Source organism: Somniosus microcephalus, chromosome 17 (assembly GCF_052327205.1).
Source record: "Somniosus microcephalus isolate GS21.2 chromosome 17, FLI_Smic_1.0, whole genome shotgun sequence".
Taxonomy (NCBI): Eukaryota; Metazoa; Chordata; class Chondrichthyes; order Squaliformes; family Somniosidae; genus Somniosus; species Somniosus microcephalus.
Window position 1 is genome coordinate 739,760 of NC_141003.1, and position 144,179 is coordinate 883,938.

At 49.3% G+C, this 144,179-nt stretch overlaps 2 protein-coding genes and 1 pseudogene across 6 annotated transcripts; all 3 read right to left on the reverse strand.

Annotated features, from left to right (window-relative positions):
- Positions 1-13,984: 13,984 nt before the first annotated feature.
- Positions 13,985-49,661, reverse strand: LOC147105431 (uncharacterized; annotated as a pseudogene). Its single transcript, XR_015081658.1, has 4 exons — positions 49,501-49,661; positions 45,826-47,477; positions 14,823-15,124; positions 13,985-14,741 (listed from the first exon to the last, which is right to left on the reverse strand). The product of XR_015081658.1 is annotated as an uncharacterized LOC147105431 (transcript).
- On the reverse strand, positions 42,590-47,340 carry LOC147105432 (uncharacterized). Of its 4 annotated transcripts, XM_086009799.1 has the most exons (3): positions 47,250-47,340; positions 44,943-45,002; positions 42,590-44,715 (listed from the first exon to the last, which is right to left on the reverse strand). In XM_086009799.1, exons 2-3 carry the CDS (start codon positions 44,948-44,950, stop codon positions 42,903-42,905), a joined length of 1,821 nt encoding a protein of 606 aa, XP_085865925.1. In that variant the 5' UTR covers positions 44,951-45,002; positions 47,250-47,340; the 3' UTR covers positions 42,590-42,902. The 4 variants fall into 4 exon arrangements, with proteins under 4 accessions (XP_085865925.1, XP_085865924.1, XP_085865927.1 ...); XM_086009798.1 differs by having other exon boundaries at positions 42,590-45,002; XM_086009801.1 differs by lacking the exon at positions 44,943-45,002 and having other exon boundaries at positions 47,250-47,337.
- A 24,383-nt stretch (positions 49,662-74,044) lies between the features above and the next one.
- On the reverse strand, positions 74,045-100,141 carry LOC147105433 (uncharacterized). Its single transcript, XM_086009802.1, has 3 exons — positions 100,037-100,141; positions 97,737-97,932; positions 74,045-75,321 (listed from the first exon to the last, which is right to left on the reverse strand). Exons 1-3 carry the CDS (start codon positions 100,078-100,080, stop codon positions 75,235-75,237), a joined length of 327 nt encoding a protein of 108 aa, XP_085865928.1. The 5' UTR covers positions 100,081-100,141; the 3' UTR covers positions 74,045-75,234.
- Positions 100,142-144,179: the final 44,038 nt, after the last annotated feature.

Genomic DNA, 144,179 nt, shown 5'->3' on the forward strand with positions numbered 1-144,179 from the left:
GAGCGGGCGTTAGTGGGGTCAAACCATGCTTTGGCCTGTTCCTTCACTACTGGCAGGCAACCTGCTACCAGGCACCGAAGCCAGTGAGCCCTTTGTTCGCCATCCAGCCCGGCCCGGGCCGGCCCGCCCGGGCAGCTGCGCCGATACACTGGCCACAACCTGTCGGCGAAAACCCGTGGGGGTTCTCCCTCTAGCTGCACTGTCTTTTCTAAACGGAGGAACGGAGTTCCGTCCCCCTCTCCCATGATCTTACGAAAACAAGCTGGCGGAAAATATAAAAACTAACTCCAAAAGCTTTTATAAATATATCAAAAGGAAAAGACTGGTGAAAACCAAAGTTGGTCCATTGCAGTCAGATACGGGGGAATATATAATGGGAAATAAGGAAATGGCAGATCAACTAAATGCATACTTTGGGTCAGTCTTTACGAAGGAAGACACAAAAAACCTCCCTGGGATATCGGGAAAAATAGGGACATTGGCAAAGGAGGAACTGACGCAAATCAATATCTCTAAGGATATGGTGTTAAGGAAGCTAAAGGGATTGAAGGTGGACAAATCCCCAGGGCCTGATAACATGCATCCTAGGGTACTGAAGGAGGTGGCCCTAGAGATAGCGGATGCACTAAGGATGATTTTTCAGAATTCATTAGACTCGGGAACAGTGCCGATGGATTGGAGGGTAGCTAACGTTACCCCACTATTCAAAAAGGGGGGTAGGGAAAAAGCAGGTAATTACAGACCTGTAAGCCTTACATCAGTTGTGGGCAAAATGCTGGAGTCCATCATTAAGGATGAAATAGCGGAGCACTTAGCAAATGGGGACAGGATAGGACAGAGTCAACATGGATTTACAAAGGGTAAATCGTGCTTGACTAATCTATTGGAATTTTTTGAGGGAGTAACTGGTAGAATAGATGGGGGAGAGCCAGTAGATGTGGTGTACCTGGACTTCCAAAAGGCCTTCGATAAGGTCCCACATAAAAGATTAGCATGGAAAATTGAGGCTCATGGGATAAAGGGGAAAGTTTTGGCGTGGATAGGGAACTGGCTGTCAGATAGAAAACAGAGAGTTGGAATAAACGGCTCATTTTCTGAATGGCAGGCAGTAACAAGTGGGGTACCACAGGGATCTGTCCTGGGCCCCCAGCTGTTCACAATTTACATTAATGACCTGGATCAGGGAGTCGGATGCAGCATTTCCAAATTTGCAGACGACACTAAACTAGGAGGTGGGGTGGGCTCAGAGGAAGAGACCAGGAAGCTCCAGAGCGATTTGGACAGACTGGGCGATTGGGCGGATAAATGGCAGATGCACTATAATGTGGACAAGTGCGAAGTTATCCACCTTGGGTGCAGGAACGGGAGGGCAAATTATTATTTAAATGGCAATAGATTGGGAGAGGGGGAAGTACAGAGAGACCTGGGTGTTCTTGTACACCAGTCACTGAAGGCGAGCATGCAGGTGCAACAGGCGGTCAAGAAGGCAAACGGTATGCTGGCCTTCATAGCAAAAGGGTTAGAATACAGGAACAGGGATACCTTGCTGCAGCTGTACAGGGCACTGGTGAGACCACACCTCGAGTACTGTGTACAGTTTTGGTCGCCTCATCTGAGGAAGGATGTTCTTGCCATGGAGGGGGTGCAGCGGCGATTCACCAGGCTGATACCAGGAATGGCGGGAATGACCTATGAGGAGAGACTATGTAGTTTAGGGATGTACACACTGGAGTTTAGAAGATTGAGAGGGGACCTCATAGAAGTGTATAAAATTCTGACAGGTCTAGACAGACTGGATGCAGAAGGAATGTTTCCCTTGGCGGGTGAGAACAGAACTAGAGGACATAATTTAAGGATAAGGGCTAAACCATTTAGGACAGAGATGAGGGGGAATTTCTTCACTCAGAGAGTGGTGAACCTGTGGAACTCATTGCCACAGAGGGCAGTGTACGCCAGCTCATTAAATATATTTAAGAGGGAATTAGATATATTTCTACGGGCAAAAGGGGTTAAGGGTTACAGAGAGAAGGCGGGGACGGGATACTGAATTAAAGGATCAGCCATGATCTCATTAAATGGCGGAGCAGGCACGAAGGGCCGAATGGCCTACTCCTGCTCCTATCTTCTATGTATCTATGTATCTCCAGAATCTCATCCCGTAGCAACTCATAGTCCCTGTGCCCTCTCTTGCTCTCGTCAGGGAGACACTGGAGGAGCGAACTGTCCAGGGAGAACAGCAGCATTTTAGACTGTTCAACCCCATCGCAGTCATTGACTGCTGCGGTCTGCTCCACGTCCCTGAAATGCACGGAGGGATCTCCTGACTCGGAGAGTTTTGGGATGTGACTTATCATCTCTCTTAGCTGTCGTGCGCTATGAGGCATTATGATCTGACTCTCAAGGGGTCCGTCATCGCCATTTTCTTCATTTGGACCGATCCTCCGGTGTCTCGTTGGACACATTGGCGCCGACCCCGACTCTACTGTCTGGGGTTGCTCTACCTCAGGGCTCTTTTCCTCTACCGTCTCCGTCTCCTGTCCCGGAGTCCAAGACTCCTCATAGGCAGGAGGCGCAGAAGGTTCGGGGGTTGGTACCCCAACTGCCTCTTGTGGAATCGGTCTTTTGGATTCCTTGGCTAGCAACAGCTGACTCGCTAGTGGATTTATGAGACACACCAACCCGTTTGCCTTCGCTAGGGCCTTTCTCAGGTCCTCTAGCTCCCGGCGGCAAGTGCTGTGGTCGGTGTTCTCAGATCTATCCTCCATGGCCATTTTATATGCTGCCCTGGCTCCCAGGAGCTTTTCCTCTTGGGCATCTACTTGTTTGGCTAGACGGGAACACCTCTCTCTCATTCTACCTTCACTGGCCTTGGCCTCAACGACCTGACATTTTAAATATTCTACCCGGGTTTCGTGGCAGCGAATTACAGAGCGGCGTTCCTGGTTCAGCGCGTCAAGCGATTCAATCAGTTTTTGACCTCCCGCAACCTTTTCCTCTACGCCTTTAAGCAAGCCGTTGATCTGGACTGTCTGTGCTGCAACTACCTGGTCCAAAAGCTGGACTTGCTTCTTGTAGCACATCAGCCAGACCGCCTTTTCTACAGATTTCTTATGCTCTCTACCCGCTGTCCACTTGATGGCTGCGTCTAGCGGGCGCCTATCCCTTAGTAGATCAGATATCCATTGTTTTGTGAGGTTGACTTTTCCGAAAACATAATCTGCTATTCTTTCATCCATCACATTTCGTTTATTCAGATCTTGATCTAACACACTACTTTCCTGCTGCCAAGGTCCTGCCGCGGTCGCCATTTCTGTAGGGGGTTTCTCTTGCTCTTTCTGGTCTCCTGCCAGACTTCGTGCAATAATTGCCCTTGAGTGGTTCGACCCACTCCCCCCCTATGGTTCTAGACCTTGGACTTAGGTGCAGAGAACAGTAGTGCAGAGAAAGAACTCAATAGACCAGGTTGAATAGCACGAAATGGATGCTTTTATTTTTAAACAGTTTGAAGCATTACAAAATACATGTCAAAAGCACAGATTAAAGTTACTACAATCATGCACAAATTTATGAACTTGACTCTATGGAAATGGGGAACACACGGCACATCGAAAAAGGGGAAACACATTACGATTTCCCTTAACTCCCTCCCCTATACCTAAACTGAGTTTCGACCTGGGGAACTTGGGATCATGCTCACCACTCTCGAAATCGCGAGAAAGGGGGTTCGCAGCCTTTTTGGCACCGCTTTCCGTCGTCACGTGGATTTGGAAACTTCTGGCGCAGTCGATATTCTCTCCTCCCTCGAGGCGGTGGGGTAGACCCAGCCTCGATGAGCGCTCGTTAAGGTTGAGATCCACCAAGTCAATTTGGGTTCATGGAGCAGACCCAGATGCAGGCTATGCACTTGGGAGAATCTTGTGGCATCGATCGCCGGTTCTCCAGAGGGTTTCTTCTCCGTCGGCCTGGGTCGTCGATGATCTCCCGACCCCAGTACCCGGGCCACCCTCGTCGTCTTCTCGTCGTGGCCGAGCCTTGTTTGGCTGAACACCGACCACGTTGTCCTTTTACCGAAACCGTCCGTCTTTAAAAAAAAAACGAAAACGTTTTCATCGATCTGCCGAAGTGGAAGAGGCGCCGATCCGGGCACCGTCCGCCCTTCGTTCGTTCCTCGTAGAAGAAAGTTCTTGAAGAAATGGAAGCCTGAAGTCGCCCAACAAGAAGCCGTAGCAGTGAAGAAGTAACTTAGATGGACTTTCAATCCATAGTTATACTCTTTTGGGACAGTCTTATCTCCCGCCAAATCATAGTCCTGTCTTTGTATTAATTTTGGCGGGCAGAGATCTCTGCAGGGGCGCTTTGTCTTGTAACGGAGCCGGTGATAACTTAAACTGGCCTTCCTGGCCGATAATGTCTTTCAATGTCTTTTGCATTGTCACCGCGGCTCGGTTCGCATATTGATCGGTCCGGACATTTTCCTTGATGGCTGCTAAACGGTTTTTCCTTTGTACGATAAATGGGTATAAGTGTTTTTACATTGTCCGCCCATATCTTGATGGGCCCCATCCTGTACTTATAATCCATTGAATATGTATGCTGTTGCTCTGAGTTTCGGTTCCCAGATACTGGCTTTCGCGGGCTCACTGTCTTCAATCCACAAGCCTGTCTGGCTTGCAGTAACAGAAATAAAATGGTTCAGAAACTGATCACGGGGCCTGGCGGCCATTTTGTATGCCCTTTTATCAAAGGTTTTTCTGTGCAAGCTTACTTTGGTCAATAAACAGTCTTATTTTATCCAGTTTTTCTTGCGTGATTTTTGCTGAAAATTGCGAATCTTACACAGCCGCCAGCCGCACAATGGGGCGGTCCGACTGATGTTTGGAATCGGGGCGGCCAAAGGGCGTTGCACGAGGATGCGACGTCATTTTCTACGCGCGCATCCGGGCGGGTGCTAAACTTTGCGCCGGCGCTAAGGGTCAACTTAATTTGGGGCGAGGCGCAAACTGCGCTGCGCCCGGGCGCTACACGCATAGCGCCTGAAATTCACTTCTCTAAAGGCGCTAACTGCTGGCGCAAGCAACTGAAATTCTAGGCCTAGTTGTTTATATTTTTTTAATGTATCAAGCAGCACCTCTTACCCCCAGCTCATCGAATTCGCCTACTTACCCAATTCCCGAGTTAAGCACTCTGTAGAAGCAGTACTCTGTAGAATTGGACTCCGTGCTACTTACCTCCCAAACATTTCTCCTTCCACACTCAAAATGCAGATGAATTTCAGGTCCTGATGAATGGAGTGACTCTCTGAGATCTTGATGTGAAGTTTAGTTTGAGTTTCCCCGTCTGTCAATCCTGCCCTCTCACAGCCTGTGAAAGGAGTTTACAAAAGCCATCACTGAGAGTCTAGGACAGAAATTGACAACATTCTCTCCTCCTGCTCCCTGGCCCAAGGGGGCCGTGCATGCACCCCGCTGCACACTCGGCCTCTCAAGATGGCGGCTGTTGAGCCGGGCCTGTCACCGGGAGAAAGCCCTGCAGCCGCCGCCCCGCTTGGGGCAAACGCGGGACCCGTAGGTTCTTATTTGGGGGCTTGAGACCTACACCGGGTGTTTATAAAGCCTCCCCGCCGGTTCCATTGCTACCCTGCGCCCCTCCACCTCCCTGCTCCGGAATCTTCTCTCTGCCTTCTGCCGCCATCACCCGACTGGCGGCACTGACTGCGCACGCGCGGGACCCGCCCTGCCCCGATGCCTTGCCTGTGCACCAGGCCCCTGCAGCATTGATAGGGCCTATTCTGCCATGCGGAGCGTTCTGGGTAACAGCCACCGTCATTGTCTAGGGCGGCTGAGGAGCGCAGAGATACATTTAGAGCAAGCAATAGGAGGAGGAGGAGAAAATCAATCAAAGTTGATTCTTGTGATTTCAGACACTGGGATGAGCCGCGCGGCGTCCATTGGAGCAATGCTCGGATGCACTCAGCGCACGGGCAACTAGCACAATTTTAGAAAGGGTTAGAAGATTCGATTAAATTGTTATAGTTTATTATTCTATTAAAAAAATTAAGTGGATGATTAGCATGGGCTAGATACAGATTAAGACTCCTTCCGCACTGTCCCATTACACAGCAGGGATGAGATACAGAACACAGATACAGAATACAGCTCCCTCTACATTCATGGGATGTGGGCCTCGCTGGCAAGGCCAGCATTTATTGCCCTTGAGCAGGTGGTGGTGAGCCACCTTCTTGAACCGCTGCAGTCCTTGTGGTGAAGGTACTCCCACAGTGCTGTTAGGGAGGGAGTTCCAGGATTTTGACCCAGTGACGATGAATGATCAGCCAGGATGGTGTGTGACTTGGAGGGGAACTTGCAGGTGGTGGTGTTCCCATGCGCCTGCTGTGCTTGTCCTTCTCGGTGGAAGAGGTCGCGGGTTTGGGAGGTGCTGCCGAAGAAGTATTGGCGAGTTGCTGCAGTGCATCTTGTAGATGGTACACACTGCAGCCACAGTGCGCCGGTGGTGCAGTGAGTGAATGTTTAAGGTGGTGGATGGGGTGCTAATCCAGCGGACTGCTTTGTCCTGGATGGTGTCGAGCTTCTTGAGTCTTGTTGGAGCTGCACTCATCCAGGCAAGTGGAGAGTATTCCATCACACTCCTGACTTGTGCCTTGTAAATGGTGGAAAGGCTTTGTGGAGTCAGGAGGTGAGACAGTTGCCACAGGATACCCAACCTCTGACCTTTGGACTTCTCTTCCCCAGAGAGCTGTGGAGGCTGGGTCATTGAATGTGTTTAAGGTGGAGATAGACCGATTTTTGAACGATAAGGGAGTCGAGGGTTATGGGGAGCGGGCAGGGAAGTGGAGTTGAGGCCAAGATCAGATCAGCCATGATCTTATTGAATGGCGGAGCAGGCTCGAGGGGCCGAATGACCAACTCCTGCTCCTACGTCTTAGGTTCCTGTTTCTCGCATCAGCTCCGGCCGCCGCGCTGAGTTGTGGCTGAGCCCACACCTGCGCCCCATGGCCCCACCCTCTCCTGCTCCACAGGCACCCGGCCCGCACCGCGCCTGCTCAGCACACACCCTGGGCCCCTGTCAATCATCCTCCCCTGCACTTGCACGCTGGGCCCCTGAGTTCCAGGCTGCCGTGCGGGGCTTTCTTTGTAAAGTCGGTGTTGGTGAAGAGCCACAATCAGTGGGGGAAAGTGAGTTTTGCGAGGGGGCGGAGTGAACCGCAGCATGTGATCGCGGGGCCTGTGACTGACGGGAGCTCTGACCAATAGGAAGAGCGCGGGCGGAGCCGACTTGCAGCCTGGTCCTCCAACCAATGGTGGCGCGGCAAGGGGGCGGGGCCTCCTCTCTAGCTCAGGTGCGCTGGGGCCGACTGTGACGCGCTGTCCCCAGGTGAGAGCAGCTCAGTCAGCACAGAGCTGGGGCTGGAATCTGGGAGAGGGGCCGCAGGCAGCACAGAGCTGGGGCTGGAATCTGGGAGAGGGGCCGCAGGCAGCACAGAGCTGGGGCTGGAATCTGGGAGAGGGGCCGCAGGCAGCACAGAGCTGGGGCTGGAATCTGGGAGAGGGGCCGCAGGCAGCACAGAGCTGGGGCTGGAATCTGGGAGAGGGGCCGCAGGCAGCACAGAGCTGGGGCTGGAATCTGGGAGAGGGGCCGCAGGCAGCGGGCCTGGCAATGGGGCAATCACTGATTGAATAATAAACAGGGGTAAGGGGACACTAACCTCACATCATATATATATTAATGAATACTTTACATCTGTTTTCACAAAAGAGAGGGACGATGCAGACACCGCGATCAGGGAGGAGGAGTGTGAAATTTAGATGAAGTAAACATAGTGAGAGAGGAAGTATTAAAGGGTTTAGCAGTTTTGAAAGTGGACAAATCCCCAGGCCCGGACGAAATGTATCCCAGACTGTTAAGAGAAGCGAGAGAGGAAATAGCAGAGGCTCTGACCATCATTTTCCAATCCTCTCTGGCTACAGGGGTGGTGCCGGAGGACTGCTGACGTGGTGCCATTGATTAAAAAGGGAGAAAGGGATAGACTGAGTAATTACAGGCCAGTCAGCCTAACCTCGGTGGTGGGAAAATTATTGGGAGAAATTCTGAGGGACAGGATAAATCTTCATTTAGAAAGACACGGATTAATCAGGGACAGTCAGCGTGGATTTGTTAAGGGGAGGTCGTGTCTGACTAACCTGATTGCATTTTTTGAGGAGGTAAGAAGGAGGGTCGATGAGGGTAGTGTGTTTGATGTAGTCTATATGGATTTTAGCAAGGCTTTTGATAAGGTCCCACATGACAGACTGGTCACAAAAGTAAAAGCCCATGGGATCCAAGGCAAAGTGTCAAGTTGGATCCAAAATTGGCTCGGAGACAGGAAGCAGAGGGTACTGGTCGAAGGGTGTTTTTGTGACTGGAAGGCTGTTTCCAGTGGTGTTCCACAGAGCTCAGTACTGGGTCCTTTGCTTTTTGTGGTATAAATCAATGATTTGGACTTGAATGTAGGAAGTATGATTAAGAAGTTTGCAGATGATGCAAAAGTTGGCCGTGTGGTTGATAATGAAGAAGAAAGATGCAGACTGCAGGAAGATATCAATGGACTGGTCAGGTGGGCAGAACAGTGGCAAATGGAATTCAATCCGGAGACGTGTGAGGTAATGCATTTGGGGAGGGCTAACAAGGCAAGGGAATACACAATAAATGGTAGGACACTGAGAAGTGCAGAGGATCAGAGGGACCTTGGAGTGCATGTCCACAGATCCCTGAAGGTAGCAGGACAGGTAGATAAGGTGGTTAAGAAGGCATACGGGATACTTGCCTTTATTAGCCAAGGCATAGAATATAAGAGCAGGGAGGTTATGCTCGAACTGTATAAAACACTAGTTAGGCCACAGCTAGAATACTGCGTGCAGTTCTGGTCACCACATTACGGGAAGGATGTGATTGCACTAGAGGGGGTGCAGAGGAGATTTACGAGGATGTTGCCTGGGCTGGGGAATTTTAGCTATGAGGAAAGATTGGATAGGCTGGGGTTGTTTTCTTTGCAACAGAGAAGGCTGAGGGGAGACTTAATTGAGGTGTATAAAATTATGAGGGGCCTGGATAGAGTGGATAGGAAGGACCTATTTCCCTTAGCAGAAAGGTCAATAACCAGGGGGCACAGATTTAAAGTAATTGGTCGGAAGTTTAGAGAGGATTTGAGGAGAAATGTTTTCACCCAGAGGGTGGTGAAGGTCTGGAACTCACTGCCTGAAAGGGTGGGAGAGGCAGAGACCCTCATCACATTTAAAAAGTACTTGGATATGCACTTGAAGTGCTGTAACCTACAGGGCTACGGACCAAGAGCTGGAAAGTGGGATTAGGCTGGAGAGCTCTTTGTCGGCCGGCACGGACAAGATGGGCCAAATGGCCTCCTTCTGTGCTGTAAATTTCTATGATTCATTGATCATCCCATTCCCAAGCTGCTTCTGTGTTAACACCTCAGACGAGCCGTCCCACGTAGGGTGGCTCCCTCAACCTGTTCTCCCGGTTACAGGACCAGTTTGTCTCTCTCAGGAATGCCCAAGGCTCTGTTGTCTGTGCACCAACTCACTCGTGACCTCACATGTTGCAACAAGTCTGCTGCCTGAGCAGTTTGCAGTGTTATTAGGTCTGTGGGTCTCTTAGCAACCACCTCCCTTTATCAGGCAAAGGGCCCATCTCCTGACTTTGGGTGTTATCATTCTAAACTTCAGCATTCTCTGTCTTTTAGCTTCAATCTGTCTGTGTCCACCCAGTGACAACACTGAGCTCCTCCCTCCAACCACTGACACTCACCCTCTTGCTGAGAAAGACTTGCATTTATATAGTGCCTTTCACAACCTCAGGATGTTCCACAGCGCTTTACAGCCAATGAAGAACTTATGAAGTGTAGTCACTGTTGTAATGTAGGAAACACGGCAGCGAATTGGTGCACAGCAAGCTCCCACAAACAGCAATGTGACAATGACCAGATAATCTATTTCAGTGATGTTGATTGAGGGATAAATATTGGCCCCAGGACACCGGGGAGAACTCCCCTGCTCTTCTTCAATGTAGTGCCATGGGATCTTTTACATCCACCTGAAAGAGCAGACGGGGCCTCGGTTTAACATCTCATCCGAAAGACGGCACCTCTGACAGTGCAGCACTCTCTCAGTACTGGAGTGTCAGCCTAGATTTTTATGCTCAAGTCTCTGGACTGGGACTTGAACCACGACCTTCTGACTCAGAGGTGAGAGTGCTGCCCACTGAGCTAAAGTGCCTGGAGCAAAGCCAGCTGGGATACTTGACATAGGATTACATCGGATATACGGCACAGAAACAGGCCATTCGGCCCAACCAGTCCATGCCGGTGTTTATGCTCCACTCGAGCCTCCTCCCGTCTTTCCTCATCTAAATCTATCAGCATAACCCTCGATTCCCTTCTCCCTCATATGCTTGTCTAGCCTCCCCTTAAATGCATCGATACTATTCGCTTCAACCACTCCCTGTGGCAGCGAGTTCCACATTCTCACCACTCTCTGGGTAAAGAAGTTTCTTCTGAATTCCCTATTGGATTTCTTGGTGACTATCTTATATTGAGGCCTCTAGTTATGCTCTTCCCCACAAGTGGAAACATTCTCTCTGTATCCACTCTATCAACATTTTTCATAATTTTAAAGACCTCTATTAGGTCACCCCCCAGCCTCCTGTTTTCAAGAGAAAAGAGACCCAGCCTGTTCATCCTTTCCTGATATGTATACCCTCGCATTTCTGCTATCATCCTTGTAAATCTTCTCTGCACCCTCTCCAGTGCCTCTATATCCTTTTTATAATATGGCAACCAGAACTGTACGCAGTACTCCAAGTGTGGTCTAACCAAGGTTCGATACAGGTTTAGCATAACTTCCCTACTTTTCAATTCTATCCCTCTAGAAATAAACCCTAGTGCTTGGTTTGCTTTTTTATGGCCTTGCTAACCTGTGTCGCAACTTTTAGTGATTTGTGTATTTGTACTCCGAGATCCCTTTGTTCCTCTACCCCACCTAGACTCACACCCTCCCAGTGATAAGTGACCTCCCCATTCTTCCTACCAAAATGTAATACCTCACATTTATCTGTTCATCCTTGGTCAGTCTGCAAAAACACTGAAATGTTTAATAATGAAATCAGGGAGTCAAAAAGCTCAGGTGAGGCAGTTTAAAAAGACAGTCCCTGACCAGAGATTGCTGGATGCTGACACTCGGTGCTCACGAGGATAAAATGTCCCATTCCCCAGGCACGGACATCCAGCACCTCGATCACAGCAACAATTCACAAAACACTGGCAATATAACTTGGAGCAGAGACGGTTAAGTGGGGCTGTGATCAAGGTGCTCAAAATTATGAGGGGTTTTGATCGAGCAAACAAGGAGAAGCTGTTGTCACTGGCAGGAGGGTCGGTAATGAGAGGACACAGATTTCAGATCATTGGCAAAAGAATCGAGAGAGGAAATGAGGAGACTTTTTTTGCACAGCGAATTGTGATGATCTGGAATGCACTGCCTGAATGGGAGGTGGAAGCAGATTCAATAGTAACTTTCAAAAGGGAATTGGATATATTCACCGGGGCGGCACGGTGGCATAGTGGTTAGCACTGTTGCCTCACAGTGCCAGGGACCCGGGTTCGAATCCGGCCTCGGGCGACTGTCTGTGTGGAGTTTGCACATTCTCCCTGTGTTTGCGTGGGTTTCCTCCGGGTGCTCCGGTTTCCTCCCACAGTCCAAAGATGTGTGGGTTAGGTTGATTGGCTATGATAAATTGACCCTTAGTGTTAGGGGGATTAAATACGTGGGGTTACGGGGATAGGGTGGGATATGTGCTGGTGTAGGGGTTACGGGGATCGGGTGGAATACGTGTCGGTGCAGGCTCGATGGGCCGAAATGGCCTCTATCTGCACTGTGGGGTTTCTGTGATTTCTGTGATTTCTGTGATATACTAAAAGCAGAAATTTGCAGGGCTGTGGGGAAAGAGCAGGGCAGTGGGACTAATTGCATCGCTCTTTCAGAGAGCCGGCACCAGCACGATGGGCCGAAAGGCATCCTACTGTGCTCTATGATTCTATAACATCAGCTTCTCTCCGCTCACTAGTACTGAGAGAACAGGGAATAATCTTTAAATCCAGCCCAGTTATTGGGGGCGCTTAACATTAACAAGGCCCAGTTGCCTGAATTAACATGGTTCAGTCCTGGATGTGATTAAAGGCATTGGAAACAGTGGAATCGACCCACCGCAGTCACAATGTGGACACGCTGGTGTGTCAGCGGGTGGGATACACCAGGGAATCCCTTTCCACACACTGAGGTTGACTCTAATGATCGGGAGTCCCAGGGTTTCAGATACCAGATAATCAAGCTCACAAGAACACAAATTGTCTCTCCAGGCTTTATTAAGAGCGCTGAATAACACAGATTGGGTGATAATTCCCTCAATCTGGAGAATAGAAGTTCAGTGGATTCACGCGCGATCTTCTCGAGTCTGTTCCAACTGACAACACCTTAAGTGGCCTGTTCTTATACACAAGCTTGGTTACCGCTCAGGAAATGGGATTGTTTGGACCCGGCTGTTGACCGCCTCCTGAACTCCTGCTAATTCAGGGAATGTAGTCCATCTGTGACCAGACTATAACCACAAGCCCGTCTGGTTATCACACCGATACGGTCCGTGAGGTTATTATTAGATTCACACCCAGACGTTGTGCCTTCAGTTGTCTGGCACTTCATCCCATAACACGGGTACAGGGGCTCAGTAATGTTTCATTCATCAGAACAACAACAACTTGTATTTATATAGCGCCTTTAATGTAGTAAAACGTCCCAAAGCGCTGCACAGGAGTATTTTAAGACAAAATTTGACACCGATCCACATAAGGATAAATTAGGGCAGGTGACCAAAAGCTTGGTCAAAGAGGTAGGTTTTAAGGAGCGTCTTAAAGGAGGAAAGTTGAGTCGTTGAGTATATTCAAGGCTGAGATCGATAGATCCTTGGACTCTAGGGGAATCAAGGGATATGGAGATCGGGGGGGAAAGTGGATTTGAGGTCGATGATCAGCCATGATCTTATTGAATGGCGGAGCAGGCTCGAGGGGCCGTATGGCCGACTCCTGCTCTTATTTCTTATGTTCTTATGAAAGAGAGGTAGCGAGGTGGGCAGGTTTAGGCAGGGAATTCCAGAGCTTAGGGCCTAGGAAACAGAAGGCACGGCCACCAGTGGTGGAGTGATTAAAATCAGGGATGCACAAGAGGCCAGAATTGGAAGAGCGCAGATATCTTGGATGGTTGTAGGGCTGGAGGAGATTACAGAGAAAGGGAGGGGCGAGGCCACGGAGGGATTTTAAAAACAAGGATGAGAATTTTGAAATCAAGGTGCTGCTTAACAGGGAGCCAATGTAGGTCAGCGAGCACAGGGGTGATGGGCGAACGGGACTTGGTGTGAGTTAGGACACGGGCAGCAGAGTTTTGGATGACCTCACGTTTACGTAGGGGTCAAAGACAAAGTCCAACAACATACGGGTCAGCTTAACAGAATCTCATCATATTTATGGGGCCATCAATATAAAATAGTCTGATAGATTACGTATGGAATTCAGGAGAAATGTCTTTACCCAGAGAATGGTGAGAATGGGGAACTCGCTTCCACAGGGAGTGGTTGAGGTGAACAGCACAGATGGATTTATGGGGAAGCCACACAAGGGAGAAAGTAATGGGAGGAGATGTTGATCGGGTTAATTGAAGTAGGGTGGGTGTGGGGCATAAACACCGGCATGGACCAGTTGGGCCGAATGGCCTGTTTCTGTGCTGTATATTCTATGGAACACCATGAACAGTCAAATCAAGGAAATCATCAGCTCAACAGTCTTAAAGATTAAACAGCAGTACAAGAATTTATAAAACATTCATCCATTCCATGTTCATGACACCCCAGCTGTCCGCAGAGCCCTGTGCTACAGAACAGTGTGAGCTTGCTGGTGTCTCTTCAGGTCCTTTGGCCATTTAAAGCTCTTACCACAGTCAGAACATTTACATGGTCTCTCATCAGTGTGAACTCGCTGGTGTACCAGCAGGTAGGATGAACGAGTGAATCCCTTCCCACACATGGAGCAGGTGAACAGCTTCTCCCCAGTGTGAGTACGTTGATGTCCCTTCAGATCTCCGGACCTTTTAAACCTCTTCCCACAGTCAGAACATTTAAATGGTCTCTCCCCAGTGTGAACTCGCTGGTGTGTCAGTAGGTTGGATGACAGAGTGAATCCCTTCCCACACACGGAGCAGGTGAACAGCTTCTCCCCAGTGTGAGTACGCTGGTGTGTCATCAAATTGCTGGAGCTTTTAAACCTCTTCCCACAGTCAGAACATTTAAACGGCCTCTCTCCAGTGTGAACTGGCCCATGTGCTAACAGGTTGCATGACTGAGTGAATCCCTTCCCACACACGGAGCAGCTAAACGGCCTCTCCCCAGTGTGAACTCGCTGGTGTGTCAGCATGTTGGATGACTGAGTGAATCCCTTCCCACACACGGAGCAGGTGAACAGCTTCTCCCCAGTGTGAGTACGCTGGTGTCCCTTCAGATCTCCGGACCTTTTAAACATCTTCCCACAGTCAGAACATTTAAACGGCCTCTCTCCAGTGTGAACTTGCCCATGTGCCAACAGGTTGGATGACTGAGTGAATCCCTTCCCACACATGGAGCAGGTGAAAAGCCTTTCATTAGTGTGAACTCGTTGGTGTCTCAGCAGGTTGGATGAGCATATGAATCGCATCCCACACACGGAGCAGGTGAACGGCCTCTCCCCAGTGTGAACTCGCTGGTGTTCGAGCAGAGTTGAGGACTGAGTGAATCCCTTCCCACACACGGAGCAGGTGAACGCCCTCTCCCCAGTGTGAACTCACTGGTGTTCGAGCAGAGTTGAGGACTGAGTGAATCTCTTCCCACACATGGAGCAGGTGAACGGCCTCTCCCCAGTGTGAACTCGCTGGTGTGTTCGCAGGATGGATGTCTTAGTGAATCCCTTCCCACACACGGAGCAGGTGAACGGACTGTCCCTGGGGTGACTGTGCGGATGAACTTCTAACGTAGACGGGGAACTGAATCCATTCCCACCATCCCCACCTTTACCCGGTGATATACCTATCAATTCAGTTCATGAAAAGCGACGAGTTAAGTTAGTAACTATAGGTTTTTATTGGCTAAATAACAGAGCCCACCCTCGTGGGTGATTGGATCCAACAAGGAGGAATACCAGCCAGTCGACCACCTTTATACCTGGGCAAGCAGGCGGAGCCATGGGCGGAGTCAGCTGTGGTCAGCCCAGGTATAACGGCGTGGCAAGAGGTGACCTTGTGTAGTGATACAACAGTGTAAACAGTGATAACCATAGTGTAACGATATAAACAGCGATAACCATAGTGTAACGATAGTGAACGATAAAAGTGGTTTACCACATTCACCCCTTGTTTAAATTTGAGTCCGGCGGGGTGAAGTGTACTACCAGTTCGGGTATGTCAGTCTGTCCGGAGGCCTCGTAAGCCTTCCTGATCGGCGCAGCAGCGGCGGCGGTGGTGCAGTATCCGATGTTAATGCTGGTGTCTGCGTGGTCGGCAAAGGCTCGTGGGGTTCCGGCATGCCGTCTACCTGGGCTGGATTTGGGGGGGTGGTGGGGGGTAACGGTGGTGTCTCAGGGGTGCCCGAGGGTGCGAGGTCTCGTAAGGAGACTGTGTCCTCCCGCCCGTCTGGGTATGCCACATAGGCGTACTGGGGGTTGGTGTGCAGGAGGTCCACCCTCTCGACCAGGGGGTCCATTTTATGGGCCCTCACATGCTTTCACAGCAAGACGGGCCCCAGAGAAGTCAGCCATGTTGGTAGCGAGGTTCCCGTAGTCGACTTCCTGGAGAAAACAAACATTCGTTCATGGGGGGTGGCGTTAATGGCAGTGTAGAGCTGGGGGAGGATGAGAAGTTTAAAATTTTTATACTCCGTGCCCCTAACCGACAGGGTCACAACACAGTAGCCGCTGATGTCTGTAGAATGGGACCTCGACGCCATCGAGATCCGGTTGCACATTGGCCGGACAGTGAGGGAGTAGTGGCTCACCGTGTCTGGATGGATAAAACTCTCCGTGCTTCCGCTGTCGAACAGGCAGGTTGTGGCGTGGCCGTTTACTTTGATGTCCATCATGGACTTGGACAGGTGATGCGGGTGAGCTTGGTCAAGTGTGACGGAGGCTAGTGTATGGCTGAGCGAGCTGCTGTAGTCTGCGGGTGAGGCGGTGGTCCGGTCTGGAGACAAGGTGGCGGTCGAGTGTGGTGAACAAAATGGCGGCGCCCACGACGTTGAATAAAATGGCGGAGAAGATGGCCGCCCCCACAACTCACATGAGGCACTGCCGGCGTCGGTGGCCTTGATCAAAGATGGCCACCCCCACGACTCACACAAGGGGATACTGGCATCTGTGGCCTTGATGAAAGATGGCCGCCCCCACAACTCGCATGAGGCACTGCCGGCGTCTGTGGCTTTCCCCCTGCAGGCCTTCGTGAAGTGGCCTTTCTTGTGGCAGTCGTAGCAGGTCGCGTTTCTTGCAGGGCAGCGCGCCCTCGGGTGTTTTGCCTGGCCACAGAAGAAGCAGCCGGTGGCCCGATCGCGGGGCTCCGATGTCGCAGCCGGTACCGGGGGTGGCGGTCCCGATCGGTTCCGGGACACCGACGCTGTGGTAGGTCCCAGAGGCGGCGGTGCGAGGGGTATTGCGGCCGGGGTCGGGCCCGAGTCCCAGGGTCGCGCAGCACAGTACCTGGAATACGCCTCGAGGTCCCGATGGGCCACTTCCAAGGAGCGAGCGAGGATAGCAGCTGTTTTCAGGTCGAGGTCCTTTGATTCCAGCAGTCTTTGCCGTGAGTAGTCTGACCGAAGGCCTTTCACGAAGGCATCTCGGATGTTTCCATCTGTATGTTCTGCAGCTGTTACGGCTTTAAAGTCACAGACCCTGACGAGTATTTGCAGCGCCCATAAGAAATCATCAACCGACTCTCCTGGCTGTTGCGAGCGGGATCTTAGGAGATGCCTGGCGTACATTGAGTTTACAGGGCTCCGATACTATTCTTTTAGCAGGTTGAGGGCGTCCTCGTATGTGGCAATGTCCCGGATGAGTGCAAATACTTTAGGGCTCACCTGAGCAGTCAGAACTCTTAGTTTGGATGCCAGAGGCACGCCGGATTCTCCCAGGTAGGCTTCGAAGCAGCTCAGCCAGTGTTCGAAGTCGAGGGCTGAATTCGCAGCCTGTGGGTTTAGATCCAGGTACGGCGGCCGGAGGGCTCGTAGCCAGGCCGGCTGTTGGGGCTGTTGTAGATGGCTGTTTGGCTGAGGCTGTACGTCTGACTGGTCGTTTGGCTGCTCCGTTGTAGACATTTCAAAATTTAGCCAATAAAATTGATATACCTATCAATTCAGTTCATGAAAAGCGACGAGTTAAGTTAGTAACTATAGGTTTTTATTGGCTAAATAACAGAGCCCACCCTCATGGGTGATTGGATCCAACAAGGAGGAATACCAGCCAGTCGACCACCTTTATACCTGGGCAAGCAGGCGGAGCCATGGGCGGAGTCAGCTGTGGTCAGCCCAGGTATAACAGCGTGACAAGAGGTGACCTTGTGTAGTGATACAACAGTGTAAACAGTGATAGCCATAGTGTAACGATATAAACAGTGATAACCATAGTGTAACGATAGTGAATGATAAAAGTGGTTTACCACACCCAGTTTCTCCCCGGTGTGACGGTGCACGTGTCTCGCCAGGTCAGGCAATCGGCTGAAGGCGGGTCCACACACGGAACACGTGTGCGGTTTGTCTGCCCTGTGATCCCTGCTCTCTCCTTCCATGTGCAAAAGCCGATGATATTCAGGTCCTGATAAATCGAGCGACTCTGTCAGATCCTGACGTGGTGTTTGGTCTGAGTTTCCTGTCTGTAAATGCTCCACTTCTAAAACCCTGTAAAAGGAGTGTAGAAAGGGGTAAGATGGAGAATGTTGTCTCATGACGCTCTTTCCCAGCCCAGGGGCAGTGAAGCTGATTTTCAGGCCCCAGTTGCTGCACAGGTTGGTTGAAAGGATCAACAGTAATGGCGGCTGCAATCCCCACAAGGCCCCGCGCTCCAGAAAGCGCTCTGGCCACCGCGCTGAGTTGTGGCTGACACTGCGCATGTGCCCCATGGCCCCGCCCTCTCCTGCTCCACAGGCGCCCGGCCCGCACCGCGCATGCTCAGCACACACCCAGGGCCCCTGTCAATCATCCTCCCCCGTGCCTGCGCGCTGGGCGCGTGAGCTCCAGGCTGCCATGCGGGGCTTTCTTTGTAAAGTCAGTGTTGGTGAAGAGCTGCAATCAGTGAGGGAAAGTGAGTTTTCCCCCAGATCCGATTGAGATCAGAGGAGGGGAGAGAATAAAGGGGAATCCAAACCTGAGAGTCCGAGCATTCCGCAGGCACTGAATGGAGCGACTTCACTCGGGCGGAGCCGGAGAGCGCCTCAGGGGCACGTGACCGCAGGCAGCGGGCGGGATTGACGTGTCCGCCGACCAATAGGGAGAGAGATCGCGGGAGCAGTGGGCGGGTGGCTGGTGAGGCGCACTTGGACGTCTTGATGTCATAAAAGGTGGAAACGTCATGCGTCAATAGAACGTGTTCCTGCTGAGTGGTCTCTATCAATGATTTGGACTGGAATGTAGGAAGTATGATTAAGAAGTTTGCAGATGATGCAAAAGTTGGCCGTGTGGCTGATAATGAAGAAGAAAGATGCAGACTGCAGGAAGATATCAATGGACTAGTCAGGTGGGCAGAACAGTGGCAAATGGAATTCAATCCGGAGAAGTGCCAGGTAATGCATTTGGGGAGGGCTAACAAGGCAAGGGAATAGACTATAAATGGTGGGACACTGAGAAGTGCAGAGGATCAGAGGGACCTTGGAGTGCATGTCCACAGATCCCTGAAGGTAGCAGGACAGGTAGATAAGGTGGTTAAGGCGGCATACGGGATACTTGCCTTTATTAGCCGAGGCATAGAATATAAGAGCAGGGAGGTTATGCTTGAACTGTATAAAACACTAGTTAGGCCTCAGCTAGAGTACTGTGTGCAGTTCTGGTCACCGCATTACGGGAAGGATGTGATTGCACTAGAGGGGGTGCAGAGGAGATTTACGAGGATGTTGCCTGGGCTGGGGAATTTTAGCTATGAGGAAAGATTGGAGAGGCTGGGGTTGTTTTCTTTGGAACAGAGGAGGCTGAGGGGAGACTTAACTGAGGTGTATAAAATTATGAGGGACCGAGATAGAGTGGATAGGAAGGACCTATTTCCCTTAGCAGAAGGGTCAATAACCAGGGCGCATAGATTTAAAGTAATTGGTCAGAAGTTTAGAGAGGATTTGAGGAGAAATTCGTTCACCCAGAGGGTGATGGAGGTCTGGAACTCACTGCCTGACAGGGTGGTAGAGGCAGAAACCCTCATCACATTTAAAAAGTACTTGGATATGTACTTGAAGTGCCGTAACCTACAGGGCTACGGACCGAGTGCTGGAAAGTGGGATTAGGGTGGAGAGCTCTTTGTCGGCCGGCATGGACAGGATGGGCCGAATGGCCTCCTTCTGTGCTGTAAATGTCTATGATTCTATGAGTGAGGGAGTCTGGGGGTCAAGGTTGACTGACAGTCTGTGCTGACCCTTGACCTCCCTTTCCCCCGCTCCCCAGGATAGGTTGCCCATTCCAGCTGCTCACTGTGGGGGTGCTCAGCTGATCCCGGCCTGGGATGCAGTTGGGGAGACTGCAGTTAGCCTCAGTGCCCTGGGCTCCTGCTACTGATCACTGTCCAGTCACCCCGGCAGCAAAGGCCGAGTCTGCAAAGGGGGCTTGATTTTGTCTGTGATGCCCCCCAAGGTTGAATAGGCTGCCAACAGTCACTGCACACCCTCACACATTGGCCACTCGGAGGGGCACTAGAAGGCAACCAGTGACTGTATCCCAGCGGATACCCACCCTTCACAATAGAGGGAGGGAAACTTGAATGACAGTTTAAAAAACTAAAAAGGACAGGGGGAGTTCTCCCTGTGTCCTGGGCCAATGTTTATCGCTCACCCAACATCACCAATACAGCTTATCCAGTCATTATCACACTGCTATCTGTGCGAGCTTGGTGTGAGTGAATTCACTGCCACGTTTCCTGCCTGAAACCCTCATCCAAACCTTTGTTACCTCCAGACTCGACTGTTCGTGCCCTAACTCGCACCAAGTCCCGTTCACCCTGTGCTCGCTGACCTACATTGGCTCCCGGTCCAGTGATCTCATCCTTGTTCTCAAATCCCTCCATGGCCCTCGGTCTCTCCCTATCTCTGTAACCTCCTCCAGCCCCACAACCCCCCCCGATCTCTGCGCTCCTTGATATATGATCAGCCATGATCTCATTGAATGGCAGAGTGAGCTCGAGGGGCCGAATGGCCTACTCCTGCTCCTATCTTCTATGTTTCTATGTTTCCCACCCCTCCAGCCAAATCCTCTGGTAGTCTCCTAGCTCGTCCTGTCATTAATTCATAGGGGGTCAGTCCGGTCGTTCGTCCTGGGGAGGCTCGCAGCCTCATTACTATGCTGGGTAATAATTCCGACCATCCCTTCCCTGTTTCTTGGATGACTTTTGTCAGCTCGTTTTTCAGTGTCCTATTCATTCTTTCTACCATAATAGTGGGGGATTTCAACTTCCCCAATATAAATTGGGATAGTCAGAGTGTGAAAGGCTTAGAGGGTGCAGAATTCTTAAAGTGCATCCAGGAGAGCTTTTTGAGCCAACATGTAGAAAGTCCTACAAGAGAGGGGGCGATACTGGACCTAATTCTGGGGAATGTAGCCGGGCAAGTGGTGGAAGTGTCAGTAGGGGAGCATTTTGGCGATAGTGACCATAATTCGGTGAGATTTAAGGTGGTCATGGAAAAAGACAAAGACGGCCCGGAAATAAGGGTTCTAAATTGGGGGAAGGCTGATTTTAATATGATAAGGCAGGATCTGGCCAAAGTGGACTGGGAGCAGCTACTTATAGAAAAATCCACATCAAGACAATGGGAGACTTTCAGAAGGGAAATAGAGAGAGTACAACGCCAACATGTTCCTGTAAAGGTCAAGGGTGGGACCAACAAGCAAAGGGAACCTTGGATGACAAGGGATATACAAAAATGCATTAGAAATAAAAGGGGGGCTTTTGGCAGTTACAAAAGACTAAAGACGGAAGAAGCCCTAGAGGAGTATAAAAAGTGCAGGGGCATACTTAAAAAAGAAATTAGGAGGGTGGGGAGGGGCCATGAAATAACACTGGCGAGCAAAATAAAGGAAAATCCTAAGATGTTTTATAAGTATATTAAGGGCAAGAGGATAACCAGGGAAAGGGTAGGGCCCATTAGGGACCAAAGTGGCAATCTGTGTGTAGAGCCAGATGATGTAGGCGGGGTTTTAAATGAATTTTTTGCATCTGTGTTCACTATGGAGAGCGACGATGCAGACATAGAAATCGGGCAAAGGGACTGTGACATACTTGAACATATTAGCATCGAGAGGGAGGAGGTGCTAGCGGTTTTAGCAGGCCAAAAAGTGGATAAATCCCCAGGCCCGGACGAGATGTATCCCAGGCTGCTGTGGGAGGCAAAGGAGGAGATTGCAGGGGCTCTGACACAAATTTTCAGAACCTCTCTGGCCACAGAGGATGTACCAGAGGACCATTATACAAGAAGGGTAGCAGGGATAAACCAGGGAATTACAGGCCAGTGAGCCTAACATCTGTGGTAGGGAAATTATTGGAAAAAATTCTGAGGGACAAAATTAGTCTCCACTTGGAGAGGCAAGGATTAATCGGGGATAGTCAGCATGTGGATGTGGTTTACATGGACTTCAGTAAAGCTTTTGACAAAGTCCCGCATAGGAGACTGGTCAAGAAGGTAAGAGCCCATGGGATCCAGGGTGCCTTGGCGCGTTGGATCCTAAACTGGCTGAGTGGCAGGAGGCAGAGGGTGATGGTCGAAGGATGCTTTTGTGACTGGAAGCCTGTGTCCAGTGGGGTACCTCAGGGATCGGTGCTGGGTCCCTTGTTGTTTGTGATCTACATAAATGATTTGGATGAGAATGTAAAAGGTATGATCAGTAAGTTCGCAGATGACACGAAAATTGGTGGGGTGGTAAATTGCGAGGAGGAAAGCCTCAGGCTACAGGACGATATAAACGGGTTGGTCAGATGGGCGGAAAAGTGGCAAATGGAATTTAACCCTGAAAAGTGCGAGGTGATGCATTTTGGACGGACAAATAAGGCAAGGGAATACACAATGAGTGGTAGGACCCTAGGAAGTACAGAGGGTCAGAGGGACCTTGGTGTACATGTACATAGATCTCTGAAGGCAGCGGAACAGGTAGATAAGGTGGTTAAAAAGGCATATGGGATACTTGCCTTCATTAGCCGAGGCATAGAATATAAGAGCAGGGAGGTTATGATGGAGCTGTACAAAACGCTGGTTAGGCCACAGCTGGAGTACTGTGTGCAGTTCTGGTCGCCTCACTATAGGAAGGATGTGATTGCTTTGGAGAGGGTGCAGAGAAGATTCACCAGGATGTTACCTGGGATGGAGCGCCTCAGCTATGAAGAAAGACTAAACAGGCTGGGGTTGTTTTCCTTGGAGCAAAGAAGGCTGAGGGGGGACCTGATTGAGGTGTACAAAATGATGAGGGGCATAGATAGGGTAGATAAAGAGGAACTTTTCCCCTTAGTAGGGGGGTCAATAACAAGGGGGCATAGATTCAGGGTAAGGGGCAGGAGATTTAGAGGGGATTTGAGGAGGAACTTTTTCACCCAGAGGGTGGTTGGAATCTGTAACTCACTGCCTGAAAGGGTGGTAGAGGCAGGAACCCTCACAACATTCAAGAAGCATTTGGATGAGCACTTGAAATGCCATTGCATACAAGGCTATGGACCAAATGCTGGAAAATGGGATTAGACAGGACAGGGGTGGATGGGCGGCGCGGACACGATGGGCCGAAGGGCCTCTTTCTGTGCTGTAAAACTCTATGACTCTATGACTCTATGACTCTATGATCATCCCCAAGCTCTGGGGGTGATATGGTATGTGATATTTTTGTCACATGTAGCAGCTTACAGATTTCTTTCATTATTTTGCCGGTGAAATGAGTGCCGTTGTCTGAGTCAATTTGCAGAGGGGCTCCCCAACGGGGTATAAACTCGGTAGCCAATATTAGTGCAACTGTTTTTGCAGAGCAGTCTCGGGTGGCAAAGGCTTCCACCCAGCTGGTAAATTGGTCAATTATTACCAGGCAATATTTCTTCCCCCGGTCCTGCGCTAAGGGGCCAGTAAAGTCAATTTGTAAATGTTCCCAGGGTCCTTGGGGCCTGGGTTGGTTTGCTACTCTAACTCGACATCTCTGTCCTACATTATTCTTGCGCATATTATACAGCGGTGGCAATATTTCACTACTTCCCGACCTATCTTTGGCCACCACCAGTACTGTGTCAGTAGGTGCAACATGTTACTTCTGCCAGTATGTGTTACACCATGGTATAGCGCCATCAGTTGTTGTCTACAACATTCCGGTGCCACCACCTGGTTACGTGGGCCCCATTTCCAAATTCCATCTTGTAATTGCGCGCCAGCTTGTCTCCATTTCTCCTTTTGCTCTTTACGAGTATTTTCTTGTAGCTCCATTATATTCACTTCCTGTACCCCACTGACTATCATGACCAAATTTATTTCGTTTTTGAACGCGTCCTCTGGTTGCATTTCTTCCGCAGCTAGTTTTGCGGCTAGATCTGCATACCTATTCCCCATAGGGGCCTGGTCCTGGGGTTCATAGAAACATAGAAGATAGGAGCAGGAGTGGGCCATTCGGCCCCTCGAGCCTGCTCCGCCATTCAATGAGATCATGGCTGATCATCCAAATTCAGTACCCTGTTCCCTGCCTTCTCCCCATATCCCTTGATCCCTTTAGCCTTAAGAAATATATCCAACTCCTTCTTGAATATATTTAATGAATTGGCCTCCACTGCCTTCTGTGGTAGAGAATTCCACAGGTTCACCACTCTCTGGGTGAAGAAATTCCTCCTCATCTGTCCTAAATGGCTTACCCCTTATCTTTAGACTGTGACCCCTGGTTCTGGACTCCCCGACCATCGGGAACATCCTTCCTGCACCCAATCTGTCCAGTCCTGTTAGAATTTTATAAGTTTCAATGAGATCCCCTCTCATTCTTCTAAACTCCAGCGAGTATAAGCCCAATCGACCCAATCTCTCCTCATACATCATTCCTGCCATCCCAGGTATCAGTCTGGTGAATATTCGCTGCACTCCCTCCATGGCAAGAACATCCTTCCTCAGATAAGACGACCAAAACTGCACACAATACTCAAGGTGTGGTCTCACCAAGGCCCTGTACAACTGCAGCAAGACATCCTTGTTCTTGTACTCGAACCCTCTCACTATGAAGGCCAACATACCATTTGCCTTCTTAACCGCCTGCTGCACCTGCATGCTTAACTTCAGCGACTGGTGCACAAGGACGCCCAGGTCTCGTTGCACTTCCCCTTCTCCCAATCTATTGCCATTCAGATAATAATCTGCCTTCCTGTTTTTGACACCAAAGTGGATAACCTCGCATTTATCCACGTTATATTGCATCTGCCATGCTTCTGCCCAATCACCCAACCTGTCCAAATCATACTGGAGTTTCTCGGCATCCTCACAGCACACACGCCCACCCAGCTTTGTGTCGTCTGCAAACTTGGAGATATTACATCTAGTTCCCTCGTCCAGATCATTTATATTGTGAATAGCTGGGGTCCAAGGACCGATCCCTGCGGTACCCCACTAGTCACTGCCTGCCACTCGGAAAAAGAGCCGTTTATTCCAACTCTTTGCTTCCTGTCTGCCAACCAGTTCTCTATCCAAGTCAATACCTTGCCCCCAATCCCATGTGCCTTAACTTTACACGCTAATCTCTTATGCGGGACCTTATTGAAAGCCTTTTGAAAGTCCAAATACACCACATCCACTGGTTCTCCCTTATCTATTTTACCAGTTACCTCCTCAAAAAATTCCAGTGGATTAGTCAAGCATGATTTACCTTTTGTAAATCCATGTTGACTTTGTCCGATCCGGTCACTTTTTTCCAAGTGCTCTGCTATTACATCCTTTATAATGGACTCTAGCATTTTCCCCACTACCGATGTCAGGCTTACAGGTCTGTAATTCCCCATTTTCTCTCTACCACCTTTTTTGAATAGTGGGGTAACATTAGCTACCCTCCAATCCATGGGAACTGTTCCAGATTCCATCGAATGTTGGAAGATGACCAGCAATGCATCTACTATTTCTAGGGCCACTTCCTTAAGTACCCTAGGATGTAGATTATCAGGCCCTGGGGATTTGTCGGCCTTCAATCCCATCAATTTCCCTAACAATATTGATTTCTTTCAGTTCCACCCTTTCATCAGACCCTATGTTCCCCGACATCTCTGGGAGGTTATTTGTGTCCTCCTTTGTGAAGACAGAATCAAAGTATGTGTTTAAGACCAGGACCAGTGCAAGATAGATTAAGGCGATACTTAGTACAACTAAATCAGGAGGTACAAGCACTAAATAAAGAAGTAAGGAACCAACAACAGATTAAAGATCTAGAAAGGCAGAATGCTGCACTTAAACCAGACGAGTTGTCCAGAATAGGTCAACAGGTAATGACGCAAGTTATCGGAAGAAAGGGAATGGGAGCCGTTGGATGGGGCCATGTACTGTATTAATGACAAGTGATACGTGTGTTTGTCTACAGGAACCGATGGGTATGCGATGGAAGCAATGGACCCAGGTGAAACCATTTAACATTAAAGACCCCCATTCTACCCTCTCCTCTAGGGGAAAGAGCTCGGAAGGCGACCAGACCTCTGTTTAAATTACAGATAAACATGGATCCAGTCGACCCTTTATATCAGAGGGTCCGTCTCGGGGAGAAGAAGCTCTCCCGGTTTACCCTTACACCTGAGAACTCATTTTTAATGTGGAAGCAAGTCATCCTCGGTTCCAAGGAACTGCCTAAGAAAGTAGAAGATATAATTGGAGTAAGACTTCTACAATCCTGTATTCAAATCCTCTTGTAATGAAGGCCAGCATAACATTTGCCTTCTTAACTGCCTTTCACGACCACCGGACGTCCCAAAGCGCTTTACAGCCAATGAAGTACTTTTGAAGTGTATTCACTGTTGTAATGTGGGAAACGCTGCAGCCAATTTGCGCACAGCAAGCTCCCACAAACAGCAATGTGATAATGGCCAGATAATGTTTTTTCGTCATATTGATTGAGGGATAAATATTGGGCTCAAAACACCGGGGATAACTTCTTGGAAATAGCACCATGGGATCTTTTACATCGACCTGAGGGGGCAGGCGGGGGCCTCGGTTTAACGTCTCATCCGTAGGACGGCATCTCCGATACTGCAACGCTCCTTCATGACTGCCCCTCTGACAATACGGCTCTCCCGTGGCACTGCCCCTCCGACAATGCGGCGCTCCCTCAGTACTGCCCCGCCGACAGTGCAGCGCTCACTCAGTACTGCCCCGCCGACAGTGCAGCGCTCGCTCAGTACTGCCCCTCCGACAGTGCGGCGCTCGCTCAGTACTGCCCCGCCGACAGTGCAGCGCTCGCTCAGTACTGCCCCTCCGACAGTGCGGCGCTCCCTCAGTACTGCCCCGCCGACAGTGCAGCGCTCCCTCAGTACTGCCCCTCCGACAGTGCGGCGCTCGCTCAGTACTGCCCCGCCGACAGTGCAGCGCTCACTCAGTACTGCCCCTCCGACAGTGCGGCGCTCCCTCAGTACTGCCCCTCTGACAGTGCGCCGCTCCCTCAGTACTGCCCCTCTGACAATACGGCTCTCCCGTGGCACTGCCCCTCCGACAATGCGGCGCTCCCTCAGTACTGCCCCGCCGACAGTGCAGCGCTCCCTCAGTACTGCCCCTCCGACAGTGCGGCGCTCGCTCAGTACTGCCCCTCCGACAGTGCAGCGCTCACTCAGTACTGCCCCTCCGACAGTGCGGCGCTCCCTCAGTACTGCCCCTCTGACAGTGCGCCGCTCCCTCAGTACTGCCCCTCTGACAGTGCGGCGCTCCCTCAGTACTGCCCCTCCGACCTTGCGGCGCTCCCTCAGTACTGACCCTCCGACAGTGCGGCGCTCCCTCAGTACTGCCCCTCCGACAGTGCGGCGCTCCCTCAGTACTGCCCCTCTGACAGTGCGGCGCTCCCTCAGCATTGCCCCTCCAACAGTGCGGCGCTCCCTCAGTACTGCCCCTCCGACCTTGCGGCGCTCCCTCAGTACTGCCCCTCCGACAGTGCGGCGCTCCCTCAGTACTGACCCTCCGACAGTGCGGCGCTCGCTCAGTACTGCCCCTCCGACAGTGCGGCGCTCCCTCAGTACTGCCCCTCCGACAGTGCGGCGCTCCCTCAGTACTGCCCCTCCGACAGTGCGGCGCTCCATCAGTACAGCCCCTCTGACAGTGCAGCGCTCCCTCAGTACTGACCCTCCGACAGTGCGGCGCTCCCTCAGCACTGCCCATCCGACAGTGCGGCGCTCCCTCAGTACTGCCCCTCCGACAGTGTGGCGCTCCCTCAGTACTGCCCCTCCGACAGTGTGGCGCTCCCTCAGTACTGCCCCTCCGACAGTGTGGCGCTCCCTCAGTACTGCCCCTCCGACAGTGCAACGCTCCCTCAGTACTGCCCCTTCGACAGTGCGGCGCTCCCTCAGTACTGCCCCTCGGACAGTGCAGCGCTCCCTCAGTACTGCCCCTCTGACAGTTCGGCGCTCCCTCAGTACTGACCCTCCGACAGTGCGGCGCTCCCTCAGTACTGCCCCTCCGACAGTGCGGCGCTCCCTCAGTACTACCCCTCCGACAGTGCGGCGCTCCCTCAGTACTGCCTCTCCGACAGTGCGGCGCTCCCTCAGTAGTGCCCCTCCGACAGTGCGGCACTCACTCAGTACTGCCCCTCCGACAGTGCAGCTCTCCCTCAGTACTGCCCCTCCGACAGTGCGGCGCTCCCTCAGTACTGCCCCTCCGACAGTGCGGCGCTCCCTCAGTACTGCCCCTCTGACAGTGCGGCGCTCCCTCAGTACTGCCCCTCTGACAGTGCGGCGCTCCCTCAGTACTACCCCTCTGACAGTGCGGCGCTCCCTCAGTACTGACCCTCCGACAGTGCGGCGCTCCCTCAGTACTGCCCCTCCGACAGTGCGGCGCTCCCTCAGTACTGCCCCTCCGACAGTGCGGCGCTCCCTCAGTACTGCCCCTCCGACAGTGCGGCGCTCCCTCAGTACTGCCCCTCCGACAGTGCGGCGCTCCCTCAGTACTGCCCCTCCGACAGTGCGGCACTTCCCTCAGTACTGACCCTCCGACAGTGCGGTGCTCCCTCAGTACTGCCCCTCCGACAGTGCGGCGCTCCCTCAGTACTGCCCCTCTGACAGTGCGGCGCTACCTCAGTACTGCCCCTCCGACAGTGCGGCGCTCCCTCAGTACTGACCCTCCGACAGTGCGGCGCTCCCTCAGTACTGACCCTCCGACAGTGCGGCGCTCCCTCAGCACTGCCCCACCGACATTGCGGCGCTCCCTCAGTACTGCCCCTCCGACAGTGTGGCGCTCCCTCAGTACTGCCCCTCCGACAGTGTGGCGCTCCCTCAGTACTGCCCCTCCGACAGTGCAACGCTCCCTCAGTACTGCCCCTTCGACAGTGCGGCGCTCCCTCAGTACTGCCCCTCGGACAGTGCAGCGCTCCCTGAGTACTGCCCCTCTGACAGTTCGGCGCTCCCTCAGTACTGACCCTCCGACAATGCGGCGCTCCCTCAGTACTGCCCCTCCGACAGTGCGGCGCTCCCTCAGTACTGCCCCTCCGACAGTGCGGCGCTCCCTCAGTACTGCCTCTCCAACAGTGCGGCGCTCCCTCAGTACTGCCCCTCCGACAGTGCGGCGCTCACTCAGTACTGCCCCTCCGACAGTGCAGCTCTCCCTCAGTACTGCCCCTCTGACAGTGCGGCACTTCCCTCAGTACTGCCCCTCCGACAGTGCGGCGCTCCCTCAGTACTGCCCCTCTGACAGTGCGGCACTCCCTCAGTACTGCCCCTCAGACAGTGCGGCGCTCCCTCAGTACTGCCCCTCCGACAGTGCGGCGCTCCCTCTGTACTGCCCCTCCGACAGTGCGGTGCTCCCTCAGTACTGCCCCTCCGACAGTGCGGCGCTCCCTCAGTACTGCACCTCCGACAGTGCGGCGCTCCCTCAGCACCGCCCCTCCGACAGTGCGGTGCTCCCTCAGTACTGCCCCTCCGACAGTGCGGCGCTCCCTCAGCACCGCCCCTCCGACAGTGCGGTGCTCCCTCAGTACTGCCCCTCCGACAGTGCGGCGCTCCCTCAGTACTGCACCTCCGACAGTGCGGTGCTCCCTCAGTACTGACCCTCCGACAGTGCGGCGCTCCCTCAGCACTGCCCCTCTGACAGTGCGGCGCTCCCTCAGCACTGCCCCTCCGACAGTGCGGCGCTCCCTCAGTACTGCCCCTCCGACAGTGCGGCGCTCCCTCAGCACTGCCCCTCTGACAGTGCGGCGCTCCCTCAGCACTGCCCCTCCGACAGTGCGGCGCTCCCTCAGCACTGCCCCTCTGACAGTGCGGCGCTCCCTCAGCACCGCACTGGAGTGTCAGCCTCGCTTTATATGCTCAAGTCCCTGGAGCGGGATTTGAACCCACAACCTTCTGACGCTGCTATCCACTGAGCCACAGCTGACTCCAGTCTTTTACACAGTTTCATCATAACTTATTGCTTTTTGCACTCTACGCCTCTCCTAAAGCAGGGGAGTTATGATGAATTGTTAAACAGTTTTTTTTGCAGAGTGACCCAGGCTGTGTGTAGGAAACAATTTTGCATTTGAAAGAAGCTTGTATTGTGAAGCTTGTGCCCCTTTGCCAGGCCCGCTGCCTGCGGCCCCTCTCCCAGATTCCAGCCCCAGCTCTGTGCTGCCTGCGGCCCCTCTCCCAGATTCCAGCCCCAGCTCTGTGCTGCCTGCAGCCCCTCTCCCAGATTCCAGCCCCAGCTCTGTGCTGCCTGCGGCCCCTCTCCCAGATTCCAGCTCCAGCTCTGTGCTGCCTGCGGCCCCTCTCCCAGATTCCAGCCCCGGCTCTGTGCTGCCTGCGGCCCCTCTCCCAGATTCCAGCTCCGGCTCTGTGCTGCCTGCGGCCCCTCTCCCAGATTCCAGCCCCAGCTCTGTGCTGCCTGCGGCCCCTCTCCCAGATTCCAGCCCCAGCTCTGTGCTCACTAAAATAACAACAGAAAATGCTGGAAAAACTCAGCAGGTCAGGCAACATCCTTGGAGAGAAATTTGAGTTGACGTTTCGGGTCGAACCCTTCTTCAAAACTGGAATGAAAAGAAACTGGATCGAAGGCAGGGCTGCGATCGGACAAAAGAATAAAAGAAACAAAAGAAGTAAAAGAGATTAGAAGCTAGGCGAGATGGTAATAGGCTGGGATTAGGTGTAAAGTGTACTGGCAGGGCAAAAGATAGCTGCCAGGTGTGAGAGAGAAACAAAAGGAAAGGGGGGGGGGGGGAAAGGAGTGGAAAAATTACAAGAAATAATGAAATGGGGGCCAAGCTTATGATCTGAAATTGTTGAACTCGATATTGAGTCCAGAAGGCTGCAGAGTGCCTAATCGGAAGATGAGGTGCTGTTCCTCGAGTTTACGTTGAGCTTCCGTGGAACAATACAAGAGGCCAAGGACGGTGAGGTCCGAGTGGGAGTGGAGCGGTGAATTAAAATGACAGGCGACTGGAAGCTCGGGGTCACCCTTACGGACTGAACGGAGGTGTTCCACAAAGCGGTCACCCAATCTGCGTTTGGTCTCCCCAATGTAGAGACCACCGCATCGTGAGCAGCGAATACAGTATACTAGATTGCAAGAAATACAAGTAAATCGCTGTTTCACCTGGAAGGGGTGTTTGGGGCCCTGGACAGTGGGAAGGGGGGAGGTATAGGTGCAGGTGTTACATCTCCTGCGCTTGCACGGGAAGGTGCCAGGCAAAGGGGAAGGGCTGTTTGGGGTGATAGAGGAGTGGACTAGGGTGTCTCAGAGGGAGCGGTCCCTACGGAATGCTGAAAGGGGAGAGGAGAGCAAGATGCGTTTGTTGGTGGGATCACGTTGGAGGTGGCGGAAATACCGGAGGATGATCCGTTGAATGTGGAGGCTGGTGGGGTGAATGGTGAGGACAAGGGGAACTCTATCGTGGTTCCGGGAGGGAGGGGCAGGGATGAGGGCAGAAGTGCGGGAGATAGAACGGACACGGTCGAGGGCCGTGTCAACCACGGTAGAGAGGAATCCTCAGCCGTGTCAACCACGTTAGAGGGGAATCCTCGGTTGCAGAAAAAGGAAGACATGTTGGAAGCAGTGGTGTGGAAGGTGGCATCGTCGGAGCAGATACGGCGGAGATGGAGAAACTGGGAGAATGGAATAGAATCCTTAGAGGAGGCGGGGTGGGAGGAAGTGTAGTCCAGGTAGCTGTGGGAGTCAGTGGGCTAGTAGTGAATATTGGTCGATAACCTATCCCCAGAGATGGAGACGGAGAAGTCGAGGAAGGGAAGGGAAGAGTCAGAGATGGACCATGTGAAGGTGAGGGAAGGGTGGAAATTGGAGGCAAAGTGAATGAAATTGTCTAGTTCGGGGCGAGAGCAGGAAACGGCACCGATACAGTCATCAATGTATCGGAAAAAGAGGTAAGTGAGGGGGCCCGAGTAGGACTGGAACAAAGAGTGTTCCACATAGCCCACGAAAAGGCAGGCATAGCTAGGACCCATGCGGCTACCCATGGCAACACCTTTGATTTGGAGGAAATGAGTGGAGTTAAAGGAGAAGTTGTTCAATGTGAGAACAAGTTCAGCCAGGCGGAGGAGGGTTGTGGTGGATGAGGACTGGTCGGGCCTCTGTTCAAGGAAGAAGCGGAGCGCCCTCAGGCCATCCGGGTGGGGGATGGAGGTGTAGAGGGATTGTACGTCCATGGTGAAAAGGAAGCGGTTGGGGCCAGGAAACTGGAAACTGTTAAAGTGGCGGAGGGCGTCCGATGAGTCGCGGATGTAGGTGGGAAGAGACTGGACAAGGGGAGAAAAGATAGAGTCGAGATAGGAAGAGATAAGTTCCGTGGGGTAAGAACAGGCTGAAACGATGGGTCTACCAGGGCAGTCCTGTTTGTGGATCTTGGGAAGGAGGTAGAAGCGGGCTGTGCGGGGTTGGGGGACTATGAGGTTGGTGGCAGCGAGGGGAAGATCTCCAGAGGAGATGAGGTCAGTGACAGTCTTGGAAACGGTGGTTTGATGTTCGGTAGTGGGGTCATGGTCCAGGGGGAGGTAGGAGGAGGTGTCGGAGAGTTGGCGTTCAGCTTCTGCTAGGTAGAAGTCAGTACGCCAAACAACAACAGCACCACCCTTGTCAGCAGGTTTAATGACAATGTCAGGGTTGGATCTAAGAGAATGGAGTGCTGCAAGTTCAGAGGGAGTTAGGTTGGAGTGAGTGAGGGGAGCAGAGAAATGGAGACGGCCGATGTCACGGCGGCAGCTAGCGATGAAAAGATCTAGAGAGGGTTCAGGGCCCGGGGAGGCTGTGGGCCTTTATTCCCCGCATTGGACACAAGGCTGTTTGTCTCACAACACACTGGCTCAGGTTTTACTACAGACTTTTTAAATTCATCAATAAAAGCAGATAAACCCCGTGCTTCTGTGGAACAAACTTTTTAATATTTGGGAGTAAAAGGACAAGTTTTTTTCCTTCTGGGGAATTTGTTATTAGTTTCAGAAAACAACAACCAATTGTATTTATATAGCGCCTTTAATGTAGTAAAACGTCCCAAGGCTCTTCACAGGATCGTTAGAAAACAAAATTTGACACCGAGCCACACAAAGCGATATTCGGGCAGATAACCAAAAGCTTGGTCAAAGAGGAGCATCTTAAAGGAGAGAGAGGTAGAGAGATGGAGAGGTTTAGGGAAGGAATTCCAGAGCTTAGGGCCCAGGTAACTGAAGGCACGGCCACCAATGGTGGAGCGATTAAAATCGGGGATGCTCAAGAGGCCAGAATTAGAGGAGCGCTAATATCTCGGAAGGTTGTAGGGGCTGGAAGAGATTACAGAGATAGGGAGGGGCGAGGCCACGGAGGGATTTGAAAACAAGGATGAGAATGTTAAGGATGAGACACTTGAGGAAAAGCAGGGAGTGGGGGAGGGTCAAGCCCTTATGGGACAGGGTCGTTTATTCTGTTCTGCGACAGTTACTGGGACAGACTATCTCCCCTCTCCTCCACACAGGAATTTGTGGTAAAGGGACAGCGATTCTTCTTGTTCCACGAGATTGCAATTAAAGGGACACTACTCTGAGATGGCTACGAATCTTTAGTGCTGCCAGCCTTTCTAAAACATGTTCCTTTCTTTGAGGATCTGTGTGAACTCGCTGGTGACTCAGCAGGTTGGATGAACTCTGAAACCTCTTTGCACAGTCAGAACATTTAAAGGGTCTCTCATCGGTTCTGGGACAGGAGGGATCTGGTTAACAGTGATAGAGTCATAGTCATAGAGTCATAGAGTAATACAGCACGGATAGAGGCCCTTCGGCCCATCGTGTCCGCGCCGGCCATCAAGCCCTGTCTAATCTAATCCCATATTCCAGCATTTGGCCCGTAGCCCTGTATGCTATGGCATTTCAAGTGCTCATCCAAATGCTTCTTAAATGTTGTGAGGGTTTCTGCCTCCACAACCCTTTCAGGCAGTGAGTTCCAGACTCCAACCACCCTCTGGGTGAAAAAGTTCTTTCTCAAACCCCCTCTAAACCTCCCGCCCTTTACCTTGAATCTATGCCCCCTAGTTATTGACCCTTCTACTAAGGGAAAAAGCTCCTCAGCATCCATCCTATCTATGCCCCTCATAATTTTGTACACCTCAATCATGTCCCCCCTCAGCCTCCTCTGCTCCAAGGAAAACAAACCCAATCTGCCCAGTCTCTCTTCATAGCTGAAGCGCTCCAGCCCTGGTAACATCCTGGTGAACCTCCTCTGCACCCTCTCTAACGCGATCACATCCTTCCTGTAGTGTGGTGACCAGAACTGCACACAGTATTCCAGCTGTGGTCTAACCAGTGTTTTATACAGCCCCATCATAACCTCCTTGCTCTTATATTCAATGCCTCAGCTAATGAAGGCAAGTATCCTATATGCCTTTTTTACCACCTTATCCACCTGTTCCGCCGCCTTCAGGGATCTGTGTACTTGCACACCCAGATCCCTCTGACCCTCCGTCTTGCCTAGGGTCTTTCCATTCATTGTGTATTCCCTTGCCTTGTTAATCCCCCCAAAGTGCATCACCTCGCACTTTTCCGGGTTAAATTCCATTTGCCACTGTTCCGCCCATCTGACCAACCCATCTATATCGTCCTGCAGACTGAGGCTACCCTCCTCGCTATTTACCACCCTACCAATTTTTGTATCATCCGCGAACTTACTGATCATACCCTTTACATTCATATCCAAGTCATTAAGGTAGACCACAAACAGCAAGGGGCCCAGCACCGATCCCTGTGGTACCCCACTGGCCACAGGCTTCCAGTCACAAAAACAACCTTCGACCATCACCCTCTGCCTTCTGCCACTAAGCCAGTTTTGTATCCAATGTGCCAAGGCACCCTGGATTCCATGGGCTCTTACCTTCTTGACCAGTCTCCTGTGCGGGACTTTGTCGAAGGCCTTACTGAAGTCCATGTATACCACATCCACTGCGTTACCCTCATCCACACACCTAGTCACCCCCTCAAAAAATTCAATCAAATTAGTCAGACATGATCTTCCCTTGACAAAGCCATGTTGACTATCCCTGATTAATCCTTGCCTCTCCAAGTGGAGACAAATTTTGTCCCTCAGGATTTTTTCCAATAATTTTCCTACCACTGATGTTAGGCTCACTGGCCTGTAGTTCCCCGGTTTTTCCCTACTACCCTTCTTGAATAATGGTACTACATTAGCGGTTCTCCAGACCTCTGGCACATCCCCTGTGTTAGAGCCCCCGCAATCTCCTCCTTTGCCTCACACAGCAGCCTGGGATACATTTCATCCGGGCCTGGGGATTTATCCATTTTTAGGCCAGCTAAAACCGCCAATACCTCCTCCCTCTCGATGTTAATATGTTCGAGCATATCACAGTCCCCCCGCCCTATTTCTATGTCTACATCTTCCTTCTCCATAGTGAAAACAGATGCAAAAAATTCATTTAGAACCCCTCCTACATCTTCCGGCTCCACACACAGATTGCCACTTTTGTCCCTAATGGGCCCTATTTTTTCCCTAGTTATCCTCTTACCCTTAATATACTTATAAAACATCTTCGGATTTTCCTTTATTTTGCTCGCCAGTGTTATTTCATGGCCCCTCCTTGATCTCCTAATTTCTTTTTTAAGTATCCCCCTGCACTTTTTGTACTCCTCTAGGGCTTCCTCCGTCTTTAGCCTTTTGTATCTACCAAAAGCCCTCCTTTTTTTCCTAATCCATTCTCGTATATCCCCTGACATCCAAGGTTCCCTGTGATTTTTGGAACCACCCTTGACCTTTACGGGAACATGTTGCCATTGTATGATCTCAATCTCCCTTCTGAAAGCCTCCCATTGCTCCGATGCGGATTTTCCTACAAGTAGCTGATCCCAGTCCATTTTGGCCAGATCCTGCCTTATCCTATTAAAATCGGCCTTCCCCTAATTTAGAACCATTATTTCCAGCCCATCCCTGTCCTTTTCCATGACCACCTTAAATCTTACCATATTATGGTCACTATCACCAAAGTGCTCACCTACTAGCACTTTTTCCACTTGGCCGGCCACATTCCCTAGAATTAGGTCCAGTACCGCCCCCTCTCTTGTAGGACTTTCTACATGCTGGCTCAAAAAGCTCTCCTGGATGCACTTTAAGAATTCTACACCCTCTGAGCCTTTCACACTCTGACTATCCCAGTTAATATTGGGGAAGTTGAAATCCCCCATTATTATTACCCTATTATTTGCACATTTCTCAGATTTGCCTACATATCTGTTCCTCTATCTCCCCCTGACTGTTTGGAGGCCTATAGTACACTCCCAGCAAAGTGCTTGCCCCCTTTTTGTTTTTAAGCTCCACCCATATGGCCTCATTAGAGGACCCTGCTAATATATCATCCCTCCTTACTGCAGTAATTGACTCCTTAATTAATATTGCGACACCCCCTCCTCTTATACCTCCCCCTCTGTCTCGCCTGAAGATTCTGTACCCCGGAATATTGAGCTGCCAGTCTTGCCCCTCCCTCAACCATGTCTCCGTGATAGCAACAATATCATACTCCCATGTGTTTATCAACACCTTCAGTTCATCCACCTTATTTGCAAGACTCCTTGCATTAAAATAGATGCCATCCAGCCTTGCCCTTATATATTTGCCCTGTCTACCAAGCTGACTTGTTTTTTTCTCTATAATTGGCAGCACATCCCCCCCTATTTCAGCTCCCCTCTGTATCCCATCCCCCTGCCAAGTTAGTTTAAACCCCCCCCAACAGTGCTAGCAAACCTCCCCGCAAGGATATTTGTCCCGCTCTGGTTCAGGTGCAACCCGTCCGACTTGTACAAGTCCCACCTTTCCCAGAAGCAGGCCCAGTGATCCAGGAAAGTAAAACCCTCCCCCCTACACCAACTCTTTAGCCACGCATTCATCTGCTCTATCCTCCCATTCCTATACTTACTAGCACGTGGCACTGGGAGTAATCCAGAGATTACAACCTTTGAGGTCCTGCTCTTTAATCTGTTACCTAGCTCCCTAAATTCTTGATGCAGGACCTCATCCCCCTTTTTACCTATGTCGTTGGTACCAATGTGGACCACGACCACTGGCTGTTCACCCTCCCCCTCCAGAATACCCTGCAGCCGCTCAGTGACATCTTTGACCCTGGCACCAGGGAGGCAACAAACCATCCTGGATTCACGTCTACGGCCACAGAAACGCCTATCTGTTCCCCTTACTATAGAATCCCCTACCACTATTGCTCTTCCACTCTTTTTCCCCCCTTCCTGGGCAGCAGGAGCACCCCCAGTGCCAGGAAGTTGGCTGCTGCTGCCTTCCCCTGGTGAGTCATCCCCCTCAACAGTATCCAAAGCGGTATACTTGTTTGAAAGGGGGATGTCCGCAGGGGTTCCCTGCACTACCTGCCTGCCTTTGTTGCTCCGCCTGATGGTCACCCCCTGTGCTGCCCTACCCTGAGGCGTGAACAACTCGCTAAACGTGCTATCCACGAGCCTCTCAGCATCGCGCATGCTCCAAAATTCATCCACCCGCAGCTCGAGCGCCGCAATGTGGCCTACAAGTAGCTGCAGCTGGATGCATTTCCCGCACACATGGTTGTCAGGGACACTGGCAGCGTCCCTGATTTCCCACATGGAGCAAGAGGAGCAGAACACGGGTCTGAGCTCTCCTACCATGACTTACTCCTTTAATTAATTTAAAAATTTATTCAATACCCCAGTTACAGGTATACTCTAGGGCGCTTTATTTACCAACTGTCCCCACTACACCAGAGACCCTAGAAATTTAACACCACAGAAGTCAAGCTTGTATTGAAAAGAGAGAAATACTCACCAACCAATCACTTACCTGCCCCCTGGTGACGTCACACTCTGATTACTTTTTACCTCTCTCCTCTGCTGTTGATTTGGTACGCCTCTGCCTTGGCGCCGGTTTTTATACCGGGCTCACCTCCTCCGCTGCTGCTCTCCCCCGAACTGTTCGGGCCTCTGCCTTGGCGCCGGTTTTTATACCGGGCTCACCTCCTCCGCTGCTGCTCTCCCCCGAACTGTTCGGGCCTCTGCCTTGGCGCCGGTTTTTATACCGGGCTCACCTCCTCCGCTGCTGCTCTCCCCCGAACTGTTCGGGCCTCTGCCTTGGCGCCGGTTTTTATACCGGGCTCACCTCCTCCGCTGCTGCTCTCCCCCTAATCACAATATCATTAGGTTTAAAGTAGTTATGGAAAGGGACAAAGAAGAATCAATGGTGAAAATACCCAGCTGGAAGAGAGCCAATTTCAGTGATTTGAGAAGGGATCGAACACAGGTGGACTGGAAACAAAGATTGTCCAGGAAAACAGTGAATGACCAATGGCAGGCCTTCAAGGCTGAGATAGTTCGGGTACAAACCAAGCATATTCCCATAAGGAGGGAAGATGGGCCATCCAAAGCTAGAGCTCCCTGGATGACAAAGGACATTGAGGTTAGAATAAAACAGAAAAAGGAGGTTTACAACAAATGTCAGGTACAGAATACAGTCAAAAACCAGGAGAATACAGAGAGTGCGGGGGAAATGAAACAGGATGTAAGACGGGCAAAGAGACATTATGAAAAAAGATTAGCGGGTAACATAAAAGAGAACCCAAAAATCTTCTATAAACATATGAAAAGTAAAAGGATAGTTAAAGGAATGGTGGGGCCGATTAGGGACCAAATAGCAGATATTTCACATCTTTCAAGATAAATATATTCCACTGAGGAAAAAGGGGAGTAAAAGAAAAGACAGCCATCCGTGACTTAGTAAAGTAATAAAGGATAGTATTCGACTAAAAACAAGGGCATATAAATTAGCCAAATCTAGTGGGAGGATAGAAGATTGGGAAGCATTTAAAAGCCAGCAAACAATAACTAAAAGATTAATTAAGAAAGGGAAGATAGATTATGAAAGTAAACTAGCAAAAAATATAAAAACAGATAGCAAGAGTTTCTACAGCTATATAAAAAGAAAAAGGGTGGCTAAAGTGAATGTTGGTCCCTTAGAGGATGGGACCGGGAAACTAGTGGTGGGGAACATGGAGATGGCAAAGACGCTGAACAAATATTTTGTATCAGTCTTTACAGTAGAGGACACTAAAAATATCCCAACACTGGACAAACAGGGGCCAATGGGGGGGGGGGGGGGGGCGGAGGAGCTAAACACGATTAAAATCACTAAAGAGATGGTACTCAGTAAAATAATGGGACTTAAGGCGGATAAATCCCTCGGACCTGATGGCCTACATCCTAGGGTCTTGAGAGAAGTGGCGGTATGGATTGTGGATGCATTGGTGATCATTTTCCAGAACTCCCTGGACTCAGGAAAGGTCCCGGCAGATTGGAAAACTGCTAATGTAACACCCTTATTTAAGAAGGGAAGTAGACAAAAAGCTGGAAACTATAGACCAGTTAGCCTAACATCTGTGGTTGGCAAAATGTTGGAGTCCATTATTAAGGAAACAGTATCAGAGCATTTGGATAAACATAATTTAATAGGACAGAGTCAGCATGCTTTTACTAAGGGGAAGTCATGTTTGACAAATTTGCTCGAATTCTTTGAGGATGTAACATACAGGGTGGATAAAGGGGAACCAGTGGATGTAGTGTATTTGGACTTCCAAAAGGCATTTGACAAGGTTCCACACAAAAGATTACTGATCAAGATAAAAAATCACGGGATTGGGGGTAATATACTGACATGGGTGGAAGATTGGCTATCTAACAGAAAACAAAGAGTTGGGATAAATGGTTCGTTCTCGGGCTGGCAATCAGTAACCAGTGGTGTTCCGCAGGGGTCAGTGCTGGGACCCCAACTCTTTACAATCTATATTAACGATTTGGAGGAGGGGACCAAGTGCAACATATCCAAGTTTGCCGACGATACAAAGATGGGAGGGAAAGCAGTGAGTGAGGAGGACATAAAAAACCTGCAAAAGGACATAGACAGGCTAAGTGAGTGGGCAGAGATTTGGCAGATGCAATATAATGTTGGAAAGTGTGAGGTTATGCACTTTGGCAGAAAAAATCAAAGAGCAAGTTATTATCTAAATGGAGAGAAACTGCAACGTGCTACAGTACAAAGGGACCGGGGGGTCCTGGTGCATGAAACACAAAAAGTTGGTATGCAGGTGCAGCAGGTGATCAGGAAGGCCAATGGAATCTTGGCTTTTATTGCAAGGGGGATGGAGTATAAAAACAGGGAAGTCTTGCTGCAGTTATACAGGGTATTGGTGAGGCCACACCTGGAATACGGCGTGCAGTTTTGGTTTCCATATTTAAGAAAAGATATACTTGCTCTCGAGGCGGTTCAGAGAAGGTTCACTCGGTTGATTCCAGAGATGAGGGGGTTGACGTATGAGGAAAGGTTGAATAGGTTGGGACTCTACTCATTGGAGTTCAGAAGAATGAGAGGCGATCTTATCGAAACATATAAGATTGTGAGGGGGCTTGATCGGGTGGATGCGGGGAGGATGTTTCCACTGATGGGTGAGACTAGAACTAAGGGGCATAATCTTAGAATAAGGGGCTGCCCTTTCAAAACTGAGATGAGGAGAAACTTCTTCACTCAGAGGGTAGTAAATCTATGGAATTTGCTACCCCAGAGAGCTGTGGAAGCTGCAACATTAAATAAATTTAAAATGGAGATAGACAGTTTCCTAGCAGATAAGGGAATTAGGGGTTACGGGGAGAGGGCAGGGAAGTGGACGTGAGTCTAGATTCAGATCAGCCATGATCCTATTGAATGGCGGAGCAGGCCCGAGGGGTCGTATGGCCTACTCCTGCTGCTATTTCTTATGTTCTTATGTTCATGATACGGAGGCACAGGGCGTGGCTGAGGTACTGAATGAGTACTCAGCATCTGTCTTCACAAAAGAAGAGGATGAAGTTAATGTCGCAGTAGAGGAGGGGGGAGTAGAGAAATTGGATAAAAATGGATAGAAAGGAGGTGCTAAATAGGTTGTCATCACTCAAAGTTAACAAGTCACCCAGTCCAGGTGGATGCATCCTAGATTACAGAGGAAAGACCACAATCTTTCAATCTCCCTCAGATATATGGGAGTGGTGCCAGAGGACTGGAGGATTGCAAATGTTACACCCTGTTTAAAAAAAGGGAAGAGAGATAAACCTGGTAACTACAGGCCAATCAGTCTAATGTCAGTGGTGGGTGAACGACTAGAGACCATTGTCAAGGACAAAATTAATTCTCACTTGGAGAAGCATGGGTTAATAAGGGGCAGCCAGTATGGATTTGTTAAAGGTACAGCGTGTCTGATTAACCTGATTGAGTTCTCTGATGAAGTAACAGAGGGTTGATGAAGGTAGTGCAGCAGATGTTGTATATATGGACTTTCAAAAGGCATTTGATAAAATACCACATAAGAGACTTACTCTGAAAATAGAAGCAGAGGGAATTAAAGGGCCGATGGTAATTTGGGTATATAATTGGCTAAGGGAGAGGAGGCAGTGAGCAATGCTGAGGGATGTTTTTCTGACTGGAGGGAAGTATGCAGTGGGCTCCCCCAGAGGTCGGGATTAGGACCATTGCTTTTCTTGTTATATATAACTGACCTGGACTTGGGTATAGGTGAACAATTTCAAAGTTTACGGATGATACTATTTACTATGTTGCCAAGTTTTGTGAGTGTAGTAGTAGCAGACTTCAGAAGGACAGAGACAGACTGTGAAATGAGCAGACACAAGGCAGATGACATTAAATGAGGATAAGTGTGAAGTGATGCACTTTGGGAGAAACAACAGGGAGAGGCCGTATAATCTAAATGGGACTATTTTGAGGGGGTGCAAGAGCAGAGGGACCTGGGGGTCCATATTCACAAGTCTTTGAAAGTGCCATGGCAAGTTGGTGAGGCGGTTCAGAAAGCGTATGGGATACTTGGCTTTGTAAATAGTGCCATTGAATACAAAAACAAGGAAGTTACACTAAACCTTTACAAATCACTAGTTAGGAACATAGGACAGGAGGAGGCCATTCAGCCCCTCGAGCCTGTTCCACCATTCAATGAGATCATGGCTGATCTGTGACCTAACTCCATACACCCGCCTTTGGCCCATATCCCTTAATACCTTTGGTTAACAAAAACCTATCAATCTCAGATTGAAAATTAACAATTGACCGAGCATCAATTGCTGTTTGCGGAAGAGAGTTCCAAACTTCTACCACCCTTTGTGTAGAAGTGTTTCCTAATTTCACTCCTGAAAGGTCTGGCTCTAATTTTTAGACTCTGCCCCCAGTCCTAGAATCCCCAACCAGCGGAAATAGTTTCTCTCTATCTACCCTATCTGTTCCCCTTAATATCCTGAAAACTTCGATCAGATCACCCCTTAACTTTCTAAATTCCAGGGAATACAACCCTAATTTGTGTAATCTCTCCTCGTAACTTAACCCTTGAAGTCCGGGTATCATTGTGGTAAACCTACGCTGCACTCCCTCCAAGGCCAATATATCCTTCCTAAGGTGTGATGCCCAGAACTGCTCACAGTGCTCCAGGTGTGGTCTAACCAGGGTTTTGTACAGCTGCAGGGTTTTGGCCTCAGCTGGAGTCTTGTGTACAGTTCTGGGCACCACACTTTAGGAAGGATGTCAAGGCCTTGGAGAGGGTGCAGAGGAGGTCGACCAGGATGGTACCAGGGATGAGGGATAGGGTTGCAAAATTCTGGGAATTTTTAAAAGAGGAAACTTTCCATGGGAATTTTCGGGAATTTAGAGTTTTTTTGCACACTGATGGTTTTTGTCTCTGACCCTTATATTATCTTTGTCGTCAAAATAGACATACTGTTCCATACAAATAAAAACAGGCTTTCAAAACTTTATTTAGGTTATAATTTTGAACTTTATTGAACCCCCACAAAAAAGACCCATCTAAAATAAAATAAAAAGAGCGTCAGCTTATTTAGCCTGTAATTTGTCCTTATTTTGTCCCTTTGAGTCTTCTACTCATGAGTCTTCTGAGTCTTCTACTCCTCATTGCTCCTCCTGATTCTCTGACTCTGACGTGTCCATTTCCTCCTCTGTGTCAGTGTCTAGCTGTGTGGTGGACACTTCTGTATCTGGCTCAATAAGTTGTAGGTTCGCCCGGATAGCCACCAGTTTCTCCACTCTCTTGTTAGTCAGCCTGTTGCGCACCTTTGTATGCGTATTCCCAAAAAGTGACCAGTTTCGTTCAGAGGCCGCTGATGAAGGTGGGATTTGGAGTATCACCGATGCAATAGGTGACAGGGCCTCAGATGCACAAAGTCCCTTCCACCAGGTATGTGCACTGATATGCTTGCATGATTCCCATATCCCATCCCCATTCCAAAGACCTTGCTTGGTAGAGAACTTTGCCAGACTTCCCAGAACTTTACCCACATCCAGATTGAGATGGTGTGAGAGGGTAGAAATCACACTGTAAGCGCTGTTGATCTGTTCTCCAGAAAGTATTGGTCTCCCAACATGCTTTGGGTCCAGCATGTATGCTGCAGCATGAATCGGCTTGACACAAAATTCTTGACGCGTCTGTATGAATTGAACAATTGCCTTCTCCTCTGCTTTGAGCAGCAGGGATGTGGGTAGGGCAATGCTGATTTGTTCTTTTAAATCAGTAAAAAGCCTGAGAACATCTGACAAGACAGCGTCATCTCCTTCAATCTGAGCAATTGCAGATGCTACTGGTGAGAGTAGTTTAAGGCTGCTAACCACTCTCTCCCAAAACACATCATCCAGCAGTGTTTTCTTGATGGTGGTTTCCATATCCCCAGACTGGGATATTGCCATTTCTTGCAGTGACTCCTTACCCTCCAGAAGGCTGTTGTACATTATGACAACACCACCCCACCTAGTGTTGTTGGGCAGCTTCAGTGTGGTGTTCTTGTTCTTTGTCATTTGCTTGGAGTTGTAGGTTGCTGCAACTACCTGTTTTCCCCTGACATACTTAACAACTTGCTTGGCTCTCTTGTACAGTGCTTCCATGGTTCTCAAACCCATGATGTCCTTGAGGAGCAGGTTAAGCCCATGAGCTGCGCACCCAGTAGACGTAATATGAGGGTAGGCCTCCTCCACTTGAGCCCAAGCAGCCTTCATATTCGCAGCATTGTCAGTAACTACTGCAAAGACCTTTTGTGATCCAAGATCGTTGATGACCGCTTTCAGCTCATCAGCAATGTATGTGCCTGTGTGTCTGTTGTCCTTCGTGTCTGTGCTCTTGAAGAACACTAGGAGAGGAGTGGAGACGATGTAGTTTATGATGCCCTCCCCTCGTACATTTGACCACCCATCTGAGATAACTGCAACACAGTCTGCCATCGCTATCGTTTCTTTGAGCTTTCCTTGGACTCTGTTATACTCAGCCTCCAGCAAATAAGTAGACAAAGCATGTCTGGTGGGAGGACAGTATGCAGGGCGAATAACATTGAAAAATCTCTTCCAGTACACGTTGGCTGTGAGCATGAGGGGTGAGCCTGTTGCATATACAGCTCGAGCAAGGCACTCATCTGCATTCTTCTGGCTATGGTTATCCATTGTATCAAAGAACCTTCCAAGTGGGCCAGGAGTTGCTGATGATAAGGAGCCTGATGCTGAATGAGAACCATCATCTTCTTGAATGGAAGCAGAGGAACTCTGGGCTGACTGCTGTGAGCTTTGAGTGAAGTTGTTGCATTTGGATAAATGCTGCTGCATCTTTGTGGCATTCTTTACATATGGCTTTCTACAGTGTTTGCACATGTACACAGTCTTTCCATCTTTAATGCCTGGGGTAAAATGCTTCCACACATCCGACGGTAAACGTGGCATTGTTCTATGCAGAGAAATAAAGGGCATTAATCTCTGTGTCGAACTGCGGTCCATCAGCACAATTGCAACAGGGTGAGTACATTTTTGCTGATGCTCCATGTGATAGAAGCATGACCTGTACACACACGACGCTACATCACCAATAGTGTATTATTTTGTATATTTTAAATTGAAGGACAACAGAGTTCAACAAGTAACTGGTTTATTTGGTATAAAGTCTGATTTACTTACTGCATCATCACAACATCAGCAGAAAACAAAATGACTTCCCTCAGCACCCCTAACCTGGATCTTAAAAAAAAATATAGCAGTCTTACAGATGCCTGCAGGCCAATCACAATTCGATATGCAAATATTACAAATAGAGGGAGCTAATCGCTCATCCACTCATCCAACCAATCAGGACACATTTGTTCACAGTCACACACAAAACTTGTAATTATTAAAACAAGCCAAGTAAGAAGATAAACATATATTGATTAAGAAATTCCTTAATAATTAAGATTCCATCTCTGTTAGTAATTGTAAGAGAGGACCTATGGAAAAAAAAGAAAGAAATACAAAAAAAACAATATTATGCTAGCATGTGCTTTTTTGGGCAAAATTCCCAAAATTCCCAAGCTAAACTTCCCGTGGAAAATTTCCGGAAATTTACCGGAAACTTTCCACCCCTTTGCAACCCTAATGAGGGACTTCAGTTATGTGGAGAGATTGGAGATGCTGGGATTGTTCCCCTTAGAGCAGAGAAGGTTAAGAGGAGACCTAATAGAGGTGTTCAAAATGATGAGGGGTTTTGATCGAGCAAGTAGGGAGAAACTGTTCACTCTGGCAAGTGGGTCGGTAACCAAAGGTCACAGATTTAAAATAGTTACTAAAAGATCTAGAGGGAAATGAGGAGAATTGTTTTCACACAGAGGGTTGTTAAGATCTGGAACGCACCATCTGAAAGGATGCTGGAATCAGGTTCCACAGGAACTTTCAAACAGTAATTGGACGAGTCCTTGAAGAGGACTAGTTTGCAGAGTTCTGGGGATAAAGCTGGGGTTTGGGACTAAATTGGACAGCTCTTTCAAAGACACGATGGGCCGAATCACCTCCTTCTGTGCTGTTAGATTCTATGATCAGTGTGAAGTCGCTGGTGTCCCTTAAGGATGTTAGAGCTTTTAAAGCTCTTCCCACAGTCAGAGCATTTAAAGGGCCTCTCGTCAGTGTGAACTCGCTGATGTCTCAGCAGGTTGGATGACTGAGTGAATCCCTTCCCACACACGGAGCAGGTGAACAGTCGCTCCCCAGTGTGAACTCGCTGATGTACCAGCAGGTTGGAGGGCCGAGCGAATACCTTCCCGCACACGGAGCAAGTGAACGGTCTCTCCCCAGTGTGAACTCGCTGATGTAACAGCAGGTTGGATGACCGAGCAAATCCCTTCCCACACACAGAGCAGGTGAATGGTCTCTCCCCAGTGTGAACTCGCTGATGTACCAGCAGGTGGGATGACTGAATGAATCCCTTCCCACACACGGAGCAGGTGAATGCCCTCTCCCCAGTGTGTCGGTGTTGGTGTCTCTTCAACTCCCCGGAGCTTTTAAAGCTCTTCCCACAGTCAGAACATTTAAAGGGCCTCTCGTCAGTGTGAACTCGCTGATGTGTCAGCAGGTTGGAGGGCCGAGCGAATCCCTTCCCACACACGGAGCAGGTGAACGGTCTCTCCCCAGTGTGAACTAGCTGATGTACCAGCAGGTGGGATGACTGAATGAATCCTTTCCCACACATGGAGCAGGTGAACGACCTCTCCCCAGTGTGTCGGTGTTGGTGTCTCTTCAACTCCCCGGAGCTTTTAAAGCTCATCCCACAGTCAGAACATTTAAAGGGTCTCTCGTCAGTGTGAACTTGCTGATGTACCAGCAGGTGGGATGAATCAATGAATCCCTTCCCACACACGGAGCAGGTGAACGGTCTCTCCCCAGTGTGAACTCGCTGGTGTGTCAGTAGGTGGGATGACCGACTGAATCCCTTCCCACACACGGAGCAGGTGAACGGCCTCTCCCCAGTGTGTAGGAGCCAGTGTCCCTTCAGCTCCTGGGGGCTTTTAAAGCTCTTCCCACAGTCAGAACATTTAACGGGTCTCTCGTCAGTGTGAACAAGCTGGTGTCCCTTCAGTTCCCTGGGGCTTTTAAAGCTCTTCCCACAGTCAGAACATTGAAATGGTCTCTCATCAGTGTGAACAAGCTGGTGTCTCTTCAGATACTGAGCACTTTTAAAGCTCTTTCCACAGTCAGGACACTGAAATGGTCTCTCATCAGTGTGGACAAGTTGGTGTTGCTTTAGTTCCCCGGGGCTTTTAAAGCTCTTCCCACAGTCAGGACACTGAAATGTTCTCTCCCCAGTGTGAACTCCCTGGTGTGTTTGCAGGTGGGATGAACAAACAAATCCCTTTCCACACACGGGCCAGGTGAACAGACTGTCCCTGGTGTGACTGCGCCATTGAACTTCCAATGCAGACAGGGAACTGAATCCCTTCCCGCCGTCCCCACCTTTACCCGGTTTCTCCCCGGTGTGACGGTGCATGTGTCTTGCCAGGTCAGGCGATAGGCTGAATCCGTGTCCACACACCGAACACGTGTGCGGTTTGTCTGCGTTGCGATCCCTGCTCTCTCCTTCCATGTGCAAAAGCCGATGATATTCAGGTCCTGATGAATCCAGCGACTCTGTCAGATCGTGATGTTTGGTCTGAGCTTCCCGCCTGTAACTGCTCCACTTCTATAACCCTGTAAATTGAGATCAGAAAAGGATCAGAGGCAAACTGTTGTTTAATTTTCCCCTTTCCGAATCTAGGGGCAGTGAATCTGATTTTCAGGCCCCAGCTGCTGCACAGGTTGGTTGAAAGGATCAGCAGTAATGGCGGCTGTAATACCCACAAGCCCCCGCGCTCCAGAAATCACTCTGTTGACTCTGAGTCCCGCGCATGTGCTCATGGCCCCCGCGCTCTCCCTCCTGCTCTACAATCACCCATCCCGATCGGTCCGCAACACGCATGCCCAGCACACAAAACCCCACGGTTGGAACATCGGGCGTGCATGCAGAGCCACAACATCTGGTACGCGTGAGCGGCTTAGGTGGGGGCGAGTCAGTGTTTCGCCTCAGCCGCCAGGGAGGTGCGCATGCGCTGGACGACCCAACATTCTTCCCGTCAGCAATCACTCCCTCGTTTCTTTAATAAAAACAGAAAATGCTGGAAATACTCAGCAGGTCAGGCAGCATCTGTGGAGTGAGAAACAGAGTTAACATTTCAGGTCGATTACCATTCATCAGAACTGCTTGCTCTTTAGTGTCAGCCAGTGGCTCAGTGGGTAGCACTCTCGTCTCGGAGTCAGAAAGTTGTGGGTTCATAGTCCCACTCCAGAGACTTGAGCACAAAAATCCAGGCTGACACTCCAGTGCAGTGCTGAGGGAGTGCGGCACTGTCGGAGGTGCCGTCTTTCGGATGAGATGTTAAATTGAGGCCCTGTTTGCTCTCTCAGGTGGATGTAAAAGATCCCATGGCATTATTTCAGGAAAGAAAGACTTGCATTTATATAGTGCCACCAGATATCCTAAAGTGCTTTACAGCCAATGAAGTACTACAATGAAGTAGTCACTGTTGTAATGTGGGAAAGAGCAGGGGAATTATCCCCAGTGCCCGAGCCAATGTTTATCCCTCAATCAACATAAAAAATGATAGATTATCTGGTCATTATCACATTGCTGTCTGCGGGAGCTTGCTGTGCGCTAATTGACTGCCGCATTTCCTACATTACAACAGTGACTACACTGCAAAAGTACTTCATTGGCTGTAAAGTACTTTGGGACGTCCGGTGGTGGTGAAAGGCGCTATATAAATGCAAGTCTTTCTTTCTTCACTGGTCTCACCAGCGACCTCTTCTGGCGGTTAGTTGATTGACAGACGAGAGCCCACGCATGCGCACTCGGAGCGGCACAGTGACCCCTCCCGGTCACCTAGGGTAATGACCGCGCATGCCCAGAGGAGACCAACCCCCCTCCCCCACTCGGAGCTGCGCCTGCGCACTCGGATCCTGCCGGACGGAGTCGGCGCGGGGCCATTCCGGGGAAAGGCCTTGGTGTCGGGTCCAGAGTCGCGATCGGTGACGCAAAGTGAGTTTTCTCCGCTCCGATTGGGTGGAGAATGGCGCGGGGTGGATCGGGAGAGAATCGAGAGAAATAGAAAAACATGAGAGTCCGCGAGGCCCCGGACCGAGCGGCGGCACTTGGACGGTTCCCGTGATCTCCTCGGGGACACGTCACCCGGGCCCGCCGCCTGATTGACGGCAGCTTCCGACCAATAGGGAGCGAGCGGGGCGGGACTGGAGGAGGGAGTCGGCGGCGGGCCCTCCAATCGGGGAGCCTGAGCGGCGGGACTAGCGGCACCCAGTGGACGGGGCTGGAGGAGCGAGCCGGCGGCGGGTCCTCCAACCAATCGGGGAGCCCGAGGGGCGGGACTAGCACCGGCTGATTGTCTGATCCGCAGGGCAGCGAGTTTCTCCAGTCCCTTGTTCAGGGCCCGGGGAGGCTGTGGGCCTTTATTCCCCGCATTGGACACAAGGCTCTTTATCTCAGGCATAGGGTGACGTCGCACTGAAACTTTCCGCTCTCCTTTACAAAGATGGCTGCCGTTAACCTGGGCCTGTAAGGGGAAGAAATCCCCACAACTGCAAACACGGGATCTTCAGCTTATTATTGGGCGCTTGCCTCCTGCACGAGTTGTTTATGAAGCCTGCCCACCCACCCACCTACCGGTCCATTACTCCCTCCTTCGCGATTTTTACCCGCTGCACCATCGCCCTCCCGGCTTCAGCTCCTCTCCATCTCCAGTAACGCACTGCGCATGCTCAATATACCGGCCCCTCCCGCGCCTGCGCGCTGGGCTCTTGTAGTCTGGGTGTGGCACATGTTCCACCGCGGGGAATGCTGGGTAAAAGACCAGATTAGTGAATGAAACATGATTTACTGTGATCAGATTGAGGACTGAACCATGTTCATTCTGGTAGTCATGGTTTGTTTCTGCTGATCTTAATAACTCCTGTATCTGTGCTGGAGATTAATATTCTGTTTAAATAGTGAATAAATGAAGCTTGAGGAACAGCACCTCATCTTTCAATTAGGCACTTTACAGCCTTCTGGACTCAACATTGAGTTCAACAATTTCAGACTTTAACCCTTACTCCCATTTTTCATGCTGTATGATTTTGCCATCCCCATTTGCAACATTTTCCAAGACTCGGTTTCACAGCCACATCTCTTTCCTCAGCAACTGTCTCCGGTTCCAACTTATTCCACGTGGATTCCAACTGAACTTCCACCCTTCGTGTTTCAGATCCACCCAGGATAACTTTCCTGCCTCTTACCTTAGTAATATCTGTTACATCTCCAGCTTTTTCCAGTTCTGATGAAGGGTCCCAGACCTGAAACGTTAACTCTGTTTCTCTCTCCACGGATCCTGCCTGGCCTGCTGAGTATTTCCAGCATTTTCTGTTGTTATTTCAGTGAATAAATAAGCTTTGTTTCAAACACACAGTGTGTCAAATATTTGATTTCTCCATGATAAGAGAAGACAAATTAATGTTCTGTTCCAGACTGTTTCATTTTTGGGCCTTTTCTTACTCTCGATTATTTCCGTTCTCATCTCGTTCGCCTTCTACCACATCAAACCCCAAGCTTGCTCCGTTTACATAGAAACATAGAAGATAGGAGCAGGAGTAGGCCATTCGGCCCCTCGAGCCTGCTCCGCCATTCAATGAGATCATGGCTGATCATCCAAATTCAGTACCCGGTCCCTGCCTTCTCCCCATATCCCTTGATACCTTTAGCTCCAAGAAATATATCTAACTCCTTCTTGAATATATTTAAAGACTTGGCCTCAACTGCCTTCTGTGGTAGAGAATTCCACAAGTTCACCACTCTCTGGGTGAAGCGTCCGAGCCAATGTTTATCCCTCAATCAACATAAAAAATGATAGATTATCTGGTCATTATCACAGTGCTGTCTGTGGGAGCTTGCTGTGCGCTAATTGACTGCCGCATTTCCTACATTACAACAGTGACTACACTGCAAAAGTACTTCATTGGCTGTAAAGCACTTTGGGACGTCCGGTGCTGGTGAAAGGCGCTATATAAATGCAAGTCTTTCTTCCTTCACTGGTCTCACCAGCGACCTCTTCTGGCGGTTGTTGGATTGACAGCCGAGAGTCCGCGCATGCGCACTCGGAGCGGCGGTTTGGGCCGAGTCCGGCACAGCGACCCCTCCCGGTCACCAAGGGTAATGACCGCGCATGCCCAGAGGACACCAACCCCCCTCCCCCACTCGGAGCTGCGCCTGCGCACTCGGATCCTGCCGGACGGAGTCGGCGCGGGGCCATTACGGGGAAAGGCCTTGGTGTCGGGTCCAGAGTCGCGATCGGTGACGCGAAGTGAGTTTTCTCCGCTCCGATTGGGTGGAGAATGGCGCGGGGTGGATCGGGAGAGAATCGAGAGAAATAGAAAAACCTCAGAGTCCTCGAGGCCCCGGACCGAGCGGCGGCACTTGGACGGTGCACGTGATCTCCTCGGGGACACGTCACCCGGGCCCGCCGCCTGATTGACGGCAGCTTCCCACCAATAGGGAGCGAGCGGGGCGGGGCTGGAGGAGCGAGGCGGAGGCAGGTCCTCCAACCAATCGGGGAGCCCGAGGGGCGGGACTAGCGGCTCGCAGTGGGCGGGGCTGGAGGAGCGAGCCTGCGGCGGGTCCTCCAACCAATCGGGGAGGCCGAGGGGCGGGACTAGCGGCACCCAGTGGGCGGGGCAGGAGGAGCGAGCCGGCGGCGGGTCCTCCAACCAATCGGGGAGCCCGAGGGGCGGGGCTAGCGGCACCTAGTGGGCGGGGCTGGAGGAGCGAGCCGGCGGCGGGTCCATCAACCAATCGGGGAGCCCGAGGGGCGGGACTAGCGACACCCAGTGGGCGGGGCTGGAGGAGCGAGCCGGCGGCGGGTCCTCCAACCAATCGGGGAGCCCGAGGGGCGGGACTAGCGACACCCAGTGGGCAGGGCTGGAGGAGCGAGCCGGCGGCGGGTCCTCCAACCAATCGTGGAGCCCGAGGGGCGGGGCTAGCGGCACCTAGTGGGCGGGCCTGGAGGAGCGAGACGGCGGCGGGTCCTCCAAGCAATCGGGGAGCCCGAGGGGCGGGACTAGCGACACCCAGTAGGCGGGGCTGGAGGAGCGAGCCGGCGGCGGGTCCTCCAACCAATCGTGGAGCCCGAGGGGCGGGACTAGCGGCACCCAGTGGGCGGGGCTGGAGGCGCGAGCCGGCGGCGGGTCCTCCAACCAATCGTGGAGCCCGAGGGGCGGGACTAGCGCCGGCTGATTGTCTGATCCGCAGGGCAGCGAGTTTCTCCAGTCCCTTGTTCAGGGCCCGGGGCCCGGGGAGGCTGTGGGCATTTATTCCCCGCATTGGACACAAGGTTTTACTAAAGACTTTTTAAATTCATCAATAAAAGCAGATAAACCTCGTGCTTCTGTAGAACAAACTTTCTAATATTTTATAGAATCAGAGAATGGTTACAGCACAGAAGGAGGCCATTCGGCCCGTCGAGCCCGTGCCGGCTCTCTGCCAGACCACTTCAGCGAGTCCCACTCCCCGCCCTTTCCCCGTAACCCTGCAAATTTCTTTCCTTCAGGTACTCGAGGGGCCAAATGGTCAACTCCTGCTCCTATCTTCTATGTATCTATTATCCGAGGCACAGGTAGGCCCCACGGCGGCGGCGGACCTGTGAGGAGCGGCGGTGGTGATATAAAGCGAGGTGGTGGAGCAGGTAAGCCCCACAGCAGCGGACCTGTGAGGAGCGGCGGCGGTGATAACCATGTGTGCGGGAAGTGTATCCAGCTGCAGCTACTGACAGACCGCATTGCGGCGCTGGAGCTGTGAGTGGATACATACTGGAGCATTCGCAATGCTGAGGACATCGTGGATAGCACGTTTAGGGAGTTGGTCACACCGCAGGTAAAGGCTACAAAGGCAGGAAGAGAATGGGTGACCACCAAGCAGAGCAGTAGACGCAGGCAGGTAGTGCAGGGTTCCCCTGTGACCATCCCCCTCTCAAACAGATATACTGCTTTGGATATTGTTGGGGAGGATGGCTTATCAGGGGAAGGCAGCAGCAGCCAACTTCCTGGCAACGTGGGTGGTTCTGCTGCACAGGACGGGAGGAAAAAGAGTGGGAGAGCTATAGTAAGAAGGGATTCAATTGTAAGGGGAATAAATAGGCGATTTTGCGGCCGCAAACGTGACTCCAGGATGGTATGTTGCCTTCCTGGTGCAAGGGTCAAGAATGCCTCAGAGCGGCTGCAGAACATTTTGGAAGGGGAGGGTGAACAACCAATTGTCGTGGTGCATATAGGTAGCAACGATATAGGTAGAAAAACGGGATGAGGTCCTAAAAGCTGAATATAGGGGGTTAGGAGGTAAATTAAAAAATAGGACCTCAAAGGTAGTAATCTCAGGATTGCTACCAGTGCCACGTGCTAGTCAGAGTAGAAATAGAAGGATATTTCAGATGGCTACGTGGCTAGAGGAATGGTGCATGGGGGAGGGATTCAAATTCCTGGGACATTGGAACCGGTTCTGGAGGAGGTGGGGCTAGTACAAACTGGACGGTTTGCACCTGGGCAGGACCGGGACCGCTGTCCTAGGGGGAGTGTTTGCTAGTGCTGTGGGGGAGGGTTTAAACTAAAATGGCAGGGGGTTGGGAACCTGAGCAGGGAGACAGAGGAAAGGGAAACCAGGATAGAAGCAAAAGACAGAAAGGAGAAAAACAAAGGTGGTGGTCAGAGAAATCAAGGGTTTAAATCAAACATGGCCACAGTAAATAATAATTCTAAAAGGTGTAAGAGTGTTAAAAAAAACAAGCCTGAAGGCCTTGTGTCTTAATGTGAGGAGCATTCGTAATAAGGTGGATGAATTATCTGCGCAAATAGAGGTAAACGGATATGATATGATTGGGATTCCGGAAACATGGCTCCAGGGTGACCAAGGCTGGGAACTCAACATCCAGGGGTTTTCAATATTCAGGAAAGATCGGCAAAAAGGAAAAGGAGGTGGGGTAGCATTGCTTTTTAAGGAGGAGATTAACACAATTGAAAGGAAGGATATTAGCTCTGATGATGTGGAATCTATGTAGAGCTGAGAAATACCAAGGGGCAGAAAACGTTAGTGGGAGTGTCATACAAACCTCCAAACAGTAATGTGGAGGTTGGGGATGGCATTAAACGGGAAATTAGGGATGCGTGCAATAAGGGCACAGCAGTTATCATGGGTGACTTTAATCTACATATAAATTGGACTAACCAAATTAGTAACCATACTGTGGAGGAGGGATTCCTGGAGTGTATACGGGATGGTTTCCTGGACCAATATGTCGAGCAACCAACTAGAGATCAGGCCATCTTAGACTGGGTATTATGTAATGAGAAAGGATTAATTAGCAATCTTGTTGTGCGAGGCCCCTTGGGTCAGAGCGATCATAATATGATAGAATTCTTCATTAAGATGGAGAGTGAAGCAGTTGACTCAGAGACTAGGGTCCTGAATTTAAATAAAGGAAACTACGATGGTATGAGGCGCAAGTTGGGTAGGATTGATTGGGGAATGTTACTCAAAGGGTTGACAGTGGATAGGCAATGGCAAACATTCAAAGATCGCATGGATGAACTACAGAATTTATTCATCCTTGTTTGGCATAAAAGTAAAACAAAAAGTGTGACTCAACTGTGGCTAACAAGGGAAATTAGGGATAGCGTAAGATCCAAGAGAGGACATATAAATTGGCCAGAAAACGTAGTAAACCTGAGGATTGCAAGCAGTTTAGGATTCAGCAAAGGAGGACAAAGGGATTAATTAAATGGGAGAAAATAGAGTATGAGAGTAAGCTTTCAGGGAACATAAAAACTAACTGTAGATATGTGAAGAGAAAAAGATTGGTGAAGTCAAGTATAGGTCCCTTGCAGTCAGAATCAGGGGAATTTATAATGGGGAACAAAGAAATGGCAGGCCAATTAAATACATACTTTGGTTCTGTCTTCACAAAGGAGGACACAAATAACCTCCCAGAGATGTCGAGGAACATAGGGTCTAATGAGAGGGAGGAACTGAAAGAAATCAGTATTTGTAGGGAAATGGTGTTAGGGAAATTGATGGGATTGAAGGCCGATAAATCCCCAGGGCCTGATAATTGACATCCTAGGGTACTTAAGGAAGTAGCCCTAGAAATAGTAGATGCATTGCTGGTCATCTTCCAAAATTCGATAGACTCTGGAACAGTTCCCATGGGTTGGAGAGCAGCTAATATTACCCCACTATTCAAAAAAGGTGGTAGAGAGAAAACGGGGAATTATATCGGTAGTGGGGAAAATGCTAGATTCCATTATAAAAGATGTAATAGCAGAGCACTTGGAAAACAGTGACAGGATTGGACAAAGTCAACATGGATTTACAAAAGGTAAATCATGCTTGACTAATCTACTGGAATTTTTTGAGGATGTAACTGGTAGAATAGATAAGGGAGAACCAGTGGATGTGGTGTATTTGGACTTTCAGAAGGCCTTCGATAAGGTACTGTATAAGAGATTAGCGTGTAAAGTTAAGGCACATGGGATTGGGGGCAAGGTACTGACTTGGATAGAGAACTGGTTGGCAGACAGGAAGCAAAGAGTTGGAATAAACGGGTCTTTTTCCGAGTGGCAGGCAGTGACTAGTGGGGTACCACAGGGATCGGTCCTAGGACCCCAGCTATTCACAATATATATAAATGATCTAGACGAGGGAACTAGATGTAACATCTCCAAGTTTGCAGACGACACAAAGCAGGGTGGGCGTGTGTGAGGAGGATGCCGAAAAACTCCAGTATGATTTGGACAGGTTGGGTGATTAGGCAGAAGCATGGCAGATGCAGTATAATGCGGATAAATGCGAGGTTATCCACTTTGGTGGCAAAAACAGGAAGGCAGATTATTATCTGAATGGCAATAGATTGGGAGAAGGGGAAGTGCAACGAGACCTGGGTGTCCTTGTGCACCAGTCGCTGAAGGTAAGCATGTAGGTGCAGCAGGCGGTTAAGAAGGCAAATGGTATGTTGGCCTTCGCAGCGAGAGGGTTTGAGTACAGGAACAAGGATGTCTTGCTGCAGTTGTACAGGGCCTTGGTGAGACCACATTGTGAGTATTGTGTGCAGTTTTGGTCGCCTTATCTGAGGAAGGATGTTCTTGCCGTGGAAGGAGTTCAACGAAGATTTACCAGGCTGATACCTGGGATGGCAGGAATTACGTATGAGGAGAGATTGGGACGATTGGGCTTGTACTCACTAGAGTTTAGAAGAATGAGGGGGGATCTCATTGAAACTTATAAAATTCTGACAGGACTGGACAGACTAGATGCAGGAAGGATGTTCCCGATGGTCAGGGAGTCCAGAACCAGTGGTCACAGTCTAAGGATACGGGGTAAGCCATTTAGGACAGTAATGAGGAGGAATTTCTTCGCCCAGAGAGTGGTGAACCTATGGAATTCTCTACCACAGAAGGCAGTAGAGGCCAATACATTAAATATATTCAAGAAGGAGTTGGATATATTTCTTAAAGCTAAAGGGATCAAAGGGTATGGGGAGAAAGCAGGGACCAGGTACTGAATTTGGATAATCAGCCATGATCGCATTGAATGGCGGAGCAGGCTTGAGGGGCTGAATAACCTACTCCTGCTCCTATCTTTTATGTTTCTATGTTTCAGTTTGAGCTGGAGTGGAGATGGAGGAGAAGCTGCTGGGTTTAACCCCCAGTACTTCTGAGCCCAGGAGGACCCAACAATTTCCAATGTGAGACTGTCAAGGGAGGTGGATTCTAGGGGAGATTAGGTTGTTACACAGACACTGTCCGTACAATGTAAAAGAGTATTGTTTTAGGAACAAGTATTTCTGTACAGGCTTTTAATCCAGTTTACATCTACAGATTTGTTTTAATTCATTTTTGGGATGTGGGCGTAGCTCGCAAGAGCAGCAAATACAGGAAACGTTCTGGTATCCGGCACTGATGGGACCGAGCTGGTGCCGGTCGATCAACACTGCCGGAGAAACGAGCGCTATAGTTAAAAGATACGGAGCTTCTGAGCTCCGTCTGAAGCAACAAACCCTGTTGCTTAGCAACAGCTTCAAAACAGTTGGCGCAGCTTGCAAGCATCTCTGTAGCTAAGCAACAGCTTCAGCTAGACGCTTGCAGAGCCACAAATGGAGAAAAGAAGCAGCTAAAAGTAAAAAAAGTTACCTGAACCGACTCCTGAATTTTGTCGGTGGATAGAGCATTCCGGATGTTTAACCTCCGTTTAAACGAAAGTTTCCTGTATTGCCAATCCCCAGTTTCCCATTGAGAAGGGGGTGGTGAGTCACCTTCTTGAACTACTGCAGTCCGTGTGGTGAAGGTATTCCCACAATGTTGTTCGGTAAGGAGTTCCAGGATTATGACCCAGCAACGATGAATATATCTGAGTCAGGATGGTGTGTGACTTGGAGGGGAACTTGGATGTGATGGTGCTCCCATACAACAGCTGCACTTGTCCTTCTAGGTGGTGGAGGTTGCGGGTTTTGGAGGTTCTATCAAAGTTCTGGTCGAGTTGCAGATGTCTAAAGTTCCTTTCCTTCTCCCCCTCCCACACCCACCTCTCTCTCTCTCTCTCTCTCCTCCCATAGAGGTCAGAGTCTTGTGTAGGCCCAGACCAGGTGGCGGATTCCCTTCCCTGAAGGACATCAGTGAACCAGTTGGGTATTGATGACAATCCGGCAGCTTTCATGGTCACTTTTCTCTAGTGCCGGCCCCACAATTGACCAGATTCATTGAGCTCAATTTCACAACCTGCCTTTATTTTCTTGTGGGTTGTCTCTCACGCTCCCTGTTTTAAATTAATTTTACAGGGCACTGGAAGGGGAGGATTTGCAGACAGGAAACTCAAACCAAACATCACGTCAAGATCTGACAGATCACGTGACTCATCGGACCTGAATATCATCGGCCTCTGAACATGGAAGCAAAAAGCACCGTTCACAGCGGGGAGAAACCGTACATGTGTTCTGTGTGTGGACGAGGCTTCAGCCAACCCTCTGGCCTATCGTGACACAAGCGCATTCACAACGGGGAGAGACCGTTCTCCTGCTCTGAGTGTGGGAAGGGATTCAGTCAGTCATCCAGCCTGCTGCTACACCAGCATGTTCACGCCGGGGAGAGGCTGTTCACCTGCTCTGAGTGTGGGAAGGGATTCAGTCAGTCATCCACCCTACTGAGACACCAGCGAGTTCACACTGGGGCGAGGCCGTTCACCTGCTCTGAGTGTGGGAAGCGATTCATTGAGTCATCCACCCTACTGAGACACCAGCGAGTTCACACTGGGGAGAGGCCGTTCACCTGCTCTGAGTGTGGGAAGGGATTCACTCAGTCATCCATCCTGCTGATACACCAGCGCGTTCACACCGGGGAGAGGCCGTTCACCTGCCCTGTGTGTGGGAAGGGATTCAGTCAGTCATCCACCCTACTGAGACACCAGCAAGTTCACACTGGGGAGAGGCCGTTCATCTGCTGTGAGTGTGGGAAGGGATTCATTCAGTCATCCACCCTACTGAGACACCAGCGAGTTCACACTGGGGAGAGGCCGTTCACCTGCTCTGAGTGTGGGAAGGGATTCACTCAGTCATCCATCCTGCTGATACACAAGCGCATTCACACCGGGGAGAGGACGTTCACCTGCCCTGTGTGTGGGAAGGGATTCAGTCAGTCATCCACCCTACTGAGACACCAGCGAGTTCACACTGGGGAGAGGCAGTTCACCTGCTCTGAGTGTGGGAAGCGATTCATTGAGTCATCCAACCTGCTGAATTACCAGCGAGTTCATACTGACGAGAGACCTTTTAACTGCTCGGACTGTGGGAAGTGCTATAAAGGTTCTGGGGCACTGATACGCCATCAACATGTTCACACTGACGAGAGACCGTTCAGGTGCTCTCACTGCGGGACTGGGTTCAGGCGATCATCTGAGCTCACTGTACACCAGTGCACTCACACTGGGGAGAGGCCGTTCACCTGCTCCGTGTGTGGGAAAGGATTCACTCGCTCATCCCACCTCACTGATCATCAACTTGTTCACACTGATGAGAGACCTTTTAAATGTTCTGACTGAGAACAGTTTTAAAAGCAAAAGGAAGCTGATACAACACGAATGCACTCACACTGGGGCGAGGCCATTCACCTGCTCCGTGTGTGGGAAGGGATTCACTCAGCCATCCACCCTGCTGACACACCAGCGAGTTCACAAGTGACTGCAGGGGGTGGATTCTGTTGTTGTTCCTGCTGTTAATCACATCCAGGACTGAACCATGTTCATTCTGACAGGTGGGGATTGTTTCTGCTGATGTTAATAACTCTCGGAACTGGGCTGGAGTTTAATATTCTGGATATATGTCAAATAAATCAACTTTGTTTTAAACACATTGTTGTAGATTTTTGCCTTTCCCACCTGAGTGTTTAGCATCACCTGGCTGGAGCTCAGAAAGGACAATCTGGGGGAGGATCGTACGGTGGGAACAGAACTCCAGCCTGGACACAGTCCTTCAGGGCCACACTGAGAGGGGCAAATGGCACTTTGGTCTTTCTCGTCTCTCTTCACTGACAGCAAAGTTGCTGTGCAGGTTAATCTCGAGGCGTGTGAGAAATATGTCCCAGCCGCTCTCTGCCATGGTTCAGAGCTCCTAGGCACTGAACAGAAGGCTCCTTTAGGAATGTACCCCAGTGCTTTTTTTTTAATGGCCTTATTTACGTGTGTCGCTACTTTTAGTGATTTGTGTATCTGTATCCCGGGATCGCTCTGCTCCTCCAGCCCATTTAGACTCTTAGGGGGAAATTCGAGGGCGCCCCCTTTGGGTCGCTAACGTCACTGGGGCTAATTTTAGCACCCCAAAAAAGTTAGCGCCCCTGCGCATTAAATTCAGTGGTAGCGCCCCAGGCAGGGTGCTACTGGAAGCGCTCCCCTCCCTCTTGAGGCGCTACCAGTGAATTTCATGGCGCTTCATGTAACAGCGTCACGCCCGTCGGCACATAGCACTGTGTCATAGCAGACCTCCCTCCCTGATTAAAGGGGAGTGTCCTAGCACTGCGCACACTGGGGTCCTGCTGGACCACCGGGGAGTGGGGTGTCGGATCAAGAGGAGCGCCTTGCTGTGCGATCGCGGCCGACACCCCAAAGAAGAAAGGGGAAGGGGGCAGGAGCTGGCAGTCGGCCAAAATAAAAAGTTGCCGCCCGACACCTGCCCTTTAAGTGGCGTTGCCGCGGCTGCAGAAACAACCCCTGACCCTGTCGGACATATCGTCCGGTGATAGGTCAGGGGTCGCAACCCAAGGTTGCAGCCGGGGTGCTGCGTGTGGCGATGATGTCATTGCCGGCGGTGCAGTGCCGCAGGGAGCTACCGACTAACTCCGTCGCTAACCTCCTGCTGAGTATCGCGGGAGGCACAAAGCAACCCAATTTCACCCCCTTGTCCAAGTAGTGAGTGGCTTCCTTATTCTTCCCACCAAAACACACCGCCTCACACTGACCTATAGTGAAATTCATTAGCACACCACCTCACACTGATCTATACTGAAATTCATTAACACACCACCTCACACTGATCTGTAGTGACATTCATTAACACACCACCTCACACTGATCTATAGTGAAACTCATTAACACACCACCTCACACTGATCTACAGTGAACTTCATTAACACCACCTCACACTGATCTATAGTGAAATTCATTAACACACCACCTCACCTTTGCCAATTAAGAGGATGCAGAACAGTTGACAAGTTCGGTAAAAATTTATGATAGTAATTGATCAATCCCAGGAACGACCTTAATTGTGAGACATTTTCAGGTGCTGGGGCTTTTATGACCGCTTCAATTTTTTCAGGTGACTTATGCAACCCTTCTTCGTTAATTATATGGCCACAATATGACATTTGTTTTTGGAAAAATTCGCACTTGGGGCGATTGGCTCGTAGGCCCCGTTCTCTCAGCCTAGTGAGCACCTGCTCTAAATTGGCAAGGTGCTCGTTGTTGTTTTCTCCTGTTACAAGGATGTCGTCTAGGTAGCATTGAGTCCCCGGAATCCCTTGCAGGACTTGCTCCATAGCTCTTTGCCAGATAGCTGGAGCTGATGCTACTCCAAAAACCAGTCGATTGTACTGGTACAGGCCTTTGTGTGTGTTTATCATGAGATACTTTTTAGAGGCCTCCTCAACCTCCATCTGTAGATATGCCTGTGCCAAGTCAATTTTGGTGAAATGTTTCCCTCCGGATAGTGAGGCGAAAATATCTTCTATCCTCGGAAGAGGATACTGTACTGTGTGAAGGACCGGGTTTACAGTCACCTTGAAGTCCCCACAGATGCAAATTTTTCTCTGTTCTTCAGATTTATCATTATTCAACGTTTTCTTCATGACCAGGACGATGGGTGTTGCCCACTCGCTCCAATCTATCTTGGATAACACGCCTGCCTTTTCCAAATTCTCCAGCTCTGCCTCGACTGCTGGACGAAATACATATGGCACAGGCCTTGCCTTAAAAAACTTGGGAATTGCCGCATCTTCCACTTTTATTGAGGCGGTGACGCCTTTCAAGGTTCCTAGTTCCTGTTGAAACACTTCTTTGGCGTTGGCCAAGATGTCTTTTAATCGTTCAGGTATGATGTCATCATCATTTTTTTTCTTACTGGTCACCGTCAGTGCCTGAATGGAGTGCCAGTCTAAACGTATCTTCCTGATCCATTCACGTCCCAACAGCGGTGGACCACCATCTTGCAGAACGTATAAATACAACTTCTGTATTTCCTTGCCGTTGTATACAACAGGTACCCTTATTTTCCCTCTGGGGTATACTTTCTGCCCCGTATATGTCTTCAAGATAATGGATGTGTCTTTCAAAGGTATATACGGAAATAGCCGCTCGTAATCCTATCGACTTATGACGGTCAGAGCTGATCCTGTATCCAGCTCCATTTTAACTGGGGACCCCGCTATCATGAGGGTAACCCAAATGGTCTGGTAATCTTCTTTGGCAATTACATTATGTAATTTGAGACAGCTTAGTCTCTTGTTTCCGGAGTCGCTATCGCTCTTCTGGTCTTCGGAGCTACTGTCCATCATCATTTGTACCTTTCTGTACTTTTCCTTATTGATTTTTTTTCTGTCAGTGGATTTTTTGTTTCCAGATCAGCATACACGTGCAATGTGTCCCATCTTTCCGCATTGCCTGCATGCTTTGTCCTTGAACCAGCAGTCCCTCTGGTCATGGGTGGATCTGCCGCAGCGATAACATCTCTCGAAACCCCGTGTCATTTCATGGGTGCCGAAGTCCTGTGGCTTTTGCTGTATCTCTGCAGCTCCTCTTGCTGCTGCTTCCTATGATACAGCCACACTGAAAGCCTTATCCAGTGTCAAATCTTTCTCAGAAAGTAGCCTTTTTTGTGTTCCTTCACTTAGGAGGCCGCAGCCGAATTTGTCTCGTAGAGAATCTGCCAGTCCTGCCCCGAATTGGCAGTGCTTTGACAGCTTTCTTAATTCGGTGAGGTAATCAGCGTTACTTTCATTCTTGTGCTGATTCCTCCTGAAGAATTTGAATCGTTCCGCTATCAGCAGCGGTGTTGGGTTTACGTGCTCCTGTAGGGTATCAACAATCTCCTTAAAAGTCTTGTCCATCGGTTTGGCTGGAGTGATTAAGTTTTGTAACAGCCCGTATGTCCTTGCGCCCATCAGATTTAGAAGTACCGATGCCTTTTTATCATCCTCTACTTCATTCGCTGTGCAATATACCTCCACTCTTTCCACATATGTGGTCCAATCCTCTATATCACTATCGAAAGCAGTAATATTGCCAGTCTTAGGCATCCTGAAAATCAAAAATGGCGCCTCCCGTGCTTTCCTTTCTTCCCTGCCAAGAAAATAAAATGGCACCTCCCGCGCTTTCCCGTGCTTTCCCGCCGCTGCCGCTGCTGACAATGCTGTTCTCCATGGTTTTTATTTACACAGATATTTTTAATAGTTGGAGACTCGTCCCCGCCGGACCCTCTGGGACATTTCCCTCCCTCTGCTTGGTCCGAACGCCGACCTGCTTTGCAGCACCGGCCGTCTCCCGAGTGCTCCACCCTCCGTCTCTGTTTGCCTCCGCCTTCCGACTCGCTGCTTGGCCCCGCTGCAGAGCCACCCGATCGAGCCCCAGCCCGCCGCCCAGGAAGGATTAGTGCAGTACCTGCCACCAGCCCGTCTAGCTGGTGAAACCACAGTTTTTTTATTGTTTTTTTTTTTATCTTCGACCTTCGTCTGAGGAATCGATCTCCTTGAGGTGCTGCCGAATTGCAGGTAAGTCCGTTTCCAATTCATCGCCACTGTTGTATCTGTGTGTTAATGGAGACACAGAATGCAGGAGTTGGTTTACAAGTGTTTACTGAACAAAGTCTGGAGGTGAACTAAAAAATACAAGACACTATACAGGCTTATATAGCCCGAGTGGCCACTACTGGCATTACAGTACACAGGGGCTCTTAAAGGTGCATACACCACACCTCGCTCCTCACAGGTCCGCCCCCGCTGTGGGGCCTACCTGCTCCGCCGCCTCGCTCTTTATATCACCGCTGCCTCGCTCCTCACAGGTCCGCCCCCGCTGTGAGGCCTACCTGCTCCACATTGCTCTTTATATCACCGCCGCCTCACTCCTCACAGGTCCGCCGCCACTGTGGGGCCTACCTGCTCCGCCGCCTCGCTCTTTATATCACCGCCGCCTTTCTCCTCACAGGTCCGCCCCTGCTGTGGGGCCTACCTGCTCCGCCGCCTCGCTCTTTATATCACTGCCTCGCTCCACACAGGTCCGCCCCCGCTGTGGGGCCTACCTGCGGCTCGGATAATAGATACATAGAAGACAGGAGCAGGAGTTGGCCATTCGCCCCCTCGAGTACCTGAAGGAAAGAAATGTGCAGGGTTACGGGGAAAGGGCGGGGAGTGGGACTCACTGAAGTGGTCTTGCAGAGAGCCGGCACGGGCTCGACAGGCCGAATGGCCTCCTTCTGTGCTGTAACCATTCTCTGATTCTATAAAATATTAGAAAGTTTGTTCCACAGAAGCACGGGGTTTATCTGCTTTTATTGATGAATTTAAAAAGTCTCTATTAAAACCTGAGCCAGTGTGTTGTGAGCCAAAGAGCCTTGTGCCCAATGCGGGGAATAAAGGCCCACAGCCTCCCCGGGCCCCGGGCCCTGAACAAGGGACTGGAGAAACTCGCTGCCCCGCAGATCAGACAATCAGCTGGTGCTAGTCCCGCCCCTTGGGCTCCCCGATTGGTCGGAGGACCCGCCGCCGGCTCGCTCCTCCAGCCCCACCCCGCTCGCTCCCTATTGTCGGAAGCTCTCGTCACTCAGCCCGCGGGCCTGGGTCACGTGTCCCCGAGGAGATCACGGGCTCCGTCCAACTGATGCCGCTCGGTCCGGGGCCTCGCGGACTCTCAGGTTTTTCTATTTCTCTTTATTATCTCCTGATCCACCCCTCCCCCCCACCCCGCGCGATTCTCCACCCAATCGGAGCGGAGAAAACTCACTTCGCGTCACCAATCGCGACTCTGGATCCGACACCAAGGCCTTTCCCCGGAATGGCCCGCGCCGACTCCGTCCGGCAGGATCCAAGTGCGCAGGCGCAGCTCCAAGTGGGGGAGGGGGTTGGTCTCCTCTGGGCATGCGCGGTTATTACCCTTGGTGACCGGGAGGGGTCGCTGTGCCGGACTCGGCCCAAACTGCTGTCCCGTGTGCGCATGCGCGGACTCTCGGCTGTCCCCAGACGGAGCAGGAGTGGCCATTCGGCCCCTCGCGCCTGCTCCACCATTCAATGAGATCATGGCTGATCATCCACCTCAACTCCATTCACCGGCCCGATCCCCACATCCCTTGATTCCCCTAGAGTCCAAAAATCGATCTCAGCCTTGAATAGACCCAATGACTGAGCCTCCACAGCCCTCTGGGGCAGAGAATTCCAAAGATTCACCACCCTCTGAGTGAAGAAATTTCTTCTCATCTCAGTCCTGAATGGCCGACCCTTTATCCTGAGGCTGTGGCCCCTGGTTCTAGACTCCCCGGCCAAGGGAAACATTCTCCCAGCATCCACCCTATCAAGCCCTGTAATAATTGTGTATGCTTCAATGAGATCCCCTCTCATTCTTCTGAATTCAAGAGAATACAGGCCTAGTTTACTCAATCTCTTCTCATACGACAGTCCCGCCATCCCAGGAATCAATCTCGTGAACCTTCGTTGCACTCCCTCTATGGCAAGTTTATCCTTCCTTCGGTAAGGAGACCATAATTGTACCCAGTACTCCAGGTGTGGTCTCACCAAGGCCCTGTACAATTGGAGTAAGACTTCTTTAGTCCTGTACTCAAATCCTCTTGTAATGTCAACCATCAGCTAGAAGAGGTCACTGGTGAGATCAGTGAAGAAACAAAGACTTGCATTTATATAGCACCTTTCACCACCACCGGATATCCCAAAGTGCTTTACAGCCAATGAAGTACTTTTGAAGTGTAGTCACTGTTGTAATGTAAGAAACACAGCAGTCAATTAGTGCACAGCAAGCTCCCACAAACAGCAATGTGATAATGACCAGATAATCTATCGTTTTATGTTGATTGAGGGATAAACATTGGCTCGGATTCTGAGGATAATTCCCCTGCTCTTTCCCACATTACAACAGTGACTACTTCATTGTAGTACTTCATTGGCTGTAAAGCACTTCAAGACATCTGGTGGTCATGAAAGCACTACACAAATGCAAGTCTTTCTCTCAGAGATGCCGGGAACATAGGGTCTGATGAAAAGGTGGAACTGAAAGAAATCAGTATTTGTAGGGAAATGGTGTTAGGAAAATTGATGGGACTGAAGGCCGATAAATCCCCAGGGCCTGATAATCTACATCCCAGGGTACTTAAGGAAGTGGCCCTAGAAATAGTAGATGCAATGCTGGTCATCTTCCAACATTGGATGGAATCTGGAACAGTACCCATGGATTGGAGGGTAGCTAATGTTACCCCACTATTCAAAAAAGGTGGTAGAGAAAAAGCGGGGAATTATAGATCGGTAAGCCTGACATCGGTAGTGGGGAAAATGCTAGAGTCCATTATAAAAGATGTAATAGCAGGGCACTTGGAAAGCAGTGACAGGATCGGACAAAGTCAACAATGATTTACAAAAGGTAAATCATGCTTGACTAATCTACTGGAATTTTTTGAGGATGTAACTGGTAAAATAGATAAGGGAGAACCAGTGGATGTGGTGTATTTGGACTTTCAGAAGGCTTTCGATAAGGTCCCGCATAAGAGATTAGCGTGTAAAATTAAGGCACATGGGATTGGGGGCAAGGTATTGACTTGGATAGAGAACTGGTTGGCGGACAGAAAGCAAAGAGTTGGAATAAATGGGTTGTTTTCCGAGTGGCAGGCAGTGACTAGTGGGGTACCGCAAGGGTCGGTCCTAGGACCCCAGCTGTTCACAATATCTATTAATGATCTGGACGAGGGAATTGGATGTAATATCTCCAAATTTGCAGACGACACAAAGCTGGGTGGGAGGGTATGCTGTGAGGAGGATGTCGTGAAACTCCAGTACGATTTGGACAGGTTGGGTGATTGGGCAGAAACATGGCAAATGCACTATAATGTGGATAAATGTGAGGTTATCCACTTTGGTGGCAAAAACAGCAAGGCAGATTATTTTTTGAATGGCAATAGATTGGGAGAAGGGGAAGTGCAAAGAGACCTGGGTGTCCTTGTGCACCAGTCACTGAAGATAAGCATGCAGGTGCAGCAGGCAGTTAAGAAGGCAAATGGTATGTTGGCCTTCGTAGCAAGAGGGTTCGAGTACAGGAACAAGGATGTCTTGCTGCATTTGTACAGGGCCTTGGTGTGACCGCACCTTGAGTATTGTGTGCAGTTTTGGTCGCCTTATCTGAGGAAGGACGTTCTTGCCATGGAAGGAGTGCAGCGAAGATTCACCAGGCTGATACCTGGGATGGCAGGAATGACGTACGAGGAGAGATTGGGTCAATTGGGCTTATACTCACTGGAGTTTAGAAGATTGAGAGGGGATCTCATCGAAACCTATAAAATTCTAACAGGACTAGACAGTCTAGATGCAGGAAGAATGTTTCTGATGGCCAGGGAGTCCAGAAGCAGGGGTCATAGTCTAAGGATAAGGGGTAAGCCATTTAGGACTGAAATGAGGAGGAATTTCTTCACCCAGAGAGTGGTGAACCTGTGGAATTCTCTGCCACAGAGGGCGGTGGAGGCCAGTTCATTAAATATATTCAAGAAAGAGTTGGATATATTTCTTAAAGCTAAAGGGATCAAGGGATATGGGGAGAAGGCAGTGACAGGGTACTGAATTTGAATGATCAGCCATGATCGCATTGAATGGCGGAGCAGGCTCGAGGGGCCGAATGGCCTACTCCTGCTCCTATCTTCTATGTTTCTTTCTTGAAATAGTGCCGTGGGATCTTTGACATCCACCTGAGAGAGCAGACAGGACCTCAGTTTAATGTCTCATCCAAAAGACGGCACCTCCGACAGTGCAGCACTCCCACAGCACTGACTGGAGTGTCAGCCTGGATTTTGGTGCTCAAGTCTCTGGAGTGGGACTTGAACCCACAACCTTCTGACTCAGAGGCGAGACTGCTACCCACTTTTTTTTAATAAATATACTTTATTGAACATGAAGAAGATTTACAACATCTTGATCATTTCACTGTATGATACAAATCAATTCCGCCACCACATTTTAACATCAAAACCTGAAGTTTAATTTGTCTCCTGTAACATATATTAATCAATTGTACTTTAAAAATTGGTTGTAAAATACGATCCTTAAATTCCTTTCTGAATAAAACATCCAAAGAGCCTTATAATGATCTTTTAGCTTATATTTACAATACTCTTTTAGATTGATTCTCCTCCCCTTAAGAAACAGAGCATTCCTTCTTTGCACAATCACGAATCTAGTCAAACTGAACATTAAATTAATTGCCACTCCGCTAGACTCTGGCAGACTCTCCTGCAATCCCCATCTCAAAATTGAGTCCCACGGGATTCCCATTCTCGCTCTTCGGTCCCCACCCAGCAAAAAAGCTTCACACAACTGTCGAACATAGTACTTAAAGTCATTTAACTGCGGACATAACACCAGTAAATGGGACAGAGTCTCATCCTGTGTCCCACACATTGGGCAAGTTGCCGCCTCCACTCGTCCAATCTTGCACAAGACTGTCATGGTAAAAATCCGGTTATGAGCCAATTTGAAATCCAGTTCAATCCATTCTGGGCATTTAAAATTCGCCCACACTCCCTTCCAAATCCTGTTGAAGTCCAGCTGTGGGTATATGCACTGCCAAAACTCCTGACCAGCAGGTGTCTTGAATCTCCATTCTCTGAATACCTCATAGAAATCTCGAGTATTACAGTTGTCAAATTGGACTAACTCTCCCCCTTTCTCCAGTACAAAGCTTGGAAAAGCAGGACGCATTTTACTTCCTTTGGAGTTTTCCACATTTATTTCTTCCATCCAATCCTGTGGCATTGCCCTCACAATCTTCTCATACATGATTCCTATTGCTTTTCCTTCTACCTCCTGATCCTCCTCCCACACCATGTCCCTCACTATCGCTTCTGGCAACCAACCTGGAATCACCTCGTATAATACATCTTTCACCGATATAATCCCAGCTTTTATAAAAGCTTGATTAAATAAAACCTCTCCTTCGATGTTGACCCACCTGTTCAAAAATAAGGGCTGTTCTAAAAATTCCTCAGCCCCCTTGGGCATAAACCGCACACTTTTTAAAAATTGAGCCCAAGTCTCGACAACCCCCTTATAAAATCTAAGGAGAAGCTTAATCGATTTCAAAAACATATTATTGTATTCCATATACAATATGCCCTGCCCTCCTATCCCACTTTGTTTTAAAAAATGCTCAAAACAACTCTTCCAAAAACTTGAATTTGACTCCTGAAGAAATCTCTTCACCCATTTGATTCTAAAGGATTTTTTCTTCAAATCAATATCTGGGAAGTTGAGTCCTCCCTGATTTCTCCGTCCAATGATGGTATTGTAGGCCACCAAGGCTGGTTTCCCTTCCCATAAAAACCTCACACAAGCCTCTCGGATGGACTTTTCTGCCCACTCAGGAATATCCTCCACCGTCAATAAGTACCATAGCTTAGATAGCAGGAGAGCAGACACCACTGTCACTCTTCCTTGCACTTTCAACCACCTTCTTTCCCATCTTCCCAAAATCTTTTTAATTTTCATAACCTTCGGTTCCCAATTTAATTGATCCACTTCTTCCCTGTCTTTCTTGCACCCCATATGCACCCCCAGAACTTCCAAAACCTCCACCACCTTAAAGGGACATACCCCCAACCATTCCCCCCTACCCCTCCCTGCAACCAGGCATTGGGACTTACTATAATTCACTCTGGCACCTGAAGCTCTACAATATTCCTCCACTACCTCCATAGCTTTTCTCACTGACTCCCCATTTCTCAATGTTAAGGTTGTGTCATCTGCATATTGGTGTATCACCGAAACCAGCCTGGAACTGGGTACCACAATCCCACCTACTCCTTGTTTCTTTCGCATCATGTAACCTAATGGTTCTGCTACCAATGTGTACAACAATGGGGACAGGGGACAACCCTGCCTCACAGATCTCTGTATCGGAAAATACTTGGATAAAAAACCATTACATTTAACACAGCTAAATATGTTTGAATCAAAAATCCTTATCCACTGAATGAAATTTTCCTTGAAACCAAATGCTTCCAAAACCTTCAATAAAAACTCATGAGAGACCCTATCAAAGGCTTTCTCTTGATCTATCTTTAATACATAAGCCTCCCTCCCACTCTCTTCCATGAGTTCTATTGCATCTCGGATTGAGACCACAGAATCCGCAATGTCCCGGCCTATGACTCCATAGGACTGAGAGGGCCAAACTATCTCCGGTAACACCTCCTTCAAACGGTTTGCCATAACCCTCGCCAAGATCTTATAATCCACATTTAATAGTGTGATGGGCCTCCAATTCTTCAGATCCCGTCTATCCCCTTTATTTTTATAAGCTAAGCTTATGATACCTCTCCTCATAGATGGGGCCAGGCCTCCCTCAATTTCAATTTCCTTAAAAACTCCTAAGAGCAATGGACTTAAAATCTCGAAAAATTCCTTATAAAATTCTGCACTTAGTCCATCGGACCCTGGGCTTTTCCCCCCCCCTTCATTCCACTTATTGCTACTTTTATTTCTGCTAATCCTACTTCTTTATCACACATGCCTCTCTCATCCTCCTTCAAACCCTTTTCAATAAAAGCAGTAACCCTCTCCATCTCCAAATTGGAAATGTCTTCTTTTGTATATAGCTCTTGATAAAAGCTGCTAGCTGCCTCCAAAATCTCCCCACTTTCATGAATAATCCTCTCCCCCACCTTCAATTCCTCAATTAACGATAATCTCTGTCGCCGCTTCTCTTGCTCTAGAAAATATCTAGTGCATCTTTCGCCCTCCAATGCATCTCTAGCCTTTGCACGGAGAATGGCCCCCTTGCATTTTTCCGCTTGCAGCAATTCCCATTCTTCCTTTAGCACCCGTAACTTAGTCTCAGCTCCCTTATCCCCTCCATCCATTGCTTTACAGACATCCATAAACCTTTTGTTTAAATTCTCTTCTCGATACCGGTTAGCTGCCGCCCTCTTTTTCCCATAACGCACCGAAATTTTTTTAACCTCGTATTTAAAATTGTCCCACCAAACTCTTCTTTCTTTCAAGAACAAAAGTTCCCTCTGAGCATTCCTTATTATATTTAAAATCCCTTCTTTATAAGCACTTTCCTTCAGGTATTGATTGTTTAAAATCCACACCCCTGAACCGATCTTAACTCTGCTTTTCCTAATTCTAAGAACCAAAACCGAGTGATCACTAAAAAATACTTTTTTATAAAAAATCTCCATCACCTCCAAACTTAACCCTTCTCGCATTAGCACAAAATCTATTCGGCTCTGTTTTAAAACCTCACCCACCCAACCTGCTCTGGAGAACTCCCTTTTTATGGGGTTCCGGTCCCTCCATAAGTCTCTCAAATTTAAATTTGCCATCATTTTTATAATCATCCCTCTGGAGTTATCATCCTTAAAGGTCATCTGGGCTGAAATGTCCATCCAAGATAAAAATACATTAAAATCCCCCACTATACAAGGATTTTCCACCTCTGCCACTTTAGTGAATAACCCCCGAAAAAACGCGATGCTTCCCATGGTCGTTCGGTGCATAGATATTAAAAAGATCACAGTTAAAACCTTCCAATTTTACCCTTAGCTGTAAAAATCTTCCCTCAGTGTCCTTGTCCACCAAGGCAACATTCTCTTCTATGGACGGACTCACCAAAACAGCCACCCCTCTACGGTTGTTGTTCGCACAACTTGCAAACACCTCTCCCTTCCAAACCTTCTGAACTCTTTCCAGAATATCTTCATCCCAAAAGGTTTCTTGCAGAAACAAGTCCGTGCCTTTAAAACCCTGCAACAACTGCTGCAATTTCTTCTCACCCCTCAGACCGTTCACATCGATCGAGACCAATGTAATCATGGCTCCAAAGAAGGGAAGTGTGCCCAATAATCTCCCCATCATTTAATCTCTGGCTCTTCCCTCCTCTCATGCTCCTTCTCAACTTTTCGCCCAGCTGTTGCTTTTTCCTGCAGCCTCCGGCTCTTTTTCCCCTCCTGTTTGACCCCTCCCTGCTGTTTCAGCCACTTCCTTGCCTTAACTTTGGGCCCAGGAGCTGCCCTTTCTCCCTCCTTCTGCCCCTCACTAACCTTTCCCTTTCCACATGATGCCACCCCACCCCCCGACTTCCATGTCTCTGTCCCCCTCTAATTCCTCACACTCAAGCTCTTCTGCAACCCCCTGTGCCTGCTCCCCGTCAGATACATAATCCTGCTCACCGTCAGATACTTCATCTCCCAGTGAGAGTCTTCCTGCTATCGCAGTTTCTCCCACTGTGCCGCCTCCTTCGACCACATCTCTACTTCTGACCCTTGCACCTTGTTCCCTCACTCCATGGGGCAATGGCTCACCTAGATTGTTCTCTTCTAACGTCTCCATCTCGCCGATCCCATTCTGCTGTCCCTTTAAGGCCTCTGCCTCCTGCACTCTCTCCCCACCCTGCCCCCTCCTGCCCACCAAAATATCCAACTCCGCTCCTTTCCCCGGAGCACTCACATCCACCACACACCCCACTCCCGCCTCCCCTCCCCCCGCCGACACCAGACTCCCCAGGGGGAGCCGAACTGCACAAAGACTCGAGTCTGCACTCGACCCTTGCTGCCCGCTGTTGTCTTTGTTCCCCTCCATAGCAGTCGCCTTGTTTTCCGCCAATTCCAACTCCATCTCCGCTCTGCCAACCTCTGCCTCCTCCTGTGCTCCTTTTTCCTTCATTTTACCGGCTGTGTCCTCCGACTGCACCGCACCTCCGGCCGTTCCACACTCCTCTCCTGCTCCTTCTCCCATCTCATCGCTCATTTCGCTCCCTTCCGCCACACACTCACAGCGGGCGGGGCCTTTACGACACACCCCACAGCTCGCTGCCTTGCCGCTCCGTGCGATATGTCCCGACTCACCACAATTGTAGCAATACAAATCAGGGCAATGTCTCACGAGATGATCATGTCCCAAACAATAGTAACATACTTTTACTTGATTGTCGTGCAGCACCCGAAAGTATTGTACTCCCTCCAGAGTCTCGAACTTCATACTATAAGGCAAAGACCTTACCCCCTCCGGGAATCGCACCTTGACATACCGGGTTCCGTCTGCCACCCTTGTTCCCGGATAGTACCTCCTTTTGATTTCGGAACAGATTTTAATATCGCACGACTCCAATTTCTTGCTCAGCACTTCGTCCTCGATGTACACAGGCAAGTTCAAAAATGAAACCACCACCTCCTCAGAATACAGCAGGGTCACTTCCAAAAATTTCTCCCCAACTTTCAGACTGAGCAGCAGTCTCTCAACCTCCTCACGGCCACTCACCGTCACCTCAAATCCCACACTCGGTTTTGGACGGCATGCAAAACAGCTTCCTTCACCACAGTCCTCCTGAACCGCCTGGATTATATCCCAGGCTCGAATCTTCCTGTCTTCACATTGTACTACGACGGTATTTTCTTTACCGAACCTTCTGAGGTCCCGGCCCAAATCTTTGGGCCTTTTTGTTCCCCTACCCACCACAGTTTCTTCCCGCATCAAATTCCTCTCGAGAACATTGCCCTCCGAGGGGCCCGGCCCTCCGGACCCCTCAGCAGCTATCTGGCTGTTCTTTGTGGGCCAGAAAGGCCCCAAAACCTGCAAACCACACCCCAAAACCCTCCACCAACTTTTTCCAAAACTTCCTCCAACACCCAGCTGCAATTAGGCAACCAGTCACACCTGGCTCACTCCTAGCACCTCCCACCTAGAGAGTGCTAGCCACTGAGCCACAGCTGACACAAGGGAGAGAAGACAAGAAAAGATTAGTGGGTAATGTAAAAGGGAACCCAAAAATCTTTTATAAACATATGAAAAGTAAAAGGACAGTTAAAGGAATGGTGGGGCCGATTAGGGACCAAATAGGAGCTCATCATACGGAGGCAGATGGTGTGGCTGAGGTACTGAATGCGTACTTAGCATCTGTCTTCACAAAAGAAGAGGATGAAGTTAATGTCGCAGTAGAGTTGGGGGGAGTAGAGAAATTGGATAAAAATGGATAGAAAGGAGGTGCTAAATAGGTTGTCATCACTCAAAGTTAACAAGTCACCCAGTCCAGGTGGATGCATCCTAGATTGCAGAGGGAAGCTAGGGTGGAGATAGCAGAAGCTCCAATCTTTCAATCTCCCTCAGATATATGGGAGTGCTGACAGAGGACTGGAGGATTGCAAATGTTACACCCTGTTTAAAAAAAGGGGAGAGGGATAAACCTGGTAACTACAGGCCAATCAGTCTAATGTCAGTGGTGTAGGTGGGCATCCTTTACCTGGTTTACGGTAATTTACCTGGTCAGGCAGCCTTTGCCACTGCACTGTGGCCAATTCCAATCAACGGTTTCGAATCGCTAAACCCCCCCCCCCCCCCCAATCCAGTTCTGACTGGAGGAACTTATAATTAATGATATATTAAAAACGGACAAATGGTCTGGATGCAAGAAAGTCAAATTTTATTGAAACTAAAGAAACTACACCACACGATCAAAGTAATCATGGTAAAATTGCTTAACAGGGGAAGGCAGACGGCAAAAACGAGGGATAAATGGCTACAATGTTAACCGTACAATCTTAGCAACATTTCCCTTAAATTACCACCCCTTTACTTCTCCCTAGATTGTCTTGCTAGTGGGTCAGAAGCCTTGCTCACCTGCAGTCCAAAGAGTAAAAGAGACAAAAAAGGGGGCAGAGGACTTCCTGGGCTTAATCTTTATACCCTGGGAGTCCCTGCTGTTTTCATGCCGAAAAGGTCCGTGCGCAATTTCACACCGAAAAGTCCAAATACACGAGAAGGGCTTTTAACTTCCTCCATACATACATGGAGACATCACATAGTAGAGTCAATTTCAGTGAATGGCTGTGTGTTAACAACCCATTGTGCTTGCCGTCCGATGATTGGCTGATTCAAATGGGCCACTCCCCAGTGTAAACAAGCAGCTTGTAGGTTACCGGACCCGCCCAATACCACAGGGTGGCTGATAGCTCTGGCTCCATTCAAACTTACTACAGGGCAGCACTGAGCTTTTCATATGCTAACAGCCTGTCTGTCCTTTTCTGCTGCCTTTTAAAATTCTGTTTCCATGAGGTCTGTTTAGCCATTTTTATGCCCTGGGCAATTTAAACAGTTCAAAACTCAAGAGTACATCTTTTAATAAAATGTACAATCTTAAAGTGTGCGATTTTCACAAAGTTCTTTGATTCCAGTGTCCAAGTGCTGTCTAGCTTACGAGCTTTTTAACGCAGCCTTTTGCAGTTCTGGGTATGTTTTAAAACATTGTCCAACCCAGAGACAATTTAAATCACACAAGTCTTCGTCCACGATGTGGATTAATATTTCTCAATCTTCGGGGGCTGAGGGGATTTTGCAACCCCTACATTCCTCCCTTGGATACTTCCAACTTGCTTGTAGTATCCTCTTGAAGAAGTGAGCAAAAGTTTCTGACCCCTCACAATCATCCCCTGTATTTACCTATAGCTACCTATCACTTATTCCCCGACCCGTCTATTCCCCTCAAATCCGAGAAAAACCATGGTACAGTAGGCATCTACAGATACATCAATTACCAAATGTTACAATAAGGGGTGTCATACCCCTGCACCACTTGGTACATTATAACATATTACAAAATGTTGCAATCTTGGTTGTACATTGTAATCAAAATGATCCCAAGCACGGAGAGGGTCCTACGCCTCTGCACCGCTTGGAACTGTAAAACAAAATACAAAAATCTTCATTAAACATTTGAAACAAAACGCTGAAATAAACCCCAACCATCACGTGCCAATGATGGGTCGCAAAATTCGAGTGGGTATTGCTCCTCCCACCCGGGCAGTAAATGTTCCTTCCACCCCCCCCCTTTAATGGTCTTAAACTTTTAAAACATACAGAATGGATTTTACAGAACAGTCTGATCCGCCAGCCCCGAGCCGTTCCCTTGTCCCTTTGTGGAGGCGGGGTACCCCTCATGTTTCACAGACCGAGACCGGGGAGTATGGGATTGTGACTCCCAGTCCCTCCCCCTCCCGTCTTCCCTCGACTGGCTGCAGAAAATGATGGGTGCCTGTGTGGCGGCTCAGACTGGCCCCACACTCAAACTTGGATCCCAGATCCGGCCACCCACTCAACCTTCCCAGCCACACTTTTACTTTACCCGTGGGCCCCGGGTGAGTTCCTCCCTTCCCCGAACGCACCCACGCGACTCTTGGGTCTACCCCTCCCCTTTACAATCTTTCCCGGGCCACCACCACCCACTCCCAGGGAACGCATCCCTATCTGACAAGGCGCCCGCACTTCCCCACCATGACTCCTCAATAGCGAGGTCTCCCGCAAGTGAAATTCGGTCAGGATAGTGCTGGGTTGGGGCCGTGCCCCACCCAGCTCGGGCCATCTCTTCCATGTAGGATGAATAGGCAGGTTCCTCCGGACCCTGTCCGGTTTCTCCCGAAGGTCACTGCGGGGTCTCCTCCTGGATTCGTCCAGTGGTGAGGTGATCCCCAACATTCTGTATAACCATACCTTCATTCGATGCCCAGCTCGGGCTGAGCAAACAGGGCTGCTCCTTTGTCCACTCTCCTGCAAAAGAACTTAAAAGGACATGCAGCCAGTGTAGTGTATGTACTTTGCAGAAGAAATATGGAGATGGCAAAAACACTGAATGAATATTTTGTATCAGTCTTTACAGTAGAGGACACCAAGAATATCCCAACACTTGACAAGCAGGGGGCTATAGGGGGGGGAAGAGCTAAATACGATTAAAATCACTAAGGAAGTAGTACTTGGTAAAATAATGGGACTCAAGGCGGATAAATCACCTGGACCTGATGGCTTACATCCCAGGGTTTTGAGGGAAGTGGCGGTAGGGATTGTGGATGCATTGGTAATAATCTTCCAAAACTCCCTGGACTCAGCAAAGGTCCCGGCAGACTGGAAAACTGCTAATGTAACACCCTTATTTAAAAAGGGCAGTAGACAGAAGGCTGGAAACTATAGACCGGTTAGCCTAACATCTGTGGTAGGTAAAATTTTGGAGTCCATTATTAAGGAGACAGTAACAGGACATTTGGATAATCATAATTTAATAAGACAAAGTCAGCATGGTTTTATGAAGGGGAAGTCATGTTTGACAAATTTGCTGGAGTTCTTTGAGGACGTAGTGTATTTAGACTTCCAAAAGGTGCCACACAAAAGATTATTGCTTAAGATAAAAAATCACGGGATTGGGGGTAATATTCTGGCATGGATAGAGGATTGGCTATCTAACAGAAGGCAGAGAGTTGGGATAAATGGTTCATATTCAGACTGGCAATCAGTAACCAGTGGTGTTCCGCAGGGGTCAGTGCTGGGTCCCCAACTCTTTACAATCTATATTAACGATTTGGAGGAGGGGACCGAGTGTAACACATCAAAGTTTGCAGATGATACTAAGATGGGAGGGAAAGTAGTGAGTGAGGAGGACATAAAAAACCTGCAAAGGGACATAGACAGGCTAAGTAAGTGGGCAGAGATTTGGCAGATGGAATACAATACTGGAAAGTGTGAGGTTATGCACTTTGGCAGGAAAAATCGTAGAGCAAGTTATTATCTTAATGGCAAGAAACTTGAAAGTACTGAAGTACAAAGGGATCTGGGGGTCCTGGTGCACGAAACTCAAAAGGTTAGTATGCAGGTGCAGCAAGTGATTAAGAAGGCCAATGGAATGTTGGCTTTCATTGCTAGGGGGATAGAATATAATAGGGAGGTATTGCTTCAGTTGTACAAGGTATTGGTGAGACCGCACCTGGAATACTGCATACAGTTTTGGTGTCCATACTTAAGAAAGGACATACTTGCTCTCGAGTCAGTACAAAGAAGGTTCACTCGATTAATCCCAGGGATGAGGGGATGGACATATGAGGAGAGGTTGAGTAGATTGGGACTCTACTCATTGGAGTTCAGAAGAGTGAGAGGCGATCTTATTGAAACATATAAGATTATGAAGGGGTTGGATCGGGTGGATGCAGGGAGGATGTTCCAGATGATGGGTGAAACTAGAACTAGGGGGCATAGTCTTAGAATAAGGGGCTGCTCTTTCAAAACTGAGATGAGGAGGAACTACTTCACTCAGAGGGTGGTAGGTCCATGGAATATGCTGCCCCAAAAAGCTGTCGAAGCTACATCATTACATAAATTTAAAACAGAAATAGACAGTTTCCTAGTAGAAAAGGGAATTAAGGGTTACGGGGAGCGGGCAGGAATTTGGACATGAGTCTAGGTTCGGATAGGTCATGGCCCTGTGGGTAGCGGAGCGGGCCCAGGGGCCGTGTAGCCTGATCCTGCTCCTGTTTTCGTGTGTCTAATGCTGTTAGATTCAGGAGATAGTCCTGTCATAGTGGATTGGCGGTTAGGATCAGATCAGCCATGATCTTATTGAATGGCGGAGCAGGCTCGAGGGGCCAATTGGCCTACTCCTGCTCCTATTTCTTATGTTCTTATGTTCTTATGAACTATATTCTGCAGCCCCTGTATACTGCAGTACCAGTAGTGACCACCCCTGTATATAAGCCAGTGTAGTGTATGTACTTTGCAGAAGGAGCTATATTCTGCAGCCCCTGTATACTGCAGTACCAGTAGTGACCACCCCTGTATATAAGCCAGTGTTGTGTATGTGCTTTGCAGAAGGAACTATATTCTGCAGCCCCTGTATACTGCAGTACCAGTAGTGACCACCCCTGTATATAAGCCAGTGTAGTGCATGTACTTTGCAGAAGGAGCTATATTCTGCAGCCCCTGTATACTGCAGTACCAGTAGTGACCACCCCTGTATATAAGCCAGTGTAGTGTATGTACTTTGCAGAAGGAGCTATATTCTGCAGCCCCTGTATACTGCAGTACCAGTAGTGACCACCCCTGTATATAAGCCAGTGTAGTGTATGTACTTTGCAGAGGGAGCTATATTCTGCAGCCCCTGTATACTGCAGTACCAGTAGTGACCACCCCTGTATATAAGCCAGTGTAGTGTATGTGCTTTGCAGAAGGAGCTATATTCTGCAGCCCCTGTATACTGCAGTACCAGTAGTGACCACCCCTGTATATAAGCCTGTGTAGTAACTTTGCACAGTTAGTTTCCGTTTGTCTCCACTCAGTAAAGACCTGTTATAACCAACTCCTGCAGTCCGTGTCTCAATTACACACGGACATAACACTGGCGACGAGCAGATCCGAACTTACCTACAGTCTGCACCACCTCATGGGGATCCATCCCTGAAGCGAAGTGGCCAGAGGTCGAGGCCAGAAGGAAGAAAGAGAAAAAAAACAAACAGAAGAAACGGGCGTCGACCGTGGGCAACCGCCTCTGATTCATCGGAGTTGAAGATTTGCAGGAGAGGCTGTCGAGAGCGGGGCTTGGTTATCTTGTCGATGGTGTTACAGCTAATCGGGCTGGTGGCAGGTAGTACAATGATCCTTCCTGGGCTGCGGCGGGCTGGAGCTCGATCGGGTGGCTTTTCAACGGAGCCGAGCAGCGTTGTCAGGAAGAGGAGAGAGAGAGAGAGGGTGGAGCACACAGGGCGCGGCCGGTACTATGAAGCCGGGCAGTGTACAGACCCGAGAAGAGGGAGGAAAGTGTCCCATAGGGTTGCTCCGACGACGGGGAAGATAAAAGAAATTAGAAGCACAGAAAGCCGCGAGGAGCTGCAGTTTGCCACGGGAACCGCGGAGAGCGGCGTTAGCAGCAGCGCGGGGGGGAAGTGCACGAAGACCATAGGGCGTCGCCATCAAGGCATAAAACGCCAGCAACAGCGCTAGCAGCGGCGAAGACGGAAAGCGCGGGAGGCGCCATTTTGTTAAATTGGGGAAGAAGGCAAAGCACGGGAGGCGCCATCTTAGATTTCCAAGATGCCGAAGACTGGCAATATCACTGCCTTTGATAATGCAATAGAAGACTGGACCACGTATGTGGAAAGAGTCGAAGTATATTGAGAGGCAAACAAAGTAGCCGATGAGAAAAAGGCATCGGTACTACTAAACTTAATGGGCGCAAGAACGTACGGCCTATTGCGGAACCTGATTACTCCAGCCAAACCGATGGCGAAGTTTTAATAAAATTGTTGATATCCTACAGGAACACCTAAATCCTACACCGCTGCTGATAGCAGAAAGATTTAAATTCCACAGGAGAAATCAGCATAAAGATGAGAGCAATGCTGATTACCTTACGGAACTACGCAAGCTATCAAAGCACTGCCAGTTTGGAGCAGGACTGACAGATACTCTACGGGACAAATTTGTCTGTGGATTCCTGAGTGAAGGAACCCAGAAGAGGTTACTCTCAGAGAAAGAGCTGACGCTAGATAAGGCTTTCAGCGTGGCAGTATCGTACGAAGCAGCAGCAAGGGGAGCTGCGGAAATACAGCAAAAGCCACAGGAATACGGCACCCACGAAATGACACGGCGATTTGAAAAATGGTATCGCTGCGGCAGAACAACCCATGACCAGAAGGACTGCTGGTCCAAGGACAAAATATGCAGGCAATGCGGAAAGATGGGACACATTGCACGAGTTTGCAGGTCTGGGAAGAAGACTAACGACAACAAAAAGGCTACTAAAGGAACAGTACAGGAAAGTACAAAAGATGACAGACAGTAGTTCCGAAGACCAGATGAGCAATGGCGAATCCAGGAACAAGAGACTAAGCTGTCTCAAACTTCACAACGTAATCGCAAAAGAGGATCACCGAACCATTTGGGTCACCCTCACGATAGCAGGGTCCCAAGTCAAAATGGAATTGGATACAGGATCAGCCCTGACCATCATGAATCGACGAGACTACGAGCGGCTATTCTCACACATACCCTTGAAAGAGACATCCATTATCTTGAAGACGTATACGGGGCAAAAAGTATACCCCAGAGGGAAAATAAGGGTGCCTGTCGAATACAACGGCAAGGAAATACAGAAATTGTATCTGTACATACTGCAAGATGGTGGACCACTGTTATTGGGACGTGAATGGATCAGAAAGATAAATTTAGACTGGCACTCCATTCAGGCACTGACGGTGGCTGGTAAAAAGGATGACGACGGCACACCTGGACGATTGTCAAAAATCTTGGCTAACGCCAAAGAGGTATTTCAACAGGAACTGGGAACTCTTAAAGGCGTAACCGCCTCGATAAAAATAGAAGAGAATGCAATTCCCAAGTTTTTCAAAGCAAGACCGGTACCATATGCAATTCGCCCAGCCGTCGAGGCAGAGCTGGAGAATGCAGGCATATTATCTAAGGTAGACTGGAGCGAGTGGGCGACACCCATCATTCCTGTCATGAAGAAAACGTTAAACAATAAGTCTGAGGAGCCAAGGAAGGTTTGCATCTGTGGGGACTTCAAGGTGAAGGTGAACCCAGTCCTTCACACAGTACAATATCCTCTCCCGAGGATAGAAGATATTTTTGCCTCACTATCTGGAGGGAAGCGTTTTACAAAAATTGACCTAGCACAAGCATATTTGCAGATGGACGTTGAAGAATCCTCTAGGAAGTATCTCACGATAAACACTCACAAAGGTCTTTACCAGTATAATCGACTGGTATTCGGAGTAGCATCAGCTCCGGCGATATGGCAAAGAGCGATGGAACAAGTCCTGCAAGGGATTCCGGGGACTCAGTGTTACTTGGACGACATCCTAGTGACAGGTGAAGCTGACAGTGAACACCTTGCCAACCTAGAGCAGGTGCTCACTAGACTAAGAGAACATGGGCTACGAGCCAATCGCCCCAAGTGCGAGTTTTTCAAGAAACAGATATCGTATTGTGGCCACGTGATTGAAGAAGAGGGGTTACATAAGTCCCCTGACAAAATTGAAGCGGTAGTTAAGGCTCCAGCGATTGAAAATGTGTCGCAACTGAGGTCATTCCTCGGATTGGTGAATTACTACCATAAGTTTTTGCCGAATTTGTCCACAATTCTGCACCCACTGAACGCCCTACTACAAACTGGAATAGCATGGAAATGGAGTGATGAATGTAAGCGGGCCTTTCAGAAGAGTAAACACCTAATCACTTCAAGAGAAGTATTGGCTCACTACAACCCATCACTACCGATAAGATTGGCGTGTGATGCATCTCCCTACAGCATTGGAGCGGTACTGTCACAATAATTCCTTGATGGTTCAGAGAGGCTAATAGCTTTTGCATCATGCTCGTTAACTTCAGCCAAGCGTAACTACGCCTAGATTGACAGAGGGGCCCTCACCCTGGTGTGGGGGGTGAAGAAGTTCAATCACTACCTGCATGGTCAGAAATTTACTCTACTAACTGATCATCAACCTCTTGTCTCCATTTTCAACCCTCAGAAGGGCGTCCCGATAATGACAGCACAACGGCTACAGAGGTGGTCCCTTTTCCTAGGGGCACACCAATATGACATCGAGTACAAAGGAACTAAACAGCATGGGAATGCTGATGGATTGTCACGCCTACCGTTGCCGATGGTGGAAGAAGCACCTGCAGTGGATCCAGTGGAGATATTCCACTCGACCTTAATCGAATGTCTACCTGTGACGAATGCAAACATAGAAAAGGAAACACGAAATGACCCGACACTCTCCTGGGTCTATGATTTAACGGTGAAGGGATGGCCAGTACATGGCGAACCACTGTTGCCAGCATTCTCGCCGAGAAGAGAACAGCTGTCAGTGTGCAGAGGAACCTTGATGTGTGGATCCAGGGTAGTAATTCCACCCAAATTGAAGGATAGAGTGCTCAATGAGCTTCATGAGGGTCATCTGGGTGGGGTAAAAATGAAGAACTTAGCCAGAGCGTTTGTGTGGTGGCCGGGAATCGATAGAGAAATTGAAGAGATGACCAAGAGCTGTACAGGATGCCAGAAGGTCCAAAACGCCCCACCACAAGCCCCTCTACATCCATGGGAGTGGCCCTCATCTCCATGGCAAAGGGTGCACATTGATTTTGCTGGTCCATTTATGGACTCAATGTTTTTAATTGCGGTGGATGCACATTCAAAGTGGCCAGAGGTAATAAAAATGTCCTCAACCACCACAGAAAAAACTATCACAGTCTTACGAACCATATTCACCAGAAATGGGCTGCCTGAACAGATTTGCTCTGACAACGGACCACAATTTGTGTCTGAAGAGTTCCGGAGGTTCTTAAAGAACAATGGTGTTAAGCATTACACATCCGCCCCATATCATCCAGCCACCAATGGATTGGCTGAGAGGTTCGTTCAAACATTCAAGGAGGCTATCAAGGCAATGTGTAATGAAGACATACCCCTACAACACAAGTTTCTTGTTTGCCTACCGGAATGCGACACATGCGGTTACCAACCAAACTCCAGCCATGATGTTCTTCAATCGAAGACTACGATGCCGCTTGGATTTGGTTAAGCCAAACATCAGAAGAGATGTGGAGAACAGGCAGTTTCAGAATATGAATGAAAGGCCGACCAGGAGTTTTAAGATAGGTCAACCAGTTTTGGCCCGGGACTACCGCACAGAGAAATGGCAGCCAGGAACGATCTGCACACGGCAAGGACCTCTAATGTATACCGTGGACGTTGGAGAGAGCATTGTAAGATGCCATGCTGACCAGATTCTAGAGTCACTGGAAAACATCAATTCCACACCACGATCCGATACACCTGGTGATGAAGCCGAAGTACCAATTGCATCTACCTCAGAATCAGGAATATTGGAAGCAGACGAACCCAACAACGACGTTGATTCCGAATAAACTCTGCCAGAAGAACCTGATACCCCAAAGAGGCGTTATCCAGACAGAATCAGGAAGCCTCCTCAAAGACTGAACTTATAATTGCTTAACTTCAGCTAATGTATATGACAACTGTAATTGTAAATATGTTATTTAATTATTAATCGAATGTTATGTACTGTTTAGCTAAAAGGGGAGGAATTGTAGTGTATGTACTTTGCAGAAGGAACTATATTCTGCAGCCTGTATACTGCAGTACCAGTAGTGACCACCCCTGTATATAAGCCAGTGTAGTGTATGTACTTTGCAGAAGGAACTATATTCTGCAGCCCCTGTATACTGCAGTACCAGTAGTGACCACCCCTGTATATAAGCCAGTGTAGTGTATGTACTTTGCAGAAGGAACTATATTCTGCAGCCCCTGTATACTGCAGTACCAGTAGTGACCACCCCTGTATATAAGCCAGTGTAGTGTATGTACTTTGCAGAAGGAACTATATTCTGCAGCCCCTGTATACTGCAGTACCAGTAGTGACCACCCCTGTATATAAGCCTGTGTAGTAACTTTGCATAGTTAGTTCCCGTTTGTCTCTACTCAGTAAAGACCTGTTATAACCAACTCCTGCAGTCCGTGTCTCAATTACACACGGACATAATAGCCAGGTCTCTCACTGACCTGCTGTCTTAGGTGGAGACATGGTCAGGTCCCTCGCCCTCAGACCAAACTACAAGCATTTGGCACACTTATAAACTTAAACTCAAAACTATTAGTTACATTCTAAACTTAAAATTGAAACACCTTAAAAGCAAGCTATAAACATTGGTAACTTAACACAAAGCTATAATACAAATGCCGCCCATCTCCGGACGGCCAGGTTAATCTCTGGTGTCACTGTCGCAGATTACTGCTGCCTGCAGCAAAGCTGGACTGCCTGTTGCTTCATGTCCCTGGCAGCTTATGAATGCTAGTTGGATTCTGTGATCTGTTTCCTCCCGGGCTCGGGAGATTGCCCTTTGTGGCGGGTACTCTGGTGACCATCTTATCTTGGGCTTGTGGACCCGCTGAGACCTTCTGAGGGGCGTCTCTGTGGGGGAAACTTTGGCTGACGGACCCTGAGCCTGGGTCACAGCCCTAGCTGGCTGGGAACCTTCTCCCCCGATGCAAACAGCCCGCACTGTTTAATATACCTGGCAGCCTGCCAGTAATCCGGGTTTGTCTCCTTTTCCCTACCCACTCCTGTACTGGGGGCAGGTATCCCCTCACCACCCACTGCTGGTGGCTGAAAATCTTCCTCTCCAGGTCCAAAACCTGGTACCAGCTCCTTCCATATGTCCCCTGCAACAGGAATTGCTATCCCTTCCTCCCAGAGTCCCACACCATAGGGGGAACCATTCTAGAAGCGGGCTGGGAAGCTTGTTCCTTTAAACAGGTGACTGCGCCTGCACGAGAAAACTGAAGAGGAGCCGCTGTGGTCACGGGCTGGGGAACTGCACCTGTGTGAACAGGCCGTTCAAAAGGCTGGGGAATTCCTGTCTCCAGACCGGCGACTACGCATGAGCAGGCAGTCTCTTCAAAAGGCGGCTCCTCCCTGGAGCCCCCCAAGCAATTTTCTGTGAATGAACTCGCAGCAGCCTGCAGATTTCTACTCTCAGGCTGCGGTTTCTCTGTTTCTGAACTAAATAACTGGTTCAAATTTAAACTTTGGCCAAAACTTAGGTCCCACTGGGGCGGGGAAGTGTCCCAATTGGTGGGCCGGACAACTTTTCCCTTGAAACAAGCCGCAACACCTGTCTTTACAGCCTGTGAACTTGAACTTGTATGGTCAGATTAATACAATTTACATTGGTTGGCTTGGAACAACTTTGTGCACCGGGGTAGTTTTACTGCATAGACCATGGGGCTGGCCCCATCAACTATACTATAGGGTCCCATGTAGAGTGGCTCTAAACTTCCCACCTGGGAATAGTTTCTTACCATCACTAGGTCTCCTATCTCCCACTGGTGGCTCTTGCTAGGCTCGAGCAGCAGCCGATTATTCCGATGCTGCTTCTCCATGCTGTCTGCTGCCCGCCCATAAATTACCCCCGCCTGCTCCTGACCGGTGAATCCCGATAGTATGTATGGAACCCCGTTAGACAGAGGTGAGGTGGTGGGATTATCCGTATGGATCACGGTGCATGATGCCCCCATATCCAATAGATAAGTCCCTGTAACCTTCTCTACCTCCATCTGTACGAGCGGTCTCTTCCATTCATCGTACCGGAGATTACACAGACGGACAGGCTGCGCGGGCTCCAGTCATTGTGGGGAGGCAGAGGTGGGCGAGGGGGCTGCAGCACCACTGATTGCTGCTACCATTCCGATTGGCCCGGAGGAAAGATTTTATCGACTCCATGATGGACTCGACTGTATCGGGAGAAGTTTCTGTCTCTGCCTTCTGAGTTGGGCCTCGGGGGTCCTGGCTTTATCATCTCTCCCAGGCTTTTCACAATCCCTGCGCCAGTGGCCATCCTCCCCGCACCTGTAACAAGTGACCTTGTTCTGGGAGGGACGGCTCCCCTCCTGGCGCCATTCTTTCTTGTTTTGAGCCCCAGGTTTAACCTCGTGGACCTTACCCTTTTGCTGGGGGGTCCCACTATCCCTACCGTTCCTATATGCTACCATGAGCTGCCGGATTACAGTCTCTTCGGTTGCTAGGGGGTCTCGGTGGTCAAACCAAGTATCAGCCTTTGCTTTTATCTGGGGCAGGCAATTGGACACCAGGCAACGAAGCCATTGGGTCCGCTGCTGCTGGTTCAGGTGTGCCCTATTTTGTCCCCCTGTACACGCGCTGTTGTAGACTGGCCACAGCCTGTCTGCAAATGCCTGTGGGGTCTCCCCTTCCTTCTGCAGAGTTTTCCCTATGCGATCGAACGGACTGCCGTCGTTTGCACCCATGGCTTCCAGTGTTTCCTCCTTTAGGTCCTCAAAACCCTTCTGCCCTCTCAGCCTCATCTGAAAGGGTCTGATAGAGCTTACTATCTACAGAGAAAAGCAACATTTTGGCTTTCTCTTCGTCATCACAGCCGTTAACACAGGCTGCCTGTTCTATCTCTTGGAAGTGCACTGAGGGGTCTCCCTTTTCGGAGAGCAGCGGAATATGTTTCACCAGGCCTCTGAGCTGTTGGGTATCATAGGGTACCAGATAGGTATGCTGAACAGCCCCTGGGTCATTATCGTTCACGGGCGGACCGTACCTCTGTTGTCGGAGGGGGTACACTGGTCCTGGTCCCTGCCTGCCTAGTGGGACTTGCTGGTGTTCTCCTACCACCCCATTGTCCACCCCTTCTTGCTGCCAGAGCTCCTCAAAACTCGGAGCTGTGGGCTGCAGTCTTGGGATCTCTAATTCCCTAGCCAGCTGTGTTCTGGGTGCTGCCCGTGGGGCGGTTTGATTTCGGCTGCTGGTACTGTCCAACAGTCTTCCCTTCGGACTTATGAGACATACCATCCCTTTAGTCCTTAATAACTCCATACCCAAATTCTCTATCTGTCTATTACATGGGGTATGATCTGCTCCACTAAATCTTTGGTCGCAGGCCAGCTTATAAGCTGCCTTTACCTCCCTAACCTTTTCCTCCTGCTCTGTTACTTCTGAGGTGAGGCGGGCATTCTCTTCCCGCACTCATCTCGTTACTCTTTGCTTCTGTAATTTGGCACTTTAGGAACTCTATCTTGTGCCTCGTGTGGCTTTTGCCCTTGCTAGCTTCTTGGGTGAGATGTGCGTTTTCCTCCTGTAGCCTCATCTCACTGTCCCTAGCCTCTGTGACTCCCTGCACAAGGCGCTCTATCTCTGCCTGGCATTTTGTGACCTCTAGTGTGAGGCGTGCATTTTCTTCCCACACCCTCATCCCACTATCTCTGGCCTCATTCACCTTTCTTATGAGGCGTTCTACCTCCGCCTGGCATTTTTCAAACTCTGACTCCCGATTCTTGGCCTCTGTAACCTCTTCCCGCACCCTCATCTCACCCTTCTTAACCCAGCCACCTATAGTATAATAGGTCAGCTTACATGCTGCCACTAACTTCTGCAGGGCTACCCACAGACTGAAAGCAAGAAAAGCAAGAGCTGATGCTTTCTCCAGATCCAGACCACTTATCCTATCAAAAACTGCCTCCAGTCCTGCCGCGGTCGCCAATTTGTAGGTGGGCATCCTTTACCTGGTTTACGGTAATTTACCTGGTCAGGCAGCCTTTGCCACTGCACTGTGACCAATTTCAATCAGCGGTTTCGAATCGCTAAAAACCCCCCCTCCAGTTCTGACTGGAGGAACTTATAATTAATGATATATTAAAAACAGTCAAATGGTCTGGATGCAAGAAAGTCAAATTTTATTAAAACTAAAGAAACTACACCACACGATCAAAGTAATCACGGTAAAATTGCTTAACAGGGGAAGGCAGACGGCAAAAACGAGGGATAAATGGCTACAACGTTAACCGTACAATCTTAGCAACATTTCCCTTAAATTACCCACCCCTTTACTTCTCCCTAGATTGTCTTGCTAGTGGGTCAGAAGCCTTGCTCACCTGCAGTCCAAAGAGTAAAAGAGACAAAAAAGGGGGCAGAGGACTTCCTGGGCTTAATCTTTATACCCTGGGAGTCCCTGCTGTTTTCGCGCCGAAAAGTCCGAATACACAAGAGAAGGGCTTTTAACTTCCTCCATTCATACATGGAGACATCACTTAGTAGAGTCAATTTCAGTGAATGGATGTGTGTTAACAACCCATTGTGCTTGCCGTCCAATGATTGGCTGATTCAAACGGGCTACTCCCCAGTGTAAACAAGCAGCTTGTAGGTTACCGGACCAACCCATTTAAAAAAACAGCTGAGGCGGAAGTCCAGCTCGTGAGCTTTTTTTCAGAAGCGGACCTGGTGGGAAGCACCCAGGTGAAAGGTATTTAAGGAGGGTGGTGGCTTAAACCCGAGTTCCTACAGAGTAGGAAACCCCACCCACCCTCCTCCTCTAACCTAGTAGTCTTTTAGCAGCTGTCTAAAAACAGAGGTCACAAATTTTTTGGTCTCAGTTTCTTTTCAGCAGGGCAGGAACCGGGAGGAGCGGGAAGTCGGCGTAGGACCAAGGGGACACAAGACCGGGAAGTCAGCGAAAGACCAGGGAGGTAAGACTAACTGGTAAGTACTTTCCTCAAACCTTCCTAGAAAGTAAAACCAAAACTAGTGGGATTTGGTTAGTTTAAAAAGGAATAAGAGGAGTACAGTATACATTGGTCTAAGTAAGCTTCGGGAAAACAAAAGTCGATAAATAAACTAAAACTAGAAAATTAAAAAGTAATATAAGGGTTAAGTCATGGCAGTAGAGCTCGGACCTGTGTCATGCTCCTCCTGTAACATGTGGGAAATCAGGGACGCTTCCTGTGTCCCTGACGACTATGTGTGCGGGAAGTGTGTCCAGCTGCAGCTCATGTGGGACCGCATGACGGCCCTTGAGCTGCAGATGGACTCACTTTGGAGCATCCACGATTCTGAGAGGGGTGTGGATAGCACATTTAGTGAGTTGGTCACACCGCAGGTTAAGGCCAGCGTAGACAGTACATGGGTGACCAAAAGGCAGAGCAAGGGCAGGAAGGTAGTGCAGAAATCCCCTGGGGTTGTCTCCCTTAGCAACAGGTTCACCGTCTTAGGTACTGTTGTCGGGGGGGGTGACGCATCGGGGGAAGGCACCAGCAGCCAGGCTCATGGCACCATGACTGGCTCTGTTGCAAAGAAGGGAGGGAAAAAGAGTGGCAGGGCTATAGTAATAGGGGATTCGATTGTAAGGGGAATAGATAGGGGTTTCTGTGGTCGCGACCGAGACTCCAGGATGGTATGTTGCCTCCCTGGTGCAAGGGTCAAGGATGTCTCGGCGCGGGTGCAGAACATTCTGGAGGGGGAGGGGGAACAGCCAGTTGTCGTGATACATGTTGGTACCAACGACGTAGCTAAAAAAAGGGAAGAGGTCCTACAAGTAGAATTTAGGGAGTTAGGAGCCAAGCTAAAAAGTAGGACCTCGAAGGTAGTAATCTCTGGATTACTACCAGTGCCACGTGCTAGTAAGAGTACAGAGAACAGGATAGTTAGGCTAAATACGTGGCTTGAGCAGTGGTGTAAGAGGGAGGGTTTTAAATTTTTGAGGCATTGGAACCAGTTTTGTGGTAGGTGTGACCTATACAAAAGGGACGGTCTACACCTGTGCAGAGATGGAACTGATGTTCTCGGGGTAATTTTTGATAAAGCAGTTCGGGAGCATTTAAACTAGTATGGCAGGGGGCTAGAAACCTATGTAGTGAAATAGAGGAAAGTGAAAGGCAGACAGAAATAAATGGTAAAAGGGTGAGGAACAAAAAACAAAGGGCCAAACTAATTCATAAAAAATGTGAGCATAAAAAAAGCCTGAGGGTTTTATACCTTAATGCGAGAAGCATCAGGAACAAGGTAGATGAATTAGCTGTGGAAATAGAGGTTAATAATTATGATCTAATTGGGATTACGGAAACATGGTTGCAGGGTGAGCAGGGCTGGGAGCTTAACATACAGGGGTATTCAGTATTTAGGAAGGATCGACAAAAAAGAAAGGGAGGAGGGGTAGCATTGCTAGTAAAAGAGGGGATAAATGCAATTGAAAGGAAGGATATTAACTCAGTTAATACAGAATCTATATGGGTGGAGCTAAGAAATAGCGAGGGGCGAAAAACATTAATAGGAGTGGTATATAGGCCTCCAAATAGTAAAATAGAGGTTAGGGAGGGCATCACGAGGGAAATTAGAGAAGCGTGCAATAAGAGCACAGCTGTCATCATAGGTGACTTTAACTTACATATAGATTGGACTAGCCTAATCAGTAAAAATAATGAGGAGGAGGAATTCCTTGAGTGTTTAAGGGATGGTTATCTGGATCAATATGTCGAGGAACCAACTCGGGAACAGGCTATATTGGACTGGGTACTGTGCAATGAGAAGGGACTAATCAGTAATCTTGTTGTACGGGGACCCTTGGGTCAGAGCGATCATAACATGATCGATTTCTCACTCGAAATGGAGAGCGAAGAAATTGACTCAGAGACTAAGGTCCTGAATTTAAACAAGGGGAATTATGATGCCATGAGACGGGAACTGAGTAGGTCTGATTGGACAACGTTCCTGAGAGGACTGGAGGTAGATAAACAATGGCAAACATTTAAAGATAGAATGACAAAATTGCAAAAATTGTTTATACCAATCTGGCATAAAAGGAAATCTAAAAAGGTGACTCAACCGTGGATAACAGGGGAAATTAGAGACAGCATAAAATCCAAAGATAGGGCGTAATAAAATAGCCAAAAAAAGCGCCAGAGCGGAAGATTGGGAACAGTTTAAGATAGAGCAAAGGAGGGCAAAGGGCATGATCAAGAGGGGCAAAATAGCTTACGAAAACAAGCTGGCGGAAAATATAAAAACTAACTCCAAAAGCTTTTATAAATATATCAAAAGGAAAAGACTGGTGAAAACCAAAGTTGGTCCATTGCAGTCAGATACGGGGGAATATATAATGGGAAATAAGGAAATGGCAGATCAACTAAATGCATACTTTGGGTCAGTCTTTACGAAGGAAGACACAAAAAACCTCCCTGGGATATCGGGAAAAATAGGGACATTGGCAAAGGAGGAACTGACGCAAATCAATATCTCTAAGGATATGGTGTTAAGGAAGCTAAAGGGATTGAAGGTGGACAAATCCCCAGGGCCTGATAACATGCATCCTAGGGTACTGAAGGAGGTGGCCCTAGAGATAGCGGATGCACTAAGGATGATTTTTCAGAATTCATTAGACTCGGGAACAGTGCCGATGGATTGGAGGGTAGCTAACGTTACCCCACTATTCAAAAAGGGGGGTAGGGAAAAAGCAGGTAATTACAGACCTGTAAGCCTTACATCAGTTGTGGGCAAAATGCTGGAGTCCATCATTAAGGATGAAATAGCGGAGCACTTAGCAAATGGGGACAGGATAGGACAGAGTCAACATGGATTTACAAAGGGTAAATCGTGCTTGACTAATCTATTGGAATTTTTTGAGGGAGTAACTGGTAGAATAGATGGGGGAGAGCCAGTAGATGTGGTGTACCTGGACTTCCAAAAGGCCTTCGATAAGGTCCCACATAAAAGATTAGCATGGAAAATTGAGGCTCATGGGATAAAGGGGAAAGTTTTGGCGTGGATAGGGAACTGGCTGTCAGATAGAAAACAGAGAGTTGGAATAAACGGCTCATTTTCTGAATGGCAGGCAGTAACAAGTGGGGTACCACAGGGATCTGTCCTGGGCCCCCAGCTGTTCACAATTTACATTAATGACCTGGATCAGGGAGTCGGATGCAGCATTTCCAAATTTGCAGACGACACTAAACTAGGAGGTGGGGTGGGCTCAGAGGAAGAGACCAGGAAGCTCCAGAGCGATTTGGACAGACTGGGCGATTGGGCGGATAAATGGCAGATGCACTATAATGTGGACAAGTGCGAAGTTATCCACCTTGGGTGCAGGAACGGGAGGGCAAATTATTATTTAAATGGCAATAGATTGGGAGAGGGGGAAGTACAGAGAGACCTGGGTGTTCTTGTACACCAGTCACTGAAGGCGAGCATGCAGGTGCAACAGGCGGTCAAGAAGGCAAACGGTATGCTGGCCTTCATAGCAAAAGGGTTAGAATACAGGAACAGGGATACCTTGCTGCAGCTGTACAGGGCACTGGTGAGACCACACCTCGAGTACTGTGTACAGTTTTGGTCGCCTCATCTGAGGAAGGATGTTCTTGCCATGGAGGGGGTGCAGCGGCGATTCACCAGGCTGATACCAGGAATGGCGGGAATGACCTATGAGGAGAGACTATGTAGTTTAGGGATGTACACACTGGAGTTTAGAAGATTGAGAGGGGACCTCATAGAAGTGTATAAAATTCTGACAGGTCTAGACAGACTGGATGCAGAAGGAATGTTTCCCTTGGCGGGTGAGAACAGAACTAGAGGACATAATTTAAGGATAAGGGCTAAACCATTTAGGACAGAGATGAGGGGGAATTTCTTCACTCAGAGAGTGGTGAACCTGTGGAACTCATTGCCACAGAGGGCAGTGTACGCCAGCTCATTAAATATATTTAAGAGGGAATTAGATATATTTCTACGGGCAAAAGGGGTTAAGGGTTACGGAGAGAAGGCGGGGACGGGATACTGAATTAAAGGATCAGCCATGATCTCATTAAATGGCGGAGCAGGCACGAAGGGCCGAATGGCCTACTCCTGCTCCTATCTTCTATGTATCTATGTAACCCAATACCACAGGGTGACTGACAGCTCCGGCTCCATTCAAACTTACTACAGGGCAGCGCTGAGCTTTTCATATGCTAACAGCCTGTCTGTCCTTTTCTGCTGCCTTTTAAAATTCTATTTCCATGAGGTCTGCTCAGCCATTTTTATGCCCTGGACAATTTAAACAGTCCAAAACTCAAGAGTACATCTTTTAATAAACTGTACAATCTTAAAGTGGGCAATTTTCACAAAGTTCTTTGATTCCAGTGTCCAAGTGCTGCCTAGCTTACGAGCTTTTTAACGCAGCCTTTTGCGGTTCTGGGTATGTTTTAAAACATTGTCCAACACAGAGACAATTTAAATCACACAAGTCTTCGTCCACGATGTGGATTAATATTTCCCCATCTTCGGGGGCTGAGGGGATTTTGCGACCCCTACAGTGGTGGGTGAACGACTAGAGACCATTGTCAAGGACAAAATTAATTCTCACTTGGAGAAGCATGGATTAATAAGGGGCTGCCAGTATGGATTTGTTAAAGGTAAATCGTGTCTGATTAACCTGATTGAGTTCTCTGAAGAATTAACAGAGGGTTGATGAAGGTAGTGCAGCAGATGTTGTATATATGGACTTTCAAAAGGCATTTGATAAAATACCACATAAGAGACTTACTCTGAAAATAGAAGCAGAGGGAATTAAAGGGCTGATGGTAATTTGGGTATATAATTGGCTAAGGGAGAGGAGGCAGTGAGCAGTGCTGAGGGATGTTTTTCTGACTGGAGGGAAGTATGCAGTGGGCTCCCCCAGGGGTCGGAATTAGGACCATTGCTTTTCTTGTTAGATATAAATGACCTGGACTTGGGTATAGGTGAACAATTTCAAAGTTTACGGATGATACTATTTACTATGTTGCCAAGTTATGAGAGTGTAGCAGTAGCAGACTTCAGAAGGACAGAGACAGACTGTGAAATGAGCAGACACAAGGCAGATGAAATTAAATGAGGATAAGTGTGAAGTGATGCACTTTGGGAGAAACAACAGGGAGAGGCCGTATAATCTAAATGGTACTATTTTGAGGGGGTGCAAGAGCAGAGGGACCTGGGGGTGCATATTCACAAGTCTTTGAAAGTGCCACGGCAAGTTGGTGAGGCGGTTCAGAAAGCGTATGGGATACTTGGCTTAGTAAATAGTGCCATTGAATACAAAAACAAGGAAGTTACACTAAACCTTTACAAATCACTAGTTAGGAACATAGGACAGGAGGAGGCCATTCAGTCCCTCGAGCCTGTTCCGCCATTCAATGAGATAAATGGTTCATTCTCAGACTGGCAATCAGTAACTAGTGGTGTTCCGCAGGGGTCAGTGCTGGGTCCCCAACTCTTTACAATCTATATTAACGATTTGGAGGAGGGGACCGAGTATAACATATCAAAGTTTGCAGATGATACTAAAATGGGAGGGAAAGTAGTGAGTAAGGAGGACATAAAAAACCAGCAAGGGGACATAGACAGGCTAAGTAAGTGGGCAGCGATTTGGCAGATGGAATACAATACTGGAAAGTGTGAGGTTATGCACTTTGGCAGGAAAAATCGTAGAGCAAGTTATTATCTTAATGGCAAGAAACTGGAAAGTACTGAAGTACAAAGGGATCTGGGGGTCCTGGTGCACGAAACTCAAAAGGTTAGTATGCAGGTGCAGCAAGTGATTAAGAAGGCCAATGGAATGTTGGCTTTCATTGCTAGGGGGATAGAATATAAAAATAGGGAGGTATTGCTTCAGCTGTACAAGGTATTGGTGAGACCGCACCTGGAATACTGCATACAGTTTTGGTGTCCATACTTAAAAGACATACTTGCTCTCGAGTCAGTACAAAGAAGGTTCACTCGGTTAATCCCGGGGATGAGGGGATGGATATATGAGGAGAGGTTGAGTAGATTAGGACTCTACTCATTGGAGTTCAGAAGAATGAGAGGCAATCTTATTGAAAGATATAAGATTGTGAAGGGGTTGGATCGGGTGGATGCAGGGAAGATGTTCCCGATGATGGGTGAAACTAGAACTAGGGGGCATAGTCTTAGAATAAGGGGTTGCTCTTTCAAAACTGAGATGAGGAGGAACTACTTCACTCAGGGTGGTAGGTCCATGGAATATGCTGCCCCAAAAAGTTGTAGAAGCTACATCATTACATAAATTTATGACAGAAATAGACAGTTTCCTCGAAGTAAAGGGAATTAAGGGTTACGGGGAGCGGGCAGGAATTTGGACATGAGTCTAGGTTCGGATCGGTCGTGGCCCTGTGGGTAGCGGAGCGGGCCCAGGGGCTGTGTAGCCTGATCCTGCTCCTGGTTCGTGTGTCTAATTCTGTTAGATTCAGGAGATGGTTCTGTGATAGTGGATTGGCGGTTAGGATCAGATCAGCCATGATCTTATTGAATGGCGGAGCAGGCTAGAGGGGCCGATTGGCCTACTCCTGCTCCTATTTCTTATGTTCTTATGAGATCATGGCTGATCTGCGACCTAACTCTATACACCCGCCTTTGGCCCATATCCCTTAATACCTTTGGTTAACAAAAACCTATCAATCTCAGATTTAAAATTAACAATTGACCGAGCATCAATTGCTGTTTGTGGAAGAGAGTTCCAAACTTCTACCACCCTTTGTGTGTAGAAGTGTTTCCTAATTTCACTCCTGAAAGGTCTGGCTCTAATTTTTAGACTCTGCCCCCAGTCCTAGAATCCCCAACCAGCGGAAATAGTTTCTCTCTATCTACCCTATCTGTTCCCCTTAATATCCTGAAAACTTCGATCAGATCACCCCTTAACTTTCTAAATTCCAGGGAATACAACCCTAATTTGTGTAATCCCTCCTCGTAACTTAACCCTTGAAGTCCAGGTATCATTCTGGTAAACCTACGCTGCACTCCCTCCAAGGCCAATATATCCTTCCTAAGGTGTGATGCCCAGAACTGCTCACAGTGCTCCAGGTGTGGTCTAACCAGGGTTTTGTACAGCTGCAGGGTTTTGGCCTCAGCTGGAGTCTTGTGTACAGTTCTGGGCACCACACTTTAGGAAGGATGTCAAGGCCTTGGAAAGGGTGCAGAGGGGGTTGACCAGGATGGTACCAGGGATGAGGGACTTCAGTTATGTGGAGAGACTGGAGAAGCTGGGATTGTTCCCCTTAGAGCAGAGAAGGTTAAGAGGAGACCTAATAGAGATGTTCAAAATGATGAGGCGATTTGATCGAGCAAGTAGGGAGAAACTGTTCACTCTGGCAAGTGGGTCGGTAACCAAAGGTCACAGATTTAAAATAGTTGCTAAAAGAACTAGAGGGGAAATGAGGAGAATTGTTTTCATACAGAGGGTTGTTAAGATCTGGAACGCACCATCTGAAAGGATGCTGGAATCAGGTTCCACAGGAACTTTCAAACAGTAATTGGACGAGTCCTTGAAGAGGACTAGTTTGCAGAGTTCTGGGGATAAAGCTGGGGTGTGGGACTAAATTGGACAGCTCTTTCAAAGACACGAGGGGCCGAATCACCTCCTTCTGTGCTGTTAGATTCTATGATCAGTGTGAAGTCGCTGGTGTCCCTTCAACTCCCCGGAGCTTTTAAAGCTCTTCCCACAGTCAGAACATTTAAAGGGCCTCTCATCAGTGTGAACTCGCTGATGTGTCAGCAGGTTGGATGACCGAGTGAATCCCTTCCCACACACGGAGCAGGTGAACGGTCTCTCCCCAGTGTGAACTTGCCGATGTGCCAGCAGGTTGGATGACCGAGCGAATCCCTTCCCACACATAGAGCAGCTGAACGGCCTCTCCCCAGTGTGTAGGTGTTGGTGTAGCTTGAGCTCCCCGGAGCTTTTAAAGCTCTTCCCACACTCAGAACATTGAAAGGATCTCTCGTCAGTGTGAACTCGCTGGTGTCCCTTCAACTCCCCGGAGCTTTTAAAGCTCTTCCCACACTCAGAACATTGAAAGGGTCTCTCGTCAGTGTGAACTCGCTGGTGTGTCAGCAGGTTGGATGACTGAGTGAATCCCTTCCCACACATGGAGCAGGTGAACAGCCTCTCCCCAGTGTGTAGGTATTGGTGTACCTTCAGCTCCCCAGAGCTTTTAAAGCTCTTCCCACAGTCAGAACATTTAAAGGGCCTCTCGTCAGTGTGAACTCGCTGGTGTCTCTTCAGATCCCCAGAGCTTTTAAAGCTCTTCCCACAGTCAGAACAGTTAAAGGGCCTCTCCCTAGTGTGAACTCGCTGATGTGTCAGCAAGTGGCATGACTGAGTGAATCCCTTCCCACACACGGAGCAGGTGAACGGCGTCTCCCCAGTGTGAACTCGCTGATGTACCAGCAGGTTGGATGACTGAGTGAATCCCTTCCCACACACGGAGCAGGTGAACGGCGTCTCCCCAGTGTGAACTCGCTGATGTACCAGCAGGCGTGATGAATCAGTGAATCCCTTCCCACACACAGAGCAGGTGAACGGCGTCTCCCCAGTGTGAACTCGCTGATGTACCAGCAGGTAGGATGAATTAGTGAATCCCTTCCCACACACGGAGCAGGTGAACAGCCTCTCCCCAGTGTGTAGGAGCCAGTGTCTATTCAGCTCCTGGGGGCTTTTAAAGCTCTTCCCACAGTCAGAACATTTAAAGGGTCGCTCGTCAGTGTGAATAAGTTGGTGTCGCTTTAGTTCCCCGGGGCTTTTAAAGCTCTTCCCACAGTTAGAACACTGAAATGGTTTCTCATCAGTGTGAAAAAGCTGGTGTTGCTTCAGACACCGAGCGCTCTTAAAGCTCTTCCCACAGTCAGAACATTGAAATGGTCTCTCATCAGTGTGGACAAGTTGGTGTTGCTTTAGTTCCCCGGGGCTTTTAAAGCTCTTCCCACAGTCAGAACATTGAAATGGTCTCTCCTCAGTGTGAACTCGCTGGTGTGCTTGCAGGTGGGATGAACAAACAAATCCCTTTCCACACACGGAGCAGGTGAACAGACTGTCCCTGGTGTGACTGCGCCATTGAACTTCCAATGCAGACGGGGAACTGAAGCCCTTCCCGCCGTCCCCACCTTTACCCGGTTTCTCCCTGGTGTGATGGTGCACGTGTCTCACCAGGTCAGGCGATCGGCTGAATCTGCGTCCACACACCGAACACGTGTGCGGTTTGTCTGTGTTGCGATCCCTGCTCTCTCCTTCCATGTGCAAAGGCCGATGATATTCAGGTCCTGATGAATCCAGCGACTCTGTCAGATCTTGACGTGATGTTTGGTCTGAGCTTCCCGCCTGTAATTGCTCCACTTCTATAACCCTGTAAATTGAGATCAGAAAAGGATCAGAGGCAAACTGTTGTTTAATGTTCCCCTTTCCGAACCTAGGGGCAATGAAGCTGATTTTCAGGCCCCAGCTGCTGCACAGGTTGGTTGAAAGGATCAGCAGTAATGGCGGCTGTAATACCCACAAGGCCCCGGCTCTGCAGAAAGTGCTCTGTTGACTCCGAGTTCTGCGCATGTGCTCATGGCTCCCGCGCGCTCCCTCCTGCTCTACAATCGCCCGTCCCGATCGGTCCGCAACATGCATGCTCAGCACACAAAACCCCGCGCGGTTGGAACATCGGGCGTGCATGCGGAGCCACAACATCTGGTACGCGTGAGCGGCTCAGGTGGGGGCGAGTCGGTGTTTTGCCTCAGCCGCCAGGGAGGTGCGCATGTGCAGGACGACCCAACATTCTTCCGGTCAGCAATCACTCCCTCGTTTCTTTAATAAAAACAGAAAATGCTGGAAATACTCAGCAGGTCAGGCAGCATCTGTGGAGTGAGAAACAGAGTTAACGTTTCAGGTCGATGACCTTTCCTCAGAACTGCTTGCTCTTTAGTGTCAGCCAGTGGCTCAGTGGGCAGCACTCTCGCCTCTGAGTCAGAAAGTTGTGGGTTCACAGTCCCACTCCAGAGACTTGAGCACAAAAATCCAGGCTGACACTCCAGTGCAGTGCTGAGGGAGTGCGGCACTGTCGGAGGTGCTGTCTTTCGGATGAGATGTTAAATTGAGGCCCTGTTTGCTCTCTCAGGTGGATGTAAAAGATCCCATGTCATTATTTCAGGAAAGAAAGACTTGCATTTATATAGTGCCACCAGGTATCCTAAAGTGCTTTACAGCCAATGAAGTACTACAATGAAGTAGTCACTGTTGTAATGTGGGAAAGAGCAGGGGAATTATCCCCAGTGTCCGAGCCAATGTTTATCCCTCAATCAACATAAAAAATGATAGATTATCTGGTCATTATCACATTGCTGTCTGCGGGAGCTTGCTGTGCGCTAACTGACTGCCGCATTTCCTACATGACAACAGTGACTACACTGCAAAAGTACTTCATTGGCTGTAAAGTACTTTGGGACGTCCGGTGGTGGTGAAAGGCGCTATATAAATGCAAGTCTTTCTTTCTTCACTGGTCTCACCAGCGACCTCTTCTGGCGGTTAGTTGATTGACAGACGAAAGCCCACGCATGCGCACTCGGAGCGGCGGTTTGGGCCGAGTCCGGCACAGTGACCCCTCCCGGTCACCAAGGGTAATAACCGCGCATGCCCAGAGGAGACCAACCCCCCTCCCCCACTCGGAGCTGCGCCTGCGCACTCGGATCCTGCCGGACGGAGTCGGCGCGGGGCCATTCCGGGGAAAGGCCTTGGTGTCGGGTCCAGAGTCGCGATCGGTGACGCAAAGTGAGTTTTCTCCGCTCCGATTGGGTGGAGAATGGCGCGGGGTGGATCGGGAGAGAATTGAGAAAAATAGAAAAACATGAGAGTCTGCGAGGCCCCGGACCGAGCGGCGGCACTTGGACGGTGCACGTGATCTCCTCGGGGACACGTCACCCGGGCCCGCCGCCTGATTGACGGCAGCTTCCGACCAATAGGGAGCGAGCGGGGCGGGACTGGAGGAGGGAGTCGGCGGCGGGCCCTCCAATCGGGGAGCCTGAGGGGCGGGACTAGCGGCACCCAGTGGGCGGGGCTGGAGGAGCGAGCCGGCGGCGGGTCCTCCAACCAATCGGGGAGCCCGAGGGGCGGGACTAGCACCGGCTGATTCTCTGATCCGCAGGGCAGAGAGTTTCTCCAGTCCCTTGTTCAGGGCCCGGGGAGGCTGTGGGCCTTTATTCCCCTCATTGGACACAAGGCTCTTTGTCTCAGGCATAGGGTGACGTCGCACTGAAACTTTCCACCCTCCTTTACAAAGATGGCTCTTTGTCTCAGGCATAGGGTGACGTCGCACTGAAACTTTCCGCTCTCCTTTACAAAGATGGCTGCCGTTAACCTGGGCCTGTAAGGGGAAGAAATCCCCACAACTGCAAACACGGGATCTTCAGCTTATTATTGGGCGCTTGCCTCCTGCACGAGTTGTTTATGAAGCCTCCCCACCCACCTACCGGTCCATTACTCCCTCCATCGCGATTTTTACCCGCTGCACCATCGCGCTCCCGGCTTCAGCCCCTCTCCACCTCCAGTAACGCACTGCGCATGCTCAATATACCGGCCCCTCCCGCGCCTGCGCGCTGGGCCCTTGTAGGCTGGGTGCGGCACGTGGTCCACTGCGGGGAATGCTGGGTAAAAGACCAGATTAGTGAATGGAATATGATTTACTGTGATCAGATTGAGGACTGAACCATGTTCATTCTAGTAGTCATGGTTTGTTTCTGCTGATCTTAATAACTCCTGTATCTGCGCTGGAGATTAATATTCTGTTTAAATAGTGAATAAATAAAGCTTGAGGAACAGCACCTCATCTTTCGATTCGGCACTTTACAGCCTTCTGGACTCAACATTGAGTTCAACAATTTCAAACTTTAACCCTTACTCCCATTTTTCATGCTGTATGATTTTGCCATTCCCATTTGCAGCATTTTCCAAGACTCGGTTTCACAGCCACATCTCTTTCCTCAGCAACTGTCTCCGGTTCCAACTTATTCCACGTGGATTCCAACTGAACTTCCACCCTTCGTGTTTCAGATCCACCCAGGATAACTTTCCTGCCTCTTACCTTAGTAATATCTGTTACATCTCCAGCTTTTTCCAGTTCTGATGAAGGGTCCCAGACCTGAAACGTTAACTCTGTTTCTCTCTCCACGGATCCTGCCTGGCCTGCTGAGTATTTCCAGCATTTTCTGTTGTTATTTCAGGGAATAAATAAGCTTTGTTTCAAACACACTGTGTCAAATATTTGATTTCTCCATGATAAGAGAAGACGAATTGATGTTCTGTTCCAGACTGTTTAATTTTTGGGCCTTTTCTTACTCTAGATTATTTCCGTTCTCATCTCGTTCGCCTTCTACCACATCAAACCCCAAGCTTGCTCCGTTTACATAGAAACATAGAAGATAGGAGCAGGAGTAGGCCATTCGGCCCCTCGAGCCTGCTCCGCCATTCAATGAGATCATGGCTGATCATCCAAATTCAGTACCCGGTCCCTGCCTTCTCCCCATATCCCTTGATACCTTTAGCCTTAAGAAATATATCTAACTCCTTCTTGAATATATTTAAAGACTTGGCCTCAACCGCCTTCTGTGGTAGAGAATTCCACAAGTTCACCACTCTCTGGGTGAAGAAATTCTTCCTCATCTCTGTCCTAAATGGCTTACCCCTTATCCTTAGACTATGACCCCTGGTTCTGGACTCTCCGACCATCAGGAACATTCTACCTGCATCTAATTTGTCCAGACCTGTCAGAATTTTATAAGTTTCGATGAGATCCCCGCTCATTCTTCTAAACTCCAGCGAGTATAAGCCCAATCGACCCAATCTCTCCTCATACGTCATTCCTGCCATCCCAGGGATCAGCCTTGTGAATCTTCACTGAACTCCTTCCATGGTAAGAACATCCTTCCTCAGATAAGGCGACCAAAACTGCACACAGTACTCAAGGTGTGGTCTCACCAAGGCCCTGTACAACTGCAGCAGGACATCCTTGCTCCTGTACTCAAACCCTTTTGCTATGAAGGCCAACATACCATTTGCCTTCTTCACCGCCTGCTACACCTGCATGCTTACCTTCAGCGACTGGTGCACAAGGACACCCAGGTCTCGTTGCGCTTCCCCTTCTCCCAATCTATTGCCATTCAGATAACAGTCTGCCTTTCTGTTTTTGACACCAAAGTGGATAACCTCGCATTTATCCACGTTATATTGCATCTGCCACGCTTCTGCCCAATCACCCAACCTCTGGGATCTCAGAAAATACCATGAATAAAGAACTGGTGGATTTGACTGCTGTTTTACAATCATAATTCTCCATTTGTGTGTGTGCCCGTGCATTATAACTATCAATCAGCAGCCTTTCCTTTCCCCACTGTGGAAATGTAAAAGCGATTGTTAATTCAGTACCAGTTTGAGTCTTTGTAAAATTCAGTACTTTGCTGTTTCACTAACGCTGCCACTAGTGTAATAAACACACAACAGCAACAGAGGGGCAAGGAGAATGTGTGAGAAATGATTAGTGGTAACATAATAGGGAACACTAATGCCTTTTATAAACATAAATAGTGAAAGAATAGCCCAAGGTAAGGTGGGGCCGATTACTGACCAAAAAGGCAATCATCTTGTGGAAGCAGAGGACATGGCTGAGGTACTAAATTAACACTTTGCCTCCGTATTCACTAAAGGAGAGGATGCTGCCAATCGTACAGTAAAGGAGGAGGTGGTAGAGAAATTGGACAGGATATAAATCGATTAGGACGATGTACTAAATTGGTTGGCAGGGCTCAAAGTAGAAATGTCACCTGCTCTGCCACAATCTTCCAATCCTTGGATATGGGAAAGGTGCCAGAGGACGGGAGGGCTGCAAACGTTACTTCCCTGTTCAAAAAAGGAGAGCGCGATGAACCAAATAGCTACAGGCGACTCAGCTTAACATCGGTGTTATTTCTGAAACACAATTAACCGTCACTTGGAAGAACATGGGTTTATTAGCGACAGACAAAATGGATTTTATTTAAAGGCAAATCAAACCTGGCTGACTTGAATGAGCCAATGGATGAAATAGGAGAGGGTTGATGAAGGTAGTGCAGTTGATGTTCTGTTTCTGGACTTTCAGAAGGCCTTTGATAAAGTACCTCATAATAGACTGGTGAACAAAATTGGAGCCAATGATATTAAAGGAGCAGTGGCAGCGTGGATACTAAATTGATGAAGGGACAGAAAACAGACAGTAGTTGTGAACCGATATTGTTCACACTGGAGGGAAGTTTACAGTGTCCCCAGGGGGCGGGATTAGGACCACTGCTCTTTGATATATTTCAGTGACATGGACTTAGGTATACAGGGCATAGTTTAAAAGTTTGTCGATGACACGAATCTCTGAAAAGTCGTAAACCGTGAGGAGGACAGCAGAAGACTTCAGGAGGAAATAGAGACACTGGTGAAATGGGCAGACACATGGCAGGTGAAGTTTAATGCAGAGAAGTGTGAAATGCTGCATTTTGGAAGGAAGAATGAGGCGATGCAATTTAAACCAACTGGGACAATTTAAAGGGGTTGCAGGAACAGTAAAACTTGGGGGTATAGATACAGAAATCTTTGACAGTGGCAGGACAGGACGATAAGGCTTTTAGAAACGTATATGGGAGCATTGGCTTTATAAATAGAGGCACAGGAACATCGGAACAGGAGTAGGCCACTCATTCACTCCAGCTTGTTCCTCCATTCAATTCGATCATGGCTGAGCTGTATCTTAACTCCATCTCCCCGCCTTGGTTCCATATCCCTAAATACCATTGGCTAACACAAATCTATCAATCACAGTTTGTCATTTTCAATTGACTGAACCTCAACAGCTTCTTGAGGGCGAGTGTTCCAGATTTCCACTACACTGTGTCTGAAGAAATGCTTTGTAACATCACCCCTGAACGGCCTCGCTCTGCGGTTAAGGTTACGTGGACCCCTCGTTCTCTCTGCCCATCCACAGTTCCTAACTTCTAACATCACCCCTGAACGGCCTCGCTCTGTGGTTAAGGTTACGTGGACCCCTCGTTCTCTCTGCCCATCCACAGTTCCTAACATCACCCCTGAACGGCCTCGCTCTGCGGTTAAGGTTACGTGGACCCCTAGTTCTCTCTGCCCATCCACAGTTCCTAACTTCTAACCATTTAGAACATTCTCTGATCGATCCTTTTTAGGTCCAACGTGAATGAGCTCATTTCTTTCTGAAGTGAGGGGAGTGCGACAAACTCGCTCAATTCACTCCAGGAGGGTGGGTTCTCCGGCGTTCTGAATGTTATTTAATATTGGTGTCGCGAGTCTAACGCCCTCGAACGTATATGTGGACACGGTGTCAAGATGTAATGAGAGTGGGAGGAGGCTCCCGTGGAGTATAAACACAGCATAGACCACTAGAGCCGAATGGACTGTTTCTCTGCTGCAGTTTCGATGTAAATCTAATCTGCCCCGAACTGTCACAAACTCCAATCTCTGTGACTGTGACCATGGTGTGTAACCCTTCCTTGTCCATCACTCACCTTCCCACAGCATTCGATATAGTCTCATCTGGCATTCTTTTCCATGTCATGGCCTCCACTGTCCATCCCATAAAACTGATCCTCATGTGCTTCCTGTCCTAACTCCCTGATCGCAGATCGCAAATCTCCAGCAATGGGTTAACTTTTGTCTTTCTATCAACACCTATATTGTTGGCCAATATTGAACCGATGATGCTGCTTCTGGTGCCTAGTAACCGATTACTGTAGCGCCGGAGGCAGATTGGATTGTTTCAATATCTGCTTCTTGGGATTTGCTGGTGGATTGAAATCTCTGTGCTGAGATCGCCTCATCAGGCACCTCCATTGACTGGGCGAGGCTGCATCATAGACCCATAATATGATACAGCACAGGAGGTCATTCAGCCCATCAGGCACCTCCATTGACTGGGCGAGGCTGCATCATAGACCCATAATATGATACAGCACAGGAGGTCATTCAGCCCATCAGGCACCTCCATTGACTGGGCGAGGCTACATCATAGACCCATAATATGATACAGCACAGAAGGTCATTCAGCCCATCAGGCACCTCCATTGACTGGGCGAGGCTACATCATAGACCCATAATATGATACAGCACAGAAGGTCATTCAGCCCATCAGGCACCTCCATTGACTGGGCGAGGCTGCATCATAGACCCATAATATGATACAGCACAGGTCGTCATTCAGCCCATCAGGCACCTCCATTGACTGGGTGAGGCTGCATCATAGACCCATAATATGATACAGCACAGGAGGTCATTCAGCCCATCACACCGGTGCTGACTCTTTGGAAGAGCTATCCCATTATTACCACTGTCCCTCTCTTTCCCCATAGCCCTGTAAATGTTTTCCCTTCAAGTATTTATCCAATTCCCTTTTCAATGTTACAACAGAATCTGCTTCCTCCACCCTTTCGGGCAATGCATTCCAGATCTCACTAACTCGCTGTGTAACACAATGTTACCTCACCACCCTCTCGGGCAATGCATTCCAGATCTCACTAACTCGCTGTGTAACACAATGTTACCTCACCACCCTTTCGGACAATGCATTCCAGATCTCACTAACTCGCTGTGTAACACAATGTTACCTCACCACCCTTTCGGGCAATGCATTCCAGATCACACTAACTCGCTGTGTAACACAATGTTACCTCACCTCGCCTGTGGCTCTTTTTCCACTCACTTTAAATCTGCGTCGTCTGGTTACTGACCCTTCTGCCAATGGAAACAGTTCCTCCTTATTTACTCAGCAAAACCAGACATGAGTTTCAACAGCTCTATAAAATCTTCGTTTAACCAACTCTGCTCTAAAGAGAACCAGCCTCTCCCCAGAACTGAAGTCCCTGATCCTTAGTACAATTCTCTCAAATCTCTTCTGCACCATCTCCAAGGCCTTGATATCCTCCCTAAAGTGTGGTGCCCAGAATTGAAAACCAGACTCCAGCTGAGGCCTAACCAGTCTGTTATAACAGTTGAACATAACTTCCTTGCTGTTATTCGCTATTCCTCTTGTAATAAAGCCGAGGACATGGCTCATGGTGTCAGCACTTGACTAATGAGCACTGTCGGAGGCGAGGACATTCACCACTGCTCCACTAATATTAACAGTGGTGTCACTTTAAGCAGATTGGTGACGCAATATCTTTAGGGGTCTTACAATATCTGGAAACCTCTTAAATACATAACTGGTTTGATCTGACTGCTGTTTTACAATTATAATTCGACACGTGTGCACGTGTCCCGCTGTGTGTCTAACAAACTCTCAGTCAGCGTCCTTCCCTTTCCCCACTGTGGAAATGTGAAAGCGATTCAGTCCCGGATCAGTAATTTCTCCAAACTTAAGTTGATGTTATTCGCCGGCATTAAGTTATAACCCAATTTGAGACCTTGTAAGATGGAGTTTTCTGCTGTTTGACACACGCAGACTCTGGTATAATAAACACACGACGACAACAGCAGCACCGTAGGGAATCAAGCTGAATACAGAAAGTACAGAGGAGAAATCAAAAACAAACTAAGAGGGGCACGGAAAAACTGAGGAAAGATTAGTGGGAATAGAATAGGGAACATTAAAATCTTTCTTAAACATGTAAAGCCTAAAAGGAGAGTCAATGGAAAGGTGCGATGATTAAGGACCAAAAGGGCAATCTTCTGGTGGATGCAGTGGGCATGGCTGAGGTACTGAATGAGTACTTTGCATCTGCCTTCACTAAAGAAGAGGATGCTGCCAATGTTACAGTGAAGGAGAGGGTGGTAGTGAAATTGGACAGGATATAAATAGACCAAGAGGATGTAGTGAAACAGTTGACAGCGCTCAAAGTGGAAGTGTCATGGTCTGGATGGGATGCATCCTGGGTTACTGAGAGAAGTCTGGCTCTGGCCACAATCTTTGAATCCTCCTTGGATAGGGGAGTGGTGCCACAGGACTGGGGATTTGCAAATGTTACCCCCTCGTTTAAAAATGGAGCGTGTGGTAAACCAATGAACGACAGGCGAATCAGTCTAGCGCCGGTGTTCAGGAACCTTCTGGAGATAAATCATTGAGAACCTAAGATATCATCCCTCCTTACAGCAGTAATCGACTCCTTGATTAATATTGCAACACCCCCTCCTCTTTTACACCCCTGTCTTGCCTGAAGATTCTATACCCTGGAATACTGAGCTGCCAGTCCTGCCCCTCCCTCAACCATGTCTCTGCGATAGCAACAATATCATACTCCCATGTGTTCATCAACACCTTGAATTCATCTGCTTTACTCGCAAGACTCCTTGCATTAAAATAAATGCCATCCAGCCTTGCCATGCTCCCTTGTGCCGTTACATATTTGCTCTGCCTTCCAGGCTGACTTGTTTTTTCCTCTATATTTGGCTCTATCACACCCTACTATAGCTCCACTTTGTATCCCATCCCCCTGCCAAGTTAGTTTACACTCCCCCCAACAGTACTAGCAAACCTCCCTGCAAGGATGTTGGTCCCGTTCCGATTCATGTGCATCCCGTCCGACTTGTACAGGTCCCACCTTCCCCAGAAGCAGAGCCAGTGATCCAGGAAACTAAAGCCCTCCCTCCTGCACCAACTCTTCAGCCACGCATTCATCTGCTCTATCCACCTATTCCTATAATAATCACTACCACGTGGCACCGGGAGCAATCCAGAGATTACAACCTTTGAGGTCCTGCTTTTTAATCTGCTTCCTAGCTCCCTAAATTCTTGTTGCAGGACCTCATCCCGCTTTCTACCCATGACCTTGGTACCAATGTGAACCACGACCTCTGACTGTTCGCCCTCCCCCTTCAGAATGCCCTGCAGCCGTTCAGTGACATCCTTGACCCTGGCACCAGGGAGGCAACATACCATCCTGGAGTCACATCTGCGGCCACAGAAATGTCTATCTGTTCCCCTTACGATAGAATCCCCTATCACTATTGCTCTCCCACTCTTTTTGCTCCCCTCCTGTGCAGCTGAGCCACTCGTAGTGCCACGGACTTGGCTCTTGCTGCATTCCCCTCAGAAACCATCTCCCCAGCAGTATCCAAAACGGAAAATCTGTTGGAGAGAGAGATGGACCCAGGGGACTCCTGCACTGCCTTCCTAGTTCTTTTACTCTGTCTGGCGGTCACCCATTTCCTGTCTGCCTGTGCATTCTTTACTTGCGGTGTGACGACCTCGTTAGACAAGCTATCCATGAAGAACTCAGCTTCGCGGATGCTCCACAGTGACTCCAGCTGCAGCTCCAAAACACAGATTGCGAGTAGCTGCAGCTGGAGACACTTCCTGCACACATGTTCGCCCTGGACACCAAAAGTGTCCCTGAACTCCCACATAGCACAGGAGGAGCACTCCACACTGCTGAGCTGCTCTGCCAAGTCCTACCCTTAATTTACTCCCTTTAAATATTAAATACACTAGGGACCTTACTTCCCTTTAAACACTACTTACGCTAAACTAGAGACCTTACCTTTACTTTAACGACTGGACTGTAGAAATACTCACCAGGTCCTACTTACCAATCAGCTCCTTCCCTGGTTGTGATGTCACTTCAGCGGTTTTGCAGTTGTAGTTTGACTGCTCCCGCTCTCGGATTCTTTCCTGCAGTCCTGTGACGTCACTCCTTGATTTTGCTGTTCTTTTGGAATTCGCTGGATATGTATTGGCCTCCTCACTGCTGCCGACTCCTCGCAGGTCCGCGCTGTCCTCGGCCTCCCGCTGTTCAGCGAACGAGGCCCGACCAGAGCGGACCTGCGAGCGAGCAGCTGAGGAGTTTCAAAAACCGGCGGCAGTTGGGGCGCGGCGGCTGATTCAGCGAACGAGGCCCGACCAATTCAACAGCAGGGGAGAGGTGTAAAAAGTAATCAAATTGTGGCGTCACCAGGAAGCAGGTAAGTGATTGGTTGGTGAGTATTTCTCTCTTTTTTAAACTTTAACTCTGGTTTATAGTTTCTAAGGTCTCTCTAGTGTAGCAGGGACTGTTGATAAACCAGTTAACTGCAGTGTAATTAGTGGGATTGATTGATTTAATTTAAATTCAATTAATTAAAAGGGTAAGTCATGGCAGGACAGCCGGGCCCCGTGATCTGCTCCTCCTGCGATATGTGGGAACTCAGGGACACTTCCTGTGTCCCTGACAACTACATGTGCAGGAAGTGCATCCAGCTGCAGCTACTGACAGACCGCATTGCGGCGCTGGAGCTGCGATTGGATACATACTGGAGCGTTCGCGATGTTCAGGACATCGTGAATAGCACATTTACGGAGTTGGACACACCGCAGGTAGAGGTTGGACAGGAAGAAAGGGAATGGGTGACCAACAGGCAGAGTACTAGGCGCAGGCAGGTAGTGCAGGGGTCCCCTGTGGCCATCCCCCTCTCCAACAGATACACCACTTTGAGTACTGTTGGGGGGGGGGGGGGATGGCTTATCAGAGGAAGGCAACAGCAGCCAACTTCCTGGCACCAGCGGTGGCTCTGCTGCACAGAATGGGAGGAAAAAGGGTAGAGCTATAGTAATAGGGATTCAATTGTAAGGGGAATAGATAGGCGTTTCTGCGGCCGCAAACGAGACTCCAGGATGGTGTGTTGCTTCCCTGGTGCAAGGGTCAAGGATGTCTCAGAGCAGCTGCAGAACATCTTGGAAGGGGAGGATGAACAGCCAGTTGTCGTGGTGCATATAGGCACCAACGATATAGGTAAAAAGCGGGATGAGGTCCTAAAAAGCGGAATATAGGGAGTTAGGAGATAAATTAAAACACAGGACCCCAAAAGGTAGTAATCTCAGGATTGCTACCAGTGCCACGTGCTAGTCAGAGTAGAAATAGAAGGATACTTCAGATGAATACGTGGCTAGAGGAATGGTGCTAGGGGGAGGGATTAAAGTTTCTGGGACATTGGAACTGGTTCGAGGGGAGGTGGGACCAGTTCAAACCGGACGGTTTGCACCTGGGCAGGGCCGGAACCGATGTCCTAGGGGGAGTGTTTGCTAGTGCTGTGGGGGAGGGTTTAAACTAAAATGGCAGGGGGTTGGGAACCTGAGCAGGGAGACAGAGGAAAGGGAAACAAGGATAAAAGCAAAAGATAGGAAGGAGAAAAACAAAAGTGGCAGTCAGAGAAATCAACGGTTTAAATCAAACGTGGCCACAGTAAATAATAATTCTAATAGGTCTAAGAGCGTTAAAAAAACAAGCCTGAAGGCTTTGTGTCTTAATGCGAGGAGCATTTGTAATAAGGTGGATGAATTGGCTGTGCAAATAGAAGTAAACAAATACGATTTGGTTGGGATTACGGAAACGTGGCTCAAGGAAGGCCAGGACTGGGAACTCACCAGGGGTATTCGATATTCAGGAAAGATAGGCAAAAAGGAAAGGGAGGTGGGGTAGCATTACTGGTTAAAGAAGGGATTAACACAATTGTAATGAAGGATATTAGCTCTGATGAGGTGGAATCTGTATGGGTAGAATTGAGAAATACTAAGGGGAAAAAAACGTTAGTGGGAGTGGTTTATAGACCTCCAAACAGTAAGGCGGAGGTTGGGGATGGCATTAAAAGGGAAATTAAAGAAGCGTGCAATAAGGGCACAGCAGTCGTCATGGGTGAATTTAATCTACATATAGATTGGGCCAACCAAATTAGTAACAATACTGTGGAGGAGGAATTCCTGGAGTGTTTACAGGATGGTTTCCTGGACCAATATGTCGAGGAACCAACCAGAGATCAGGCCATCTTAGACTGGGTATTATGTAACGAGAAAGGATTAATTAGCAATCTTGTTGTACGAGGCCCCTTGGGTCGGAGCGATCATAATATGATCGAATTCTTCATTAAGATGGAGAATGAAGTCGTTGACTCGGAGACTAGGGTCCTGAATTTAAATAAAGGAAACTACGATGGTCTGAGCAGCGAGTTGGGTAGGATTGATTGGGGAATGGCTCTCAAAGGGTTGATGGTGGATCGGCAATGGCAAACATTCAAAGACCGAATGGATGAACTACAGAATTTGTTCATCCCAGTTTGGCATAAAAATAAAACAAAAAAGGTGACCCAACCATGGCTAACAAGGGAAATTAGGGATAGCATAAGGTCCAAGGGGAGGGCATATAAATTGGCCAGAAAAAGCAATAATCCTGAGGATTGGGAGCAGTTTAAGGTTCAACAAGGGAGGACAAAGGGATTAATTCAGAAAGGGAAAATAGAATGAGTGTAAGCTTGCAGGGAACATAAAAACCTGACTTCACATATCTATAAAAGCTTTTACAGAGAAAACGATTGGTGAAGTCAAGCGTAGGTCCCTTGCAGTCAGAATCGGGGGAATTTATAAATGGGGAACAAAGAAATGGCAGACCAACTAAATACATATTTTGGTTCTGTCTTCATAGAGGACACAAATAACCTCCCAGAGATGCCGGGGAACATAGGGTCTGATGAAAGGGTGGAACTGAAAGAAATCAGTATTTGTAGGGAAATGGTGTTAGGAAAATTGATGGGCCTGAAGGCCGATAAATCCCCAGGGCCTGATAATCTACATTCCAGGGTACTTAAGGAAGTGGCCCGAGAAATAGTAGATGCATTGCTGGTCATCTTCCAGAACTCGATAGACTCTGGAACGGTACCAATGGATTGGCGGGTAGCTAATGTTACCCCACTATTCAAAAAAGGTGGCAGAGAAAAGGCGGGGAATTATCGACCGGTAAGCTTGACATCGATAGTGGGGAAAATGCTAGAGTCCATTATAAAAGATGTAATAGCAGAGCACTTGGAAAGCAGTGACTGGATCGGACAAAGTCAACATGGATTTACAAAAGGTAAATCATGCTTGACTAATCTACTGGAATTTTTTGAGGATGTAACTGGTAAAATAGATAAGGGAGAACCAGTGGATGTGGTGTATTTGAACTTTCAGAAGGCTTTCGATAAGGTCCCGCATAAGAGATTAGCGTGCAAAATTAAGGCACATGGGATTGGGGGCAAGGTATTGACTTGGATAGAGAACTGGTTGGCGGACAGAAAGCAAAGAGTTGGAATAAACGGGTCGTTTTCCGAGTGGCAGGCAGTGACTAGTGGGGTACCGCAAGGATCGGTCCTAGGACCCTAGCTGTTCACAATATATATTAATGATCTGGACGAGGGAATTAGATGTAATATCTCCAAATTTGCAGACGACACAAAGCTGGGTGGGAGGGTATGCTGTGAGGAGGATGTCGAGAAACTCCAGTACGATTTGGACAGGTTGGGTGATTGGGCAGAAACATGGCAAATGCACTATAATGTGGATAAATGTGAGGTTATCCACTTTGGTGGCAAAAACAGGAAGGCAGATTATTATTTGAATGGCAATAGATTGGGAGAAGGGGAAGTGCAAAGAGACCTGGGTGTTCTTGTGCACCAGTTGCTGAAGGTAAGCATGCAGGTGCAGCGGGCGGTTAAGAAGGCAAATGGTATGTTGGCCTTCGTAGCAAGAGGGTTCGAGTACAAGAACAAGGATGTCTTGCTGCAGTTGTACAGGGCCTTGGTGAGACCACACCTTGAGTATTGTGTGCAGTTTTGGTCGCCTTACCTGAGGAAGGACGTTCTTGCCATGGAAGGAGTGCAGCGAAGATTCACCAGGCTGATACCTGGGATGGCAGGAATGACGTATGAGGAGAGGTTGTGTCGATTGGGCTTATACTCACTGGAGTTTAGAAGATTGAGAGGGGATCTCATCAAAACCTATAAAATTCTGTCAGGCCTGGACAGACTAGATGCAGGAAGGATGTTTATGATGGCCGGGGAGTCCAGAACCAGGGGTCATAGTCTAAGGATAAGGAGTAAGCCATTTAGGACTGAAATGAGGAGGAATTTCTTCACCGAGAGAGTGGTGAACCTGTGGAATTCTCTGCCACAGAGGGCGGTGGAGGCCAGTTCATTAAGTATATTCAAGAAAGAGTTGGATATATTTCTTAAGGCTAAAGGGATCAAGGGATATGGGGAGAAGGCAGGGACAGGGTACTGAATTTGGATGATCAGCCATGATCTCATTGAATGGCGGAGCAGGCTCGAAGGGCCGAATGGCCTCCTCCTGCTCCTATCTTCTATGTTTCTAAAGACCTGATAATGGAAGTATTTGAAATAATTATCTCGATGAAAGAAATAGTGCAAGGTATGTTAGTAACAAGAGATTAAATCAACTAGACCATCAAGCTCAGAAATTACTACTACAAAGATCAGAACCTTTCAAAGGTTATCACGTGCAGTCCGTGTGGAGGAGTTTTACTAAATCGAATCCACAAAGGGTTAAATGATACAGATAACAGATTTCAAAACTTATGCAAGATAGTTCTATAAAGCTATGGTTCAAAGGAATTGCAGCTGAGAGTGCTCTTTTGTGTTAACAAAAAAACTGTAGCTTAAAACATTAAAGGAAACTTAATAATTCAATTAACATTTCATTACCTGTGGTGATAAGCACTCCAGTCCCTGTGGTGTGTAGATGAGTTTACTCTTTTGTAGGGACCATAAACAAATAAACTGTAACTTAAAAAACCATTAAATGAAACTTAACAAATTAAATTAAAATTTCGTTGGCCGGGGTGATGATGCTCTCCAGTCCCCGCAGCGCCCACCGGTCGCGGAAGGCCTCGAGCCTGCCGGCGGACACCACGTGCTCCATCTCCAGGGCCACCGGAAGAGGGGCAGGCAGTCGGGCCGAACGACCCCCTCGACTGCCCGCTGCCTGGACCAGTTGATGGCGGTTGAGTGTAAGTGAGACACTACAGTTCAGTCTATGACACCCACAAGTTGTGTACTCAAACGGAGCAGGCTTGGGGTTTGATGTGGTCGAAGGCAAACGAGATGAGAACGGAAATAATCTAGAGTAAGAAAAGGCCCTAAAATTAAACAGTCTGGAACAGAACATCAATTCGTCTTCTCTTATCATGGAGAAATCAAATATTTGACACACTGTGTGTTTGAAACAAAGCTTATTTATTCACTGAAATAACAACAGAAAATGCTGGAAATACTCAGCAGGCCAGGCAGGATCCGTGGAGAGAGAAACAGAGTTAACGTTTCAGGTCTGGGACCCTTCATCAGAACTGGAAAAAGCTGAAGATGTAACAGATATTACTAAGGTAAGAGGCAGGAAAGTTATCCTGGGTGGATCTGAAACACGAAGAGTGGAAGTTCAGTTGGAACCCACGTGGAATAAGTTGGAACCGGAGACAGTTGCTGAGGAAAGAGATGTGGCTGTGAAACCGAGTCTTGGAAAATGTTGCAAATGGGGATGGCAAAATCATACAGCATGAAAAATGGGAGTAAGGGTTAAAGTCTGAAATTGTTGAACTCAATGTTGAGCCCAGAAGGCTGTAAAGTGCCTAATTGAAAGATGAGGTGCTGTTCCTCAAGCTTCATTTATTCACTATTTAAACAGAATATTAATCTCCAGCACAGATACAGGAGTTATTAAGATCAGCAGAAACAAACCATGACTACCAGAATGAACATGGTTCAGTCCTCAATCTGATCACAGTAAATCATATTCCATTCACTAATCTGGTCTTTTACCCAGCATTCCCCGCAGTGGAACATGTGCCACACCCAGACTACAAGAGCCCAGCGCGCAGGCGCGGGAGGGGCCGGTATATTGAGCATGCGCAGTGCGTTACTGGAGATGGAGAGGAGCTGAAGCCGGGAGGGCGATGGTGCAGTGGGTAAGAATCGCGACGGAGGGAGTAATGGACCGGTAGGTGGGTGGGGAGGCTTCATAAACAACTCGTGCAGGAGGCAAGCCCCGAATAATAACCTGAAGATCCCGTGTTTGCAGTTGCGGGGATTTCTTCCCCTTGCAGGCCCAGGTTAACGGCAGCCATCTTTGTAAAGGAGAGCAGAAAGTTTCAGTGCGACGTCACCCTATGCCTGAGATAAAGAGCCTTGTGTCCAATGCGGGGAATAAAGGCCCACAGCCTCCCCGGGCCCCGGGCCCTGAACAAGGGACTGGAGAAACTCGCTGCCCTGCGGATCAGACAATCAGCCGGTGCTAGTCCCGCCCCTCGGGCTCCCCGATTGGTTGGAGGACCCGCCGCCGGCTCGCTCTTCCAGCCCCGCCCACTGGGTGCCGCTAGCCCCACCCCTCGGGCTCCCCGATTGGTTGGAGGACCCGCCGCCGACTCCGTCTGGCAGGATCAGAGTGCGCAGGTGCAGCTCCGAGTGGGGGAGGGGAGTTTGGTCTCCTCTGGGCATGCGCGGTCATTACCCTTGGTGACCGGGAGGGGTCGCTGTGCTGGACTCGGCCCAAACCGCCGCTCCGAGTGCGCATGCGCGGGCTTTCGTCTGTCAATCAACCAACCGCCAGAAGAGGTCGCTGGTGAGACCAGTGAAGAAAGAAAGACTTGCATTTATATAGCGCCTTTCACCACCACCGGACGTCCCAAAGTACTTTACAGCCAATGAAGTACTTTTGCAGTGTAGTCACTGTTGTAATGTAGGAAATGCGGCAGTCAATTAGCGCACAGCAAGCTCCCACAAACAGCAATGTGATAATGACCAGATAATCTATAATTTTTTATGTTGATTGAGGGATAAACATTGGCTCGGACACTGGGGATAATTCCCCTGCTCTTTCCCACATTACAACAGTGACTACTACATTGTAGTACTTCATTGGCTGTAAAGCACTTTAGGATATCTGGTGGCACTATATAAATGCAAGTCTTTCTTTCCTGAAATAATGCCATGGGATCTTTTACATCCACCTGAGAGAGCAAACAGGGCCTCAATTTAACATCTCATCCGAAAGACGGCACCTCTGACAGTGCCGCACTCCCTCAGCACTGCACTGGAGTGTCAGCCTGGATTTTTGTGCTCAAGTCTCTGGAGTGGGACTATGAACCCACAACTTTCTGACTCAGAGGCGAGAGTGCTGCCCACTGAGCCACTGGCTGACACTAAAGAGCAAGCAGTTCTGAGGAAAGGTCATCGACCTGAAATGTTAACTCTGTTTCTCTCTTCACAGATGCCACCTGAGCCGCTCACGCGTACCAGATGTTGCGGCTCCGCATGCACGCCCGATGTTCCAACCGTGGGGTTTTGTGTGCTGAGCATGCGTGTTGTGGACCGATCGGGACGGGCGATTGTAGAGCAGGAGGGAGAACGCGGGGGCCATGAGCACATGCGCGGGACTCAGAGTTAGCAGAGCACTTTCTGCAGAGCCGGGGCCTTGTGGGTATTACAGCCGCCATTACTGCTGATCCTTTCAACCAACCTGTGCAGCAGCTGGGGCCTGAAAATCAGCTTCACTGCCCCTAGGTTCAGAAAGGGGAAAATTAAACAACAGTTTGCCTCTGATCCTTTTCTGATCTCAATTTACAGGGTTATAGAAGTGGAGCAGTTACAGGCGGGAAGCTCAGACCAAACATCACGTCAAGATCTGACAGAGTCGCTGGATTCATCAGGACCTGAATATCATCGGCCTTTGCACATGGAAGGAGAGAGCAGGGATCGCAACGCAGACAAACCGCACACGTGTTCAGTGTGTGGACGCGGATTCAGCCGATCGCCTGACCTGGTGAGACACGTGCACCGTCACACCAGGGAGAAACCGGGTAAAGGTGGGGATGGCGGGAAGGGCTTCAGTTCCCCGTCTGCATTGGAAGTTCAATGGGGCAGTCACACCAGGGACAGTCTGTTCACCTGCTCCGTGTGTGGAAAGGGATTTGTTTGTTCATCCCACCTGCAAACACACCAGCGAGTTCACACTGAGGAGAGACCATTTCAATGTTCTGACTGTGGGAAGAGCTTTAAAAGCCCCAAGGTACTAAAGCTACACCAACTTGTTCACACTGATGAGAGACCATTTCAATGTTCTGACTGTGGGAAGAGCTTTAAAAGCCCCGCGGAACTAAAGCAACACCAACTTGTCCACACTGATGAGAGACTATTTCAATGTTCTGACTGTGGGAAGAGCTTTAAAAGCGCTCGGTATCTGAAGGGACACCAGGGAGTTCACACTGATGGGAGACCATTTCAGTGTCCTAACTGTGGGAAGAGCTTTAAAAGCCCCGGGGAACTAAAGCGACACCAACTTATTCACACTGACGAGAGACCCTTTAAATGTTCTGACTGTGGGAAGAGCTTTAAAAGCCCCCAGGAGCTGAAGGGACACTGGCTGCCACACACTGGGGCGATGCCGTTCACCTGCTCCGTGTGTGGGAAGGGATTCACTGATTCATCCCACCTGCTGGTACATCAGCGAGTTCACACTGACGAGAGACCCTTTAAATGTTCTGACTGTGGGATGAGCTTTAAAAGCTCCGGGGGTTTGAAGAGACACCGACACCTACACACTGGGGAGAGGCCATTCACCTGCTCTGCCTGTGGGAAGGGATTCATTCAGTCATTCCACCTGATGATACATCAGCGAGTTCACACTGGGGAGAGACCGTTCACCTGCTCCGTGTGTGGGAAGGGATTCACTCAGTCATCCAGCCTGCTGGAACACCAGCGAGTTCACACTGACGAGAGGCCCTTTAAATGTTCTGACTGTGGGATGAGCTTTAAAAGCTCTGGGGAGCTGAAGGGACACCAGCGAGTTCACACTGGGGAGAGACTCTTTCAATGTTCTGAGTGTGGGAAGAGTTTTAAAAGTTCCGAGGAGCTCAAGAAACACCAACACCTACACACTGGGGAGAGGCCGTTTACCTGCTCCATGTGTGGGAAGGGATTCACTCAGTCAACCACACTGCTGGTACATCAGCGAGTTCACACTGGGGAGAGACCATTCACCTGCTCTGTGTGTGGGAAGGGATTCACTCAGTCATCCAACCTGCTGACACATCAGCGAGTTCACACTGACGAGAGGCCCTTTAAATGTTCTGAGTGTGGGAAGAGCTTTAAAAGCTCCGGGGAGTTGAAGAGACACCAGCGACTTCACACTGATCATAGAATCGAACAGCACAGAAGGAGGTGATTCGGCCCATCGTGTCTTTGAAAGAGCTGTCCAATTTAGTCCCACACCCCAGCTTTATCCCCAGAACTCTGCAAACTAGTCCTCTTCAAGGACTCGTCCAATTACTGTTTGAAAGTTCCTGTGGAACCTGATTCCAGCATCCTTTCAGATGGTGCGTTCCAGATCTTAACAACCCTCTGTATGAAAACAATTCTCCTCATTTCCCCTCTAGTTCTTTTAGCAACTATTTTAAATCTGTGACCTTTGGTTACCGACCCACTTGCCAAAGTGAATAGTTTCTCCCTACTTGCTCGATCAAATCCCCTCATCATTTTGAACATCTCTATGAGGTCTCCTCTTAACCTTTTCTGCTCTAAGGGGAACAATCCCAGCTTCTCCAATCTCTCCACATAACTGAAGTCCCTCATCCCTGGTACCATCCTGGTCAACCTCCTCTGCACCCTCTCCAAGGCCTTGACATCCTTCCTAAAGTGTGGTGCCCAGAACTGTACACAAGACTCCAGCTGAGGCCAAAACCCTGCAGCTGTACAAAACCCTGGTTAGACCACACCTGGAGCACTGTGAGCAGTTCTGGGCACCACATCTTAGGAAGGATATATTGGCCTTGGAGGGAGTGCAGCGTAGGTTTACCAGAATGATACCTGGACTTCAAGGGTTAAGTTACGAGGAGGGATTACACAAATTAGGGTTGTATTCCCTGGAATTTAGAAAGTTAAGGGGTGATCTGATCGAAGTTTTCAGGATATTAAGGGGAACAGATAGGGTAGATAGAGAGAAACTATTTCCGCTGGTTGGGGATTCTAGGACTGGGGGCATAGTCTAAAAATTAGAGCCAGACCTTTCAGGAGTGAAATTAGGAAACACTTCTACACACAAAGGGTGGTAGAAGTTTGGAACTCTCTTCCGCAAACAGCAATTGATGCTGGATCAATTGTTAATTTTAAATCTGAGATTGATAGGTTTTTGTTAACCAAAGGTATTAAGGGATATGGGCCAAAGGCGGGTGTATGGAGTTAGGTCACAGATCAGCCATGATCTCATTGAATTGCGGAACAGGCTCGAGGGGCTGAATGGCCTCCTCCTGTCCTATGTTCCTAACTAGTGATTTGTAAAGGTTTAGTGTAACTTCCTTGTTTTTGTATTCAATGGCCCTATTTACAAAGCCAAGTATCCCATACACTTTCTGAACCCCCTCACCAACTTGCCGTGGCACTTTCAAAGACTTGTGAATATAGACCCCCAGGTCCCTCTGCTCTTGCACCCCCTCAAACTAGTCCCATTTAGATTATACGGCCTCTCCCTGTTGTTTCTCCCAAAGTGCATCACTTCACACTTATCCTCATTTAATTTCATCTGCCTTGTGTCTGCTCATTTCACAGTCTCCTTCTGAAGTCTGCTACTACTACACTCACAAAACTTGGCAACATCGTAAATAGTATCATCTGTAAACTTTGAAATTGTTCACCTATACCCAAGTCCAGGTCATTTATATCTAACAAGGAAAGCAGTGGTCCTAATTCCGACCCCTGGGGGAGCCCACTGCATACTTCCCTCCAGTCAGAAAAACATCCCTCGGCACTGCTCACTGCCTCCTCTCCCTTAGCCAATTATATACCCAAATTACCATCGGCCCTTTAATTCCCTCTGCTTCTATTTTCAGAGTAAGTCTCTTCTGTGGTATTTTATCAAATGCCTTTTGAAAGTCCATATATACAACATCTGATGCACTACCTTCATCAACCCTCTGTTACTTCATCAGAGAACTCAATCAGGTTAATCAGACACGCTGTACCTTTAACAAATTCATCCTGGCTGCCCCTTATTAACCCATGCTTCTCCAAGTGAGAATTAATTTTGTCCTTGACAATGGTCTCTAGTCGTTCACCCACCACTGTAGGGGTCGCAAAATCGCCTCAGCCCCCGAAGATTGGGAAATATTAATCCACATCGTGGACGAAAACTTGTGTGATTTAAATTGTCTCTGGGTTGGACAATGTTTTAAAACAGACCCAGAACCGGAAAAGGCTGCATTAAAAAGCTCGTAAGCTAGGCAGCACTTGGACACTGGAATCAAAGAACTTTGTGAAAATCGCACACTTTAAGATTGTACATTTTATTAGAAGATGTACTCTTGAGTTTTGGACTGTTTAAATTGCCCAGGGCATAAAAATGGCTGAACAGACCTCATGGAAACAGAATTTTAAAAGGCAGCAGAAAAGGACAGACAGGCTGTTAGCATATGAAAAGCTCAGCGCTGCCCTGCAGTAAGTTTGAATGGAGCCCGAGCTGTCAGTCACCCTGTGATATTGGGCGGGTCCGGTAACCTACAAGCTGCTTGTTTACACTGGGGAGTAGCCAGTTTGAATCAGCCAATCATCGGACGGCAAGCACAATGGGTTGTTTACACACATCCATTCACTGAAATTGACTCTACTACGTGATGTCTCCATGTATGAATGGAGGAAGTTAAAAGCCCTTCTCTTGTGCATTCGGGCTTTTCGGCGCGAAATTGCGCACGGACCTTTTCAGCGCGAAAACAGCAGGGACTCTCAGGGTATAAAGATTAAGCCCAGGAAGTCCTCTGCCCCCTTTTTTGTCTCTTACTCTTTGGACTGCAGGTGAGCAAGGTTTTGACCCACTAGCAAGACAATCTAGTGAGAAGTAAAGGGGTGGTAATTTAAGGGAAATGTTGCTAAGATTGTAAGGTTAACAATGTAGCCATTTATCCCTCGTTTTTGCCGTCTGCCTTCCCCTGTTAAGCAATTTTACCGTGATTACTTTGATCGTGTGGTGTAGTTTCTTTAGTTTTAATAAAATTTCACTTTCTTGCATCCAGACCATTTGTCCGTTTTTAATATATCATTAATTATAAGTTCCTCAAGTCAGAACTGGAGGGGGGGGGTTTAAGCGATTCAAAACCGCTGATTGGAATTGGTCACAGTGCAGTGGCAAAGGCTGCCTGACCAGGTAAATTACCGTAAACCAGGTAAAGGATGCTCAGCTACACCACTGACATTAGACTGATTGGCCTGTAGTTACCAGGTTTATCCCTCTTCCCCTTTTTTTAAACAGGGTGTAACATTTGCAATCCTCCAGTCATCTGGCACCACTCCCATATATCTGAGGGAGATTGAAAGATTGTGGTCGGAGCTTCTGCTATCTCCACCCTAGCTTCCCTCTGCAATCTAGGATGCATCCACCTGGACTGGGTGACTTATTAACTTTGAGTGATGACAACCTATTTAGCACCTCCTTTCTATCCATTTTTATCCCATTTCTCTACTCCCCCCTCCTCTACTGCGACATTAACTTCATCCTCTTCTTTTGTGAAGACAGATGCTAAGTACTCATTCAGTACCTCAGCCACGCCCTCTGCCTCCATATGATGAGCTCCTATTTGGTCACTAATCGGCCCCACCATTCCGTTAACTATCCCTTTACTTTTCATATGTTTATAAAAGATTTTTGGGTTCCCTTTTACATTACCCACTAATCTTTTCTTGTCTTCTCTCCCTTGTGCCAGCTGTGGCTCAGTGGATAGTACGCTTGCTCTCTGAGTCAGAAGGTTGTGGGTTCTAGTCCCACTCCAGGGACTTGAGCACATAAAGCTAGGCTGACACTCCAGTGCAGTGCTGAGGGAGTGCTGCACTGTTTCTGATGAGACTTTAAACTGAGGCCCCGTCTGCTCTCAGGTGGATGTAAAAGATCCCATGGCACTCTTTTGAAGAAGAGTAGGGGAGTTATCCCCGGTGTCCTGGCCAATATTTATCCCTCAACCAACATAACAGAAACAGATTACCTGGTTATTATCACAATGCTGTTTGTGGGAGCTTGCTGAGCACAAATTGGCTGCCGTGTTTCCCACATTACAACAATTACGCCACTTCAAAAGTACTTCATTGGCTGTAAAAAGCTTTGAGATGTCTGGTGGTAGTGAAAGGCGCTATATAAATGCAAGTCTTTCTTTCATATATCCTATTTCAATTTCCCCCCACTCTCTCTATTCTCCTGGTTTTTGACTGCATTCTGTACTTGACATTTGTCGTAAACCTCCTTTTTCTGTTTTATTCCAATGTCTACATCCTTTGTCATCCAGGGAGCTTGAGCTTTGGTCGCCCCATCTGTCCTCCTTATGGGAATATGCTTGGTTTGTACCTGGTGTCAAATTTTGTTTTATAACGCTCCCGTGAAGCACGTTGGGACATTTTACTGCATTAAATACGTTCTATAAAAACAAATCGTTGTTAGTGTCTGAAACTAACAAATTCCACAGAGGAAAAATAACAGTATTTTTACTCCCAAATATTAAATATATTGTTCCACGAGATTTATCTGCTTTTATTGATGAATTTAAAAAGTCTCTATTAAAGCCTGAGCCAGTGTGTTGTGAGACAAAGAGCCTTGTGTCCAATGCGGGGAATAAAGGCCCACAGCCTCCCCTGGCCCCGGGCCCTGAACAAAGGACTGGAGAAACTCGCTGCCCTGTGGATCAGACAATCAGCCGGCGCTAGTCCCACCCCTCGGGCTCCCCGATTGGTTGGAGGACCCGCCGCCGGCTCCCTATTGTTCGGAAGCTCCCGTCAATCACCCGGGCAGTGTGAGCTGAGCATGCGCGGACCTTGGCACCTGCCGCTGACACATCAGGTGAGAGAGCTCAGGGAGCGGGTTAATGAACCCCAGGGGAGGTTGCGAGATTCTCAGCAGCTCAGCTCTGCTCGGTGCTGTGTGAACAGGCTGCTCCACACCCCGGATGCTCACGGGGAATGTCAGTGCGGAGGACCCAGTGCAGAAGGCCCAGGGTGGAAGACCCAGAGGAGAGTGTCCTAGGTGGGAGGCCCAGCACGGAGGACCCCAGGCGGGGGGCCCAGCACGGAGGACCCCAGGAGGGGGGCCCAGCACGGAGGACCCCAGGCGGGGGGCCCAAGGCGGAGGACCCCAGGCGGGAGGCCCAGCACGGAGGACCCCAGGCGGGGGGCCCAGGGCGGAGGACCCCAGGCGGGGGGCCCAGCACGGAGGACCCTAGGCGGGGGCCCAGCACGGAGGACCCCAGGCGGGAGGCCCAGCACGGAGGACCGCAGGCGGGGGGCCCAGCACGGAGGACCCTAGGCGGGGGGCCCAGGGCGGAGGACCCCAGGCGGGAGGCCCAGCACGGAGGACCCCAGGCGGGGGGCCCAGCACGGAGGACCCTAGGCGGGGGCCCAGCACGGAGGACCCCAGGCGGGAGGCCCAGCACGGAGGACCGCAGGCGGGGGGCCCAGCATGGAGGACCCTAGGCGGGGGGCCCAGGGCGGAGAACCCCAGGCGGGAGGCCCAGCACGGAGGACCCCAGGCGGGGGGCCCAGCACGGAGGACCCCAGCACGGAGGACCCCAGGCGGGAGGCCCAGCACGGAGGACCCCAGGTGGGGGGCTCAGCACGGAGGACCCCAGGTGGGGGGCCCAGCACGGAGGACCCCAGGCGGGGGGCCCAGGGCGGAGGACCCCAGGCGGGGGGCCCAGCACGGAGGACCCCAGGCGGGAGGCCCAGCACGGAGGACCCCAGGCGGGGGGCCCAGCACGGAGGACCCCAGGCAGGGGGCCCAGCACGGAGGACCCCAGGCGGGAGGCCCAGCACGGAGGACCCCAGGCGGGGGGCCCAGCACGGAGGACCCCAGGCGGGGGGCCCAGCACGGAGGACCCCAGGTGGGGGGCCCACCACGGAGGACCCCAGGCGGGGGGCCCAGGGCGGAGCGGCTGGTCGACAGAAGCAGAGTCGGGAGATGCTGTGGGTGAGCATGCTGCACGGTTTCTAAAGTTGAAGAACGGTCTCCGGCCCGAATGAGTTCCAGCGGCCCCGCCTGTGCTTCGTCTGGTGGCAGCTGTGAGGCTTTGTTTCAGTGATGGGATCGTGTTTGTGCTCTGCCATTTTGGTGGAGGAAAGACAGACTGTTCCTATGCTTGCTTGCATTTCCTGTCCCTGGCCTGGTTCAGATGTCAGCGCGCAGTGCTTACCTGATCCAGCGGCGTAGTTAGTGCGATGTGCCAGCTGTGATCAGGTGAGCACTGTACAACCAATCAGGAGAGGGGAAGGTTCATTCATGAGTTTGAGAGTAAGAACTGTCAAACTCATGAAAACTACGGGGGCCCAAAACACTATTGAAACTTTAAATAAAAATTTAAAAAACATCCCAATCCTTAAATTAAGTATAAATAAGTTTAAAAAAATAATTTAAACAATAATTTTTTTTTTTGAAAAAAATAAATTTTTAATAAAAAGGGTCTAAAACTAAACTTACCTTATTGTAGATTCTTTAAAATAATAAACCTGTGGGGAAAAAAATGTCTAAATTGTGCTAAAACACCACTTACCTGTAAAAATAAATACTTACGTGTGCTTTTTACAAGCGTAAAGACCGGAGGCCTTTACACATGGGCAAATCCCCCAAAACAGAGGAAATCCAAGATGCACGCGCTGCCCCCTACAGCGCACGTGTGAGCCTCTTCACCTCTTGGGTTAGAGGAGAGGAAATGCCGGTTTTCAGCGCATGCTGGAAACCGGCATTTCCTCCGGCCAGACGCATGAGTACCCCTTCCGTACTCACACGTTTGGGGAGGAATTACTGCCCCAATGGAACTGAATGAAGGGCCCGCTTCCCAGGACGGGAGTCACTCGGTGAGTGTGAGGCCTGCCGGACGGATGAACGAATGCATGCATGCACACATGTAGACAAATGATATGCACGCATACACAAGAAACTTACGTTCGACCAAATGAAGGGCCCTCACTCCCCAGGTGAAGGCCCGCTTGGTGAGCGTGAAGCCTGCCGGATGGATGAACGAACGCACGCATGCACGCAGATAGAAATGGCACACATGTACACAGTCATGCACAATGGAACTTACGCTTGAGCGAACGAACGGACGAATGGAGGAATGAATGATTGAACGATGCCAGTTGGACTGGTGTGTACGGATTCTTGGTTTATTAAATAGTTGCAGTTTGTACTGTAAACATTATTGATTTACCTGTAAAATTTATTGTTGTATTTATATTGTTGACCATAATTGGTCAATGAATGTAATGGATTTACTATGTAACTGATGAGTTGTATAAGTACTGTTGTACTTGAATGTTAAAATTTTAAAAAGGACAACAGGTTATACCAAGCAAAAATGATGAGTTACTAGATTGCCAGTAGGACTGGTATGTATTGTTTTTTACTACGGGTACCTGTATTGTTGACATTGGTTTTGTCTGGAAAAATGTATTATTGTATTTGTACTGTTAATCTTAAAGCTGTTTTTTAAGGCTTAGCCTTATTGTGGTTAATGAATGTAATGGATTTATCATGTAATTGATGAGTTGTAACAAGTACTACCAGATTTAAATAAAAGAGAAAAAATGAACCCCGGGATTCCTGATAGCCAGCCAGGAATCTGGTGCTGCTGCTGTGCCAGAAGAGAGGAGAGGAGAGGAGAGGACAGGACAGGTGAGGTCTCTCTCTCTCTCTGTGTCCAGGAGGAGAGACCACATCTGTTGCTGCTGCAGCTACTATTGGGGTGCCAGAGGAGAGGAGAGGAGAGACCAGGAGACCAGACCAGAGCTAACAACAAAGGGAAGCCATTCCATCACTGTTTCCCCAACTGGTCTCCATTACAGGAGAGGGAGAGAGGTGAGAAAAACGAACATCCTACATCTGTTCAGAAGGAGAGAGAGCCGTTGGAAAACTTCAACAGGTGGGTGTTTCATGGTGCACTCTCATAAAGACTCTGGGCTAGAAATTCGGTATCGCCCCATTTGGGGCACTAGTCCTGGCGAAGCGCAAAGTTTAGCGCCACCTAGCGCGATATTGGGTTGCAGTGCCCCTGAAGGTGATTGCGGTGCTAAATCAGGTGCTGCACGAGACTCTTAAGGCGCTAACCCGGCAGCGCAACCCAATTTCGCGGCGGCGAGGCGCAGTGCAGGTGCTGTCAATAATCACTTTCCCTGAGACACACTGGCGCCGGCCAGCTCTTAAAGGGGCAGGTCAATTGGCATCACCAGACACACTCACTGCCTTGTAGGCCTTCAAATCGGTGGGAGCCTACCTGTGGCGCACCAGCCTAGCAAGACATGGAAAGGGTGAGGCAGAGGGCGGAACGCCTCACCGATGGGGCATTGGATGCTTTGGTTGGCGCAGTGGAATCAAGGCCAAGGAAGATGGTCAGAATGTGATTTATGTTTTGGACAGTCTCCCGGGTGTGAGAGTCAGTTATGTGTCAGTGTGTTAGTTTTGCTTTCTGTTGCCATAGCTTTCTCATGTTTGAAGGAACCACATTTTGTGTAATGAAACACTTTCTTCATTTACAATGGCCATGTCTGCTATTTACATGCATCTTGCCCTTCAAAGGCTTGGGCGTATCAGACCGGTTTCATTCCTGTTCTTGGAATGGCAGCAAGCATTCCGTGAGAGGGGCCTAGAAGCTACTTCTGATCAGCCTTGGACGCGCAGCCTGAGAAGAGCCGCTCGCGTAGAAGTTCAGGCCAGCAGGCATCTTCTCAGCCACCGACAGAGATGTCCTGCACCTTATCTGAGGCTGCAGATCTGGCTGAAGCAGCTGGCACAGCTCAGTCACCACCTCCTTTCTAAATCGCAGCCTTCTGACACACTGCTCCTCCGGCATGTTCATGTAGGAAAACTGCTGTCGGAAAACCCTGCCAGCGTAAGGTCTGCTGTGGCGACGTCTGTTGGCCCTCCTCCGTCTGGCCATGCCCACCTCCCTCTCCCAGCGTCTCAGTGCCCTTTCCAGATGATTCAGCAGCAGGACGTTCCCCTCCAATACAGCCCCCATAATAAGTGCCCACAGGAAGGTTCCCCATTGTCAAGGCTCACCAACAGCAAGGTGATGGTCAGAAGGCTGAAGATCGTCTGCCTGCACTGGCTCAGTGGTCAAATGGTTCTCAGTGTGCAGCTCAGCAACTCTTTGTAGCTCTCGAGGAAGTTGTGCTCCAAAAATGGCTGCCGCTTTTAAACCACACCAGTCCCCTTTAAATAACGCTCCTCCAGCCCGAGAGTGACTTGGTAAGGCTCCAGGTAAGCTGTCACTATTAGTGCCAGGTGCTACGGAGGGGGGTGCCACTGAATTTCCGGTCCAGAGCGCCCAAAAGGCGTTGCACACTCAAATGATGTCATAATCTGCCTGCGCCCATGAGCGGGCGCTAAGATTTAACGCAGGCGCTAAATGCATGCTCAATATGGGGTGAGGCGCTAGGCGCCCTACGCCTGCCCAGAAATTGGTTAGCGCTCCACTTTTTGGCCTCTTTAGGCGCTAATCTGTGGTGCTACCAACTGAATTTCTAGCCCATTGTATTTAAGTTGGGGGGGAAATAAGAAGGAGAATAAAACATCTAGGGGTGTGTGTGAGTGTGTGTGGCTCTTGTAAAAATTAGGCCACACACACCACTAGCAAACACCCCTCCCTATTGCTTGACCTGGGACAGCTGGAGCTGCCCAGGCGAAGTCATCATTTAATTATCACATCGTTAAGACCTGGTGGTGGACTGAGCCTGGGCAGCTCCAGCTTTATTTTCCCAGGTGAAGACATCTTCTCCCCCCACAAGAAGACCATCAATTGTAATGATCAATAACATGTCATTCTATAGTGGACACTAGGTGGAGCCGTAGAGCTGTATGTATAAGACTACACTACCCAGCTGTATGTGTATTAAGACTACATTACCAATGAGGCAGCAGTCAAGATGGAAGCCTCTACAGATACTGTACCTAGAGAACGTGAACTGAATAAATGACTAGCTAGAAGCTAGCTGTGTTCATAATAAGAATGTCTATTTATTAATGAACATAAGATGGTACCAGGATGGTGAAAATCTGCTGAAAATTGTGATAAGCGACATGGAGAATTTGAAGCCACCAGAGCGTTTGAATCGCGAGGGAAATGTCGACTACAATTGGCAGACTCTTAAACAACAATTCGAACTCTACATTGCAGCCATCGGATTCGGTACGAAGCCAGACGCAAGGAAGATAGCGTTGCTGCTTACGGTTGCAGGCCCACAGGCGATAGAGGTATTTAATACATTTGTATTTAATGCAGAGGAGAACAGAGAAAAATTAGAGGATGTGCTAAAAAAAATTTGATGCACATTGCTCCCCCAAAAAGAATGAGACGTATGAAAGATACATCTTCCGTTCTCGGACACAGCAACAAAATGAGACTTTTGATAGCTTTATAACTGATCTGAAACTGAAAGCACAGACATGTAATTTCTCTGAGCTCATAGCATCCATGATTCGTGACCAGATTGTGTTTGGTATTCATGATAAAAAAAGTCAGGGAACGTCTGTTGAGAGAAACCAAACTAAATTTGGAAAATGCAGTGAAAATATGCCAAGCCAGCGAGCTAGCTCGAAAGCACGCGAAGACTTTCAGTGAAATCAATAATGATGCGATTGTAATGAGTGATAATGCTGCTGTCGGTGCTGTGTCCTACAAGGGGAAGAAACGTGGGCAGAACAGAAATGAAAAGCAATCGGAGGATGAAATTTTTAATTGTAAACGCTGTGGTTACAAACACCAGTTAAGACAATGCCCAGCGTTTGGAAAAATGTGCACAAAGTGTAATGGAAAGAATCACTTTGCCAAACACTGCTTTTCAAAAGTAAAAACTAAGAAAGGGCAATGAGTTAATGTAATTGAGGACACTGATATAAGTGAGACATTTTTTGCAGGAATGGTGTCATGTGACAATATCAAAAAGGATACAGAAAATGTGCAGCCCTCAGAAATGGACAATGCTGAACATAAAGTTAATGCAGTAAAAGAGGACAAATGGATGATCCCACTGCAGGTAAATGGAGCATTAGTTACCTTGAAACTAGACACTGGGGCAAAAGCAAACTTAATCAGTATGAGTGACATTAACAATATGAAAGAAAAGCCCAAAATACAGAAAAAGTCAGTACTACTGAAGAGCTATAATGGACAGAAAATAGATAGCATAGGTGTATGCAGACTTAAAGTGACAGTCAAAGACAAAGTGCATCATCTCATGTTTTCTGTTGTGGCTGAAAGACTTGATTCGATACTAGGTGACAAAGCTTGTGAAGACTTAGAACTGGTCAAGAGAGTCTACCATATAAACTGTGCCATAAGCAGACCAGATGACTCAGGTGATGAAGCCGAGAGCCCATCAAGGATGAAAAGGCCAAAAGGTATCCATGTCTTCAAAAAGCCTAGTTTCTCCAAGAAGAAAGAAAAAGACTTTAAGGTCAAAGAGAAGCCAAAGGAAGAAAAGCACAAAGAGGAAAAACACAAGGAGAAAAAGTCCAAAGATATAACCGCAGCAGATGTTGTTAAGCAGTGGAAAGAGAAAAAGAAAAAGAAGAAGCCTGCACCAGAGCAGAAAGCAGTTCCGGTGGATACTCCTTCTTCCCTCAGGCCAATCTTTGGTGTTCCATTAGCCGAGGCTGCTGAGAGGACTATGCTGTATGATGGGATCCAGCTGCCAGCAGTTTTTCGAGAGTGCATTGACTACATTGAGAGTTATGGCATGAAGAGTGAAGGAAACACTGAAACCCTCTCCAAGCAAAGATCGCAAGGAGACCTCGATCTATACCAGACCAGATCGATGACAATGCCGCAACTGCATCTTGTCATTCACCGCCAGAACAATCTCATGAAGACACATCAGACTTACCCGTGTTGAGCAGATCCACGTGAAGTAAAAAAGCCTGATAGACTTAATCTTTGAGTACAATGTAAAGCTTTGAAAATGTGTTGACTGTTTTGAAAATGTTTGTTTATAGAGCACTAACAAAAGTGTTACTGATATTATCTTTATTGTTTTCTTGAAAGTTGATTGATATTGATTTTGTTAAACCTCAAAGAAAGGGGGATGTAATGATCAAAAACATGTCATTCTATAGTGGACACTAGGTGGAGCCATAGAGCTGTGTAGAGCTGTATATAGCTGTATGTATAAGACTACACCACCCAGCTGTATGTGTATTAAGATTACATTACCCATGAGGCACTAGGCTACCCACATGGCAGCCTGCACACAGGAGCACACATGCTGAATCTCTACAGATACTGTACCTAGAGAACGTGTACTGAATAAATGACTAGCTAGAAGCTAGCTGTGTTCATAATAAGAATGTCATAGAGTCATAGAGTCATAGAGTAATACAGCACGGATAGAGGCCCTTCGGCCCATCGTGTCCATGCCGGCCATCAAGCCCTGTCTAATCTAATCCCATATTCCAGCATTTGGCCCGTAGCCTTGTATGCTATGGCATTTCAAATGCTCATCCAAATGCTTCTTAAATGTTGTGAGGGTTTCTGCCTCCACAACCCTTTCAGGCAGTGAGTTCCAGACTCCAACCACCCTCTGGGTGAAAAAGTTCTTTCTCAAATCCCCTCTAAACCTCCCGCCCTTTACCTTGAATCTATGCCCCCTAGTTATTGACCCCTCTACTAAGGGGAAAAGCTCCTCAGCATCCATCCTATCTATGCCCCTCACAATTTTGTACACCTCAATCATGTCCCCCCTCAGCCTCCTCTGCTCCAAGGAAAACAAACCCAATCTGCCCAGTCTCTCTTCATAGCTGAAGCGCTCCAGCCCTGGTAACATCCTGGTGAACCTCCTCTGCACCCTCTCTAACGCGATCACATCTTTCCTGTAGTGTGGCGACCAGAACTGCACACAGTATTCCAGCTGTGGCCTAACCAGTGTTTTATACAGCTCCATCATAACCTCCTTGCTCTTATATTCTATGCCTCGGCTAATGAAGGCAAGTATCCCATATGCCTTTTTTACCACCTTATCCACCTGTTCCGCCGCCTTCAGGGATCTGTGTACCTGCACACCCAGATCCCTCTGACCCTCCGTCTTGCCTAGGGTCTTTCCCTTCATTGTGTATTCCCTTGCCTTGTTAGACCCCCCAAAGTGCATCACCTCGCACTTTTCCGGGTTAAATTCCATTTGCCACTGTTCCGCCCATCTGACCAACCCATCTATATCGTTCTGCAGACTGAGGCTACCCTCCTCGCTATTTACCACCCTACCAATTTTAGTATCATCCGCGAATTTACTGATCATACCCTTTACATTCATATCCAAGTCATTAATGTAGACCACAAACAGCAAGGGACCCAGCACCGATCCCTGTGGTACCCCACTGGCCACAGGTTTCCAGTCACAAAAACAACCTTCGACCATCACCCTCTGCCTTCTGCCACTAAGCCAGTTTTGTATCCAATGTGCCAAGGCACCCTGGATTCCATGGGCTCTTACCTTCTTGACCAGTCTCCTGTGTGGGACTTTATCGAAGGCCTTACTGAAATCCATGTATACCACATCCACTGCGTTACCCTCATCCACACACCTAGTCACCCCCTCAAAAAATTCAATCAAATTAGTCAGACATGATCTTCCCTTGACAAAGCCATGTTGACTATCCCTGATTAATCCTTGCCTCTCCAAGTGGAGACAAATTTTGTCCCTCAGGATTTTTTCCAGTAATTTTCCTACCACTGATGTTAGGCTCACTGGCCTGTAGTTCCCCGGTTTTTCCCTACTACCCTTCTTGAATAATGGTACTACATTAGCGGTTCTCCAGTCCTCTGGCACATCCCCTGTGGCCAGAGAGGTCCTGAATATATGTGTTAGAGCCCCCGCAATCTCCTCCTTTGCCTCACACAGCAGCCTGGGGTACATTTCATCCGGGCCTGGGGATTTATCCATTTTTAGGCCAGCTAAAACCGCCAATACCTCCTCCCTCTCGATGTTAATATGTTCGAGCATATCACAGTCCCCCCGCCCTATTTCTATGTCTACATCGTCCTTCTCCATAGTGAAAACAGATGCAAAAAATTCATTTAGAACCCCTCCTACATCTTCCGGCTCCACACACAGATTGCCACTTTTGTCCCTAATGGGCCCTATTTTTTCCCTAGTTATCCTTTTACCCTTAATATACTTATAAAACATCTTCGGATTTTCCTTTATTTTGCTCGCCAGTGTTATTTCATGGCCCCTCCTTGATCTCCTAATTTCTTTTTTAAGTATCCCCCTGCACTTTTTGTACTCCTCTAGGGCTTCCTCCGTCTTTAGCCTTTTGTATCTACCAAAAGCCCTCCTTTTTTTCCTAATCCATTCCCGTATATCCCCTGACATCCACGGTTCCCTGTGGTTTTTGGAACCACTCTTGACATTTATGGGAACATGTTGCCCTTGTATGATCTCAATCTCCCTTCTGAAAGCCTCCCATTGCTCCGATGCGGATTTTCCTACAAGTAGCTGATCCCAGTCCATTTTGGCCAGATCCTGCCTTATCCTATTAAAATCGGCCTTCCCCCAATTTAGAACCTTTATTTCCGGCCCATCCCTGTCCTTTTCCATGACCACCTTAAATCTTACCATATTATGGTCACTATCACCAAAGTGCTCACCTACTAGCACTTTTTCCACTTGGCCGACTTATTTTTCGGAGAGTGCACCCCTGCGTGCACCCACCCACCATGAGTGGAGACCCAGCCGCTGCGGCCTCCCTCCTTCCCACCCCCTTTCTCTCTCTCTTTGTCTCTCTCTAAAGAGGCACCTCATATCCATCAATTGCCCATTGAGCAGAGGAGAGAAGGCCGCTCTCCCAATTTAATCAACAAGGGGAGAGGTGTGCCTTCACTTTTAAAGCTCCCTCTGCTCAGGGAAAACAACCATTGAGGCCATTAACATCACCAGACCTGTGACTTGGGTGGGTGTAGCCCTTTATAATAAGCGCCGCACGATGGCGACCACATCATCGCCGGAGACGGGGCCAGCAAGGTCATACACAAGTGTGGCAACCACGGCCACGGCTGCTCCCGCTGCTTCTGCTGCCCCATCACCATTCCACCTCATCACTAAAAAACACGGGGTGAAGAGCTACACTCACCCCAACATGACTATCGAGGCGTGCGTGAAGGCCATGGCTGGGGTTGTCGGCCCTTCAGCCATCGTCGCCACCTCGAAAATGTACGGCAAGGCGGTGTTCTTCCTGGCATCGGAGCGGGCGGTGTCCCTGGCTGTAAACAAGGGGCTCACCATGGGCGGGTCCTTCCTGCCGCTGGATCCTCTCGAGGCCACCGCGCAAAGGATCCTCTTGTCAAACGTCCCGCCCTTTGTTTTGGCTGAGCTCCTCCTCCCCCCACCTACGTCAACTGGGGGAGGTGAGGTCGGGGATCACACCCATCCCGCTCGGATGCAGGGAGGCCAGCCTCCAGCACGTCTTCTCCTTCCAGCACCAGCTTTATGTTCAGCTGGCCCGGGAGGAGGACACCGAGGGCGCTTTTATCGTGTGCCACGAGGGGGCACCCCACCGCGTCATTTGGACGTCGGACAGTGTGCGGTGCCATGCCTGTAAGGAGGTGGGGCAAGTACGAAAGAACTGCCCTGCCTCCAAGGCCCTAGACAGATGGTCGGATCTGGTGCTGCTCGTCGGCTCCGTACGTGCCGCTGTCAAATCCATGGGCGCGGACGAGGGCGCGGGGCCACGTCAGCAGCGGAAAGCTTTACTCTGTATCTAACCCGTGCTGTACCTGTCCTGGGAGTGTTTGATGGGACAGTGTAGAGGGGGCATTACTCTGTATCTAACACGTGCTGTACCTGCCCTGGGAGTGTTTGAAGGGACAGTGTAGAGGGAGCTTTACTCTGTATCTAACCCTGTGCTGTACCTGTCCTGGGAGTGTCTGATGGGACAGTGTAGAGGGAGCCTTACTCTGTATCTAACCCGTGCTGTACCTGCCCTGGGAGTGTTTGATGGGACAGTGTAGAGGGAGCTTTACTCTGTATCTAACCCGTGCTGTACCTGCCCTGGGAGTGTTTGATGGGACAGTGTAGAGGGAGCTTTACTCTGTATCTAACCCGTGCTGTACCTGCCCTGGGAGTGTTTGATGGGACAGTGTCGAAGGAGCTTTACTCTGTATCTAACCCGTGCTGTACCTGCCCTGGGAGTGTTTGATGGGACAGTGTAGAGGGAGCTTTACTCTGTATCTAACCCGTGCTGTACCTGCCCTGGGAGTGTTTGATGGGACAGTGTAGAGGGAGCTTAACTCTGTATCTAACCCGTGCTGTACCTGCCCTGGGAGTGTTTGATGGGACAGTGTCGAAGGAGCTTTACTCTGTATCTAACCCGTGCTGTACCTGCCCTGGGAGTGTTTGATGGGACAGTGTAGAGGGAGCTTTACTCTGTATCTAACCCGTGCTGTACCTGCCCTGGGAGTGTTTGATGGGACAGTGTAGAGGGAGCTTAACTCTGTATCTAACCCGTGCTGTACCTGCCCTGCGAGTGTTTGATGGGACAGTGTAGAGAGAGACTGGGGGGAAGAGAGAGAGAGAGAGACTGGGGGGAAGAGAGAGAGAGAGAGACTGGGGGGAAGAGAGAGAGAGAGAGAGACTGGGGGGAAGAGAGAGAGAGAGAGACTGGGGGGAAGAGAGAGAGAGAGAGAGAGAGAGACTGGGGGGAAGAGAGAGAGAGAGAGTGAGGGACTGGGGGGAAGAGAGAGAGAGACTGGGGGGAAGAGAGAGAGAGAGCGAGACTGGGGTAAGAGAGAGAGAGAGAGACTGGGGGGAAGGGAGAGAGAGAGAGAGACTGGGGGGAAGAGAGAGAGAGAGAGAGAGACGGGGAAGAGAGAGAGAGAGAGGCTGGGGGAAGAGAGAGAGAGAGAGACTGGGGGGGAGAGAGAGAGACTGGGGGGGAAGAGAGAGACAGAGAGAGACTGGGGGTAAGAGAGAGAGAGAGAGACTGGGGGGAAGAGAGAGAGAGAGCGAGACTGGGGTAAGAGAGAGAGAGAGAGACTGGGGGGAAGGGAGAGAGAGAGAGAGACTGGGGGGAAGGGAGTGAGAGAGAGAGACTGGGGGGAAGGGAGAGAGAGAGAGAGACTGGGGGGAAGAGAGAGAGAGAGAGAGAGACGGGGGAAGAGAGAGAGAGAGAGACTGGGGGGAAGAGAGAGAGAGAGAGACTGGGGGGGAGAGAGAGAGACTGGGGGGGAAGAGAGAGACAGAGAGAGACTGGGGGTAAGAGAGAGAGAGAGAGACTGGGGGGGAAGAGAGAGAGAGAGAGAGACTGGGGGGAAGAGAGAGAGAGAGCGAGACTTGACAAGCTCAGCCAAACAACCCCAGATTTCAAGGAATTGGATGACCTGTCAGAATTAAGATTAGTCCTGGGAGAAGGAGACAGAGCATACCTTGGTGCCAAATATGTAACAACATGTCACAACCTGAGGACTGTTTAAAATTAATACTGAATGTACCCAACGATGTACAACGACTGTTTAAATTAATATTGTTTAAAGTAATATTGTAGGTACCCAACGAAGGTCAAAATTGTTTGACACCGACAGAATGTTGGAAAACTGTACTTCCTGTTATGTAAGCTTTGGCAATATGGTTCCCTGTAAACTTTCATGCCAATAAAGCATTTGAATTGAATTGAAAAAATAGAGGGAGCTTTACTCTGTATCTAACCCGTGCTGTACCTGCCCTGGGAGTGTTTGATGGGACAGTGTAGAGGGAGCTTTACTCTGTATCTAACCCATGCTGTACCTGCCCTGCGAGTGTTTGATGGGACAGTGTAGAGGGAGCTTCACTCTGTATCTAACCTGTGCTGTACCTGCCCTGGGAGTGTTTGATGGGACAGTGTAGAGGGAGCTTTACTCTGTATCTAACCCGTGCTGTACCTGCCCTGTGAGTGTTTGATGGGACAGTGTCGAGGGACCTTTACTCTGTATCTAACCCGTGCTGTACCTGCCCTCGGAGTGTTTGATGGGACAGTGTAGAGGGAGCTTTACTCTGTATCTTACCCGTGCTGTACCTGCCCTGGGAGTGTTTGATGGGACAATGCAGAGGGAGCTTTACTCTGTATCTAACCCGTGCTGTACCTGCCCTGGGAGTGTTTGATGGGACAGTGTAAAGGGAGCCCTGGGAGTGTTTGATGGGACAGTGTAGAGGGAGCTTTACTCTGTATTTAACCTGTGCTGTACCTGCCCTGGGAGTGTTTGATGGGACAGTGCAGAGGGAGCTTTACTCTGTATCTAACCCGTGCTGTACCTGCCCTGGGAGTGTTTGATGGGACAGTGTAGAGGGAGCTTTACTCTGTATCTAACCCTGTGCTGTACCTGCCCTGGGAGTGTTTGATGGGACAGTTTAGAGGGAGCTTTACTCTGTATCTAACCCGTGCTGTACCTGCCCTGGGAGTGTTTGATGGGACAGTGTAGAGGGAGCTTAACTCTGTATCTAACCCGTGCTGGACCGGCCCTGGGAGTGTTTGATGGGACAGTGTAGAGGGAGCTTTACTCTGTATCTAACCCGTGCTGTACCTGTCCTGGGAGTGTTTGATGGGACAGTGTCGAAGGAGCTTTAATCTGTATCTACCCCGTGCTGTACCTGCCCTGGGAGTGTTTCATGGGACAGTGTAGAGGGAGCTTTACTCTGTATCTAACCCGTGCTGTGCCTGCCCTGGGAGTGTTTGATGGGACAGTGTCGAAGGAGCTTTACTCTGTATCTAACCCGTGCTGTACCTGCCCTGGGAGTGTTTGATGGGACAGTGTAGAGGGAGCTTTACTCTGTATCTAACCCGTGCTGTACTTGCCCTGGGAGTGTTTGATGGGACAGTGTAGAGGCAGCTTAACTCTGTATCTAACCCGTGCTGTACCTGCCCTGGGAGTGTTTGATGGGACAGTGTAGAGGGAGCTTTACTCTGTATCTAACCCTGTGCTGTACCTGCCCTGGGAGTGTTTGATGGGACAGTGTAGAGGGAGCTTTACTCTGTATCAACCCGTGCTGTACCTGCCCTCGGAGTGTTTGATGGGACAGTGTAGAGGGAGCTTGATATACCTATCAATTCATCCAATGAAAAGCGACGAGTTAAGAAAGTAACTGTAGGTTTTTATTGGCTAAATAACAGAGCCCACCCTCGTGGGTGATCGGATCCAACAAGGAGGAATACCAGCCAGTCGACCACCTTTATACCTGGGCAGGTAGGTGGAGCCATGGGCGGAGTCAGCAGTGGTCAGCCCAGGTATAACAGCGCGACAGGAGGCGACCTCGTGTAGTGATACAACAGTGTAAACAGTGATAACCATAGTGTAACGATAGTGAACGATAAAAGTGGTTTACCACATTCACCCCTTGTTTAGATTTGAGTCCGGCGGGGTGAAGTGTACTACCAGTTCGGGTATGTCAGTCTGTCCGGAGGCCTCGTAAGCCTTTCTGATCGTCGCAGCAGCGGCGGCGGTGGTGCAGTATCCGATGTTAATGATGGTGTCTGCGTGGTCGGCGAAGGCTCGTGGGGTTCCGGCATGCCGTCTACCTGTGCTGGATTTGGGGGGGTGGTGGGGTGGGGTAACGGTGGTGTCTCAGAGATGCCCGAGGGTGCGAGGTCTCGTAAGGAGACTGTGTCCTCCTGCCCGTCTGGGTATGCCACATAGGCGTACTGGGGGTTGGCGTGCAGGAGGTCCACCCGCTCGACCAGGGGGTTCCTTTTTATGGGCCCTCACGTGCTTTCGCAGCAAGACGGGCCCCGGAGAAGTCAGCCATGTTGGTAGCGAGGTTCCCGTAGTCGACTTCCTGGGGAAAACAAATATTTGTTCATGGGGGGTGGCGTTAATGGCCGTGCAAAGCAGTGACCGGATGGAATGCAGCGCTGCCGGGAGGACTTCCTGCCAGCGAGAGGTTGGGAGGCCCTTAGACTTTAAGGCTAAGAGAACGGCCTTCCAGACAGTCGCGTTCTCTCTTTCCACCTGGCCGTTCCCTCGGGGGTTGTAGCTGGTGGTCCTGCTTGCCGCAATACCTCTCGCTAGTAGGAACTGGCGAAGTTCCTCGCTCATGAAGGATGAGCCCCGGTCGCTATGTATATAGTTCGGGAACCCGAACAAGGCGAAGAGGTCGTTCAGGCATTTGATGACCGTGGTACTGGTCATGTCTGGGCAGGGGAAGGCAAAGGGGAAACCGGTGTACTCATCAATGATGTTGAGGAAGTACACATTACGGTCAGAGGACGGGAGGGGCCCCTTAAAATCGATGCTCAAGCGCTCGAAGGGGCGGGTGGCCTTGATCAGGCATGCTCTGTCCGGCCTAAAGAAATGCGGTTTGCATTCGGCACAGGTTTGGCAGTTCCTGGTCATGGTCCTGACCTCCTCGATGGAGTAGGGCAGGTTGCGGGCCTTAATGAAGTGGTAAAGCCTGGTGACCCCGGGGTGGCAGAGGTCGTTGTGGAGGGTCTGCAGTCTATCAATTTGCGCGTTGGCGCATGTACTTCGTGATAGACCATCTGGGGGTTCATTCAGTTTACCAGGCTGGTACAAGATATCATAATCATAGGTGGAGAGCCCGATTCTCCACCTCAAGATCTTGTCGTTCTTGATTTTGCCCCTCAGCTTGTTATTAAACATAAAAGCGACCGAACGCTGGTCGGTGAGGAGGGTAAATCGTTTGCCTGCCAGGTAATGCCTCCAGCGTCGTACAGCCTCCACAATCGCCTGGGCCTCCTTCTCGACCGAAGAGTGTCGGATCTCAGGGCCCTGGAGGGTCCTTGAGAAGAAGGCCACCGGTCTCCCCTCCTGGTTAAGGGTTGCGGCTAGGGCGAAGTCGGATGCATCGCTCTCCACTTGGAAAGGGATGGACTCATCCACCGCGTGCATTGTGGCCTTAGCAATGTCTCTCTTAATGAGGGAGAAGGTTGCGCACGCTTCCGCCGTAAGGGGGAAGGAGGCGGACTTCATGAGGGGTCTGGCTTTGTCCGCATAATTGGGCACCCATTGGGCATAGTAGGCGAAGAGCCCCAGGGTTCTCTTCAGCGCCTTTGGACAGTGGGGGAGGGGAAGCTCCATGAGGGGGCGCATTCTTTCGGGGTCGGGGCCGATGACTCCGTTCTCTACTACGCAGCCGAGGATGGCAAGGCGCGAGGTGTTAAACACACATTTCTCCTTATTGTAGGTGAGGTTCAGCCGTTGGGCCGTACGGAGGAATCTCTCCAGATTAACATCATGGTCCTGCCGGTCGCGGCCGCAGATGGTGACGTTATCTAGATAGGGGAACGTGGCGTGCAGCCCGTTCTGGTCAACCATCCGGCCCATGAAGGCGAGCATGCAGGTGCAACAGGCGGTCAAGAAGGCAAACGGTATGCTGGCCTTCATAGCAAAAGGGTTAGAATACAGGAACAGGGATACCTTGCTGCAGCTGTACAGGGCACTGGTGAGACCACACCTCGAGTACTGTGTACAGTTTTGGTCGCCTCATCTGAGGAAGGATGTTCTTGCCATGGAGGGGGTGCAGCGGCGATTCACCAGGCTGATACCAGGAATGGCGGGAATGACCTATGAGGAGAGACTATGTAGTTTAGGGATGTACACACTGGAGTTTAGAAGATTGAGAGGGGACCTCATAGAAGTGTATAAAATTCTGACAGGTCTAGACAGACTGGATGCAGAAGGAATGTTTCCCTTGGCGGGTGAGAACAGAACTAGAGGACATAATTTAAGGATAAGGGCTAAACCATTTAGGACAGAGATGAGGGGGAATTTCTTCACTCAGAGAGTGGTGAACCTGTGGAACTCATTGCCACAGAGGGCAGTGTACGCCAACTCATTAAATATATTTAAGAGGGAATTAGATATATTTCTACGGGCAAAAGGGGTTAAGGGTTACGGAGAGAAGGCGGGGACGGGATACTGAATTAAAGGATCAGCCATGATCTCATTAAATGGCGGAGCAGGCACGAAGGGCCGAATGGCCTACTCCTGCTCCTATCTTCTATGTATCTATGTATGTATCTCCCTTTGGAAGACCGAAACCCCGTTGGTGACGCCGAAGGGAACCCTAAGGAAGTGGTAGAGGTGGCCATTCGCCTCGAAGGCGGTATACTGGCGGTCCTCAGGGCGGATAGGGAGTTGGTGGTAGGCCGACTTAAGGTCGATGGTAGAGAATACTCGGTATTGTGCAATCTGATTGACCATATCAGATATGCGGGGAAGGGGGTATGCGTCCAGCTGGGTGTACCGGTTTATGGTTTGGCTGTAGTCGATGACCAGGCGGTTTTTATTGCCGGTCTTAACGACTACGACCTGGGCACGCCAGGGGCTGTTGCTCCTCTCGATGATGCCCTCCTTCAGGAGACGCTGCACCTCAGAGCTCTGTCCCCGGCGCTGTACCGCCTGCTCTTGGTGGCGACGGGTTTACAGTCGCGGGTGAGGTTAGCGAACAGGGAGGGGGGCGGGACCTTGAGGGTGGATAGGCCGCAGGTGGTATGCGGTGGGCGGTTTAAAGGCTGCTGGTTGTCGACTGTGAGTGGGGGGAGGGGTCCACCGTAAGCCAAAGTGACACTTTGAAGGTGGGATTGGAAGTCCAGCCCTAGTAGGACGGCAGCGCAGAGCTGGGGCAGGACGAGGAGTTTAAAATTTTTATACTCCGTGCCCCAACCGACAGGGTCACAACACAGTAGCCGCTGATGTCTGTAGAATGGGACCTCGATGCCATCGAGATCCGGTTGCACGTTGGCCGGACAGTGAGGGAGTAGTGGCTCACTGTGTCTGGATGGATGAAACTCTCCGTGTTTCCGCTGTCGAACAGGCAGGTCGTGGCGTGGCCGTTTACTTTGATGTCCATCATGGACTTGGACAGGTGATGCGGGCGAGCTTGGTCCAGTGTGACGGAGGCTAGTGTATGGCTGAGCGAGCTGCTGTAGTCTGCGGGTGAGGCGGTGGTCGGGTCTGGAGGCAAGGTGGCGGTCGAGTGTGGTGGACAAAATGGCGGCGCCCACGAGGTTGAATAAAATGGCGGAGAAGATGGCTGCCCCCACAACTCACATGAGGCACTGCTGGTGTCGGTGGCCTTGATCAAAGATGGCCACCCCCACGGCTCACACGAGGGGATACTGGCATCTGTGGCCTTGATGAAAGATGGCCGCCCCCACAACTTGCATGAGGCACTGCTGGCGTCTGTGGCTCTCCCCCTGCAGGCCTTAGCGAAGTGGCCTTTCTTCTGGCAATCGGAGCAAGTCGCGTTTCTTGCAGGGCAGCGCGTCCTCGGGTGTTTCGCCTGGCCACAGAAGAAGCAGCCGGCGGCCCGATCGCGGGGCTCCGATGTCGCAGCCGGTACCGGGGGTGGCGGTCCCGATCGGGTCCGGGACGCTGACGCTGACGTAGGTCCCAGAGGCGGCGGTGCGAGGTGTATTGCGGTCGGGGTCGGGCCCGAGTCCCAGGGTCGCGCAGTACAGTACCTGGAATACGCCTCGAGGTCCCGATGGGCCACTTCCAAAGAGCGAGCGAGGGCTGCAGCTGTGTTCAGGTCGAGGTCCTTTGATTCCAGCAGTCTTTGCCGTGAGCAGTCGGACCGCAGGCCTTTCATGAAGGCATCGCGGATATTCTCTTCAGTATTTTCTGCAGCCGTTACCGCTTTAAATTCACAGTCCCTGCCGAGTGTTTGTAGCGCCCGTAAAAATTCATCTACAGACTCTCCTGGCTGTTGCGGGCGGGATCTTAGGAGATGTCTGGCATACATGGAATTTACCGGGCTCCGGTACTGCTGTTTCAGCAGGTTGATGGCGGCCTCGTATGTAGTAAGGTCCTGGATGAGTGCAAATATTTTAGGACTCACTTGGGCGGTCAGAACTCTTAGTTTGGATCCCGGAGGCACGCCGGATTCTCCCAGGTAGGATTCGAAACAGCTCAGCCAGTGTTTGAAGTCGAGGGCTGAGTTTGCTGCCTGTGGGTTTAGATCCAGGTACGGCGGTCGGAGGGCTCGCAGCCAGGCCGGCTGCTGTGGCTGTTGTAGCTGGGCGTCTGACTGGTCTGACTGGTCATTAGACATTTTAAAATTTAGCCAATAAAATTGATATACCTATCAATTCATCCAATGAAAAGTGACGAGTTAAGAAAGTAACTATAGGTTTTTATTGGCTAAATAACAGAGCCCACCCTCGTGGGTGATCGGATCCAACAAGGAGGAATACCAGCCAGTCGACCACCTTTATACCTGGGCAGGTAGGTGGAGCCATGGGCGGAGTCAGCAGTGGTCAGCCCAGGTATAACAGCGCGACAGGAGGCGACCTCGTGTAGTGATACAACAGTGTAAACAGTGATAACCATAGTGTAACGATATAACAGTGATAACCATAGTGTAACGATAGTGAACGATAAAAGTGGTTTACCACAGAGCTTTACTCTGTATCTAACCCGTGCTGTACCTGCCCTGGGAGTGTTTGATGGGACAGTGTAGAGGGAGATTTACTCTGCATCTAACCCGTGCTGTACCTGCCCTGGGAGTGTTTGATGGGACAGTGTAGAGAGAGACTGGGGGGAAGAGAGAGAGAGAGAGACTGGGGGGGAAGAGAGAGAAAGAGAGAGACTGGGGGGAAGAGAGAGAGAGAGAGACTGGGAGGAAGAGAGAGAGAGAGAGAGAGAGAGACTGGGGGGAAGAGAGAGAGAGAGAGAGAGGGACTGGGGGGAAGAGAGAGAGAGACTGGGGGGAAGAGAGAGAGAGAGCGAGACTGGGGTAAGAGAGAGAGAGAGAGACTGGGGGGAAGAGAGAGAGAGAGAGAGACTGGGGGGAAGAGAGAGAGAGAGAGAGACTGGGGGGAAGAGAGAGAGAGAGAGAGACGGGGGAAGAGAGAGAGAGAGAGACTGGGGGGAAGAGAGAGAGAGAGAGACTGGGGGGGAGAGAGAGAGACTGGGGGGGAAGAGAGAGACAGAGAGAGACTGGGGGGAAGAGAGAGAGAGAGAGACTGGGGGGGGAAGAGAGAGAGAGAGAGAGACTGGGGGGAAGAGAGAGAGAGAGCGAGACTTGACAAGCTCAGCCAAACAACCCCAGATTTCAAGGAATTGGATGACCTGTCAAAATTAAGATTAGTCCTGGGAGAAGGAGACAGACCATACCTTGGTGCCAAATATGTAACAACATGTCACAACCTGAGGACTGTTTAAAATTAATACTGAATGTACCCAACGATGTACAACGACTGTTTAAATTAATATTGTTTAAAGTAATATTGTAGGTACCCAACGAAGGTCAAAATTGTTTGACACCTACAGAATGTTGGAAAACTGTACTTCCTGTTATGTAAGCTTTGGCAATATGGTTCCCTGTAAACTTTCATGCCAATAAAGCATTTGAATTGAATTGAAAAAATAGAGGGAGCTTTACTCTGTATCTAACCCATGCTGTACCTGCCCTGGGAGTGTTTGATGGGACAGTGTAGAGGGAGATTTACTCTGTATCTAACCCGTGCTGTACCTGTCCTGGGAGTGTTTGATGGGACAGTGCAGAGGGAGCTTTACTCTGTATCTAACCCGTACTGTACCTGCCCTGTGAGTGTTTGATGGGACAGTGTAGAGGGACCTTTACTCTGTATCTAACCCGTGCTGTACCTGCCCTCGGAGTGTTTGATGGGACAGTGTAGAGGGAGCTTTACTCTGTATCTAACCCCAGCTGTACCTGCCCTGGAAGTGTTTGATGGGACAGCGTAGAGGTAGCTTTACTCTGTATCTAACCCGTGCTGTACCTGCCCTGGGAGTGTTTGATGGGACAGTGTAGAGGGAGATTTACTCAGTATCTAACCCTGTGCTGTACCTGCCCTGGGAGTGTTTGATGGGACAGTGTAGAGGGAGCTTTACTCTGTATCTAACCTGTGCTGTACCTGCCCTGGGAGTGTTTGATGGGACAGTGTTGTAGGGGGTTTTTCTGCTCTCTTGCCCGTTCTGGCCCCCTGCCAGGCTTCGTGCAAGAATTACCCTTGAGTGGTTCGACCCACCCCCCCTACGGTTCTAGACCTTGGACTTAGATGCAGAGAACAGTAGTGCAGAGAAGAGGACTTAATAGACCAGGCTGAATAGCACGAAATGGATGCTTTTATTTTTGAACAGTTTGAAGCATTACAAAATACATGTCATAGGCACAGATTAAAGTAACTACAATCATGCACAAATTTATGAACTTGACTCTATGGAAATGGGGAACACACGGCACATCGTAAAAGGGGAAACACATTACGATTTCCCTTAACTCCCTCCCCTATACCTAAACTAAGTTTCGACCTGGGGAACTTGGGATCATGCTCACCACTCTCGAAATCGCGAAAAGGGGTTCGCAGACTTTTTGACACCGCTTCCCGTCGTCACGTGGATTGGAAGCTTCTGGCGCAGTCGATATTCTCTCCTCCCTCGAGGCGGTGGGGTAGACCCAGCCTCGATGAGCGCTCGTCAAGGTTGAGATCCACAATCGTGGATTTTTGTTCGTGGAGTAGACCTAGATGCAGGTTATGCACATGGGAGAATCTTGTGGCATCGATCGCCGGTTCTCCAGAGGGTTTCTTCTCCGTCGGCCTGGGTCGTCGATGATCTCCCGACCCCAGTACCCGGGCCACCCTTGTCGTCTTCTCGTCGTGGCCGAGCCTTGTTTGGCTGAACACCGGCCACGTTGTCCTTTTTCCGAAACCGTCCGTCTTTAAAAAAAGCCGAAAACGTTTTCATCGATCTGCCGAAGTGGAAGAGGCGCCGATCCGGGCACCGTCCGCCCTTCGTTCGTTCCTCGTAGAAGAAAGTTCTTGAAGAAATGGAAGCCTGAAGTCGCCCAACAAGAAGCCGTAGCAGTGAAGAAGTAACTTAGATGGACTTT

What these genes read in the sequence shown, in the direction of transcription:
- LOC147105433 (XM_086009802.1), bottom strand. Translation starts at nt 100,080, where the DNA reads ATGGTGCAGCGGGTAAAAATCGCGATGGAGGGAGTAATGGACCG. An exon ending in ATGGAGGGAGTAATGGACCG is followed by an intron (nt 97,933 to 100,036) that starts GTAGGTGGGTGG and finishes CTCAATTTACAG; the next exon opens with GGTTATAGAAGTGGAGCAAT. An exon ending in TCAGCCGATCGCCTGACCTG is followed by an intron (nt 75,322 to 97,736) that starts GTGAGACACGTG and finishes TTTGTTTTACAG; the next exon opens with TTCCAAGCGGTGCAGAGGCG.
- LOC147105432 (XM_086009798.1), bottom strand. Translation starts at nt 44,810, where the DNA reads ATGGAGCATCAGCAAAAATGTACTCACCCTGTTGCAATTGTGCTGATG.